The 144,179-nt window shown below is 42.1% G+C and overlaps 1 protein-coding gene and 1 long non-coding RNA gene across 3 annotated transcripts in view; both read left to right on the forward strand.

Moving 5' to 3' along the window:
- Positions 1 to 2,743: 2,743 nt before the first annotated feature.
- Positions 2,744 to 111,795, forward strand: PXDNL (peroxidasin like). Its single transcript, XM_089776000.1, is given in 11 exon segments — positions 2,744 to 3,028; positions 41,355 to 41,391; positions 50,410 to 50,560; positions 77,028 to 77,197; positions 82,217 to 82,334; positions 99,888 to 100,013; positions 101,699 to 101,735; positions 101,737 to 101,857; positions 111,240 to 111,301; positions 111,303 to 111,700; positions 111,702 to 111,795. Coding segments are annotated over 11 exon segments (1,599 nt in total).
- Positions 111,796 to 143,794: 31,999 nt separating this feature from the next.
- LOC149525283 (uncharacterized) overlaps positions 143,795 to 144,179 on the forward strand; it is a 22,935-nt gene continuing 22,550 nt past the window's right edge. Inside the window, exon 1 of one of the 2 annotated variants that reach the window (XR_016348763.1) lies at positions 143,795 to 143,959. This is a non-coding gene — a long non-coding RNA (uncharacterized LOC149525283). The remainder of the gene's footprint in view (positions 143,960 to 144,179) is intronic. The other variant, XR_016348762.1, reaches the window with a different exon arrangement.

Genomic DNA, 144,179 nt, shown 5'->3' on the forward strand with positions numbered 1-144,179 from the left:
TTGCAAGCTCCAACGCTCCCAGTACGCGTATGCCTCCAGCTTCTGGGTCATATGGCTTCGACGACAATCATAGTGCGCCATGCAAGGCTACACCTCAGGTGCCTGCAGCATTGACTCAGCACGGTGTACAAGCCTACAAGACACAGCAGCTGCAAGACTGTGGTGCTTCCAGCACATGTCAAAGACTCCCTATTATGGTGGACCAATCACAACAACATGCTGTCAGGAGTCCCCTTCCACGCACCACAACCATCAGTGGAGATAACCACAGACGCTTCTTTCATCGGCTGGGGTGCCCACAGGGGCGCAAAAACAGTTCAGGGTCGTTGGTTCATGACTGAGATGATGTTCCATATCAATCTTCTCGAGCTACGAGCAGTGTTTCATGCCTGCAAACACTTCAAGTTACACATAAGAGGCACTGTCACCAGAATTCTCACAGACAATGTAGTGGCGATGTATTATGTGAACAGACAGGGAGGTGCCCGATCCCGTTCACTTTGTGCAGAAGCGATCCGCCGCTGGAAATGGTGCATTCAAAACAACATCTCTATAGTCGCGTCATACTTACCGGGTGCGAACAATACCACGGCGGATGCACTGAGCAGACATTTCCCTCAAGACCATGAGTGGGTTATCCGCACGGATGTCCTCTTACCTCTCTTCCATCGGTGGGGCTTTCCGGTGATAGATCTCTTCGCTACACGTGCCAATGCGAAATGCAGAGCTTACTGTTCCAGAGCAGGAGTTGGCGGTCACTCTCTGGGAGATGCATTTCTCCTTCATTGGGGCACATCACTCTTGTATGCATTCCCCCCTGTTGTACTTATTCCCAGAGTACTCAAGAAGATCATGATGGACAGGGCACGAGTGATACTCATAGCCCCAGCGTGGCCCAGACAGCCATGGTACTCAACTCTTCTGCAGCTCTCCGTACGAGCACCGCGCCGATTACTATGAGGTGGGTGCATAACTGACTAGATAACCATGCTGAGAGAGTAGTTATTAATGGATGACAGTCATGCTGGAAGTTCATAGCAAGTGGGGTTCCACAGGAGGCTGTTTTGGGACCGGTTCCATTCATAGAATCATAGAACACTAGGACTGGAAGGGACCTCAAGAGGTCATTGAATCCAGTCCCCTGCCTTCATGGCAGGACCCAGTACTGTCTAAACCATACCTGATAGACATTTATCTAACCTACTCTTAAATATCTCCAGTGATGGAGATTCCACAACCTCCCTAGGCAATTTATTCCAGTGTTGAACCACCCTGACAGTTAGGAACTTTTTCCTAATGTCCAACCTAAACCTCCCTTGCTGCAGTTTAAGTCCATTGCTTCTTTTTCTGTCCTCAGAGGCCAGGACATGGGAGCGCCGTGCCCTCCTCTTGTGCTCTTGCAGAGATACATTTTTTAAAAGTGTATAGTTAACAAGAATGAAAACCATTAGGACTTTTGGAAATGTAAGTGGAGTGCTGGGGAAATTTCTCCAAACTCCTACAGAACTTAACAGAGAGTAAAATCATTAACACCATTGTTTTGAGAATTATCTTACAGATCTATGTTATGGACATGTACGGGCCCACTGATCAGGGTGAGAGGGCAGAGCCAGGGGGAAGTTGTCCTAGGATCCAGCGATTTTAAAAAAAAAGGCCCATGGCTGTCGCTACCACAAAAGCGGTGGCAGCTGGAGCCCTTAGTTTTTGGAGAGTACTCTCGGCACACTCTGGGAAGCACTGATTGAGGGCTGGCTAGCACAGCCCCACTCCTTCTTGCTGAGGCCTATGTCACGTTATTGGATTGTGAGGGGAGCAGCCGGGTCACTGCTGCACCCATGGGGGGGTGTTTGCCCCAAAAGTGGTACAAAGGGGGCCATGTGAGGGGTCAAACAAAAGCTTACTTTCTTCTGATTCTGTATCTGCTCTTCATATATCTGTATAATGTCTGTGTGTGGAGTTAGGAATCTGTAATCTGTATGGAGACTGGAAGTCTCTCTGAATGTGGTTGGGCACTGGGCAGAGCCCGGCCTATGGACATGCTAATTAGCGAGGCCCTGTGGGACCATAGCACTCAATGGGCCAAGGACGCACCTCAGGAATGGTGACCTACACCTAAGGGCTACCAGCAGGGAACACAGTGATAGGCCACAGGCCAGGTGACCTGCTGCAGCCAAGAAGAGTCCAGGAAGGATGTATAAAGATGTCATGTGGCTGACTCCATCTTGGTACTCAGCTCAGCACTTCATCCCAGAGGCAGCAGTGCAGGGATTGAAGAGCCGGAAAGAACTGTGGACCCATCCTAACCTAGGATGTGCAACTAAGGACTTCTAAGCCAGCAGCTATAACATCTTTGCTAGAGCCTGCATCAAGAACTGGGAGATTCGATGCATGTAAAGTACTATTCCTTTAACAACCTTACTCTCATACTTTTCTTTCTGGTAGCAATAAACCTTTAGATGTTAGATGCTAAAGGATTGGCTCAGCGTGATTTGTGGGGAAGATCCGGAGGGTAAATTGACTTGGGATCTGTGGCTGGTTTCTTGGAACCGGACAGAACTTGTTCGGGATAGTTGGGATTGGGTTCTAAGACCCCCCCACCGGTGTATGAGGCCTGGAGCCATCTGGGGCATGGATATTGCTGGGGTGTCGGAGGGGTTTTGCTCGTGAGGCTTTAGGCAGGCTGCTGAAGTGTTCCTGATTCTTTAATTAAAAAAAAAACCACTATTGCTGATCCAACCAAACTATGAGAGCAGAAGAAATCATTGTTGCTCTGAAGACAGTTATTTTGATGAAAGCTGGACATGACATTTGTGTATTCTTGTATATCTACTGTACTAAGGCACATGGGAAACAAAGCAGTAGAATAATGTTGTGGAAAACTGCAGTTGATGTCGCTGATTTCAGTTCAGATTGCTGTCTCTATATCGTGAGAGATATTTCCTGGGTGATTCCTAGAAAATACACACCTGCAATTTCATCTAACCAGATGCCCTTACTCCACAAAGATGCCCTTGAAAGAGCATCGGATGTAATTACATAAAACAAGTCTCTGAGGAGTAACTGTTTTGTAGCAGGTGTAAATGTTCAGTGATATGTGCTCTGGGAATTCACTGCACAATTCCCATTAGCAGTAATACCCTACTTCCTCCCACGCCCTTGGCTTAAGATGTATCAGCCTAAGAAAAGATCCATCTGTCCAGTACAATTTTTCAATACTGTGAAAGTGGGACTTATTATAATAGGGTCCCAGAGTAATTACCTACACAGCCATTCTGTGAGGATAGATGTAGCAATGTTTGGTTCTGTAGTCCACAATTCTGCATAATACTAATGCTTTGTACTCCGGGAGGCAAGGAGTGTATGCAGGGCTCCATGGAAGCAGTTCCCACAGAGATTCACTTGTAAGCCCTTGTATAGCACCTTCAGTCTGAGAGGGGCTCAGATCCCCAAAGGAATGTCATGTAAATCCCAAATTGAGGTGCTACTGCAAGCCACAACCCTCCCCCGCCAAACTTGGTAGATGCTTAAACCTCAATTTTCATTGTAAAATGTGCCCTGGAAGTCTGTCTGAGTGGACGTGCACACTGCTGACCTGTGGACAACTATGACATGCCAAAGCCTCAGCACAATTTTCACACCAGGTGAACCTAGGCACCGCCCTGCCTGTCTTAACTACAGGGTTCAATGTGGTATATATTCTTGGAGCACATGTCCAAACATGATGTAAGGCAGGAGGTGCCCTGTAGCCCAGGAGTTAGGGAGCTCACTCGGGAGCTGGGAGTTCCTAGTTCAGTGCCCTTCTGTGCCTGATGAGAAGAGAAGAGAGATGAACAAGGGTTCTGAACTCCACAGGAGAGTGCTTTAACCACTGGGCTGTGAGATACTTGATTGTGGGTTTCCCTGAGCCTCTCCTGATGAACTTTTTTCACTTTGCAATAAATAGGCATTGAGCCAGAGAGCATGAGAATGATTTTATAGTGCCATGGTTAGGGCATGCCCCTAGCATACACACTAGCATACACCATTCCTAGTCTCATGTTCTGGATTTTCTATATCCCATTTTCAGGAACAAATGTTGCATAGGAAACCAAAGATGCCTAACCCAGGGTTTGTTGGATTATACTGGGTGGCTCAGCATTACAAGCAGTAAGTCTCTTTGTGGATCTGGGCCATGAGGCTTTACAAAGGAACGTGCCATCATCTGAGTGGCAATTGTTTTATAAGGAATTACAGCGCCATGCATTTATCATGTGCTACTAATATTTCAGCAAGGCTCTGCCATTGAAACCTCTCACTGGCTTGGGAGCGGAATCTATGTGTTCTGTTTTCTCGTTTCAAGAAATGTTTTTTTTCATGACTGTATCCGAGGAGGGCAGCAAATCCAGTCGGTAATCAAATGTATGACAGACAGCATGAAGCTGCAAGTTACTGAAAGTGAGTGTACTTTGGAAATGTATACAGAGGATATTGCTAGCTTAGAATAGAGTTTGGCTTGGGTAATGTGGAAGGAAGAGCAATGCCTGCTACAGTTTTGGTCTGTTCTAAAGGCAGTTTGCCCTGCAAAAGAATTGTTATGAGTTCTGGGGATAAACAGTCTCTGCAAGAAATAATTTAGTAGTATTCAGAGCATTCTTCTCAGGGGAATGGAGAATTTCCCACTCCTCACTTCACTTGAGTGTCAGGGGCCCTCTTCAGAGCTTGACTAACTTTCTCAAGACACACGGCAGGCCAGGAATAATGGGGGTCTCAAAAATTAAAACAGTGTTACCAAAATTGCAAACCAGCTCAGATCTCCTGTTCCTTTTACAAGTTATGTGAGACCATAGAGTCTGGACTCCAGGAATATTCCTGATCAGGGGCCCTGCTCCACCAAAGATTGGGACCGGGTTTCTCCCCCAGCCCCATCTGCTGCTCTCAGGTGCCTTGCTGGTGCATCTCCCGAGCCTGTCTCTAATCCCCAGGCAATTTTAAAAGGGCCTAAGGGCCCCTGCCGCCACTGCTGGCAGCACAGCGAGGCTAGATCAGTTTCCTGCCTGCTCTGGCTCTGCATGCAGCTGCTGGTGCATCTCTGGGGCCCCTAGATAGGGGGTATCTCCATGTGCTGCCCCCCCCCAAGTGACCTGGTTGCCTTTGGAAGTTGTGGGGATGGTGCCTGCCAGCAGCAGCATGTGGAGCCCCCTCCCCCCATCTTACCTCCCTAGGAGCCACTGCCAGAGGGCATGTCCCAGGTACGCATCATATTCCCTCGCTCTGCACCTACTCTGCACTCTAACTCCCTCCCAGGGCCTGCATCCCCCCGACCCACCTCTCCTGTCCTCAAGCTCCCTCCTGGAGCCTGCAACCCTCACCCCTTTCTTTACTGCAGCCCTGGAACTAGCATCCAGGAACTCTGTCCCAGGAACGCACCCCAGATTTCTTCTCACACCCAAGCTCCCTCCCAGAGCCCGAAACCTCACCCCCCATACCCAAATGTTCTCCAAGAGCCTACACCTACATCCCTTTCAGTACCCCAACCTCCTGCTCCAACCCAAAGCCTGCACCCAGCGTCCAAACCCTGGCCCACACTTAGCGCCCCTCCCACACCCAAAGTCTTTTCCAGAACCTTAGGTGATTGGGAGGGGGAGGGACTTGGACCTCCTCTGTGCACCTCTGACATTTCTACAAACCTGTCACCCCTCCCCTTTAAACGGTTGGTTTAGCTCAGATAAAATATCCCTTCTCTAGTCCTTCTCCTTGACGTTCAGACTCGGCTGAACTCTATCTAACCGGGTCTAATATCTGTTGAGCAAACTGATGTCCCTGGATCTTGCAAATGTTGGAGTTAAAGATGTGAATTTGTACTTTCTGGAGACTATTTCTGATGGGGAACTCTCCAGAGAGTGTAAGGTCTGAATATGGCAACCTGACAGAATCCAATAGAAATAGCACCCCACTTGAAAATCCCCCATAGGAAATCACCTATCTTAGGAGTCCATTTGGGGCTAGGGCAAAGGAGGTAGTCACTTGTAATGAGAGAGCTGTGAATCTGGGGGACGTTTTGGGAATTTGTGAAATCAGGAGCCCTGGGTCCAAGGTAAGAAGAATAAGTTGAAAGGAGAAAACGTAGTTGAATTGGAGTAGGGGGAGGGATAGAGAAATCTTAAAACTGAAGGTAAATTTGGCTAAGCATCCAAACTTTTTCAGACTAATTCAAACTTAACTGCTGAACATTTTTCAGCAATAAAAAGTGGGTGGCCCTTGCAGAAGACAGGTTTTCATTTTAGTGCTTCATTCTTTCTCCCTATTAGAGATGGAGCTATTGAAGACATAAATTAGTGATCGTGTAAATCTTTCCTGACAGTATTTCTTGTATATTGTACTCTTCACAAGTCATGTCGTCCAGGGAGTGAGCTGATGGTTGTCAAAATATATTTTTAATTTTTATCCCCTTTGCATTCGTATATTATAAATGCAAGATCAAAACCATAATCAAAAGAGTCCCTCAGGCTGAATGATGTTAACCCCAGCATACATCATCTCTCAGAGCTATAGGGGACAGACGGGATAGCTGAATCATGAAGCATAATTGCACAGAAGTGATGTTATGAAAAGAACAAAGGTTTCACAAAGGCTGTTGCCATAAGGTCCTAGATTAATTTTTAAATAGCCCAATGCAAGTCATTCTGCAGCATTTAGAGTGACAAATGGCAGTGGCGAATAGACTGCTAACTCATGCTAATTGCTTTTGACAAAGATAATTTCCCAACACCCAGACTAATTTTATATGATGACTACCATGAGCAAAGCAGCAAAGTTGCAATGCCCAGATACTGAAAGACAACCAACTTAACTGACAGCTTCATTATTCATCCTCCTTTGATCAGGTGTTTCCCTCCTTTTTAACTATTCAGATAGAAGAAGAGGAATGAAATGACACAAGATGAATTGACCTAGTTTAGAAATGTTGCTTGTTTTTATCACTAAAACCCTCCTCAGGATATCTCTACGCTACTGGCTGAGGTGAGGGGCAGCGATCAATCCAGCGGGGTCAATCACTCTCCCATTGACTCCGGTACTTCACCAGAATGAGAAGCGCAAAGATAGCTGATGGGAGAGCATCTCCTGTTGATATAGCACAATGAAGACACCCCAGAAAGTAGATCCAAGTAAGTTGACTTCTGCTACATTGTTCACAAAGCTAAAATTGTGCAACTTAGATCACTCCTCCTCAGTACTGTAGAGCAGGCCTCTATTGCTGCTAAAATTAGACTTCCAAACACAGACCATGGATTAAGCTACTGCTAAGTCCATTTAGACCTCCATAAAAATATTTATGTTTTCTATGGCCATATTGTGGAATCTGTGGCATAGCATTCAGTTGTGTTTTGTACTGTGTGTTGAATTGGAACTACAGCATGCGAATAGAATATTTGTTCTTATGTATTGTGTGACTAAAAACACAGAATGTATTAAATTTGATGTGAAACATGTAGGCTGCTTATGTTACTATTCAGTTCTTTCTTTGGCTGATCCACACTGTAGGATGATAGCCTGAGATTGTGGAGAAGTGGTCAAAGTTTGTGCTGTGCCCACAGACCTCCTGTTGGATCTTGGGCATATCATATAGCCTAAATTTCTCATCTTTTAAAATGGGGATAACAGCTGGCCAATGGGATTGTTGTGAGGAGAAATTCTCTGAATGTTTTTGTGCATTTTTGTTCTAACAGGAAGTCTTTAGTACATATGTGGTTTAATGTGATTTAGAGGTGGAAGCAAGAAGAAGCCAGAACCATGTGTCCAAACAGATTTGTTGTCTACTGCTGGGTGCTCTGTGGACCATAAGAAGCCTCACAGTTTTGGGGAATTGATGTCCTATAGAGAATAGTGTTTGCTTAAAGAGATTAATTTATTTCCTGCTAAATGCATTTTTGCTGCTCTTTAAATAATTAGCATTTGGTTGAAAAATGGCAAGTAACTTTTATTGTGAAAGGATTCAACATTTTCCAGTTTTTGCCATTTGGGGGGAAGGAACACTGAAATAATTTCAGCTTTCAGTTTTGTTAACAAAGTGCTAACATAGACAAGTTTAAGTGATAGAAACATGGTGTTCTATTGCTTGATCCTGCATTCCTGGCCCCCTTAAATTTGTATAGATTCAGGATCAAACCCCAGGAGTAGCAATTCTTTAATTCCATTTGTAATGCTGCCAGGCCAGGGCTATGTCTATGCTACACTACACATTGTGCTCCGCAATTTGCGTATCTTTTTCCGATAGTTTTTTCGGAAGAGGCTTTTCCGAAATTGGCCCATCTACACTGGGCCAAATTTTGGAAAAGCCTCCTCTTTCAGAAGAGCCCTTCTTCCTCATGAGAGGAGGAATACAGGGACATCTGCTCTTCCGAAAAAAAAAAAAAAAGCGGCAGAGCAATTGCGTTCCCTGGATGCGGTGGAGTTTTTCCGAAAAACCCTGTAGTGTAGACATAGCCCAGGTGTCACTTTATGCCAACGTCCCCAAGTGCTCAAATCATGGCTGGAATCATTTTAGCTCTTCTGTGTGCTATTATTGTTAAAATAGGTATTAGAAAAAAAAAGTGTTTATGATTTAGACTTTAGTTGCTGCATGTTTTAATGTCACTTATAATATTGGTGTCCTTTACTGTAAGATAATATTTGAGCAATTGTATTGCAAGCTTCCTTTTGAATCACCAGAAAGGAAAGAGACATTTACTAGCATAAAATGCTAATCTGCATCAAAAGGCGTAGTATCCAGCAAAAAGAGAAAGATCTATTCACACTAGCCAGATTATTGCAGAACATTACAGAGGACAAAAGACTCAGTTGTCCTTCGTCCCTCACTCCATCTCCCTGCGAAGATGAAACACTCAAGTGAACTCCTCCCATCAGCTGAGTTTGCAGGTCTCAGCAGGTGGGAGATAAAAATCCCAAGTGGAACAAACTGATTCCCTATGCTGCTTTGACTCTGGGGGCAAAGTCAGAGGCATTGGTGGATGTGAGAATAATATAAAATGAGCATGCAGAATTATTAGATAGTCTTAGTTAATTATTAACATTCCCTGAGAGAGGAGTATAGTATATGAATAAATGCAAGACAATCCAAAACAGTATTAGCCACAAGCTTAAGTATATACTTGAGATTCTAGTTCAGGGATGGGGAACCTGAAGGCTAGGCCACCACTTACATACAGCTTCCACTGGCTGGGAATTTTGAATCACATCAGCTGGGAGTAGCAGAGCTCTGTGCCTGCAGACTCTCAGTAAACAAACCATCTTGCAGCCCACCAGCAGTTAACCCTGATGAAAGGCATGTAGCCATGGGGCCGGAGGTTCCCCACCTCTGTTCTAGTTTTTAAATGCACTCAGGGGTTATGGCACAAACTAACACAAGCCAAAATATTCAAAGTTAAGTGTACTGTATATCACTAATTGCCACAGGAAAGCACCAAAGGGGAAAGTTTTACCTGTAATTTTAGAAATATAAATATACATTTAATCCATTAAGGGGCTTTTACTTTGTTCTTCTGGTGTATGATGTGGCTACAATTGTGGCACTAAAATAGCAGCAGCCCCAGATACTTTTCACCATTAATAATGACTGTTTTGGGGAGAGACAATGTATTTTCTGGGAAACCAGAAGTTTAGCTCTTCTGGATTTTCATTATGTAGGTAAAAACAACAAGAAGTCCTGTGGCACCTTAAAGACGAAGTGGGTCTTTGTCAGCTGCATCTGATGTCGTGGGTCTTTGCTCAGGAAAGCTTATGCTCCAATAAATCTTAGTCTCTAAGGTGCCACAGGACTTCTCGTTGTTTTTGCAGATTCAGACTAACATGGCTATCCCTCTGATTATGTAGATAGTTATTGAACCATTGCATTGTATAACAAAAGAGAGAAAATAGTTTCTTAATTTTACCAAAGTATTGATGTGTCTCAATGGCATTTTTTATTGTTTGTTAAGCTGATCTTGTCATTCCAAGTCTCATTAAATGGAAAAAAGCAGAGAAAAGAGAAGCTGAAAGTTTGACTTAAAAACTGGAATTACTCACAAAGGAAACCTCCTTTTTTAAACAAAATACAGGACTATGTAGCACTTTAAAGACTAACAAGATGGTTAGTTTTTTAAAGACCCTCCAGCCCAGATTTCTAGTCACAAGTTAAAATGAAATGTCTTAGAATTCATTTTCTATTGTTTGTTTACTCCCAACTTTAAAATGTGTGTCTGTGACTAGTACATGAAATTACTCCTTGAAAATATTAAGATGGCTAAAATTACAATTAAAATATGTAGGACTGTTTCAGCTTTTATTCATGAGAATTTACAGTACAGGCAGTCCCCGACTTACATGGATCCGACTTACGTCGGATCCCTAGATACGAACGGGGTGAGGCAACTCCCGCACATGCGCAGCAGCATTCCCGGGGCTCGCTCACCTGGGGTCCCGCAGAGCTGCCGGGCAGAGGAAAAGTGCCTCCCCACGCCCGCTGCCCCCCCCACCCCCCTGCCAGCAACAGGCTGCCCCCTCCCCTGAGCAACAGGCTGCCGAACAGACAAAAGCAGCCTCTCTGCCCCTCCTCCCCTCTATACATGCCAGGCTCCCTGAGCGCAGCAGCGTCCCCGGGGCTCGCTCACCTGGGTCCTAGAATCCACCTCCTCCTCCTCTTCGGCCGGCTCCAACTGGCCTCTGCCTGCAGCAGCTGGCCACAGGGACAGGGATCCCGCAGAACTGCCGGGCAGAGGAAAAGTGCCTCCCCACGCCCGCTGGCCCCCCCCCCGCGGCCTCGCATCCTGCACACCTCCCCCCTCCCTCCCTGCCAGCAACAGGCTGCCGAACAGCAGACAAAAGCAGCCTCTCCGCCCCTCCTCCCCCTATACATGCTGGGCTCCCTGGGCAAACAAAGACTCCACCAAAACAAACAAAGTGCTGGCCTCATTGTGTTAGCAAAAAAAGGACCCTCCTCCTAGAACCCTGGGTGGTGTGTGGAAATAAAGCTATTAGCTCAAAGCATGGTGCAGAGCTGTTTGGTATTTGATGAGTTACTCCTTTAGTCCTGAGTTTGTCACAGGGACAGAAATAGATGTGAAATCTTCTGAACAGGGGAACAGACAGCAAAACAAACATTAGAGGGGAGTTAACCTTTCCCTATGCTATCCAAAACTAAAAAAAATATTTGGCTAGAGTTTCCCCTACAATATGTACCAGTTCCGACTTACATACAAATTCAACTTAAGAACAAACCTACAGTCCCTATCTTGTACGTAACCCGGGGACTGCCTGTATCTGTAGCTTAACTTGGATTGAGAAGAATCTAACATTTACAGGGTTGCATATTTTCTTGCCCCCAGGAAGAGATTTTCTGTGCCCAGTCATTGAGAACTGGGCCAAGTTTAGGACTTGTCAAGGAGTTGGCTCAGTAGACTCTCTCGAGGCTTAAGAACTCACATAGCAGCAGCCAAGTAAAAAGTAAAGAGCTCACCCCTGTGAAAAATGTAAAAATCCAACACTTAGAAAATGAGAGACCCTCTCTTACAAGGGAACAGCTCTCTTTTGGAACTATTCAATTTCTGTTTTCATGCTCAGTCTGTGCCTTTTTCCTAATTCTCTAGGCTGCCCATACATCAACTTGATATTCAAAGCAGGAAAAAATAAACATGCAGGGTGACTTTCTGGAGAGCAATACAAAGGAAACATTTTAGAAAGTAGGTACATTTAATTTATCCATCCATTTGCAATTCCCTGGTATTACTCCAGAATTTGAACCTTGTATTTTTATTGTAAATCAGTAATCTCCTTTTACAAATTAATCCAAAATGTTCTCCTTCAAACTAAATTAGAGTTAAAATGAGATATGTTGCACTTTTTCTAAACCACAGACATTTCTTGCTGCCAAAACCTGCTGCTTCAGTAAGTTTTCTACTGATTTTTGTCTAATAACAACTAGTATGGAATTATGAGTCTTTGGCTGAACTGAGTTTATGGGAAACCATAACGATTGCTGATCTTGCCAAAGATACATGCAAGTTCCTGTTTTCAGTGATCTACCTCTTTATTTTGCCGGTGTGTTTAGTTTCAATCTCAGTAATCTGTATACAGACAATGTGAAGGGTTCCATGCTTCCTGTTGTAATCTCTGTGAAACTGGCATAAAGACCATGATGAATTGATTTGTTGTGTTAACAGGAGGTGGCCTATGTGATGGCTTGAACCTTCTGTATAGGCTGAGTCACATTGCTCTTACCTTCTCCTGGCAAGCTAAATTGTTTCTGAAGAGTGCAATGGTAAAGGGATCTATGTTTGCAAATGGTACCATGCAGCAGCTCTGCCCTCCAGTTAAGTTTATCCAGAATGACAGGGTTTTCACCCAGTGAAGAGCAGAAAGCTGGCATGGAGGTACTTATCTGAAAGGCCACTATATTTGTGGGTACGGGATTACTCTCAACTGCCATTACTTTTCTCTTTGCTCTCCATTTATTCAAGCTCCATGTATGTGATCTGTCACCTGCATGGAAGAAGGGTATGGAGATGCATTAGTTTCACATATTAAAATGACTCTTGGCATTGATGGGAAGGAAATCCAAATTATTAATTTAAAATGTCCTATTATCTCTTTTTCAGGGATTTGTGGTTTAATAGAATACAAGAAATCCTCGCAGGTACATTTAAGAAATTGAAGCATCTGAACCCTTTGTAAGTCTCTGATTTGCCACTGGCATTCTGTCTGTGAACTGCACAGTAATCGGCATTTTTACTCACATGCTGTATATCCAGGGTTAAGCTTTCTTGTTGCAAATATTATTCCATTGATGTGAATCAATCCTGTTGTCTCCAAATATATTTTTGTTGTTTGTCGGTATTTAGAAAGTGGATTGGACAAATCTTTCTCATCAAATCTCTTATCAAGGAGTCCAGGAGAGCTGGCTGTATTTTAAGTAGTGTTATTGAAGGCAGAGGAACAAACCATTCCGATGAGCAGTAAGAAAAGCAAATATGGCAGGTGACCAGCTTGGCTTAGCAGTGAAATCCCTGGTGAGCTTAAACACAAAAAAGAAGTTTACAAGAAGTGAAAACTTGGATAGATGACTAGGGAGGAGTATAAATATATTGCTTGAGAATGCAGGAGTGTAATCAGGAAGGCGAAAGCACATTTGGAATTGTAGCTAGCAAGGGATGTGAAGGGTAACAAGGAAGATTTCTACAGGCATGTTAGCAATAAGAGGGTGATTAGGGAGAGTGTGGGACCCATACTGGATGAGGCAGCTGGGAAAATCTGAAGTACTCAATGCTTTTTTTGCCTCTGTCTTCACAAACAAGGTCAGCTCCCAGACAAATGCACTAGGCAACAAAGTATGGGAAGGAGGTGGTCAGCCTTCGGTGGAGAAAGAACAGGTTAAAAACTATTTAGAAAAGTTAGACATACATGAATCCACGGTGACGGATTTAATGCTTTCAAGGGTGCTGAGAGAGTTGGCAGATGTCATTGCAGAGCCCATGGCCATTATCTTTGAAAACTTGTGGAAATCAGGGGAGGTCTCCGATGATTGGAAAAAGGCAAATGTAGTACCCATCTTTAAAAAAGGGAAGAAAGACAATCCAGGAAACTACAGACCAGTCAGCCTCACCTCGGTCACTGGAAAAAACATAGAGGAGATCCTCAACGAATCCATTTGAAGCACTTGGAAGAGGGGAAAGTGATCAGGAATAGTCAACATGGATTCACCAAGGGCAAGTCATGCCTGACCAACCTGATTGCCTTCTTTCATGAAGTAACTTGCTCTGTAGGCATGGGGAAATCAGTGGATGTGACATATCTTGACTTTAGCAAAGCTTTTGATACAATCTTCCACATAAGTCTTGCCACCAAGTTAAGGAAGTATGGATTGGATAAATCAACTGTGAGATGGATAGAAAGCTGACTAAATTGTCGGGCTCAATGAGTAGCGATCCATGGCTCAATGTCTGGTTGGTGGTTGATTTCAAGCAGAGTGCCCCAAGATTCGGTTCTAGAGCTGGTTTTGTTCAACATTTTTATTAATGACCTGGATAAGGGGATAGATTGCACTCTCAGCAAGTTTGTGAATGACACTAAGCTAGGGGAGATGTAGATACATTGAAGAGTATGGATAGGGTCCAGAGTGACCTAGAGAAATTGGGGAATTGTGCCAAAAGAAATCTGATGTGGTTCAACAAGGACAAGTGCAGAGTCCTGCACTTGGGATGGAGGATCCTAAGCACTGTCAGGCTGGGGACTGACTGGTTAAGTAGCAGTTCAGCGGAAAAAGATCTGTGGATTACACCCTGTGAATGAGAAGCTGGATATGAGTTAACAGTGTGCCCTTGTAGCCAACAGGGCTAATGGCATATTAGGGTGCATTAGGAGGAGCATTTCCAGCAGATCTAGGCTGCGTCTAGACAGCAGCGTTTTTTCGGAAAAAGATATGCAAATTGTGAAGTGCAATTTGCATATCTTTTTCTGCTTTTTGTGGGGGGAGAGGCTTTTCCAAAATTCGGGGCAAAATTTCAGAAAAACTTCCTCTTTCGGAACTTCCCGTATTCCTCTCACTGAGAGGAATACAGGGATGCTGAAAGAATGCACCCACTTTTTCGGAAACTGTTCTGAAAAAACAGACGTGTTCCCTGCAGTTCAGACATAGCCCTAGAGAAGTTATTATTCCCCTTTATCAGTCTCTGTTGAGGCCACATCTGGAGTATTGTGTCCAATTCTGGGCCCCCCACTACAGAAAGGATGTAGACACATTGGAGAGGAGCCAGTGGAGGGCAATGAAAATGATTAGGGTGCTGGAACACATGACCTACGAGGAGAGGCTGAGGGATTTGGGTTTGTTTACTCTGCAGAAGAGAAGAGTGAGGGCAGATTTGATAGCAGCCTTCAACTATCTGAAAGGAGGTTCCAAAGAGGATGGAAAGAGGCTGTTCTCAGTAGTCACAGATGGCAGAATGAGGAGCAATGGTCTCAAATTGCAGTGGGGGAGGTCTAAGTTGGATATTAGGAAAAATTACTTCACTAGGAGGGTGGTGAAACACTGGAATGGGTTACCTAGGGAGGTGGTAAAATCTCCATCCCTAGAGGTTTTTAAGTCCCATCTTGACAAAGCCCTGGCTGGGATGATTTAGTTGGGGTTGGTCGTGCTTTGGGCAGGGGTTGGACGTAATGACTTCCCGAGGGCTCTTTGAGCCTTATGATTCTATATTAGTATTCTGAACTTTTCATGCTTTTTTTTCATGGTTTTGGAATCTTTTTTTAAAAAAAATCACACTGCTATTGCTTATGCTATTCTTGAGGACATACTAAGCAGTTTAGATAGGAATACAATCCTCACCACAATTAATTTCCTGTTTCTACATCCTATTAGATGACTAAAACTTTCTAAGCAATAGAGTAGCGAGACAATTATATAATAAATAAAATGCTTCTGGTACAAATTTTCAGATGAAACTCACATTACGCTAAAGTCTCTGAAACTTTTGGATTCAGATACATCTTCCAAAATAACTAGTAGTCTGACTACACACAAATAAGTATACACCTTAAACAGCAGCAAAATGAAGACTTTTTTTTATTTATTATTCTGTTTTCATTATTCACCATACAGGGACAAATCTTGCTCCTTCTATACCTTTTTTGCAGTGGATGTGGGCCCCAGTTCAAAAAGAAATTTACTCATATGTTAAACTTTAAGTAATTATTCCTGTTGGTTTCAGTGTGTCAGCCGAAATGGTCAGGGCAGTGTGTGCGTGTGTGTTACACCCAAGTCTTCAACTGCTGAGACGCAAAGTCTCATTGCAGTGGGCAGCCTAGGAGTCTGGAGGGCACCCTGAAAAATAGTTTAACGTCTGTGACTTTACTGCTAGGACCGGGGTCCTGTCGCAGAGGGCAGCCAACAGGCTCTCAGATGCCCCGAGTTTATAGGAAGAGCTTATTACACCTCAGATTTTATCTGCTAGGATACAGAAATCCCTTCGCAGCGGGCAGCCTGGGGAGGCTGAGAGGTGCCCCAACGGATCTGTCCCCTGGAAGTGACACGATCCAAAACGCCCAAGTTCTTCCTATACCTGTCCCTTTTGACCGGCCGAAGGTCTTTTGTTTGTGTTCGGTTCGGGTACAGCAGCACGGGTTCAAGTCAGAAGCTTGACACGCACTGGCTTATTTATAGGAGAAAGAAAGAGAAAAGAAATAAAGAAACTTGGTTCAGTATATTTATATATTTATAAGTGAATGAGGGCACCCCACTTATTTCCAAAGTTTATAGCTAAATCACCTTACCAAAGGCAGTTTACAATAGAAATGAAACAGCTTGACTTAAGAAAACTATAATAAAGTAACTAAACTTACAACAGAGTGACAATTGAAGTGTACACATAAAGGAAACACATTGCAGGTACAATTCTCACCCCTGCGTTCCAGACTTGGCGTGGCCAGCGTCTTTCTCTCAATCCCTCGGGAAGAAGTAGGGCGAGGTTGGGCATCCCACGGACCTCGGGAGACAATCAATACCTGCCAGCTGGTGTAGGTGATTGAAGCTCAAATGGGGTGGGCAACTCAACCCCTCTTTATACCCCTTGGGTCACATGGGCTTCTTCCTGGTCTCAAGTGGCCAATTAGGAAAATGGCTTTGAATGCCAAGTTTCCCACGAAGGGTGCAAAGCATAATTCACACCTGGGAAAAATGCAGACAATGGGCACCTCTGGTATGTGATGGGCGAAGATTCCTCTCCTGAGACAGTGCAGGCGTGTCAATTACTGATACTAGCCATCACGGCGACGGGAGGCCTCCCAGTCATCAGCTAGCCCATTTACTGTCTGGTTTCTGTTCATGGTAGAGTCAGGGACAGGCACCACACTTGCGTTCCCAGGACATCAAAGGCTGACTGCCTTTCTCTTGCTCTCTGGGAGGGGGGAAACAAGATGGGGTTCGTGTCTGGCTACACAGTGTCAGTGGCTACTCCTGTGCTTAAAGTAGGCACGTGCTTAAGAACCTTGTTGAATCCAGGACATGGTGCTCTTATATTGTGCAACGAGAAATGAGTATAGGTTATACCCAAGGTTATTTAGAAGACAGAATAGAAGAAATCATTGTTCTCAGGAGGTAAATTTTAAAATATAGAAAAACAGGAATCATACTTCAGAAAATTAGTTTACATGGATTTCTTCAATCTGCGTCCTGTTACATGGATTGAAAACGGGTGGAAAGACCATAAACAAAAGGTAATGAAGTTAAGTGCCAATGTATTGAGGCAAAGGACCAAGTTGATGGTGAACATGGAGTAATAAGTTAGAATAAATGGGATATGGCAGAAGAGGAGGAAATAATAATGTGAGGGATTAAATATATTGAGAAATAACAACACAAAGTTGATGAAAATAGTTCTGTCTGCTGAAATGGGGAAACTCCTCCTAGAATGTTGAGCTTTTGTAACAGGATGGTTTGCCCATTTAAGGTGAGGGACTTGGGGTCCTCCAGCTTTCATTAACAGATGCAGCTGATGGTGGTGGAAGAGCTTCTCTTTAATTTCTAGTCCGTTAGATATTGTCAGGTTTGGACTCTCAGTACGTAGCTTAGGACTTGGGAGACTTAATGTTAGTTTTAAAAAGTGAGCCTGTCATGGGGTGGATGTGTGCAGCCCCATCTGGGGCAGAGCATTAGGCCTTTCAGGCCTCTCAAAGCATGACTTATTGTAGGCAAGATTCTTTTTCCTATTTGTAATCTCAAAAGAATTGTAGGTAAATATTTAAAAAACCTAGACCGTCCTGTTGGTTTCCATGTAAATTAAGAGCAGGTTCATTTGGAGCATTAGTCCCTAAAAGGGACTAGTGAAACCTAAAATATCTCTTCCTGGGGGAAGGATGTGTTACACAATGTAGAGACTATCTATGTGAGACAAAACTCTAGACTGGCAAACTGTATTTACAGATTGGGGGGGGAGTCTAGATTAAGACACATTACAGGTGAAGGGGGGAAAGGAAAGAACAAAAGGCTCTGATCTTTCATTGGGATCCACTAACGTGGGGTCAGGGCTCAAGATAATTTTGGAAAGAAAATTTATCTGACTCGGTGCATAATTTCTGCATTTTCTGCTAACCATTATAGTTCGCATGACCCAGGTTTGCTCAGAATTGGTTAGGTTCAAACAAACATTCCTGAAATACTGTTTATTTTTAACCAGCTGACCTCATTCATCTGCCTTAAATTTTGCCTGCTGTTTCAACTGGATAAGGTATTCTTCTCTTTCTGTCCTAAGCCAGTGGGTAGCATGTTGTGGAATTTCAGAGTTGGTGCATCCTCACCTGGAATCAACTGCATTTCAGTGATGATAGAGTATATATTCCATTACATCAAATCTGTAAATAGGTTGAAGCCTGTTGGTATGAGATGAGCTATCTGAATGCAAGCCAGCATTATGTTTGCAAAACCCATGTTACTGAAAAGATCAATCTTCCAGAAAAAAATGTCAGAAACTATAGTCAGTATATTACTTCTGGAAGTTGACAGTAGGGAGGATATAGAAAATAAGCTCAGTGGGCTGATAAAAATAGTTAAGTAGGGTGCCTTCTTCCAGAGAAGATATTGATAGACTCCCGATAATGTCAAATACTACGTTGGACTTGACCTTTGAAAGATACTGTATCTTATTATTTTGTGGATACCATCGCCACTGTATCATTCTTCTGCAAATAAAACCTTATAAGTAATTCTGTGGCTATATCTGAATGAAATATACTCTAGTAAAAGCCGCAATAAATGTTTTAAAACATTAAAAACTCTCAGTTCTTAAAAATAAAGAGTTTCTCATTCATTTAGTAATGTAAAAGTTTGTATCTGGAGCTTATTGAGTTACAGAAATGTTTTACATATAGAAAATCCTTCCCTGCAGATTTTACTCTCACATTTAAGCCCTCAAAACAGGTTTGTTTTATTCCCAGTGTCTGGTCCCTGTATTCACAGCTTTGGAAAAAATATCAAACTAGTGTTCAAACTAAAAACAAACTCACAGAGTTTGTTATGCCCAGAAAACGCCATTGTGATCAACTAGAATGACCTCTAGCACAAACTTATTCCCCTATTCCTGGGGAGGCTCACAACCTCTGAAGTAATGAAGTCCTCAAATATTGATTTAAGGACTTCAAGTTATAGCGACTCCCCTATGTACTCAAGTTGAAACCAGCCCCATGCTGCAGAGAAAACAAAAAATGCTCAGACTTTCTGCCACTCTAGCCTGCAGCAAAATGCCTTCCTGACTCCAAATATGGGCAGTCAGATCTGAACACATTATCAAGACCCACCAGCTAGTCATCTGGGAAAGAATATTCTGTGGTAACTCGGAGCCTTCCCATCTTGTGTTCCATCTCCAGCTATTGGAGATGCTTGCTAATAGCAGTCCTACAGGGGACATATGTGAGGATAAGATTATGTCACAGAAGTCACCATGAATTTCAGAGACCTTCAAAAAAACTTTCCACTTAATCCCTAGGCTGGTGAGGCCAGAGCTGTCAGATGGCATTGGCCCTGGATTTCTGAGTTGCTGCTGGTGGTGGCAGAATGCTGGAGGCCCTAGGCACTGCTAGTAGTGGGAGACCCCAGAGAGACTGCCAATCCCAAATACTGGCCCTCCCCCATCCCTGGTACAATTTAGGCTTGGACTCTCTGCTCATCCCCTCCCCGCAGGGCTCAGGCTTCAGTTATCCCAATATTGACTCCCATTATTTTAGTAAAAGTAACAAATAGGTTGTGGCTGCCGTGCATTTAACTGTGACAAAGACTTCACCTTAACATACCTCATTGCAGTTGTGGCGAGGTTGAGCAGACCGGACTGCGGGGTCCCCCAGTTCTCCGCTCGCCTGCGCCTCTAACCCTCAGTCTCTTCCTCTGGGTCTCTGCCCTTTTGTCTCTGCCCCTGGGGCGGCAGCCGCTGCGCCCTGGCTTACTCTCAGCCAGTGGGCGGTGAGGGGCTCCCCGCCCTCGGCCCCGCTCACGAACCGGCAACGGGATTTTGCCCTCCAGCGGGCCCAGCCCTCTGTCCTCCTCGAGTGGAGGGGTCGGAGCCGTCCGCCTCCTGTCCCAATCCTCGGGTTCCCGGGGTGGGAGGTCTTCTCCTGGGTCTGGGCTGCGGGGGTCCGGCTCTCTTCCTCCGGTTCCTCCAGTCCCTCGCTCCGGGTTGCCTGCGGGGGCAGAGGTAATGCCGGCAGCCGCCGTCCCTTCCGGCCCCTCCCCCTTTTGAGCCGGCACGCCCGGGACGTGCCGCTCCCCCCCGCGTCTCCCGTCCGCCTCCTCCCAGGTCCTACTGCCTGCCGCGACTGGCGTGCCCGCTGCCGCATGCACCCGCCCGTATGCCTCCTTGGCCCATGGACCAGGCTCCCGCTGAGCGCTTTCCCCGGGACTCGGCCCAGCCGCGCCGCCCGGCACCTCACCGAGGGCGTGGATGTCAGTGCGGGGAGCTTCTTCCCCGTCACAACAGTCATCATACCATTCCCTTGATCAAACTCTGTCTTGAAACAAGTTGTTTTTTGCTCCCACAAGTTAGGATTTTGCCTCCACACAAACTAATCTCTAATTCTAGGCACCTTGCATTCTTAAATTTTCTATTTGACGTTTGATAGATGCAATGGACCTGATCTAGCATCTATCAAAGTCCATTGACTTGAGTGGGAATTGGATCAGGTGCTAAATGGATCTAACTTTTATTTTGCTTTCTTAAATACACAGTATTAAGAATGCAACTATTGCTGTATCAATTGGTAGAGCTGGCAATGGAGAGTATTTTTGCAAATGAAAGAGCTGAGTTCACTATTATTCATGAACTCATATTATCTATTAAGAATTTGGACAACTGAGAGCTATTTATAAAACTGTTCCACTTCCAGGAATATTGTATTTTGCAGTTAATTTAGTTTCTGTGAGATTTTGTACTGAAAATTCATTATTTGTTAGTATCAGTATAGCATTCAATGTCCATTATTCTCTAGCCAAGTCTGTCATCCAATTTGGAAACAAAAATAGCTTGTGACTGCTGTCTAATTGAGTGCAGCAAATTACAAAACACAAGTAGTCCAACTGAGTGGTTCACTAATACACTGTTGTTTCCTTAAAGTGGTGGACAGGGTAAATAGATTTACAGGAATCAGGATCAGTTTGGAAATCATTGGAGAACTGAGTGGGGGTGGGGTGAAGTAAAATTGTATTTACATAGAAATCATTCAGGGCCTGACATTTAGAAGTGCATGTGAAGCTTCTGTTGATGTCAGATTTGTGGGTGCTCATTACTTCTGAAAATTAGGTCCGTTATATTTAGAAGAAAATTAACAGCAGTTGTACACGTGAGTCTCCCCTCCTTTTCTTAGTATATGACTTCCATAGTTTTGAAAAGACTTAAGTGTAATGGTTATATATTTATTTTTTAATCCCGTACTTAAACTAAACAAATACAGTCTGCACATTTTCAAATGTCTTACTCTTTAAACACTGGACTCCTTATTAGGAATGTTCATTGTAGCGCAGTTTAAAATTTTGCTGCACTTTATGTCCTTTCATCAAAAGTAATTGGACCCCTCTGACAGAAAGAGGGCACCCTGCAAAAAAAAGTGGCAAGACGAGGCTTAAAATCCTGGCTCAGACGATGTTAGGCATCATAGGTGCTGGCAATTAAGCTGTCAGTGTTCCCTTTAGGAAACCCTCTTGTCTGTCAAGGGTAACTGCCAGTAGACAGCTGTGCTACCAGAGGGTGAACATAAAAATCAAGCAGGAAGAGAACTGTGTGTCACTGCTGAAAGCTTGAAGAATCTAGGTGGGTGTTTTTAATGGCCTGGCTTGTAGTCAGATCTTTGAAAGATACTCATCTTGAGAGGTTCTAAGAGCTTTCAACTCTGTTTGAAAGCCATTTGGACCCAGCTGGCAGAAGGATACAGCTAGGAATTCCATGCCTCATTTTCAAGTCTCAGCACTGGCTGATGGAAGCCTTTATTTTAGGCAGATTGGATTTCTCAGTTTGCTTTTTCTCCCTAGTACAAACAACTACCAAACTATCTGCCTTGTCATAATCCCCTTCAAAAAATATTGCCCATCATGCATTCAGCAAACCAATTATCATAGGCTCAGATGCTTCATCCATTATTCATGAGATTGGCCTCTGGACAGCCAACAACTGGAAACATCATAGAATCCCCCACCCTTTTTTTTTCTTTCAAAACAACCACTGGAAGTGAACAACGACTGTAAGTTCACCCTCCATTACTGAGAAAAAAAACATGTTGCCCAAAGGCAAAGTAACGTGTTCTCAAACCACTATTCATCTTCAAAGGCACAAGAATCTGTGTTATTGTGTGTAGTTCGTATTAGAAAGGCTGCTGGTTTTGTTTTCCTGCAGTTCCTATTTATTGAATTGTGGTTTCTTTGATTAAAGCTTATCAAAGCATTCCCATTGCTTAGAGAACAATAAAGAGGTACAGCTCAAACCTGCTTGATGAATCTCCCACAGGTGTGCTCTTGATAACTATAGCCCTCATCCAGAAGATTTCAGTACCCCCATTCCTGAGTCCCCTTGACCCCTGTAGGAGACCCCTTTTCCTATTTCTGTTACCAGGTTTAAGTGGATTTTGTCATGTCTTCCACCTTATTTGTTAGAAAACTCTCAAATGTAAAGTCAAACTTTTCTTAAAGTCTCACAGTCTTCAGTAGATGAAGGTTCTAATGAAGGCCAAGGTGAAGCAGTTCTAAAGTGCTACCAGACTGTGTGTAGGATGGAAGAGTAACTCTAACCAAGAGATACTAACTCACTCTACCCTTCAAGAGGAGAATCTACAACTCAAGCAAAAGTTATTTTAACAGTGCATATTAAAATGAGCCAAGGAAGCTTTAAATATAGTCTGCAAACAGAAACATTTGGGTTTGAGCAGATTATAAAGTGCTATTTTTAGGTTAGTCTCTTGATTTTTTTTTTTTTTTGGACTTCGCTTGTCCATCCCCTGGTGTATGTCTGTGGCAATTTGTGTTTCTGATTCTCCCATGTGTACTGGATTATGTTGTTTTTGGCCTTTACCCCTCGTGCTCTCAGCTGTATCTGCCCATTTCCTGCCCAGCAATTGATCCTGTCCCATAGTCTCCATCAATTCTCTTCATATTCCCCAGCCTTTCAATTCAGTCCCTACCCAGTTCAGTACTCCAACTCATCACCACCATATCAATTCAGCCCCACTACCCTATCGAGCCCCACTGCCTTCATCTCACCATCCCAGCACTCACCCCATCTGCTCAGAAGCCACCATCCACACACCCCTCCATGACATCAGCTCCCACCTTACTCAATTCAGCCTCCATGCAGTACCCTACCTCACCTCTGTGCCTACAGGTTTTTCACCCTATCCAGGCATGGGGTGGGTCTGTAATGGGGTCCTCCTCCTACTTGCCAGGCTCTCAGGAAAGCAGCCAGCTGGGGCTCACTCTTGGGTTGTTGTGCTTATAAGAAGCACACAGAATCTTTTCAGGGAGAAAAGGCAATACACTATGTTTGAGAATACAGTGGCAAAGCAGTTTGCGTATGCTTACATAGACACACACACACACACTGTCCCTCCACTCGATGTTATACTAGTCCATGGTCTGTGGCCAGCCAGAATGATCACAGATGGAGGATTGGGAGTCTATCGGTTCAGACTGATGTTCCAGTCTTTGGCAGGACATCCCTGCTCTTAAGGCAAAACAGTTCACCTTTTATAATAGTTCTTTCCCATCAGAATCAGTGGATTTTGCATCATCATGCTGTGTTTCTGATGGATGTTTGTTATTTCTGGTTGTTTCTCTTGCTCCTTATCATCTTTGTTCTGCCATGCTAAGCTGGTTTCAATCACAAATATTTTGTCCCAGTTGATAAATGCTTGCTTTCTTACAGAGCCGTTAACTTGCCCTCTGCTTAAATCTCGATGGGGATATACAGCAATCTCCTAGTGCTTCTACATCTGTCCTTGTCTTCTCCCTAGAACATCTGACCTTCACACTTCTCTCATACATTCCTCACTCTCTCATACATACGAAGGTTGATTTCTTTTGTTACAGAGAAGCAGCCTTTCTTACAGAAAAGAAATATGCACATTTGAACAAGGACATCAAATTACAATTACCACCTCCCCCATAATCCTACTCTTTTACTTATTTCATAATACTAGTTTTAAAACTTACAAAAAAAATTGTAAGACTCTATGCCTGCATTGGAATCAGCTTTAGACACAATATTCTGGCTGGTGCACCTTTACCAATGGTAAGGTAAAAGTCATTTCTGTTTCAGAATGAGTGGTTGGCAAAGTACCCCGAGGCCCATTATTTTGCATAAAGCTGCATTTTTAGTTGCATGGCTACAGGATCCGCAACTACTAGTGGGGAGGCTGACATGATTTCTAAGTAAAATAAACTCCTACTTTAGAATTCTCAAATGTCAGGATTTTTTTTTGTAGTTGAATCAATTACTTGAGTGTTGTTGGCCCTCTTCCCCTTTTCTGTATCACGGAGGATGTTGCTCTTCCCTGCTGAGTGTAGGCATGCTAGCCCCTCCATTGACCCCTCCGCTTGTTAGCTTCATATCTTTGTTTATCTAATGTGCAAATGAATCATCTTGGTCTTCCAAAGTACTATGGAAACCACATTCTTTTATGTAGGAGATAGTTCTTCTTGGACTGGAAACACATTTGTGCTGTGGCTGAAAACAAAAATCCCAACATTTGAGAGTTCTATCTGGGGATCATAAGTGACTGTTACTGTACTCAGAACTCACAAATCTCACAGTCAATCCATGAGATTTGGTTTTTCTGTAAAGACAGAGTATCTGTTTATATGTGAAACATCTATAGTGCTTCAAGGTACAATGCTAGTTTGTAAAGTGACTACATTGAAATGGTACTTATGAAGGAGCATATCATCTTACTTATGCTACTACATTTTTATATGGTTTTGAATCCCATTATTCCTTCAGAGCCAACACAGTGAAGAAGCATGATTTGATTTAGTTGCATACAAACTCAACACAATTACTTAGTAATTTGAATTACAAGAGTAAGAGTTACACCTCTAGAAACCTTGACACCTAGTTGCACAGATGTCACTGAGGGCATAATTTGAAGCCAGTGATAGCAGAATTTTAGCTTCAGAGCTTCCCTTACTGGTGGTGATGTACAAAAAGATCCTACCTTGATTGTCAGGTGCCAAGTTGAATGTGCAGGACTGGTAACTACAACTCCAAGCGTGTATCTGTTTGTAAAATGGAGCATGTTTAATACAGATATCACGGAGCTGCAATAAGCCTGCAACCCCACAGAGACATTTTTAAAGTCACTTCCAAAATAGGAACATACTTTCTTTTTAAAATCTGATTTCCTCTCTCAGTTAATAACAGTTTGGCTCCTGTGGAGCCACCGTTGTTCTTTTTCAGTAGCAGCATTTCTTGTAAGTGAAAATGCCAGCTGCTAATGAAAGGGAAGTGCTTGCAATTACAGTCAGACGTCAACCTCGCAAAGTCTGAATGCAGAAAGGAGCTCCCTGAGCAATCACTAAGCAACAGTGCTTTATGAAATGAGGAAATAAAAATGGGGCACATAATCTATAGGTAAACACTGATAAGTTAAGTGTAAATAGTGCTTGTTTGTTTCCCTCAGTCTGTTTAGAGATAGGGTGGAATTTTTATCTAGAGAAAACTAATTACTATCTATGTGCCTCAGGAATGTTTTCAACTTCTGTTCTCAAATGCTTATATACAGAAAGTCACTTAAGCTTAGGCCTATATATTCTTGTCAAGGAGATGGCGTGCTGATTCCTTAAAAGCTAGCAAATGACTGCATGAAAGGGGCAGCTGAATTTTTTCTCTACCTGCCTCAGGCTATGTCTACACTGCATCCAGGGAACATGTCTGCTCTTCTGAATTTTTTTCAGAAGAGCAGACATGCTTTTTCAACATCCCTGTAAAGCTCATTTTATGAGGAAGAATTGATGTTCCGAAAAAGGGTTTTTTCCTGACATTTGGCCTAGTGTAGATGGGCCAAATGTGGGAAAAGCCTCTTCTGAAAAAAGAAGCGGAAAAAGCTACACCAATTGCGGTTCATAATTGGCGTAGTTTTTTCCGGAAGAATAGTGCAGTGTAGACATAGCCTCAGTTGTCTGCATGTGAAAAGAACTTTCCAGATCTGTGCTATGTGGGTAGGGTATCAAGAATGACAAGCTTTTATGTACTGCGCAGATATGTGTTTCAGATCCTTAGAGTCATGTTTCAATTGTCAAATGCATCCCTGATTCTTTTAGTTGCTTCCTCTTTATAACCTGAGAATTACTAGATCATACTTTCCTCACTCATGTGCACACACCTATATAAAGCTGCATGCTGTTAGTAAAACTAACAGTGAAAAAACATAGTCCCGAAAACAATAGGTGTGATAAGCCATCTTATTAAGAAAAGGGTCCAACCTAACCATAAATATCATAAAGCAAGTTATATTAACAGAACAACAAGCTTAGACAGTCAAGCATTCAGCAATTAGGAAATGCCAGAACTACCCTTAGTTCAAACTGTTGCTTGCATGCTTCTTCCCCTCCCCCCCAAAAAATGTTGCAAAAGAAGTTGTGGCAGGACCAAAAACCTAGCTCTCCTAGATTTCATTTTAATTACTTTAGCATAATAATACTTCTTTCTTCCTTCTACCTCCATCCTATGTACCTAATGAAAGTGAGGCCCTGTAGATATCATCAAGGACTATCGTAATTGGAGCTAATCAAAATTTTACATCAATTTTTTTGATGGAAAATGGCTATTTCATCAAAAGAAATTTCAGAAGGTAACTTCCATTTTCAGCAAAATTGGGGTAGGCAGTAATCAAAGCAAGCATTTGTCTATTATCACCAAATAAATACTGAACAGCTTCCAAGTTTCTTTCAGCTGATGAAAATTTCAAAAACCAGTTTGAATTTTCAATGACTTTGGTCCCCCCCCCCCCCCAAAAAAAAAACCTGTCATAAAGAAAGATGTTTTAGTCATTTTTTAGCAGGGAAAAAATAACCCCAGTAAGCTCTTGTTATAAGTATGCAAAAGGAGTAGATTTGCATAGCCAACTTATACATCTGAGATTTTTTAACATTAGTTCCTTTATTTTACAAATTAAATAACTTCCTTTTATTATTGTGTTTATTCCATATGTAATAATTTTATATTATCTCTGCTCAGTACTATCTTTTTTCCCCCAAGTTTATACTTATTAAGGCTGGTCAAGTACTGCAAAAATAGGATGTGAACATTTGTTTGAATTTTGAATGACAGCTTGGTTCAATCATGTTTTTATTCACTAATGGCAAACATATTTAGAATATTTGAATATTTAGAATGACAAACTGGCAGAAATTAGAATCTGCTCACATGATGAGCAAAAAGGGAGCTTGGAGAGTATATCTTCACTTTGGCTAGGAGAGTCAGTGTCACTCTGCATACTGAGGCAGTAAACTGTTGAATTTTTGCTGTGTAGGGTCTCTTCTAATGATGGGTTATTCTTGTCAAAGCAAAGTACAATAAACAGGTGGCTAGCACCAACATACTGTGCATTTGAGCAGAAAACTATTCCGCAATTTTTTGTTTTGTGTTCTCTTTAGTGTTGTGATTTAATCTTGAGATCAGTCTTTACCACTATTGATTTTCTTCTTTAAAAAAAACAACCCAGAACAAACACCTCCCTTTTCCTTGAGCAAAAATAAAGATGCCTCATCCTAGCAGTGAAGAAAAAAAATATAGAAAACACAAGCACAGAGAATAGTTCTCATCTCAGCCAAAGTCTAAAGATGCTGTGGATCACAAGAATCTAGAAACATAATTAGGCTTCCTTTAGCAAATTTAAATTCTTCTAAATAACTCAGAGAAAAAGCAGACAAAAAAGAATCATAAGAATAAATATAACTTCTAACTGCTATAAACTGCTAAGTAATCACCCACTGCAGCCCTAGACTCGGGCTTCCATCACAGTGTTCTACCAGAGACTTTTAAGATGTTTCACAGCCAATAGTGATAGAAATGTAGCCGTGTTAGTCTGGGGTAGCTGAAGCAAAATGCAGGACAATGTAGCACTTTAAAGACTAACAAGATGGTTTATTAGATGATGAGCTTTCGTGGGCAAGACCCACTTCCTCAGATCAAATAGTGGAAAAAAATAGTCACAACCATATATACCAAAGGATACAATTAAAAAAATGAACACATATGAAAAGGACAAATCACATTTCAGAACAGGAGGAGGATGCGGGGGCGGGGGAGGGGAGGAAGGAAGGAAGGTAAGTGTCTGTGAATTGGTGATATTAGAGGTGGGGAGAGTGGGATGTTTGTGAGTTAATGCTATTAGAGGTGATAATTGGGGAAGCTATCTTGGTAATGGGTAAGATAGCTTGAGTGTTTGTTCATTCTTTTTTGGAGAGTGTCGAATTTTAACATGAATAACAGTTCATAGGATTCCCTTTTAAATGCACATGTAAAAGGTCTTTGTAGCAGAATGCAGGTGGTTAAGTCATTGAGAAAGTGTCCTTTCTGGTTAAAATGGCAGGAAACTGTTTTCTCTTTGTGATCTTGTCTGATATCTGTTTTGTGGGCATTAATCCTTTGGTGAAGTGTCTGAGATGTTTGTCCAATGTACATAGCAGACGGACACTTTCGGCACATGATAGCATAGATTATATTTCTGGATGCGCAGGAATATGTGTTCTTGATCTTATAACTCACTTGGTTAGGTCCAATAATGGTATCAGCAGAATGAATATGTGGACAAAGCTGGCAACGGGGTTTGTTGCAAGGGAAGGTACCAGGGTTGGTATTAGTGTGGTATGTCCTGTGGTTGTTGGTAAGAATCATCTTGAGGTTAGGTGGTTGTCTATAGGAGACTATGGGTCTGTCTCCCAGAGCCTCTTGGAGTTTTGTATCCTGTTCCAGTATAGGCTGTAGTTTATTGATAATGTGTTGGACAGGTTTAAGTTGGGGGTTGTAGGTGATGACAAGTGGTGTTCTATTGTTGGTTTTCTTGGGTCTGTCTTGAAGTAGATGGTTTCTAGGTATTCGTCTGGCTCTTTCAATTTGCTTTTTTATTTCTCCGGGTGGGTAGTTGAGGTTTATAAATGCTTGGTAGAGATCCTGAAGCTTCTGGTCTCTGTCAGTGGGATTAGAGCAGATGTGGTTGTATCGAAGGGCTTGGCTATAGACGATGGATCATGTGGTGTGTTCTGGATGGGAGCTGGAAGCATATAGGTAACTGTATGAGTCAGTGGGTTTTCTGTAGAGAGTGGTGTCTAATTTTCCATTGTTGATTTGTACTGTGGTGTCCAGGAAGTGGATCTCTCGTGTAGAATGGTCCAGGCTGAAGTTGATGGTGGGGTGTAGGTTGTTGAAATCTCTGTGGAATATCTCCAGTGTTTCTTGGCCATGCGTCCAGATCATAAAGATGTCATCGATGTACCGTAGGTAGAGAAGGGGTGAAAGGAGACGGGAGTTGAGGAAACGTTGTTCTAGGTCAGCCATAAAGATATTAGCATACTGTGGGGCCATGCGTGTACCCATGGCTGTGCCTCTGATCTGGAGGTATAAGTTGTTCTCAAACTGGAAATAATTGTGGGTGAGAACAAAGTTACATAGGTCTGCTATCAGGTTGGCAGTAGTGTCCTCTGGGATAGTGTTTCTAATTGCTTGTAATCCGTCTTCATGTGGGATGTTGGTATATAGAGCTTCTACATCCATGGTGGCAAGGATGGTGTTATTGGGGAGGTTATCGATGTTTTGTAGTTTCCTTAGGAAGTCAGTAGTGTCTCGGAGATAGCTGGGGGTATTGGTTGCGAAGGGTTTGAGAAGAGAGTCTACATAGCTGGATAGACCAGTAGTGAGTGTGCTGATACCAGAGATGATGGGACGTCCGGGGTGCCCAGGTTTATGGATCTTGGGAAGTAGATAGAACAATCCTGGTCGGGGGTCAAAAGGTGATTCTGTGTGGATTTGTTCCCGAGCAGCTGTGGGGAGGCTTTTAAGGAGACAGTGTAGTTTCTTTTGGTATTCCAAGGTGGGATCAGAGGGGAGAGGTTTGTAAAATGTGGTATTCGAGAGTTGTCTGGTTGCCTCCTGGTTATAGTCGGCCTTATTCATAATGACCACAGCACCCCCTTTGTCAGCTGGTTTGATTATAATGTCCAGGTTGTTTTTGAGACTCTGGATGGCATGGTGTTCAGCGCGGCTAAGATTGTGTGTCGCTTGTTGTCGTTTGCGAATAATGTTAGTCTGGGCGTTGTTGCGGAAGCTGTGTATATAGAAATGCAGATTGTAATTCCGACTGTCAGGGGGAGTCCATATAGAATTATTTTTCCTTTGGTGTTGATAGGGGGGATCTGGTAGGTCAGATTGATGTTCATTGGTGGTTTGGAAATATTCTCGGAGGTGGAGGCGGCGAAAAAAAGCCTCAAGGTCACCACAAAATTGTATCCAGATTGGACCTAACCAAGTGAGTTATAAGATCAAGAACACATATTCCTGCGCATCCAGAAATATAATCTATGCTATCATGTGCCGAAAGTGTCCGTCTGCTATGTACATTGGACAAACATCTCAGACACTTCACCAAAGGATTAATGCCCACAAAACAGATATCAGACAAGATCACAAAGAAAAAACAGTTTCTTGCCATTTTAACCAGAAAGGACACTCTCTCAATGACTTAACCACCTGTATTCTGCTACAAAGACCTTTTACATCTGCACTTGAAAAGGAATCCTCTGAACTGTCATTCATGTTAAAATTTGACACTCTCCAAAAAGGAATGAACAAACACTCAAGCTATCTTACCCATTACCAAGATAGCTTCCCCAATTATCACCTCTAATAGTATTAACTCACAAACATCCCACTCTCCCCACCTCTAATATCACCAATTCACAGACACTTACCTTCCTTCCTTCCCCCCCGCCCCCGCATCCTCCTCCTGTTCTGAAATGTGATTTGTCCTTTTCATATGTGTTCATTTTTTTAATTGTATCCTTTGGTATATATGGTTGTGACTATTTTCTTCCGCTATTTGATCTGAGGAAGTGGGTCTGGCCCACGAAAGCTCATCATCTAATAAACCATCTTGTTAGTCTTTAAAGTGCTACATTGTCCTGCATTTTGTAACAGCTAATAGTATTACAACCAACTCTTATTTTTCCAACATAACTTTTAAAGAATGTGTGTATGTTGAATAGCAGGCTAACCTCCAGCAATGAAATTCCTTTTTTCCTTTGCTTTTGCTTTGGTTCAATATTCCTGGAAAAATTCTCATTACCCTAGTGACTTCCATATATTTCTTGAGTCTTCCTTCCTCTTTATTTGTCAGGCAATCGCGTGGTTATCTTACTTCTCCCTCATCTACTCTTGAATGTCCAGTTCTTGACTACTCTTTAATTTCATTCGGAAATCCTCCTTCCCTCTCCCTTCACACTTCGTTGATGACCTTGCAAATTTCATTAAAGGTTAAATTAGAATTATTCAGCAGGAATCCTCCACCTTCTCCTTCCTTTTCTCCTTTGCAGTTATGAAATTCTGTGTCTTCTCTCCAAATGACTCATCCTCATGCTATCCAGTTTCTACAATGTATTTAAAAGACTCTTCCTTCAGCCTCTCTGTATACCTGACTATTATATCAGTACTATTAGCTTCTTTGATTTTTATCATTAAGCATGTTGCCTGCATTGTGCTTGACAACCTGGAGATACCTCTTCTCTATGGCCTGTTTACTATTATACTTTCTCCCGTTTTCTGTTTCCAACCTACTGGAGTGTATCCTCTGCTCCTGGTGACATATATTCTTTCTTGGTGCCTTTCAGTATAGTCTGTCCCACCAAATAAGCCCTCAGAGAAATTAACTACTTCTCTCTTGCCAAGTCTAAGGGGCCTCATAACTGTAATCATTCTTAATCTCTGCTACTTTTGAAACTGGACTGTCCTCTGTTCTTTATCTTCAGACACTCTGACCTCACATGATTCTCCTCCAACCTTACTGACCATTTATTCATCATTGTCTTTTTTTTTAACTCCTTCCTATTTTTGTTATTGGTTTTGCTCACTGGACTCTATTTGATCCCTTCTTTTCTCCCTCAACAGACAGCCTGGGTGACTTTAATAGTTCTAAAGCTTCAGGGGGTAGCCAAGTTGGTCTGTAACAGGAAAAACTTAAAAACAACAAATAGCATCTTAAGGATTAACAAAAAAAAATTAGATAGTATCTTGAGCTTTCATGGGCACAACCCACTTCTTCAGATGACAGGACATCTGAAGAAGTGGGTTGTGCCCACAAAAGCTCATGATACTATCTACTTATTTTGTTAGTCTTTAAGGTGCTACTAGACTATTTGTTGTTTTTCAAGTTTTTAATAGTTCTGATTTTCACTTTTATGCCAATGACTATCAATTCTAGATCTTTATTTCTCATTTCTCTTTGTCCAATCTTTCATCATTGTCTATCTTTCTTTTGGACATCTCTTCATGAATATCCTACTCAATACTAACATTAAGCTTGTCTAAAATGAGCTTCTTATTTTATCTGCCTTTTCTCATTTTTTGGTGACAACTTCAGTCACTCCAACATACATCTTTGGGTGTCTGTGTCCACCCAGTGCTTTATACATAGCTGTGCTCTATCATATCCTGTTGCTCACATATGTTCATGTCCCTGTTTTCGCTTTTATATACTTTTTCAGTCTTCTCCTTTTCTCTACTTGCTCTGCCCTTCCAGGTCCACCTGTCTCTTGGTTTCATTCATGTCCTCTGATACCTGACTTTTTAAAAAATACTCCTCCCTACGTGTGTAGTATCTTCCTCCGTACCAAGAGCCATCTAAATTCTGCTATCTTGTCAGTTGCTAACAGCATGAAAAAATAACATTTCACTGACAGTTTTTTCTGTGTGGTCTATGGTGATAAAATAACGGAAATAATCAAAGCTTATTGAAATGAGAAAATTACAAAATTGATCACAAACACTGAACTGCACAGCAATACTTATTCCTAAGAAGTGCTAGATAGAGAGTACTTTCACAAAAAATCCAGAAAACATCACCTATGAGGGAAGATGGAAAGCATTGGGCTTTTTTAGTTTAGAAAAGAGAAGACTTGAGAGGAGACATGATAGCAGTTTTTAGGTATCTAAAAGGGGGCAGCAAGGAAGGTTTAGGTTGGACATTAGGAAAAACTTCCTAACTGTCAGGATGGTTAAACACTGGAATAAATCGCCCAGGGCGGTTGTGGAATCTCCATCACTGGAGATATTTAAGAGCAGGTGAGACAGACGCTGGTTAGGGATGATCTACACGGTGCTTAGTCCTGCAGTGAGGGCAGGGACTGGACTTGAAGATCTCTTGAGGCCCTTCCAGTTCTATGATTCTATGAAACATATCCTAATATGAAGTAGTGCCAGAACATCCTGATATCAAAGATGATACAAAAACATACCCCAAGAATAACAGGAAAACATTGACCCCTCCTAAAAGATAAAATCAAGATGACAGTAAGTCATGAAAAATATTTTGCTCAAATCAGCAATAAAAGGTGATATGTGGTAACTAGGGATGTTAAATATCGGTTAATGTAATAGTTGGTTAACCTCATGAATTCTTATCGGTTAGTCGACTGTTCTATAGTCCCCGGAGAGCTCCTGTCTGAGGGGAAAGGGTCTGAGCTCCCGGACTCGACACGAGCCGGAACAGCCGGGCTGCTGACCCACCTCGCTCCTAATACATTTTCAATGCAGCAGGTGTAGGTCCAGGACCCTGTGCAAGCTGGGACTGAGCTGGGCTGCTGGCCAGTCTCCTAAAAAAATTACTGGCAAAGCAGTGGGGGTGGAGAATGCGTGTAATCTATATTATTAACCTATAAGCTTTTACTTACTGGTTAATCAGTTAATGAACTATACTATTACATCCCTAGTGGTAACTAGCCACGTACAAATATATGTCATGAAATATAATGGATAAGGTCAGAAACAAGCCAATGTGGGAAATATGCCCAAGTTCTTGAGCCAATGTAGGCCTTAATCTCAAGGAGCACGTAAGCACATGCTTAATATTAAGCACAAGAGTAGTTCGTTCAGTTTTGCTTTACAATCCGATCCATCGTACATAAGTTATATTTGGCCTGGTGTAGAAGGATTTACAGCTATGGGGATGTAATACATAGCTAATACAGACCTGCCTGTTTAGGAATATTTGGCAACTATTTATTTGTTCTCAGTTCTTTTTTTTTCCCCCTTTTTTTTCATTCTTTTCATAACCCATACTGATACTTGCTTTCATTTTTAGCTTTAGAAAGTCACGGTTCATCTCACTTTGTCAAATAAAACATCACACCATTAACCTAATTAATCTGATCGTACCCACCCTAAAACACACCATGTTTAATGAAGAATATTTCCAATGCTTCTGTCATTTCCATTACAGAATGTCACTGGAGTCACTTAATAAACCCCCATGGAGACCATTCAGGCTTTTTGTGTAGGCTGTTGGCTTCATTGCACACTAATCAGAACTGAACATATATTTTAGATGTCCAGCATTAGATCTGACCTTTCTACCCATCCAAGTGTCCCTCCATATACCATTGGTTTAATCAAGTTTCTGTAGTGAAAATATCTGTGGCTGCCATAAAGGATGAAAGATAATTTTGGGGGGATATTTCCACATTGGTTTGCTCTCACATTTAGACTTTTGTATCATTGAAAATCTTTGAACAGATATAAAACATTCTTTTGACTGTGTTTTTCTTTATGATTTGGAGAGTACTGAACATGTTTTCAATGCATTGCAAAGATTTTTCACCCATATTACTTTTAATGTTAATGGGGAATGTGCATGTAAGTCATTCTTCAGTATGCTGAAACAACTCCCAGATGAATAGTCAATGTTTTTCTGCTAAAAAGGAACTGACTTGCTAAGATTTGGGATCTATTTCCATTATTTCCAGAGAGAAAATAATTTGTAATCTCTTGTGCATTATCGTGAACATTTTGAAGTGTAACCTAAATTTGCATTCTCACTTTCTGCACACATTTTTCCAAATCCTTTTGATTTTATGATTGATGATTCGTAGCTGTTATTTGATGCACTTTATCTACTGGTCATTGGAGAGAATCCCCCCCCCATTCTTATTAATCATTATCGTATGCATTTTGCTAGCTTATCTTTGAAAACTTCTAGGCTGTATCTACACTGCACCCCTTTTCCGGAAAAGGGATGCAGATTAGACCAGTCGGAATTGCAAATCCGTGGGGGATTTAAATATCAAGTAGGAATAAGAAATCCTCCGGAAAAGGGCTTAGTTTCCAGAGAATCGCATCTAGACTGGCGCTTTTCTCCGGCTTATCCCCAAGACGGAAAAAAGCGGCAGCCATGTAAATGCAAATGCCGCGGGGGATATTTAAATCCCCCGCGGATTTGCAATTCCGACTGGTCTAATCTGCATCCCTTTTCCAGAAAAGGGGTGCAGTGTAGACACAGCCCTAATGTTCTAGATTGGACATATTCCTTAGGAAAAAGTTGGGTACAATGAGGTTGTCTAACTGTTACCTTGCATCTTCTGCAGTCATTTACACTTTCAGTCATTTATAATATTCTAGTATTCCACCCTGATAGAGTTTTCATTGGTATAAATGATACAATATGCAGGACAAGGGTAAATCAGGATCCATGTCTTTGTGCAAGGGACTATTAAGGTTGTGTGGTCATGCATCAAAGTTAGGAAACACCAAAGCTGGGGTTCTATACACACCATGGTGTTGCTTTGTATACTCTTTGCACACATATAAGTAACAATACAAGGGTGGAGAATGATCTTAAGACTGTGGTTCTCAACTGGGGGTCCATGGACCGGTGGTGGTCCATGGTGACTTTTTTGGTGGTCCACAGGAACATTGTCCAAAGTCACACGGCGTGAGCAGGTGCCGCCATTAGCCTTTTTTTACGCCATGTTCACAAGTATGCGGTGCGTCATCCATAGCATCACCTAGGATGCAACCGTTTTGTGTTGCCAGTTACTTCCATCTGAGGCTCTGAGTGTCAGTGTAGCTACTACCGTCGTGCTGAGTGGTTGCTGTGTCGTCTGTCCTGTGCTACATGTGTTGGAGGTGGTCCATGAAAATTTTTTGATTGGCCTGGTGGTCTGTGGACTGAAACGAGTTGAGAACCACTGTCTTAAGATCTTGTAGACTGGATATCACTGAAGATGTAGAACCACTTTTACCACAAGCTGGTGGAACCTCTGCTCACAGCTTCATCTTCAAAATGAAAGGGAAGGAGTAAAATATATATGCTCTTGTTATCTATCACACAAAATATTTGTATGCGCCTTTTCACTTAAAGTGCATGAACGTGCCCTCAATATTTTAAGAATTGAATACTTTTTGCTCAAATTTTTTGAAGACTAAACCATTTGCTTTCCTGAAATTGATGGACGAAGCATCACGAAGGGGACTTCCCTCCAGTAACACGAAGGGGGAAAAATAACAAAAATGAATTTTTCATTTGAAGCATTTAAGCCTGAAATGCTCCTCAGGCCTGTTTAGTTTTAGTAGGGCTTTCTGGAAAACTGTTGTTTTATCCTAACACATTCAGCTGCAGGTACCTTGATTAGTTTACTTTCAACATGATTCAAGAGTCTGTGCCGAAACATGTTACCAGAATGAAAAAATACATTTCCATCCAAGGTCTACTGACAAAGTGATTTTGCAACTTCATGGAAATGCCTTTTATGAAATCCTGTTTCCATTGAACTTAATGATAATTTTACTATTGGCCTCAATGGAGTCAGGCTTTCATCCATCCTGCGGATTTCTAGGCTATAGCCACACTGCATGATTATTCGGAATAAGCTATTCTAAAGAAATACTCTGAATAGCTTATTTAGAAATAGCACATCTACACTACAGGGAAGCTTAGAAATTTGTCTGGAGCACACTCCCCCTTCCCCCTCTCCCCCCCCCCCCATGTGCACGTACCACCTAGATTTAGAGCCCCAGGAAGCACTGGGGAGTATTTACTTTGGCCTGGAGGAGGAGCTATTTAAAAAATAGCAGTGGAGTGTCCACACTACTGGTGCAGTATTCTGAAATAGCTATTTCGGAAGAGGCATTGTTCCTAGTGGAATGAGGTTTGCAAACACTGAAATAAGCCACCCGTTCTTTTGAAATTATTTCAAAATAATGGGCAAGCTCTGTAGACACTTGCATAGTTATTTTGGAATAACGGATGTTATTCTGAAATAAAGTTGCTGTGTAGACGTACCCCCAGAGTCATTTCTAATAGAGAAATATTATTATAATTTTCATTTACCAGACAAGCCGTGCAGAGCTTTGGTGAATAATTTGTATATGAATTATTTCCTATTGAAATTAAACTTGCTCCTAGCGTAAGTTTCATGGTCTCAGATGCTAATTGTTTTGTGATTATAAAGTGTAACCGTGAAGAAATGGGATTAATTCAGAAAAAAAATTGTTCCATATACTTCTAGTTTTCCTGAATGCTAAAAAAAAATATTTAATAGTAGGACTACATTGATAAAATACTTAAATGTACTTTGGTTCAATCAGCTGATCTTCATTCTCATGTAACTTGCTGTTACATAATAATGGTTATATTGATTCTTAAAATAGTACTATTTTTTTTCTTTTTATAGGTTTTTGAATAACAATCAAATCAAGAAGATTTCAATACATGCTTTTGAAGGGCTTGAAAATTTGCACTACCTGTAAGTCACAACAGAAACAAATATTCTAGTAGCAAAGATTAATCATTAACCCTCTCTGTCTGTGACTATTAATATGTGCTTGTTAAGAGGCATCGTCCATCCTGGCTACAAAGCTATCTGTTCACCTGCAGGATATGGTACTTTGTGTGTGTGTGTACATGCTGAATATTGTACTGTCAACATAGCGTACCAGGAATTTTGAATGATACTATTCTTATTTTATAGCATTTGCATGTATAACCCCTCCTGTTTAGTGTGATGTTATTCAGCATAGGGAAAGCCTTGTGACTTCTTACACCACTGTGGGAGGCTAGGCCTGAGGCTCCTTGGGGTGCTCTGCATTATGTATTGTGGGTGTGTTTGCACCTCAGGCCAGACCCACTCAGACAAATCACCAGGAACAGGCTTTATTCTGTAAAAAACATAAAACAGGAAAACAGTACAGCAACCCCTCCTCTCAGCATGCAGCCTGTGTGCTGCTTCTAGCACAGTCCTTGCTGAGACCCTCCTGGGGACAGAGCTTACAGCACACAACACAGCCCCTTACAACATGTTCCAACTCCCACAGTAACAAACCCCACAAAAACTAAGTCCAGGTTCTCCCTTTGTGTCACTTAAACTCCTCTCAGGGTGCTCTATAGCTACAGTGACCATACGCCCCTTTTTTCTGGGACAGTCCCGGATTTAAGGGTTCTGTCCCAGTGTCCCGATAAAGGTGGCAAATGTCCCAGAAAACCTGTTGGGTATTGGCTACAAATGGCACCGCCATTTTCCCCCTCTACAGGACACTGTCACAGATACCCAGCACTAGCACAGCGCAGCAGCAATGCCCCGCCTCCACCCAACACGTAAGCGGCTTCCTTGGTGCTTTGTGCGGGCACCCAGGGCCACTGCCGGTGGCACACAGTGTCCAGAGCTCCATACTCCCCTGCAGCACACACCGCTGTCCAGCACATTGCTCTCCACCCCCACCCCGTGGCCCTTCCCTCCCGCTGCGGGACTGTCAGACTGGCCACACTGCCACCTCCATCCCCAGGTGGCCACCACCACTGCTGGAGGGGGAGGGGGATAAACCCGGCAAGCCACTCCTGGGAGTCCTAGCAGAGACCATACAGAGCTTGGCTGGAGCGCTGCAGAGCAGGGTATATTTGGGCTCTGCCAGTGCGCTCTCTCCACGGCCCTTTCTCTCCCCGCCCCTTCCCACACCTCTGGGAGAGTGGCAGTGCATGGACCCACTTACACAGCTGGGCTCTGCATGGCGGGTCTTGGGGGAGAGGGGGCTCCCTCCCCTCCCCCGTGCTCCTACTAATGGGAACCAAAGTTGGTGCGGGCCCCGCTCCAGGCCCAGCAAGTGGCCCTGCCCCAGAAGCAGCTGGGTCCAGGGCTGCAGGGACTTCTGGGACCCGACCACAGACTCCAGCCCCGCAAACTGGAAGGCAGAAGGTGGGGGAGGAGAAGGGGCTTGTTCTGAGGGGAGGAGGCAGAGCAAGAAAAGAAAGGGGAAGGCACCAAGGGATAGGGTGGAGGCAAGACAAATGCCAGGGGGCCAAGTGGAGACAATAAGGAAAAGGGCAGGAGGCAGGAAGGGAGGTGTCAGTGGGAGGGGGGAGGGTGATTCTGGAAGAGGGGAGGGACGTTGGGGCAAGAGCAGGGAGGGGAAGGTGCTGGGAGAAGGTTTGAAAGGAGGGATGGGCATGAGGAAGGCAAGGATGGACCAAGTCATATGTGAGGGCACAGAGGGGCATGAGGGGAACTGGGGCAGAGGATGGTGAGGGGGTGGGCATCAGGGAAAAAGAGGCAAGGGGGGCAGGGCAGTGAGGGAAAGTGGAGGCATTAGGAAGATGCAGGGGTAAGGAAAGGTGCAGGTGCCAGGGTATTCTGGGGGTGAAGCAGAAGGGCAGACACCTGCAGGGGAGTGACCAGAGCCAGAAGAGAGAGGCGAGGGAGGTGTTAGGAGAGGGGATGAGGAGGGGTAGCTCACATGATCAGAATGGGGCTACTGGAGGAGTGGGCACAGGGGGGAGAGAAGGGCTGGTGCAGGGTGGCAGGTCCCAGGAGGGCTGAGGGGTGTGAGAAGGGCAGGAGTCAGGATAGCAGAGGAGGGTGAGGGGTTGGGATACAGCAGGCACCAGGGGAGCTGATGGATCAAGGGGAAGAGACAGGGCAGCAGAGGGAAAAGGTAGAGGTTTAGAAGATATTTATTAATAACTTGGGTGCCACAGTGGCACATCCAAACAAGCCACATTAACTCAGTACTGGTGCACAACACAAAATTCATTCTGCTCATGGGAGGAAACTCTTAAGGTATGTCTACACTGCCACCCTAGTTCGAACTAGGGTGGCTAATGTAGGCATTCGAAGTTGCAAATGAAGCCCGGGATTTAAATATCCCAGGCTTCATTTGCACCTTGCCGGGCGTCGCCATTTTTAAATCCCCCTTAGTCCGGACTCGGTGCCCGCAGCTACCTGCGGCACGGAGTAGGTAGTTCGAATTAGGCTCTCTAATTCGAACTACTGTTATTCCTTGTGGAACGAGGTGCACCGGTAGTTCGAATTAGAGAGTCTAATTCGAACTACCTACTCCGTGCCGCGTGTAGCCGCGGGCACGGAGTCCGCACTAAGGGGGATTTAAAAATGGCGGCGCCCGGCAAGATGCAAATGAAGCCCGGGATATTTAAATCCCGGGCTTCATTTGCAACTTCGAATGCCTACATTAGCCACCCTAGTTCGAACTAGGGTGGCAGTGTAGACATACCCTTAGAGGGAACGCTTTCCCCAGCCTCTCTGCCTCCCCTCTCCCCACTTAACGTGACACACATTGGGTTAATGCAATTGCAGGATAGTTGCATGAGGTGGGTATGGTGGGGGCCAACCTCATCCCTATTGGTAGGAGGATGGTGGGAAAAGTTCTTAGAGGGGGTCACATGACACAATTTACTTCTGGTCATGTGCCCATCTTGCCCCTGAGAGTGTTACTTCCAGAGGCGTAGCTAATGGGGTCAGGGGCATGGTTAATGGGGATCAGGGGCGTGGTTAACAGGGATCAGGGTGTGTGGCTAATTTTGGTTTGGAAAATATGGTCACCATATCTATAGCCTTTTCTGGTCCTACCTGTAAAAAGCATAAAACAGGCTCACAGTTCAGCAGCCCCTTTTCTCAGCATGCAGCCTATGTGCTGCTTTTAGCACAGGTGCTACTTCTAGCACAGTCCCTGCTGAGACCCTGCTGGGGGCACAGGGTACATCCTGGCAGGAACCAGGAAGTTCTCCCAACATGCTGCAGTTTGTGGTCCACAACTTGTAGTTCCCAGGGCTGCTGCTGAAACACACTGGCCCTTTGGCTACACATGAATTCAAATGACTGCACAGGGTGCAAGAATGTGGAGGATCTGGCCCTCAGTTCGCCAGCGCAGGGCTGTCCTTCTCTTGTTACTTCTTTCATTAGTTTTACTGAAGGTGTAATTTGAATGTCTGACCACAACTGGTAATTCGGTTATTTGAAGAATTTCAGTGTCATTTGTTTTACTTTTTCCTATGTATGTCCCAACAATATATTGTTGTTGAATATTGTTTTTGTCTATAAAAAATGTTCCTTCTTCTAGATTCCATTTGGATTCACAATCATTCGGACAGTTTCAGGTACTTTCATCTGAAAGTTATTTTCATGATACCTTAAGGTTGAATTGTTTGCTATTAAAATTAAACTTGTTCCTGCCAGCATCCATTTCACTGTCTGTGATGATAATTATTTTCTTGTTGAGTGCAACCAATGAGGTTGCAAATGAGACAAATGAGAACAGCCGTAGGGTATCAAGAAAATAGTTTTCAAATGAAATTTCCTACAATTCTCAGTATGATTGTGACTCCAATAACATGATAAATGTTAAAAAATTCATGATACAGATAGTCCTTTCATTAAATCTACATATATAACAATGGCCTTTTAACTATTCAAATAAATAAAGTAAGTAAGTGCCATGTTACCCCCAGCTTTTTGAAATTTTCATTGTACGTTCATTTTCAGACTTCTGATAATTCAAAGTTCGAGGCTTTAGATCAATGTATGTTATGAGGCTTTTGAGTTTGCATAAATATCACACCTTAAATATGCAAAATCCTACAATTTACAGTAAAGCTTTTGTCATTTCCTTATAATGTCAACATATAAGTAAATCTTTAATGCATTCATTTAATTAATAACTTTTATTTACTATTTGGTAAACCTGGGATCTAAGTATTTTATTATTCTATGTTTAAAAGAATGCAGATTCCATTTTTATAATGGCACCTAGGAAACATTATGTTCTAGAGGATCCTAGGAGCACAGTTCCCATCTAATCTCCAATGTGCTGCCCGTATTAGTGAGCAATTGAAGGAGCTGTCTTAGATTTACTGTGCTAGTTTTATGCCATCTAAGATTTCACTTCCTCCAGGGAATCTTTAAGTGAAATATCAGCTGGGTATGCAAAAAATGTGATTGTCAATGACATTGTCATGGTTAATGGAAAGATCTGAGAAATAAAAGGATATAGTCAGAACTTGATAGCAGAAATGAGCCACTATCCAATGAATTCCTAGTGATGGATGTGGAGGCAGAAGAAAAGCTGGTTGTGAATGAAGTTTAGTACTATTACTATTACATACTCATTCATCTAATTACCAGCACTCCTGTGGAAAAGTGAAGGACTGTGGACTTGCTAATCAGTTGTGTCTTTCTCTACAAGCTCAAACATGTTAGCTTTGCTGTAACTCATTTTTTGTTTGTTCCATTTTGCCTCTTCTTGATTCTGACATACGGAAACATCTGATTTTTTTTTTCAGTGTAGTTAAGCCATTTTTTGTCATAACATAACAAACATGGGGGGGGGGGGCGGATATCTGCTCTTATTCAAATTTATGATGCTGAACTAATTTGATGGACTAATTAAACTAATATAAGTGGAGTAAGAATTGAGTAAAGAAGTATCTGGTAGTTCCTCTAATTTTGGAGTTATTTCAAACTTTGGACATCTTCAGTGCAGCTGAAGACAGAATTGAAACATGTATTTGCTCTTCTCTTTCCTTTTCATGGCACCTGGCTAGCAAGAAAGATTATGGCTATTTTTTTCTTCTTAATTCCTTTTAGGGGGGAAAAAAACCCTTCATCCACAAAGCAATCACAGCATGTAGGGTGACAATTCAAAAGAAAACGTTAAAGCTGTCATCTTTTTCCTGCATAATCTTGTTCATTTGACACACTCAGTCTCCACTGGAAGGTTGGAAATTGGATTTATTCATCCAAGTGCTAATCACTGCACTAAACATGTCTCTTCACTTTCCAGACTCAGTGATGATATATTAAATGTTGTTTTTTACAACTGTAATTAAAGTTTTCACAACCACAAGTAACAACATTGAAAATGTACGTTCTGATTTTAATTTGTTTCTGTTCAGTGTAATATGTCTGTTCCCGTGTTACATTTTTGTGAATTTAAACCCTTAGAAGGCAAATATCTATATCAAGATTACTGCCTTCTACAAGTTAGACAAATTTGGGTGTTTCCTTATTTAATTAACACAGTGTCTCCTATAACCTACTCAGTACTAATTTATTTTCCAAGGGTCTTTGGCCCTATTCACTAAAATGTGTACCTGCTTTCATAAATATGGAGAGCCCCTAAAGGAAATTAAGCTTTTACAGAAAGGAAGAATGTCATGTAATGACACTCAGATTTGTCTTGTCAGTGTCCTAAAATTGGTTGGTCTGATGTGTGACTTACCCAAGTTTAGCTAATCAGTCCCAAACACATAACAAATGTGTTTCTCAAATAGGTAACAGTAAAACATTTCTGAAAAATATCCCAAAATGTAACAAGAAGGTTCTCTCCTTTTTTTTCCATTTTACACGTGTAAGTAGAAACTTTAACCAGGTTCATGATTAAAATATAAATAAGAACTCAATCCCAATTGATATTTACTCCTCTGCCAATAAATTTTTAAATGTAATTTGCAGGACTACTGCTGATTGTGTTGATTCCTGAAGACACAAGAGCTCCTGAGCATAAGAATCTCTATTTTTTTCATTTGCCCCCACCAACAACATAATTTGGTGTTGATTTTTAGATCTATAATCACCCATACAAATATTTTTCCTTCTATTTCTTTATTTGGATTATTCTGTGATTCAAAAGCTCTAGTCAGGATCATGTTCCGTCATGCTAAGTGCTGTACAAACAGACAAGGAAACACAGTGTATGCACCTAAGATCTGTCTAATTTGAAGTGAAATGTAATCTGTAAGGCTATGTCTACATTGCTGGGAAAATTCGGAAAAAGATATGCAAATTGTTCATCTTTTTCTGTTTTTTTCCAAAAAAGGCTTTTCTGAATTTGGCCTGTCTACAGAGAGCCAAATTTCAGAAAAAACTCCTCTTCCGGAACATCTCTTATTCCTCTCACCTCTGCTTTTATGAGAAACTATTCCGAAAAAGCGGACACGTTCCTTGGAAGTGGCAGAGCTTTTCCAGGACACCTTTTCCGGGTATCCCAGAAAAGCTCTGCAGTCTAGATATAGCCTAAGTGTGGCACATGTTAGAAGAAAAATGGGAAAAGAGGATAAGGGAAACATCAATAAGATCACATAGTTATCCTGGTTAGTTATTGTACAACTTGATGATGATATATATTTTGACTCTGGAAAATTAAATGCATTAAAAAAAACCCCAATATGTAGAACATATATCCCTGGGTATATAAGACCATACAGGTACCCTTCAGCATAGTAGTCACTGGTAGGCTAATATTTTGTAAGCATCACAGCACAGGTAGGCCTTTGTATGGAGAGGCTATAGGTCTTCCGGATTAGGCCAAGGAATTCATTCGAAAGATAAAGGGCAGCATGGCAGTATTGTGCTGTCTGGGGTGGTTCAAAACGGAGAGTACCTGCTGTGACATTACACCCCATATTCTTCACAGTGATATCAGTATAAGATAACATAATGTATGTTATGCAATATAGGTCTGATGAAGTGTCTTTGAAAATGTTATGATTTGTTAAATATTTGTATGCATGTATCATTTTTGTATTTGATGTTGGGAAAATTGACTATATATCTGTAATTCAAATGTAGTTAAATCTGGGGAACACCCACTAGACAAGATGCTTTGTGGGGAAGTGCTTAGTCAAGGCGTGGACCGTAAGGAAAAAACAATAGGCCTTAGGAGAGGCTTATCTCCCACTTGTGGATCCTTCCTGAGAATGCTACAGACAGGCTCCAAGTAATGGGTCCTATGATTTTACAAAGACATGTAATGTGACCACATGATTTTAGACTCCATCTAGGGATGTCAGTGTTTTCCCACAGACTACTCTGGGGGCCAAGCTTTAAAACAAAGGGTTCCCACCATGTGCAAAAGCTGTATATGACAGAGAGTGACATCATCTGGTGTTCTTTGCTCCCCACCTAAGAAGACTCCCAAGTAACAAAGGAAACAGCTGAGGAACAAAGACTGAATTGAAGAAAATCCTGGAACTAAGTTAATGGGATTTTTAGCCTGTGAGGGAGATTCCAAGCTATTAGCAAGTGCAGCTTGTCCCTTTAAGAATTGTCAGCCTGCTTGCATTAGCTCTTCCGTTAGGAATAGTAGACTCTCACCCTAGCTTTTAGTATATTAAGTTTAATTTGCTTTTCTTGTTTATTTGCTATGTAATCTGCTTTGATCTGTGGCTACTACTTACAATCACTTACAAATCTATCTTTTGTAGTTAAACTTCTTTTTTGCTTTGCCTAACCAGAGGGTGGGAATTGTAATCAAGGAGAAAAGGCTGTTGCATATTCCTCTCCAGGCTGAGAGAGGAAATTGTAGGAGCTTACATGGCACAGTTCCCTGTGAAGTGCAAAACAACAGGGTGACGGAGTGAGAATGTAGCCAAATAGCTAGTTGGGGAAGGAGGCGAAAAAGTGGGAAGTAAAGGAAAGTGCAGCTTCTGCAATGTAAAATTGTATCCTCCTCAATCTGCTCCAGCCTCCCTCCCCTCAGCTTCATGATTCCCCCCAGCCTGATCCCCTGCATTGCCCCATGCCCCTCAGTGCAACTCATATTCCCTCCCATCCTGCCCTCCCGCAGCCTGATCCCCTGTATCACCCCATGCCCCTCAGTTCAGCCCCTGCCCCCTTCCATTCTGCCCCCGCGTCCTCCTTCACCCCGTCATAGCTAATTCCCCATTCTGGCACAATTAATGCAGAAGTGGGGACCCACAAAAACAACTCCAAAACCTTATCTTTCCAGGCTTTGGTATAAAACTCCCCCCCTCCCATCCTAAAAACCTAGATTTTGGGGATAAAAATCCGCTGCCACCATCAAATGCTTTTGTACCTATAAACAGGAGTGGACACTTGAAACCAACCCCAGAGCACCCCAATCTCTTCTCTCCAAAGAGCTTGAAAAAATAAAGAGAAAATATAAACTGCAGTCTGTGGTAGCTGCCCTCTAGTCAGAGGCATGCAGATCCCACAGACAGATTTTCCAGGACACAGAACTGAACCAATTCCAGGTTAATAAAAAAGAAATAACTTTATTATCACAATACTCCTGTTACAAGCATAGTTGGATTGGCTTGATGGTAAGAGCCACCAGTTAATAAACTCATGGGAAATTTTCTCATGGCTCAAAACTTAGTTACAAAAGAGGGAAACCCCATTTCTAACAGCACAGACATCAGATTCACATTCCCAAACCATAAAACAATAAAACCTAACAGATGTATCTAGACTTTACCCTACTTACACATTTTGAAGAGTCTTTTTCTTGGAGAAACAAAAGACAGGACTATGCAGCACTTTAAAGACTAACAAGATGGTTTATTAGGTGATGAGCTTTGGTGGGCCAGACCCACTTCCTCAGATCAATTTGTGGAAGAAAATTGGCACGACCATATATACCAAAGTGATACAATCAAAAAAAAGTGAACACATATAAAATTGACAAATCAGATTTTAGAACGGGGGAGAGGGGAAGGGGAGTGGTCAGGGGAGAAGGTTAGTATCTGTGAGGTAATGATATTAGGGGTGATAATTGGGGAAGCTATCTTTGTAATGGATGAGATAATTAGCATCTTTGTTAAGGCCCATACGTAAAGTGTCAAATTTAAGCATGAATGACAGTTCTGAGGCTTCTCTTTGAAGGCTGGAGTTAAAATCTCTTTGAAGCAATTTGCATGTTTTAAGGTCACTGGGAGAATGGTCAGTCTGGTTAAAATGGCAAGCAATGATTTTCTCTCTGTGAGAGGGCCTGATATCTGTTTTATGTGCATTGATTCTTTGGCGAAGTGTCTGAGAAGTTTGTATCAAACCAGCTGACAAAGGGGGTGCTGTGGTCATTATGAATAAGCCTGACTATGACCAGGAGGCAACTAGACAACTCTCCAACACCACATTTTAGAAATCTCTCTCCTCTGATCCCACTTCAGAATACCAAAAGAAACTACACTGTCTCCTTAAAGAACTCATCACCTAATAAACCATCTTGTTAGTCTTTAAAATGCTGCATAGTCCTGTCTTTTGTTTCAGCTAAACCAGACTAACACGGCTGCATCTCTATCACTTTTCTTGGAGAGAGACATGTCCTTTGTCTCCCTCCGTATCTAGAGCAAACTGAGTCAGAGACAAAGGAGGGAAAACCCCAAAATTCCTTTGTCTCAGTTTGAAATCCCTATCTGCATTTCTGTTGGCTGCCTGCTGCCTGGCTAGGTACAGTTAACCCCTTAGTCCCTAGGCTGCTGGCTAACCCTCATGGTCATGACAACTCTCCCTTCCCCCCCACCCCACATCCCTGTGTTCCCAGAGTCTCACCAGCAGAACAGCAGCACTGGGACTTGCAGGCTCTGGAGAGCATCACTGGGGCGAGGAGGGGGAAGGTGCAGAGTCTATTCCTTGCCTGGCCTAGCCCTTGGCCTGCAGGCAGCAGCACTGAAGCAAGCAGAGCCCAGGGCCATGCAGGGCTGGCACTGGGGAAGGTGGCTCTATGACTCTGCACACAGCCCACAGGGGAACAGTGCAGTGTAGCCCTGTGCCCTGTGTGCCACTTGTGTCAGCCGCCCAGCCCCTCCCGGAGCAGAAGGCAAGAGTTGGGTCCCGCACGTGCTTTTGTACACGTGCCTCTTCCCCCATCCCTGCCTGCAAGCTAACAAAGAGGGGAAGTCACTCACGCTGCTGCCCCTGTTTGATCCAGCCCAGCTGGAGCGCGGCGCAGCTTCGCAGGCTAGCTGTCAGCCTCCTGAGGCTGCGCCAGCTGGCTGCGACGATCGACCCCTAGGGGAGCCACAATCAACCAGTGGATCATGATTGAGCAGTTGGTGACCACAGAGCTAACGGAACAAGGACAGAATGGTTAAAGACTCTCCGGTGGGTAAACTGGGCCAGGTGACCTTTGAATAGGGTTGAAGAGCTGCTCTGTTCCGGACTAGTTTTACGCTGGGTTTTTGAGAAGAACTGTTTTTACTAGAAGGGATCTGCAAGATGTGGCCTTTGTATATGAATAATTCTCGTAGAAATTCAAACAAGTGAGAGAGTGTCTGGTGTGAGATTACATTATTGCAGCTGTACTTTGCAAAATTCAAGAGAGAAATTGTTTCAAAAGATCTGTTTGTATAAGCGGCAGATTCCTTTCATTTCCCTTTAAATATTAATTTGAGATTTTTGGTGCTTTTTATTAGCACAAAACATTTTCATGTTTGTTTCTGCAGAGAGGACGTTAGCAAGCATTGCAAAAGTAGCTCTCAGTCACTTTGATTTGCAGTTAAGTCAATTCACTTTCTCTTCATTCAACAAATAGTTGCACACACTCTTTGACTTTGTCTGCCTTACAGATGTTTTGCAGCAGATGCAGCATATGCCAACAGGAGTTTTCCCTGTCGACATAGCATCTCCCCAGTGACATTAACTCTGCAGACAGATGCTCTCCTCTGTTGACACAGCTGCATCTACACTGGGGTTTTTGCTGGCATGGCTATTTCACTGGGGTGGTTATGTTTTTTCACACGTCTGACCAACACACATATGTTGACAAAACTTTGTAACTACAGCCAGAGATTATGCCACACTTTTGTCATGTAGTTCTGGCCTTTGTTGTGAATAGTTTTACATGCAATGTGCTGTCCTATAGTCAAGTGTGTTTTCATTTAGCCAGGAGGTATTTTTAGTACTGGTGATTATCTTGGTATATAATGTTCACACACTTTTATGTTTATTTTCTGCATTTGTCAGAATACTTTAAATCAAGATTTCTTAGATTATGAGACTACCCTCCTTTGGGGGGACTGTCTTCTTCAGAGCAAATGTAGTCTGATCAAAGGGAAGCAAAAGAGGAATTTACTGTGTGTGTTTCTACTTAAGAAGCAGAAAAAGCAGGAATCCTATTTCCAACATACTAGAGGCAAGTTCTTCATCATAGCATTTTTACAAACTGGAAACTCACTTAGAAATAGTAACTATGCCAGTACATGATGCTGAAGGACAAAAATAGGGAGAGAAGAGAGGAAAAGGGGGAAAAGAGGTAGTTGAGAGAGGAAAAATTGAAGGCAAGAAAGTTTTAAAAAGATTCTTTAAAATTTGCTGGTAGACAGGATGGAAAGAAATTGGAGTCTTATAAACCTTTCAGTATATGAATTTGGTTTTGTGTTTTTGTATGATTTTGGCTAGAACTCACTTGCTTGGAGGGGAAGCATGGAATAAATGACAGACAAGTAAACTGCCTCCCGGGAAAGTGGTAAACTGCCTCCTAAGAAAAGTTTATTCCACAACATCCTGTTCCTAGATACTACTCTTGGGAGACTATATCTACCATGATAGAAGACATACAAAGTAATATACAAGGGTATGTCTACACTAGCTCATTAATTCGAGCTAGGTAGGCAAATCAGGCAACCGGAGTTGCAAATGAAGCCCAGGATTTAAATATCCCAGGCTTTATTTGCATGTTCCCGAGCGGGCACCATTTTTAAATCCCCCTTAGTTGGAACAAACTGCCCGCAGCTACACGCGGCAGTTTAAAGTGAATCCGAACTAAATCCTTAGTTCGGGTTAACTGTTACATCTCATTCCATGAGGAGTGACAGTTAATCTGAACTAAGGATTTAGTTCGGATTAACTTCTGACTGCTGCGTGTAGCCGCGGGCAGTTCGTTCGAACTAAGGGGGATTTAAAAATGGCACCCGCTCGGGAACATGCAAATGAAGCCTGGGATATTTAAATCCCAGGCTTCATTTGAAAGTTTGAATGCCTACATTAGCCACCCTAGTTTGAACTAGGGGGCTAGTGAAGACATACCCCCACTTACCATATTAGATCAGACCAATTATCTGTGTGGTCCATTAGCTTGTGGTCCATCCAACTGTAGCCAGTACCAGTTTCTTCTGTGGAAGGAGGAAGGTTAGTAGGAAAAACCTTTCTATGGATATTTTTTCCTGACACCCATCAATGGAAAGCTGGCTTATAGCATGCAGCATACAGCTTTATAATGTAACATGGCATTACATATTCTTTATGGGAATATACAATTGAATATGAGATAATTGGAATATGTTTTGTGAGATACTACATTTCAGATCTCATTGGAAAGCTATTGATTTACTGAATATGTTTATCCTATTTGTATGTGTGTATCATTTCTGTATCTGAAGTTGGGGATATTGACTGTAGGTTTATCATCAATGTGTTCATGTTAGAAAAAGCCTATTATCAGTCTATCAGGTACAACCATGAAGAAGCCAGACACAGAGCTAATGGTCCATTAACAATAGACGATGAACTGTGTGAGAACTTGGTTTTCCTGTAAGCATGAGGATCAGTCCATACGAAATTGCTACTGGCTCTGCAACAGCCTATGAACATGTCACCTGATACTGGAGCCCACCTTGTTTTCTATAATTTTCTATAAGAGTTTGGGAGGGGATCAAACTAGGAATGTTAAGTTAATTGAATTGTCGATTAACCTCATGAATTCTTATTGGATACTCAACTATTCTGTAGTCCCCGGGGATGGGGCCAGCAGCCATCTTGAGGACCCCCTGGCCACTCCATGCTGCTGCCTCTGTATCAGAGGCAGCAGCGAGGAGTGCCAGGTGAGAGCTGGTCCACTAGGGGAGCTGGTTTAAAAAACAGCTCCTTGAGGACTGACTGCCTGTCGCCCTGTGCTGCTGCTTCTGATACGAAGGCAGCAGAACAGGGTGGCAGCAGCCCCTGCCTAAGGGGGTGGGTCTGAGCTCCTGGACCCGGTGTGAGCCAGAACTGAGCTGGGCTGCCTGCCCACCCAGCACCTTAATACACTTTAAATGCAGAGCTGCAGCAGGGTTAGGTCCCAGACCCATTGCAAGCCGGGACTGAGCTGGGCTGCTAGCCACCCTGCTAAAATATGTACTGGCACAGAAAAGAGAGAAATCATAGAATCATAGAATAATAGGACTGGAAGGGACCTCAAGAGGTCATCGAGTCCAGCCCCCTGCCCTCAAGGCAGGATCAAGCTCCGTCTACACCATCCCTGACAGATGTCTATCTAACCTGTTCTTAAATATCTCCAGAGAGGGAGATTCCACCACCTCCCTTGGCAGTTTATTCCAATATTTGACCACCCTGACAGTTAGGAATTTTTTCCTAATGTCCAATCTAAACCTCCCCTGCTGCACTTTAAGCCCATTACTCCTTGTCCTGTCCTCAGAAACCAAGAGGAACAAATTTTCTCCTTCCTCCTTGTGACACCCTTTTAGATATTTGAAAACCGCTATCATGTCCCCCCTTAATCTTCTTTTTTCCAAACTAAACAAGCCCAGTTCATGAAGCCTGGCTTCATAGGTCATGTTCTCTAAACCTTTAATCATTCTTGTCGCTCTTCTCTGTACCCTTTCCAATTTCTCCACATCTTTCTTGAAATGTGGTGCCCAGAACTGGACGTATGTAATCTTCAGCATTAACCTATAAGCTTTTGCTTATTGGTTAATCAGTTAATCGACTACACTATTACAGCCCTAGATCAAACTTAGAACACAGGATTCCCAATTTTGCAAATCCTATTTAAGGGTGATGAGTGAGCTAATCCAGGTCATTAGTTCTCTCCTGGGACTCCACCCAAGATGAAAATACTGAACTGGGGGAAGAGATTGGAAAGGTTCTCTGGTTTGTGAAGATTATTAGAACAACTTTGAAGCTGAGATATTACATGTAATTAGTGTATTAAGCTTAGCTTGAATATTCTATTTTGCTTAGTAACCTACTTTGTTCTGTGTTCTGTCTCTTATGACCACTTAAATACTACCTTTTATATGTAATACAATCACTTTTATTAATTATTTGCACTGGGTTTTTTAATAGTGACCTGGGAGAAGGGGCAAGGAGTCTTTGCATCTCTCTTTTCCTTGCAAAAGAGGGTGAATTTTCTGAGCTTATGCTGTATATATCTCCGTATACAGCCATGGCCAACCCACAGCTTGCAAGCCTCATGTGGCTCTTGCCCCCCCCAAAAGTGCGGCTCATGAAGCCACTCCTGCGCCCCCCCCCCCAATGGCCTCTGCCCCTCAACAGCTCCTTTCCCCGGCTTCCCTGTGCTTACCAGGTCGGAGCTACAAGGTTTAAAAAATGGAACTCAAGATTGTGGCCATCTTAAAGGGGCCTCCTTTTTAAAAATTTTATTTGTTTTTTCTCGGCAATTCTGCTGCCGTTTTGGCTTTCTTTGTTAATGGAAAAAAAAACAACAAATGGTCTGGTAGCACTTTATAAACTAACAGAGCACTATAAAGTGCTACCAGATCATTTGGGATTTTTTTCTGTAACAGACTAACTTGGCTACCCCCTGAAGCTTTGTTAAATGGGTTGACCTCCCCTGCTGTACAGCATAAGAGGCATATTTCTGGGTTTCATCTCCCACTGGGACAAGTCTCTTTCGCTGGGCCTTCACAGAGCTGAGCTGATGTTCTAATCATGTGTCGATTCATTAATCTTTTAGCCTAAATTGTACAGTTTGAGTAGACGAAGGATTGCCACTGTAACTGTATTTAAATTTAGATAGTTAAGAGTAAAAAAAGGAAATGCTAACATTAGGAAGTGAAATACTCATAATTCAGCAAGTCAGTGAGTGAATTAATTCTTGCATTTGCTTTTCACATTTTCACCCAAATATTTGCATAAATTTGAAGGTTGAATTCAAAGTTTGCTTGTTCAAGTGTATACAGAAACTTAGTTTAGAAGATGCTTATGGAAATATTTGTACCAGAAGCGATCAGTGGATCAGATAGAACAGCATATACAGGCAGTCCCTGGGTTACATACAAGATAGGGACTGTAAGTTGAATCTGTATGTAAGTCGGAACTGGCGTCCAGATTCAGTTTCAACAGCGGCTGAATCTGGACGCCAGTTCTGACTTACATACAGATTCAACTTAAGAACCCCAGGCATCCCCAAGTCAGCTGCTGCTGAAACTGATCAGCGGCTGATTCCAGGAAGCCCCGGGGCAGGGGCTTCCTGTAGTCAGCCACTGGTCAGTTTCAGCAGCGGCTGACTTGGGGACGCCTGGGGCAGAGCAGCTGGGGTGCTGCTGGGTTGGTCCAGTAGTGCCGCTCCTCGGCGCTACTGGACCACCCCAGCAGCACCCCAGCTGCTCTGCCCCAGGCGTCCTGATTCAGCCGCTGCTGAAACTGACCAGCAGTGGCTGAATCAGGACGCCTGGGGCAGAGCAGCTGGGGTGCTGTCGGGTTGGTCCAGTAGCGCCCAGAGCGGTGCTACGGGACCAACCGGCAGCGCCCCAGCTGCTGTACCACAGGCGTCCGGAGCAAAGCCGCGGAGCATGGGGGCAGCGGGACAGCCCAGATGCGCCGTGGCTGTCCTGCTGCCCCCAGGCTCTGCGGCTTTGCTCTGCTTTGCTCCCTGTCCCCCGGTCTGTAAATTGTGAGTACTGGACATTCTTTACTGGGCAAGAGATTCCTCCCCCCGTATGAGCAGGGGCAGATGACCGTTTTGCGGGGCCCCGGCAGCATAACTCCGTGGGGCCCCCCCTTTGCCACTGCGCATACGTCATGCGCATGCGCGGTGGCGCCACGGCACATGCGCGTGGCTTTTTTAAGCGCAGGGCCCGAGGCGGCTGCTCCGTTCGCACCTGCCCTATATCCGCCCCTGCATATGAGTGTTTGTTCGTATCAATATGGGTTTCAGTCAAGGGCACTCCTCTGCAACCTCTTGGTCAGCGATTAGCTGGATCACCCTCATATCTCTGCTTACAGTTGTCCAGGGTCACAGCAGCCTTCTGTCAAGGCTTCAAAAACTCTGCTGATTTTACTGCTCTCTCTCTATGCCCTGTGTGCTCCAGGAAAGCAAAGATGGATGTTACGGGGGAGGAGGGGGAGGGGAGGTTCCTGTCTGGCTACAATCTTGACCAGTAACTACCACTGATATCGCTGGATTTAAGAGGACAATATAAGCATGTATGATCAACCCAGAAAGCATGTTACAAAAAACATGAAAAAACTTGAAAAATGTAAGGAAATAACAGTATTACAGGCTAAATATGTGTGAGAGATTGTTTATTGTACGTTGTTCGGTCAGTGTTGTTGACAAGTATCTAGTTTGAGCCTTCTCCTTAAATACATCTCTATATACTTTATAGGATGCCTTTAGAATTTAAAAAAAAATAAACTGATATGTTTGTCCAACATCTTTTTTTTAATCTTGCCACTCAAGAGATTTTATAGTGACCTTATTATGTTCAGAAATTTAATTCTAAAAGAAGCAAGTTAAGGTGGTGTTTGAGTCTTGTATTTCTCATTGCAATAATTTGTTTTTGCAGTTACTTGTACAAGAATGAAATCCACACATAGACTAACAATTATTTAAAAGGTTTGGATCATTGGAGCAGCTATAAGTAACACAATGCTATGTCTGTGGTATTATTCCCTGATTTTATTTTAAAAATAGATTAATTGAAGTGCAATTCTATAGCTAGAGTCACATTGTTGCATATCAGTATACTCTATCTAACTGTTGTCTCTGAATGAAAGAAGATACACAGCATGGCTAACTTCTATATAGTTCACTGTGATAAAATATTAGGAATATAAATATTTGGAAAATATTAGGTGCCTAGCTTTCAGTGCTTAAATATGAACATCATCCTACCTGAGCACAGTCTGCCAAACATCTTCATAATTACAGAGTGAAATATGAACCACAAAATGTGTGGAAAATAACACATGAAGTAATAACACATGAAGTGAGTCAAAGTTTGATAAGCTATTCTCAATTTGCAGCAGTTATAATTATCAGGTAATATTTTCCTTGAAAAGCACGGTCATTTAAAGCATTTTTCCAAATGAGTTATAGCTTCAAGATTGCAAAATTGAAATGTATTACTTTTATTGCAAAATGGAGATTTGCTATTGTAAACAAAGACATCTACTAATCAGAAATTACTGGAGCTGTGGAGAATCACATTTTTAAAACTGAGTAATTCTGAGGATGACACCTAATTATTGCATGAATGACTGCATCATTAACTCATCACTTCTGCATATAAATGTTTTTAAACAAATTTATTATTCCATAGGTTGAACATATTATATCCTGAATTTATTGTCCTTACTTAGCATTCATTTCTGTAGAACACTAAAACTAATGCAAATAAATTAACAAGAACTTCTGCTACTTTTTCCATGCTTCAGTGCTTAGGTAAATATTGGCATAAACATGCCATATGTTAATGGAAATACCAAGAGACTACAATACAACCTGTAAGCCATATCTTCATCTTGTATTTTCCTCAAGAATATTCAGTCTTTTATCTTTGAACACATACTAAATCTCTCATCCAGGCCCTTGTGACCTCAAACTTCTAAACTTTTCCTGTCAGTTAACTTGCCCCTTTCAGATCAATTCAAAATGATGTTGTTAAGATTGTCTTCCTGTCACTATAGCTGTGTCATCTCCCTTTCAAAGGCCTCTCATCTGGCTTCCCATTTATCACCATATTAACTAGTTACAATTTTCAGAAGTGCCTACATGAATTGTGCCGTTTCACAATTTAACACCATCATACTTATCCTTTCTTTTATATTCTATCTCCTCCCTGTCCACTCCACTCTTCCACTGAAGCCTGCCATAATTTTTTGTCAGCTTCTCCCATAAATTATTCATGCTTTCTTCCATGCCATCACATGTACATGAAGCACTCTCACTGAACTGAACTCTAAAGCAGCAACCAGGTCCTCCTTTAAATCCACTTTAAGGATTTGCTTCTATTGTGATGGTCTCCAGTAAATTGCCAACTGATAATGGCTATTCAAGTGCCCAACAGAGACTACTGGCACAGTTATTTCACCGTTATTTTTCTCTTCAGTATTTATATCATCTTTTCAAAAGAAGAAGAATCCCCTTCTGTCCTAGGGTATGTCTACACTACCCCCCTAGTTCGAACTAGGGGGGTAATGTATGCATACCGAACTTGCTAATGAAGCCCGGCACGGACTAGATAGTTCGGATTAGGCTTCTATCTAGTCCGTGCCGCGTGTAGCCGCGCGGCACGGGGTTCGCACTAGCCGGCTTTTAAAAATGGCGGCGCCGGCTTTATGCTAATGAAGCCCGGGAAATTCAAATCCCGGGCTTCTTTAGCAAGTTCGGTATGCATACATTACCCCCCTAGTTCGAACTAGGGGGGTAGTGTAGACATACCCCTAGATATTTATAGCCAATCTAAATATCTGTATCTTCATATCATCTTCCTGCTACACCTTCTAGTCTAAGTACCCACTCCTTCCTTCCCTCTAAAAAAGTGGCTTTGTGACGCTAACAGTCCAGCACATTAACACAGATGACTAAACAAGTTTCCATTCTGCTGTAATAATACCTTAACAGCTAAAGAAAAATGTAACTATTAAAAGTAAACTTATTTGGACCAAATGGTTCCCACTTGTGGTATGATTGGCGTAGATTTGGATGTGTGATTGCAGCTCATGTAGACATCTATGTGCTAGCTTTACTTTAGTCACCATAACAATAGTGAAGGCACCGTGGGACCAGCTTTAACATAGGCTGTGAGAGTCTGCCCTGAACCCAGGGTAAGCACTTGTAGGGTGTTTATCTGCTGCTTCCCTGCTATTTTTTGCCATGCTAGCTCAGGTAGAGCTTGTATTGACATACTCACCCTAGCTTTAATCCCACTTGTGGTTGCAATGTAGACATTCCTCAGATGAGCTACGGGTAGCTCTGGAATAAGGGCTAATACCTGCATTCTATGAGGCAGCAGCCATGCCTCTCCCAGCCAATCACTCTTTCAGTCTAGTGGATACACCTAGGCTCCGTTTAAGAACATCAGAATGGCCATCCTGTGTCAGACCAAAGGTCCATCTAGCTCAGTATCCTATACTCTGACAATAGTGAATGCCAGGTGCTTCAGAGGAAATGAACATACAGGCAATCATTGAGTGATTCATCCCGTTACCCATTCCCAGTTTCTCACAACAGAGGCAATCAGCATGCAGAACAGTTTTGGATCTCTTCCCACACTGGCTAATGGCCATTGTGGGTCCTATTCTCCAATGGATTTATCTAGTTCTTTCTTGAACTCTGTTAGGGTATGTCTACACTTGATCCCTATCTTGAGATAGGAATGCAAAGGTAGCTGACCGAAATTGCTAATAAAGCAGGGATTTAAATATCCTGCGCTTAATTAGCATAATCTTGGCCACGCGCTATTCCGATCGCCAGCTGATTCAAACTAACGCAGCCTGGAGTGCACTTCCTTGTTTGAATCAAACCCCTTGGTTCGAACGAACGTTACGCCTCAAAAAATTTACTCCTCCTCATTTTTTGAAGAGTAACGTTAGTTCGAACCAAGGGGTTTGATTTCCAGAGGGTTCCTTTCTGCTTTTGGAGATGGGGGTTGTCCATGTAAACTAGGATGTCTGAGTAGGCTCAATAAAAAGAAAGGAAAAAAAAAACATTGTAGAAACTATAGTTTCTAGGGTGATTAGATCAGGGAGCTGAGGATTCTGGACTCCTGATTTTAAGTGTTAAGATACCACATTTTCCTAAAGGTAAAATCACTAAAATAATACATGCCTCTCTTGTCAGTGAATGAGCTTAACTAATGTTAGTAAAGAACTATGAACTCTTCAGTTGAAAGATGCCATGGAAGTATTATATTAATCTCTATTGCAATGTACTGTATCACACTAATGTGACTCATGCAGAAGATGTACAAATTAAGCTATGTTCCCTTTATTAGGGTGGAATGTACCTGTAATCATGGAATAAATGTATGGGAGAATAATTCAGTAACTGTCAGCAGTTTCTTAATCAAAGAAATGTTTCCCATTATGCAGAGATAAATTAAGAAAGCAATAAGACTAAACAGAAACAATCTTTTAAAGTGAACATTAATCAAAAGCAACATTAAGTTTCTTTTGAATTCTGAGAAAGATTAAAAGAAAAATAAAATAATCTGGCATACCCCAACCAACTAAATACACCACAAAATTACTTTCTCTATATGCTCTTAATTCAGAAGGATTGAGAAGAAAAATTCTGCTAATATATTAGTGAGAAACTCCTGAGATCCATTATCTGGAGTTAAGAGCTGTAATTTCCTTCATCTCTCCATGTTATTTATTTGAAGATGTACTTACTACTTGTGATCATTTATAAGAAACTGTAACTTTAGGAATAAATAATAAAAAAAACTTTAGTCAAAATGTATGGTACACAATAACATATGAAACAACATCTTCTTTCTTCTCAGCAGCATGTCATAGAGTAGTAACCTAGCAATCACTTTCATAACTGTTTCAGCAATAGCAAGTTTTCTGTTATAGTGAATAAATTAGATCTCCCTGTAGCTTGATATTTTGAGAAACCGGGCTATAGGCTTGCTATCTTTTAACTGTTTACAAACTCCTTCAATCCTTTCTGGAAATCTAAGTATACTATATCTACTGGATCCCCCTTGTCCACATGTTTGTTGTCCCCTTCAAAGAATTCTAAGGCTGCATTTACACTGCAGATTTCTTGTGCAAGAATGGCCGTTCTTATGCCAAAACTTGCAGAGCGTCTATACTGCACATGCATTCTTGCTCAAGTAAATTTACAGTAAAGCGTTGGAACAGAGGGTCTCTTGTGTAGGAGTTATTCCTCTCCCTACAAGGAATAAGCCCTCTTGTGTAAGTACATAGTGTGGACAGGCCACAGGGATTTCTTGCGCAAAAACCCCCTCTGGCTAAAATGGCCATCAGAGCTTTCTTGCGCAAGAGAGAGTCCACACTGCCATGGATGCTTCTGCGCAAAAGCACATCTCTTGCACAAAAGCACATGGCAGTGTGGATGTGCTCTTGCGCAAGATCTTTTGCACAAGAACTCTTGCACAAAACAGTTCTTGCGCAAGAAGCCTGCAATGTAGACGTAGTCTAATAGATTAGTAAGACATGATTTCCCTTTACAGAAACCATGTTGACTTTTGCCCAACAAATGATGTTCTTCTATGTGTCTGACAATTTTATTCCTTCCTATTGTTTTGACTAATTTGCCCGGTACTGACATTAGACTATAATTGCCGGGATCGCCTCTAGAGCCCTTTTTAAATATTGGCATTACATTAGCTATCTTTTAGTAATTGGGTACAGAAGCTCATTTAAAGGATAGGTTACAAACCATAGTTAACAGTTACGCAATTTCACATTTGAGTTCTTTCAGAACTCTTGGGTGAACGTCGTCTGGTCCCGGTGACTTGTTACTGTTAAGCTTATCAATTAATTCCAAAACCCCCTCTAATGACACTTCAATCTGTGACAAGTCCTCAGATTTGTCACCTCAAAGGATGGGTCAAGTTTGGGAATCTCCCTAACATCCTCAGCCGTGAAGACTGAAGCAAATAATTAATTTAGTTTCTCCGCAATGACTGTATCGTCTTTAAGTGCTCCTTTTGTATCTCAATCATCCAGGGGCCCCTCTGGTTGTTTAGCAGGCTTCCTGCTTCTGATGTACTTAAAAAACATTTTGTTACAGTAAACTTCCTATAATCTTGCACCTTTAAGACCCAGGGGGTGCCGGATTATCAGATATGATGGACTATCAGAAGGGGGGACTATGAGGCATCTGGGGCGGGGTGGGAGGGGGTGCCACCCCAGACCTCTCATAGCCCCCCCTTCTGATAGTCCTGCTCTTCCCCAGGCATCCCCAATTCAGCCGCTGCTGGTCAGTTTCAGCAGCGGCTGAATCGGGAACGCCTGCGGAAGAGCAGCTGGGGTGCTGCCGGGTTAGTCCGGTAGCGCTGCTCCTCAGCGCAGAGAGACCAACCCAGCAGCACCCCAGGTGCTCTTGGGGATGCCTGGGACAGAGCAGCTAGGGTGCTGCCGGGTTGGTCCCGCAGCGCTAAGGGGCGGTGCTACGGGACCAACCCAACAGCACCCCAGCTGCTCTGCCCCAGGCATCCCCAAGTCAGCCGCTGCTGAAACTGATCAGCGGCTGACTCCAGGAAGCCTGGGGCAGAGCTTCTAGGGTGTTGCTGGGTTGGTCCCGCAGCCCTGAGGGGCAGCGCTACCGGACCAACCCGGCAGCACCCCAGCTGCTCTGCCCCCTGCTTCCCGATTCAGCTGCTGGTCAGTTTCAGCAGCAGCTCAATCGGCAAAGCCGGGCGCAGAGGAGCTCCAATTGTCCGGCTGCCCCAAGCACTTCCGGGTTCCCGATGGTGCTGGACCATCAGGAGTGCCGGAGCATTGGATGCCAGACCAATGGAGTTTTACTGCATTACCTTTTGAGTTTTTGGCTAGCTGTTCTTCAAACTCCTTTTTGGCTTTTCTTATTACATTTTTACACTGAATTTGGCAGTGTTTATGCTCCTTTCTATTTACCTCACTAGGATATGACTTCCACTTTTTAAAAGACGTCTTTTATCTCTCTCTGCTTCTTTTACACAGTTGTTAAGCCCGGTGGCTCTCTTTTAGTTCTTCTACTATGTTTTTTAATGTGGGGTATACATTTAAGTTGGGCCTCTATTATGGTGTCTTTGAAAAGTGTCCATGCAGCTTGCAGGGATTTTACTTTAGTCACTGTACCTTTTAATTTCTGTTTAACTAACCTACTCATTTTTGTATAGTTCCCCTTTTTTAAATTAAATGCCAGTGTTGGGCTGCTGAGGTGTTCTTCCCACCACAGGAATGTTAAATGTTATTATATTATGGTCACTATTTCCAAGCGGTCCTATTACAGCTACCTCTTGAACCAGATGCTGCACGCCACTCAGGACTAAATTGAGAATTGCCTCTTCTCCTGTGGGTCTCTGTATGTGCTGAGGGCACTGGTCATGCATACAGTAACCAACGAATGTGATATTGTTGGCTGTTTCCTTGTCCCTGACTCATGGCAGTACTTTAAACCATGCTATTAAACAGTAGTTGGAAGTATAGGAAGAACTGCCCCCCTCCTTTTTTATAGGCTAGGATGAAAACATTCTGAAAAAAACACACTTTAGAGGAATATGCAGAAAGCCAGAGCCATTGCTATGGTCTCAGAATTTCATAACCACCTGCTTCTAAATCTCTTCTGTCTTTACCATGATAGTCCCTTAGCAGAAAAAGACCATCAGGTACGTACTCCTGATGTGCCATTTATAACTTTCAAGCACTAAGATGGTTCATGTGCAAAGGCAACAAAATGGATTTGGAAGATGGTTGCTTGTGACTATAGATAGAAGGTGAATCATATGGATGCACAAACATTCATACACAATAGTGATGTAAATGTTCATTGATGACAGAAATTACGTATTTCAAGTGCGATTAGGTTATTTTAACACAGGAAGTGTGCATAATTCTTCCCTTTTGGCAAACTCAAAAATATCTGAAAGAATTGAGTACATTTAAAAAAAACAGAATTAAAACAAGCAAATAATCTGGATATGACCTAAGAGTAAGGAGTTCTAATCCTATTGTTCTCTCCAACCTGATGTGTTTCCTTGGGCTACTCACTTCAGCTCTCTGTTAACTCTGTGTCCTGTTTCAATCTATATCTTATCTCTTTAGAAATTAAGCTCTGTGGGAGGGAAAGAACTGCCTTTCTCTGTATCTAGAGGGCCTAGCACAATGAGGCATCAATCTTGTTGAGGGCCTCTTGGAGCTACTGCAGTAAAAATAAATAATAAAGCAAAACAAAAGAAATCAAGAGAACAGATAAAAAGCTGCTGAAAAATGAAGATTTCAGACAGCTATGGACTTGTGAAATTGGGAGGCTTATGATGATAGAAAGACTCTTGCAACCTTAACTGTAGGAGATGTCTCTAAGCACCTGCTGTAATATATTAGTGAGAGAGTATTTAGACATCATACATTTATCTTGTCAGGGAGGGAATGGCGCTAACAAACTCACAAAGACTAAGACAAACACCAATGTATCTGCCCAGTGGCCTAATAGAAGTTAAGCCTATTATTAAGGGCAATTTAAACGTACGCTTTAAAAATTAAAGAGCCTTGTACTGCCCTCACTTGCCCCTCATTTATTCATGCAATTTGAACAAAGCATGCATTTTAAATTGAATTACAGTGGTATGGTTCTGCCCCCATTGGACAAGGGTGCATGAATGGAATCTCTCTATGGACTGAGAAATCTTCCTCCAAGTTTGTGGGCAGAAGGATGCTACTTCATGGCTGCTAGTGTGTCCTCATTATTCCATTGTATTTTGTTTATTCGTTGTAGCATTCTTAGGTGGCATTTATTACTATAATGTGTGAGCACCCCAGAAACATTTGTGCATTCAGCCTCCAATATCATTTAACTAGCATATCCATTTCTCAGCAAGTTTATGGCCTATGCAGGAACACAACTTGGATCCCATGAGTAGCAGGCTGATCTCTTAACCTCACTAATACAGCTCATGGCCTGTGGAGGAGAAGAGTCAGTGGCTAATTGCAGAAGCAGCAATTGTTCCCCTCCAGTCCATGCACTGGTAACCCCCATAGTGCTGAATTTCTTTGCATATGAGGCTCAGAACCCATTGTGTGAACTCAACTCTTGTCCTCTTCTTTCCACATTGGATATGCACCAGTCCCCATGGGTAGTCCTTTCCAGCAGCTGTGCAGGTGTAAGCTCCCAAAGGAGAGTGAAGACTGCTTCTATGCTTGTGCTCATGGTGACAAGGTCTCTGGCTTTGTCCCACAACCAAAAGATTCAAAGGTGGACACCAAGAGTGGACTTTTTTAATAAGAGCTCAGCATAGGCCTAAGTTGCCTCCCTTTGAAGACAATGGTGAAATTGCCCTTGATTTGAATGGGAGAGGAGTAAGCCCTGTGCTGAACGCTCTTGAAAAATTCACCTTTCATTCATAGAGGATTATTCTAGGAGGGGTGGGTGAGATTCTGTGGCCTGCACTGTACAGGGGGTCAGACTAGATGATCATAATGGTCCCTTCTGACCTTAAAGTTTATGAGTCTATGAGTCTATAGTCACACCCTTACATAATTGGCCTGGTTTTGGAAGGGGCTGAGTTCCCAAATCTGTGGAATTAATTGCACTGAAAATCAGGCTACTTTTATACACGTAACTAAATGTTGCTCTGCCCCCTCTCCCCTGCATAATCTTGGTTCATGAATATTGGTTAACAATCAAAGAAATATATGCAGCAATCTGCACCTCTCATTTGCAGCTTGGACTGGAAGAAGAAATACAGGACTATCTCCTCAAAGTGCTGATGTCTTGGGTTCCAATTTCCATTATAGCTGAACTGTGCTTGGGTGTGAGAGAGACTGGTGGCTTTTCAGAGCTAGTGGCTACACAGTCTTGGAAAAAAAATCAGTTCTGCTGCACAACACCTCCTTCTCACCTTGACCCAGTCATGTCCCATCTCTAGAATACCCTGGAGCCTCCTACCTCCATTTCCTTATTCTATAGGAGGTAGGGGATGACAGCTGGCATAAGAGACAGCACCATCCCCCTGGCCATCTGTACAGCAATGGAACATACCTCTTCATGGGGGTAATTCTCAGCGAGCCAACTTTAGCCATTTCAAAGTCATTTTGTACTACTTATATCCGTGTCAGAGAATGTGCCTTTCAGACCCATTGACTTTCATGGGGACTGAGGTCTCTCAGGACCTCACAGGTGGCACTCACAATTGAGCTCCCTTTATATTTGCAGTACTAGTGACCTTGCAGAAAAGCAAGAACTGCTAGACCTGTTCTCAAAAATTCTTTTGACTGATTTGCCAGGTCAAAAATCATTTCCTAAGCTTCAGAATTCTTGAGCCGAATCTATCATTTACACAAAACCTATGTTGCACTGAAAATACTTTAATTGAATAAACCTAAGTTTGTGTGGCTAGTGGGGATTCACTATGGGTATGTCTACACTACCCCGCTAGTTCGAACTAGCGGGGTAATGTATGCATACCGAACTTGCTAATGAAGCCCGGGATTTGAATTTCCCGGGCTTCATTAGCATAAAGCCGGCGCCGCCATTTTTAAAAGCCGGCTAGTGCGGACCCCGTGCCGCGCGGCTACACACGGCACGGGCTAGATAGTTCGAACTACGTAGCCATTCCGAACTATCTGTACTCCTCGTTCGAACTACGTAGTTCGAACTATCTAGCCCGTGCCGCGTGTAGCCGCGCGGCACGGGGTCCGCACTAGCCGGCTTTTAAAGCCGGCGCCGCCATTTTTATGCTAATGAAGCCCGGGAAATTCAAATCCCGGGCTTCATTAGCAAGTTCGGTATGCATACATTACCCCGCTAGTTCGAACTAGCGGGGTAGTGTAGACATACCCTTTGTGAGAAAGGCCTAAATCTGGATGGCCATTTAACAGGCAATTGAGTCTGGAAAATGGGCATCAGTTGATCTAGGTTAAGGTAATACTGGGTATATTGGCAGCCAGTAGCATCCTGGTAAGTAATAAAATTGGTAACATAGTGAAATGTTCCTGGCTTCAAAAGAAACAGTTGATAGGTTTATAATTGGGAAGTAGGCCTCAAAAAGAGAACTAGGGAGGAGCCAGCCTTAGTCTGAAGCCAGCACAGCATGCAGAAAGCCTTTCAAGCAGCTACTGTTGCCATGGGAGTAAATGGCGTACAGTTGGGGCCATCCCGGCCACAACTGAGAGCCCTCAGACAACTGTGTTGGGATAATTCTCCCCTTCCGAACTGCTGGGACCTATGGGGTGCTCCATTCCTCTGGCCCTGTGGCCATTGGAAAAGAGACTACAAAGAGGAGCCAGCAAGAGACTGATGCTGGCAGAGCAACTGCAGAAAGCAATTTAAGCAGGGACCAATGGACACAAATGATGTTATCAGAGTGCTTTCTACAGTTTTTATTCTCTCCTCTGTGCTGATTGGCTGTTTGCTCCAACCTTCCATTGCTCATTCCTTCCTGTCTCTAACTCCTCCTTCCCCCTTCTTTTCTTTGTATTTGCATCTAGCTAAATCTACTCCTAACATAACCCCCTGAAAGAATTCCAATAATAAAACAAGAAGGACATATTCATGCCTACTATGGTAAATACTACTATAGTATTTACATCCATCACATTGTTGATTTTGCTTTTGTTTTTTCACTTTCCTTACCCTTTACCTGTCATGTCTATTTAGGGTATAACCTCTTTAGGGCATGTCGCATCATATGTTTGGGTGGTGCTATGCTCATCCCAGCACTACTATAATAAATATGATGGCTAAACATAATAATAGCAGCAGGATTAAATGTGTAGAGTATTATACTGAACATTTGTACAAGTATATTTTGGAATAAGGAGTTTAAGACCTCTATAGAGTATGCATGTGGGTTTTGAATTCCAATCCTCTTGCCCCCTAGTTCCTGAAACTGATTTGATGTGTCCCTAAATGTTTTTATATTCTGCCTCCAGAAACACAATTTTAAATCCTGTTGTCCTTATCTTTAAACCTTAATACTGGAATTTCCACAATCCTGAAAATTTTCTGTTTATCTTTGATGAATGCAGCTTAGAAGCCAAAGATTTAAACAGCTGCACACTTACTGAGTGGGAAAAATAATTCTGTTTTCTCTTTCAATTTCTGTAAGCCAGACTATTAGTGGCTGACAGTTCTCCTTGAATCTGTGTGTGGCAGAAGTCCAGAAATGAATTACAACATAAAATGGTAGTTACAGGCTAAGAGAAAACAATGTTAGCTCACTAGCAGCTGTGATCAAAGCTGTATCTAGTTCTCTGAGAGGTAGAAATCCCCAGGTAGCAATCAAAAGTTTCATGGAGCAGGATTTACAGGCTGAATTCATAGTGGTCTCCAGCCAAACAATATTATGCAGCAGAACTCAGAATCTACCACAAGCAGAATATGCTCTTGGTTAAGAACTGGATATATAGCGACTTACCCCATTTTCCTCTATTGATATTTTAAAAAGCACCTAAAAGTCCAGAAAGCATTTATTTTCTATTATAAACAAAATGTACATATGAATAACTTGTTTAACTTTTAACATGCATGTATGCTGGCTTGGGAATACATATCTAGTTGAGCCATGTTTTCTTTTCTGCAGTAATGCCATTTGTCATTGTTGAGAATATCAAGTGCACAAGCTCTTATTTGTTCTGCCCCCAAAGAAAGCATGTCATCAGATCAGAGCACTGGCTTAGAAGAAAAGCTGTTTTCTTTTAATGTATCCAATAACTTTTCAGAAGGTAAACTCTTTCTGACGCAGAACATCGTATGGTAACTCAGAAACATGATTGCAGTAGCCAGAAATTTGTAACAATATCCACTGGACCGTATAAGCAACCTATGTTCATAAATTATCCATAGATTTCAATGCAAGAATGGACCATTGTGATTATTTAGTCTGACTTATTGAATAACACAAGCCACAAATATTATTACTAGAACATATCTTTTAGAAAACAACATCCTGTCTTGATTTAAATAATTGTTGATGATGGAGAATCAAGAACTACCTGTGATAAATTGTTACAATTGTTAATTGTCACTTTTAAAAATGACAGGACTATGCAGCACTTTAAAGACTAACAGGTGATGAGCTTTCGTCGGCCAGGCCCACTTCCTCAGATCAAATAGTGGAAGAAAATTGGCATGACCATATATACCAAAGGGATACAATAAAAAAAAGTGAACACATATAAAATTGACAAATCAGATTTTAGAACAGACTAACATTTGTTGGTCTTTAAAGTGCTGCATAGTCCTGTCTTTTGTTTCAGCAAGACCAGACTAACACGGCTACATCTCTATTACTTTTAAAAATGTGCACTTTATTTACTGTCTAGATGTGTCCAGCGTCAACTTACATTGCCTGGATCATATTGTTCCTTTCTCTGATAGCCTGAAGAGAAAACAAATCAACTATTTGTTCCCTGTGTAGATGTTTGCAGATGATAATCAAGTCACCCCTTAAACTTGTGTTTGTTAAGGTAAATATTCAGCTCTGCTCTATCCCTGTAAGGCAGGTTTTCTAATCCTTGAGCCACTTTTATGGCTTTTCTCTGAACCCTTACCAGTGTATCATACTTCTCAAATTGTGGGCACCAGAATTAAACAACAGTATTACAGCAGGGATCATACAAGTGCCAAATATAGAGGGAAACTCAACATTCCTATTTATGTATCTCAGGATCTCATTAGCTCTTTTGGCCACACCATCAACCTGGGAGCTCATGTTCGGTTTACAATCCACCAAGATCCCACATCTTTTTTCAGAGTTATTGCTTCCCCAACAAATCTCCCATCCTGTAGGTATGGCCTGTACACATTTACATTTAGCAGTATTAAAACATATTATGATAGATTATGTTCAGTTAAGAGACTGCAGACCCCACAGGAGTAAAGATGTAAATTGCATTTCACTGTGCCCTAGTCTGTTTCATTGTGGGAATTTACTCTCCGAGGAGAGCAGGCACAGTTTCCTGCACCACCCTAATGTAGGGTTTACATGGCAATTGTAGTATTGCTCATTTACCCTCATAATGAAGTCTTACTTAATGAAATCAGTAGGTCTACTCCCTAGGGAAAGTGCCCCCTCTAACAACTATATGATGGGCTTCCATAAAACAACCAACTACCTACATGTGGGGCTACATACACTCCCTTATGTTCTATGGGCTTTTCAAAAATCACCTATTGTAATCCCCCCTCCCTTCCCGTTTTCCTCTGGAATTTGCATATGTTTTTCATTAGCCATATAAGGGGCACAACTTGTATTCTGGGCGATGTGGGTGTTTTTTATCAGTGGGTCACCCCCACAAAGTACGTGATGCAGCATAAGGGCATGTAATCAGCGCAATGTAGTGTAGACATAGCCATAGAGTAACAGAGAAGATGAAAAAGAAGCTGAGAGATGCCTATACTAAATTGAACCTTCCCCCTCCCCTTGATCTGCACTGGTTTATATTTAGGGCAACAGCCAGTCCCACCCACTTTTTGGGATGGAGTGGCCACCAAGTACTACTGCAGCTTCCTCTCTGGAGATTTGTCATCACTTGGAACCTTGTTCGCTGGTTATTGCTGAAGAAGTTTAAATAGTCAAACAGAAACCTGAAAGGCTGAAAAAGGCTGCCATGCCAACTGTGGCTTTTGGATTGTTCCTATTAAAGCATTGAATAGGAGAGAAAAAATGTGGTACAAAAAGTTCAATTACAAAGTTTGAGTTTCAGTATTATTTCCTTAAATTGTATTTATAATCATAATATGGCATTCAAGGTCTTTAATCACTGCTGATAGGTGAAACGTCAGTAGGTGTTTACCTATGTCTAGAAAATGGTAATGGCAGCTGTAGCAAGAGAAGGAATCAGTGTGAAATCCTAGACTTCTCCTCTCAGAGGAAGCCAAGTGGATCTTGGTGGATCCTTCTCCACAGTAGAGAGGAACTGGAGGTAGGTGGTTGGCGCTAACACGTAGGCCTTTGGTTCAGAGCTTGAGAAGAAGAAGAGTGCAGGAATGGAGTTAAAGACACTGCTAGCAATACTCTTCCAGTTTCATGCTCATAGAGCTCACGTGACTGCAGATAGGGTATGTATATGTATACCTGGGATCCACACATCCCGAAGAACCGCAGTTACTGCACAAAGTAAGAACTCCCTTTTTGCTGATTCTTTGTCCTTAATGAAAATGTTACTTTGTTTGGCCACTTGTTACATGCTCTTCCTGATGTTTAGCCCAAATTATTATACAAGCAAATGCTAATTTAAATGAGTTTCATTAAACAGAATAATAAGTTCAGCAGGCGTTTTCTGCTGAGTTACAGACGGTTATGGCTTGGGGCCATTACCTGCTGATAGGCATCAGGTTTACCTTTTATGTATCAGTGGGTTCTTAGACTGGCACTGTGAACAGCAGGTGAAAGGATTGTTAAAAATACTTTGATTTCCAGTTTCCAAAGATTGTTTTCTGTGGGTTTGTGGAGTATTTTCAGTGTTTATAGCCAACACCATTGATTTTCTTTCTCTCCAATTGCTTTACAATGTCCATCAAAGATGAGCTAACTATATTTACGGTGTTTCCACAGATATATTCACTTCAATCAAATAGAAACAGTCAGCCAGAAACCTTCCGGGACCTACCAAAATTACAGAGACTATAAGTGCTGGTTTGGCAATTTTTTCTTCAGTTCTATGTTCTTTATTTGTCATCTTCATTCAAAATCTGACTGACCTAGATAAATTCTGTGCCCTTTTATCTACAGAAGAGCTGAAAAGTTGAGGCGATTCTGTGATAGTCACAGATGCAGTTTTCCTTGCAAACCCTCCAGCCAAAAAGTACTCTTTCAAGTCTGAACTCTGTGGCTGCAGACAATCCCAAGTTGTCATTTTGAGTGAATTGACTTTAGAGCTCTCTGAAAGTGAGTTTAGATTTCTTTCAAGTAACTAGAGACATCATTTCCATCAAAACTCCAGAAGGATTTTTTCACAAAATCTGTTTGGCACAATATCTTTTCATGTGGATAATTTAGGACCTCATCTCCACTGTGGATTTCCTTCACTTACAGCCATCAATTGTCAGACCTCTCTCAAAACTCCAAACCTGTAAAGTGGGGTAGGAAACCTTTTTTGGGTCGGGAGCCCACAGAAAAATCAGTCAGGGGCTGCACACAAATGAATCTGAAACAAATGAGACTTGAAACAAATGAAAAATAACAAATCCTTCCTCACATAGCCCCCAACTGAGAAGGAGAAGGACACTCCCCACATTCCCCTTTCACATCAGAGCCAGGGGTAGCCCAGGCCAGTAGATTTTGTGTGCTCCAGCCCTGCACCAATGTGGCAAGGGGGGAGAAGGTTGGAGCTCCAGTGTGGGGCTCTCCAATTCCCTGAGCCTTGGGGGTGAGATCCAGGCAAGCCAGGGGCTGCATCTGGCCCCTGCGCCTTAGGTTCCCGACCCCTGCTGTAGAGTAAACAGGTGAAGGCAATGTCTACTTTGCACCTTTGATTGGTGGCTTGTAGAATATCTAATCTGCTAGCTCTCCTGGGTTTAATGAGTTTAAGTAGCAGTAATGACAGTGAGGTGAGAGTTAGATGAGTAGAGTACAGACATACTCTGAAGGGTGTAAACTACACAATTCTCTATTCAACCAACTCGTGCTACCCTGCCTATATTGCTATTTTTAACCATGTAGTGTCCTGCCTCTCCGTTGCTAGAGCCGTACCCCACTGCAGGAAAAGACTCTAGTAGCTCTGGCAGCAGGGAGGCAGTAGAGAAAGGCTCCATTAGAGGGAAAGCCACCAGCAAAGGGGAAAGACTCTTCTAACTCTCTACTGCTAGAACTCTTCCCCACCAAAGGGAAAGAATGCAGCAGCTCCCCACTACTGAAGCCTTCTCCACTGCATGAAAACTCTGTGGGAGAAAGGAAAAAGCTCTTGTGAGGGAAAAGCTTCCGCAGCTCTGCCTGCCTTTCCCCTGCCAAAATCTTTCACTGACATGTCCAGCTGTATTCCACAGTGTGGACACAGCCTGCTTTTCGCTTCAGCTTTGCGTTCCCTCCCTACCGCCAACAGTGGTGTGTTATGTACATGTACCCAAAATAGCACAATTTCCTCCAGCGCTGATGATGATAATTTTAAGCATTACTAATTTGACCCATACCAATAGTTACTTTGGCTGGGATTTGCACTGAAGTGGCTACATCACTGAGTGATGGCACCAGTCTGGACAGATCTTCAGTGCAGGAAATGCCCTGAATAGAAATAAAAAAAGATATGCTGTGCTGCTTACCTTGCCTTGACACATAACCACCTCTGAATGGGAAGTCTACACAATACTGTAGAGCCAAAAATGAAGCATGAGATATCCAGTTGAAACCACAGGAGGAATATATATTGGAAGTATTTAATTACAAAGTTTGAATTTGATGCCTCTATTCTTGTGGGGGAAACAAAGTCCATTAGATGACAAAGGCAGAATCTTTGAAAGAAATATAATCATTATTTATTATTAAGCTGTGGTTAAAAAATACTAAAAATCCACCTCCTTTAGCTTTTGTAAACAGCAGCTTTACTAATTTGTTAATATTTTGCAAATGTTTTATTATCAGCTTTTAAATTATACAGTACAGAGGGATGTTCTTTGTAATATATTAATATTTAATTCTGTTAAGAACTCTGTCAGTTGTTAAGGGATATCTTCTGTTCCTCAGATTTCTGCATAATAATAAGTTGTCTAAGATCCCAGCTGGAAGTTTTTCTCCTCTGGATTCACTAAAGAGGCTGTGAATTTTGGAAAACAATTTTGTAAATAATGATATTCCTGTTCTACTGAAAAACTGTGTGAACTTTGAAGAAAGGTTTTTAATTAGGTTAGTTAAATGGAGACCGCAGTTTTCTGATAAACTGTGGTTGTCACGTTCTTCACCATGGGACAGAGAAAGTGACATAATGTACTGTGTTTGTTCTGATGTTTCATAAGAAGTGAAATGTGAATGGAAATTAAAAGAAATTCCATCCGACAGAAGGCTGAAAGAGAAGGCGGGGGAGGGAAGAACAAGGTTGAAGAGTGAAAAATGAGAGGGAAAGCAAATGAGGTAATAGAAGGAATGTGGATAGCAGCTCCTAAATATGGAATACGGGGAATGACGGCTAAATCAGGACAGAATTTGGTGACTCTCAATAATACTGTAGATGGGCCTGTCAGTAAGTAGGCAGACACAAATAATTTTATATGCCTGCATATATCATTTGTTCTTCCATGTCCTAGTTGGCCAGCTGAAGGATATACAATTTTTCTTACAAAGAGAGTTCCCCGTAACTACATAAACATTGGTTAAAACTACCTCTTCCTTTTAATCTCACAATTAGAAAGCTATAGCTTTGGGACTTCAAAACGTAAATTTTTCCTCTCTTTCTGCTGTTTGTTCCTCAACTGTAGTTACTAAGCTCTGGTGTCTCCAAAGCTGGATGTGGAAATGCCTGCTTTAAGGGGCTCAATCCTATCCCTCCTGAATTGGATGAGTATTTAGCTATTTCCATGGGACCAGGATTGGGTTCAAAACACTAAAAAATCTCCAGGTGGTCAGGATTTCTCTGAATTGGCAAATTGGTCCCAGTTGAGCAAAGCACTGAAGTTCATGCTGAAATCCATCCCGGTTCAGTAAAAGATTTAAGCACCTTCTTAAAACTGAATACATCTCTAAGTCCCAGTGAAGAGATACATGCTTAAAGTTAAGTAAGTGATCCTGGGCATTAACATATATTTAAAATTCAGTAGTTTGTTGAATCATGGCCAAAGAGAAAACATTTGCATCTTTACTATCTTAACTTTTATCCTTGAAATTGTTGTTAAGGTACATCCACACCATGGTTAGATACCCGGGGCTGGCCTGTGCCAGCTGACAAGGGCTTTCAGGGCTCAGGCTGCATGGCTACAGGACTGTTTAATTGTGCTGTAGACATCCTGGCTTAGGCTGCCACCCAGGCTTTGGGATCCTGCCACCAGCCTGAGCCTAGACATCTATCTAGGCATTAGACAGACCTTAACCTGAGCCCCGCAAGCCCAAGTCAACTGTTGCAGGTGTGAAAGTAGAAAGAATTATACTGTAAGAGAAAGATGATTTGTGGTGTAATAATTGAATAAGTTGAAGGAATACTGTTTGTCTCTGAACAGGAAGAAGAAAACGTATGTTAATGTTGTTTGTAGGTATGCAGATCAGAGTGCTAGCCAGGTGGGCCTGAGATAATAGGAAAAGGAACTTTAGGTGTTAGGCAGAAAGCAATTGAGATAACCAGGGAGATATGGACAGGAGATTGCTGTGTGCTTGATGTGGAGATGAAGATACTTGACTAGCCTCACACTAAGCATGTGAAGTTTTGCCTCTCTTTTTAATCCTGTTAACTTGGCTTTCTTTTGACTGTATAAATCAAGGAGTTTGAACCTTGTGTGGCACTCACATTTTCTAAGTGAATTAGCAGAGCGGCTTTGCTAATAAACAGAGCGGTCTGACAAATATGAGTGAGTCCTGTCTGACTTTGACTAAGGCCAGCCAGGGGTTTTTACTTGTAAAGTGGATGTACCCTTAAAGACTGCAGAAGTGAAAAACAAAGCTTAGCTCAGTAATGGCTATCACATGAGTGGCCCTCCTTCATCTCAGTGGCTGCAAGATTGTTGTAACCAAGACGGCCTCCCAGGATAGAGTAGTTTTGCTAACTGCGCTTGTGTACCTAGAATTTGTGGGGTGGTGCTGATTGAACCATAGCACTTCTTTGGTTGGAAGCAGATAGAATGCACGGCTCTCCCAGTCTTGTGTGCAATCAGCACACACCTCCCTTCATATGCCCTTATTTTAGGTGCGTGTCACTTTAGTGATACCGATAGGCAAAAATCTCAGATGGAAACCAGCAGAATCTGACAATGTTGCACATGGGCAATGGTAAATAAAATGACTCATGGGCCACACACAGAATCCCAGTGGGTTGCAAGTGGCCCTCAGTCCACAGGTTGCCCACCACTGGCTGACTTCCTTAACTTTCTCCTTATCAAAAGCTAGGAACGTAAGGATGGCAGGGAAATAAAAACATCAACATCACATGGACCATCAATGTGTTCTAGGTGTGTGATACTACTGTCACAGAAGATTAATATGACTTGGTATTTGTAATACTTCCACACGGGCCTATTCTTCTGTCAATATGGGAGTGTAATAACGGGAACTATACAGGAATACTGAGATAAGACTATTCTCTGTAGTTTTTTGGAATTAGTAGTGGCATTCATGGTAATTGCAAGATTATAATATTTACCAAAGAAGTGAACACTCACATCATTTCCAGAGGAATTGTTTGTTTATTTTTCAGTCATATCTTTTTGAGGTTAAGAGAAATTCTATTCCCTCTTAGTTGATTTTATTTTTCTGTATTTGATTCCAGAATTCTGAAACTCCTAAATACACAAGTGCAAGGCAAGTAAGGCTGCTCCTCCTGGTGGGCAGCTAATGACAAAAAGAGAGCCTAAAGGTGCTCACTGTTACGGAAAGGCACTTTAAATGTGTTTATAGACTTAATCTTTTTACCTTAAAAAAGCACCAGCTTTTAATTTGAAAAATAGCTTCCAGGGGGGATGGTTTTATAGAACTGGCTAAGTCACTGGAATCATCCTGAACATATTAGCATCCCTTAAAGACAAAGAGAGAGAAAGAGACTATGAGGGCTTCTCTACCTTTTTATATTAATGCTCTAGGGACATCACAGCTACACTGATGCAGCTGTGCTATAACTCTTCAGAGACGATGCTACTTCCCCTGCTGGGAGGGCTTTAGCCACTTCCCAAAGAGGCAGTAGGTGTGTCAGCAGTAGAAGTCGTCATAGCACTGTCTATCCTGGGGGGTTAAATCAGCCTAATTTTGTCACTCAGGCATGTGGACTTTTCACCCTCCTGAGCGACATAGGTATACTGATGTAAGTTTCTAGTGTAAACAAAGCATGTGTGTGTTTGTGGAGGTGGGGTTAAAGGTTGGGATAGGGGAGAAGAACTGTCCAGTTGCTAGGACATTAGTCTTGGTCTTAGAAGACCAACATTCAATACCCTGCTCTGCCTTTTGTGACCGAGGAACGTCAGTATCTATATCTTAGTAGGGGTGTTGTGAAGATAATTAAATTAAATTAAAGTTATGGAGGTGCTCAGATAATGGAAGTCATTTAAGAACCTGAAATAAATGGAATCTAGTATTCCCTTCAAGTTATAGTGGTTGACCTCATTGTCATGACAAATTCCTTGCAGTTGGACAATCTAACATTCAGTGTAGTAGGTTCTGAATTTATGGTATGATGATAGAAGGTTAAGGGCAGTAATCTGACACTAATGGAAAAATAGTTATTGCACAGTGGTTTTTACTAGGTACGGGTAAAAAACAAAGAGTCCTTAAATATTTTATTCTGTGAAAAATGAATCCTAGAAATATGCCACACCCAACATAAAATACATACATGCATTCAAATACTATCTTAGAAACGGGAAACATCATGCAAACATAACAACAACTACATGCATTACAGTTTCTATGGCTGTTATTTCAGTCAAATCGTTTTTAAAGTTTATGGACCCAATCAATTTAGTTTTCAAATTCCCAACTGTCTGTGTCTTTAAATAGTGTGAATTTTTGAATGTCATTATTATTAATGTTACTTTGAGGATCAAGCCTTAATCTTTAAAGGAGGTGGCTGTCATATAGGTGAAACAAACTCATACATAAACCAGATTTTTTTAAAACAACGTCTACTAGTTTCAAATAAAATAAGTCTTCTGAAGGTTCAGTTAGGGCAGTGATCTCCAACCTTTTTAAACACAAGATCACTCTTTTGAATTTAAGTGCAATCCAGGACCTACCTCACACCCAAATACCCTTGCCCCACCTCATTTGTGCTCCTTCTCCTGGGCCCCGCCCCCGCTCACTCCATCCTCCCTTCCTCCACCTTCCTTCCTCACTTTCATCAAGCAGAGGCAGAAGGTTAGAGTGCAGGCTCTGGTCTTGGTTAAGGGATTTGGAGTTGCTCTGATCTGAACCTGGGGCAGGGAGTTGGAGAGCACACAGGGGTTCAGGATACAGGCTCGGTAATGGAGTTTGGGTCTGTGGGGGGGCTCAAGGCTAGGCCAGGGACTTGAGGTACAGGAGGGGGTTTGACTGGGGCAGGAGTTCAGGATGCAGGCTCTAGATGGACACTGCTTACCACAGGTGGTGCAGTGGGGCTAAGGCAGACTCACCCCTGCCCTGGTACTGCCAGCAAACTTCCTCCATCCCAGACTCTGTTGTGCCCCCCTCCATTCTGTGGAGATAGATTACAGGGTGAGAGAGGGGGCACCACGACATCAGCAGTCCCTCCTTTTCCTGCCCTGCCCTGCCCAGCAAGTGGGGAAATGCGGGGGCAGCTCTAAGGCAAAGAGCAGGAGATGAGCATCAGTGCAGGGAGGGGCAGCTGAAATGCCAGCATTTGATAGACTCTTGGCTAAACCAGTCAAGATCACCTGTCAGAGGGTTCAAGATCTACCAGGAGTTCCTGATTTACTGGTTGGTGACCACTGAGTTAGGGGGATCTGCCTTGGGAAGGAATGGAAGAATATTTCAAGAAGACCCAAGAAGCATTTAAACCACATACATAGTTTTAAAAATGCACATTAATTCCATTGATATGCATGGGACTTCAGCATCTACTTCCATTTGTAGTATACAGAGTAGCTATAATTTAGATTCCTCAAATGAACTGTAAAACTTGTTGCCATTCTTGCAGCTAATTTCTCACAGGGAAACATGAGCAATGTGGGCGTGTCAGGGGCAATTCCTAAGCTTTTTAAAAATCTGAAACAAGAATAAAAGTAAATGTCTTTTCCTGTAAATAAACTCCACAAAACAGAGGTGTTACTTACATACCAGTCCTTTCAGACGGAAACACCAATATGTGTAGCTTGACCCCTTCTGATACATAGCCAGATTTTCTAATGGATATTTCCACCTTTTGGCTATTAATGTTCTGTGCTGAATTATACTGGAGCTGAAAGACAGCTTACTGTTTTTGAGAGTACATTTTTATGCCAACATATTGCTGACAAATGATTTTTAAGGAATATATTGTAACCTTGAGAAAGGAAGAAAGGAAATCAAAATGCAACAAGCCAAAGCATTTAAAGTGTGTGTCCATATATAATATGTGTATATGTGTGTGTGTGTACACAGATATAGACATACAGAGATTATCTATTGAGAAATTATCTATTTATTTTTAAGGAACTGTAATCACCTTTACTACTTTAATGTTAACTATAAACAAGTTGGTGACATGTTATTTAATATTCATCCTAGACAATTGTTTTTATTTCATGTATGCACAGGCGCTTGGATTCTAATGCCTTACTTTGTGACTGTGAATTAATGTGGTTGGCTGAACTAATAAAAGAATATACCAGAAAAGGAAATACTCAGGCTGTTGCCACATGTCAGTATCCCAGGAGACTTCAGGGCAGGTCTCTTGCATCGTTAATAGTGGAAGAATTCAACTGTGGTGAGTAAGGTTGGCTGCATGAATTTTTGGAGAGAAAATTGTTTGTGTGCCTTTTGGCTTTAAGCCTTCAGTTATCTATTTTTTTATGTATTCTGGAAAATAAACTTACTCTTATTTTGTTTATTTTTATGGTCATTTCTTTGAAATGCTTATAAATATGTGCTTTTGGTTTACTCAGTTCTTTTGGTTTACTCAGTCTTTAAAATGAAGAACTTGAAGTCTATGATTATGATCATTTTATTGTTCAACTTAAAAACTAAACTAGACTCATCCCAATAAATAGTGTACAGAAAATAGTTTCTTCCAATTTCTCTGCAAAGATTTTATCGAATTGATTGTCATGAAGTCTTATATTACTACAACTCTATTGAGTATTATAAAAAAGAGAACTACACTGTACTTATAAAATAAAGGACATCATGTTAGGGAGTATTTGTTATTGTGTGTGGGCAAATTAACAAAGTTCTCACATGTTATCACTCAGACACCAAGGGCCATTGTCTTAGTCTGCATTCACATTGGTTGTATGGTATTGCACCCATCCTGCCAAGATTTATGCATGTGCTTCTCCATATGCACCATGCTTTGAAAGGGATTATTAAGAGTGAGTAAAGAAAAAGACATCCCTCATTATTTGCTGTGTCTAGCACTGTGTTTGTGAGTGTGTACATGTAGAAAGAGAAGTTATTCAGTGGAGAGTCTACAATTACATTTGCCACAATACTTAATGAAAGTGGAGTCTCCCATATGTCAATGCTGAGCACAGGCTGCATGGAGGTGGAAGATCACCCTGAAGCTCTCAGCCCCAAAATATGGACTTGCTGGTAAGGCTGCACCCAACCCTGACTCAGCACAACAGCCGAGCCTTCCCCTGAAACACCCTAGACCCTGTGCTTCTGTGCTATGCATATCAATACAGCAGGCAAGAGGGACAAAGTCTTGCGCACATGCCTATCCATGTCCCCCAATTTAGGTGTGAGGAAAGGAGGCTCATTCTGGCAAGGTTCAAGTCTGGAAGCAGATATGAGGTGAGAAGACTTTCTGTGAGGCGTTCTGAGTGTGGATGGTCTGATACAAGGTTTGGGAGAGTATCTAGACACATAGGGACTCTCTGTGGGTTTCTGGATGCAGGGGGACTGTGTGAAGGTGGTTGTGAAGGTGGGGGAGATGGGACTCAGCAGGAGGTCTGGATGAGGGCGAAACATGGCTTGATGGGGTGAAGGTCCAAGTGCAACTAATCGGGGTAGATAGGAGGTGGTCTGGTGAAGAGGTGGGATTCTAGGTGCAGGGTCATGAGATTTGGCAGAGTGGGGGTCTGGATGAAGAGAATGAAGATTTGTAGGGTGGGATTCAGGTGCAAGAGGAGTAAGTCTCAGTGAGTGGTCTCGATGTGTGAGTGTTTCATATTCATGGGGGTTGGACAGATGGGGAGTAGTTTCCCATGCAGCGAGCCCTCCCTCCAAGGCTGAGAAAGCGATGAGGTCAGGAATCAAGAGATGGGAGTGGTACAGACCTTCCTGCAGTTGGGGGAGGTTTGTGGGGATGAGCCTTACCTGGCTGTGGATGCTCCGTACAGGAGAAAAAGAACAGAGTCCAGCACAGAGAAGGGGCCAATGGCTGGGGTTTCCCCAGCTCTCCTCTTAGATGATTTACCTCCCCACTGGCTGCTCTGGGTGCCTGAAACAATGCATTTGCACTTATTCAGCTTTCCTTTGCTTTCCTATCAGAAGGTCAGTTTTCTGTGGGGAAGCAAAGAAATCTGCAGGAGACATGAATTCTGTGTACACAGCATGGTGTAGAATTCCTCCAGGAGCACACTCTGTTCTATGTCCTGTAGAATGATCTCTTTTACTCTTTACTGAAGGCAGAATCCAAATGATCCAGTTCAACTCTGTGGTTCCTGTAGGATGCTCTTTTGGAGTTATAAACATTTATTTATAAAAACCAAGATAACTAGATGTATCTATTTGAATTAAATATATCTAATTAACAATCTTTTAATGATGTATTTATCTAGTCAAGTATGGGAGTCTGTGTGGCTGAAATGATGTGATTAAGAGATTAAAAAGAATTGAAGGCTTATAGGCAGCAGAGAAAGCTACAGAAAAAATATGCCATTTACTGTGAAAGTTGTAACGTCTGTCTGAACATCTGTCACTTCTAGATTTTAATTGATAAGCGAAGTATTCTGAAACTCAATTATGTTCAAATTAAATTAATGTCAAGTATCAGATGATTGGCAGTGTAGTCTAATTTAATATCCATTACTTCTATGTGCTTTTATGGTAGATTAAGGTGACCAAAATCCCAGTTTTATTATGAGAGTTTTAAGGTACTTACTATTTCATGATATTAAAATGTTAATTAAAATTTCTGCTTCCAAAGCATATTTTCCATCCACCTTTTCTTACATGCACTGAAAAATGTAGCTCAAGAATGAGAGAGAGCAAGAGCTCTTCTATCATTGTAAACTATCACACGATGACATGGAAACAGATATCACAGCCAGAGGAAAATGAACATGGCAATGTTCCTCTCTGACTACTTGCTCATGACGACCCATGTGCACATGTCGTCAAAGATTTTTTCCTTTGCAGTACCAATAGGGTTAGCAATGGTGCCTTTTTGAGTATTGCACTCATGCAGTGTATCAGGTGCCACCAGCCCTATGTCCTCTCAGTTTTTTCATACTGCCTGTGGCAGTTAGTCAGAGTGCCTTTCCTTGCATAGCATGGGCCAGCTGTTTCATCTCTTGACTTTGAGCCTTAGGTTCTTGTGAATAGTTTGTTTATAGTAGTGAGAGTAGTTGTTAAGTGTAGTTAGATGTTAGAGTCCCATTGGTGACTTCGCCTGAAGTGGAGCATGCCCTTGTCTTTGGGGTTTAAGCCCTAGTTGGAGGCCATTCAGCACCCTGGCCAGCAGCAGGGACAGTGGGGAGAGCCTCCAAGCAGGGCAGAAGGGCAGCCGGCCCTGCAGCCAATCAGGGTTCAGAAGCCTGGTATATAAGGAGCTGCTGGGTGAAGGTCAGTCAGTTTCTTCCTGGAGCTCAACCTGGCCAGAACTCTAGGCTGGCTGGGAGCATCAGCACCTGGGCCAGCTCCGAGTGGGAGCTGGACCTTTTCAATGAACCAAGGCTAGATCCTGCAAAAGGAGGCTAGCTTATAGCAGTGTGGAAGAGCCCCGGGCAAGGGGGGAACCCTGGACTTCTACCGCCAATTGGACTGTATCTCACCCAGAGTGGGCGAGGTTATTGTTGTGAGCCTCCTTATAGCCACTAAGGAGTGCTCGCTGACAGGACTGAACCTGTTACAGAGCACATGGGACATGCCTGTGATTACAATGCCCTCTTCACATCACTCATCAGCCACCACCTCCAAACAATTGATGATACCAGTGGCACAGTGCTTGATATTGGAAATGCACTCAGAGGTCAGTATAGAAGAGCCAGTTCCCACCCCAAAATCTCCTTCTCTCATGGGGGAGTAATGGCCTGAGGCCTCACTGGCAGTACAATCATCATCCTCCACCATGGGCAAGGTGATGGTGGGACCCTCAAGAGGCATCCCACTGGATGATTTTAAAGAACACCAGGCCCTTCTTTGATGGGTGGCTGAGAACTTGAGCCTAGAGGTAAAGGAGGTGGCCTTGCAGGTGGACGCCTTGTTCTATGTGCTCTTGGTCCCTACCCCTACATGATGAGGTCCTGAAAATTACCAATGCCCTTGGGCAAATTCCATCCATCCATCACTTATACCTCCGAAAGGGCCAAAAAGTATTTTGTCCTGGCCAAAGGTTCAGATACCTATATGCCCACCTTCCTCCGGATTCACTGGTCATCTCCACAGCAAACAAAAAGTACAATAAGGAGCACATCAGCTCAACCCCCAGAAATAAAGAGGATAAAAGAAAAGACCTTTTCAGAAGGAAAATTCATTCAGAAGCCTGCAATTCCATATGAACCACCAGGGTTTTTGGGCATGTACAATTTTAACTCATGGAACTCCCTCCATATATTCAAGGAGTCCCTGCCCCAAGATCTGGCCCAGGAATTCGGCACCCTGGAAGAGGAAAGTACTGGGGCAGTAAGATGCTCTCTTCAAATGGTGTGGGACATGGTGGCTAGGGTAGTCTCATTGACAGGGGTCACAAGGTGCAGTCCCGGCTTCAGGCTGCTGGTCTCTCCCAAGAAATGCAGACTTAAGTCAGTGTTCCCTCTAAGCTGCGGGGCAGCACAGCTTCACAGATGATTAATCAGCCCTGCCCAGTCAGTCAGCTCTGTGTATGGAGCCCTGAGCCTCTGACTGGGCGGGCTGATTCATCACCTGTGAAGCCATGCTGCTGCCAAGCTTAGAGGGAACATTAATCTCATCCAGGACCTCCTATTTGATGGGAATGGACTCTCTGAAGAGCAAATGGACATGAGTCTGAATGGATTGAAAGATACTCAGGCCACCCTTTGGTAACTGGGTATGCACATACCACAGCCTGCAAGGAAGAAGTTCTGGCCAGCCCTGCAGCCAAGGCCTTGACAGCAGAAGAGAAGGCAACACAAGCTTTAATTGTTGATGCTCTTTCTCCTCCCACTCACCTGCATAGTCCATTCCAGAAAAGCATCCAGGGGGCCAGAAACACCCATTTTGAGGGTGCACTCAAAAGCGATACCCCAGTCATCTCTCTTGATGTACATGGCTGTATCCTAAATCATCTGTATCCCTACTTGTATCAGCCTGGTTGCAGGTCACCACTGGGTGCTAGAGATCGTATCTCAAGATTATACCCTGCAGTTCTCAGCTGCTACTTCCTCCCTCCCATTCTGTTCTCACATTACATCAGTTATATTATGAGGTTTTGGATGTAAATGATGTGGAGTGTTTTAGACAAACAGCATTTTTTGAATTTCTAAGATTATTTATGTTCACCAACATTTTTAGATCATGTTGAAAAATTATGTTTTCCCTCCAAAAGTCCATGTTAAAATATTGGTGACTTTTTTGTTCTTACCTTTTCTTTTTCTTACAGATAAACCTTGTATTACTTCTGAGCCACAGGATGTAGATGTTACCCCAGGGAATACTGCCTACTTTACCTGCAAGGCAGAAGGAAATCCTAAACCCAAGGTCGTTTGGATACATAACAAGTAAATATTAACCAATCATTGTACATGTGTACTAGTCTGTTTTCAGGTACTAATTATTATGAATTCCAGCACTTGTGGACTAGCAATATAGTGTGCGTGTGTGTGTGTGTGCGCGCGCGCACATGTGTACGTGTATTTTTTCTACATCGCTCTTTAGGAGACTTGTTATGAAAATTCAACAGAATTCATTTTCAATAAGTAACTCATGGTGAAAGAGTTACTTAATGCTTTTTTCATTGAACTCTTGGCCTATTTAATAAAAAATGAGGGAACTTCAGGGTCCTTTATGATGATATCTCCCTTGCATTTTCATCAAAACTCCGCCATATCTTAGGTGCAAAGTGTACAGATTTATTTTCCAGATGAGCTAGCTAAGGAACAAAAAGTTAAAATTACTTGCCAGCAGTTTCATGGGATGCTTGTGAGAGAAAGCCATACACAGAACTAAAGGTAGGTCTCTAAAGGTAGGTCTACAGAGCAATTGGGCATGACTGAAGCACATATTCCAGTTGCTACAACAGCAGAACTGGTGGCGCAGGCTTGTGTTCAAGTACAAGCCCACCCAGGACTTTAGCTTTGTATTCAGGTGGCTAGCCCATGCTGCTGCCTGTGTCATATCACTACCTTGCTATTTTTAGGCATGCCAGCTCAGTCAAAGCTAGCTCAGGTATTCCCAGTTGCAGTGTAGACATACCCTGAGGCATTTTATCCATGTCTTATGCATTAGACCATAATGTCTCACAGAAATAGCATCATATATCTGTACTTAGCGAAGCCAACTGCAAAATCAGACTAATCATGCTTGCTTACTGGGAGTGCTCTGAGACCTACAGATGAGAAAAACACAGTACTTTTCTGAATTCAGGCCTGAATGAAGTTAGACTGATTATTTAATTAAAGGTATAAAAGAAGTTAACCAATCTGTTGCTGCATACATCCTAGTTATTAAAAAATTAACATGTATATATTTACCTGTGCAAAAGGGTGGGGGGGGGGAGGTGGGGGAGAGAACAAGTAACTAAAGCAAAAACTATTACATTTACAAACAAAGCTTGCTAAGTAACAACCACATTGTCACCTATCACAACATTTACAAAACTAAGAACTAAAAAAGGTGAAGGATGAATAGTTAATAACATCACCACATATAATAAATAAATAGTCTTATTTCGTATAAAGACATGCATATTCCTTCACAACAGCTTTAATCTGACTTAATACAGTCCTTTCCCCAGTCACAAGGGCACCATTTCAGAATTTTGGTGGGGAGGGGGCAACCTATGCATGCCATAATGGGGGAGGGGTTTGGACAGAGGCTTCAGCAGTGTTACTAAGCATACTTGGTACAAGCCAAACACCAAATGGAGAGGAGATGCTTTTTGTAAAGCCTCAGGGTGAGTCAATGACTGGTTTCTGGGGTCTGATGTACAAATACTTCGCACCATGAGGCGTACCATAGAGGAGACTCACAGTCCCCTCTCCTTTCCCTTTCCTTTCAGTGGCCAGCCAAAGAGCTGCTGACTGAGAAGGGAGCCCAGAGGTAGCCAGTAGAAAAAACTGCTTAAAGTTCAATATGGGGTTCAGTAGCTGCTTCCTTGGCTTAAGATCCTCTTTAGCAAACCCTTATCTTTCTAGGAAAGACAGGTTTCTTCTTCAGCAGGCAGTTCTATCTTCTTAAAGGAATGAGGGTGGGGGTTGTCACAATATTCCTTCACACACCTTACTCACATTTCCCACTACCCTCATCACTCAATCCGTGACCACTATTGCTGAATGCAGGGCATTTCTGACTTTACTATTTCTGATCTGTGACACTTCTGCCTCTCCCTTCCCACTTCAGCCTGCTCGCTTCCTGCCAACTACCTCCCTTCTTTGGGTAGATTATTCAGTCCTTAAAATACACCAAATTCTTGTGTGTGTTGGGGGACACAGGTATTTCATTCCCCCCTCCCTAATTTTAGGGTAGCTTGAAAGGATGTGAAGCCAGGAGGGGCTGGGCTTTTACCTGATTTAATAAAGGTTGAGATTCAGCTGACAGTCCCTGTATGTATAAAACAATAATTTCCCTCAAAAAGACTGAAATTGTCTTTGCCTTAGTCCTAACGGTTATGAAAAGTGATGCTCAGTAGACTAATTGAATGTCAGCACACTTCAAACCTTCCATCTCTCATTATGCTCAATAATCGGTAATCATAAAAGTAATTTACCCAAAATTCTGCTAGCAATTGATAGATTAACTGACATTTTCCCCATTTAAAAAATCCCTATAATATTTAGATACTGCAAACAAGATAACAAAAATATTCACATTTTAAAAAATCGAAGATGTTGTGATGAAATATGCATTTCTTTATATTTGAGCAAATAATGCCTTTATTCATAATGTAAGATGTGTAAGATTTAGCATGTCCTGTTGTCTTTAAAATTCCTTGTTCCTGAATGCATATTATTCCTTATTTTAAGTGCTAGGGTGTTCGTTTGTTTGGGGCTTTTTGTAAAAATGTTATAGATGTCACTTAGTATACTCAAGTGTTATATGAAACTCAGATAATGTTTTTTAAGTCCTCTTTAATTCAGTGATATCTGAAGATTTGTGGAAGAAATACACATACCCTCACCCAAGATGCAAACTGTTCCAGAGGAGTCTCTTGGTATGTTTACACTGGTTATATCATAGTCAAAGCATGTTGCTCAGAAGGGAAGTTGTTTCAGAAGAAGCTGCTGTCTACGTGTATTATGGCCTTTTGCAAATTGACAGGTGCTCACATAGTTGGGTAATTGTTTACAAACACTGAAGATACTTGTTAAAACCATATTATTCCTATCTGCCTAAGCAAACTAAAAATTTAATTTGGTGGGGACCATTTTGCAAGTTACTTTCATAAGAAATTGTCATATTGCATCAGTCAGAAAAAAGAAAAAAAGAAATTTTGCCTTGAGCAAACAATACTGATGTCCCCAAATGAATAAACAAAGACTCTTCTGGTGTACAAACTCAAAACCAGCAGAGTAAGAGCAAAATTAAAAGAACAATTGTAATTTAAAAATAAAACTTGTGCTAGAATGCGATATTTAATGACAGATCTAAGAAAAAGGTAGCATGTACATGTCTCAGGGTATGTCTACACTACCCCGCTAATTCGAACTAGCGGGGTAATGTAGGCATACCGCACTTGCAAATGAAGCCCAGGATTTGAATTTCCCAGGCTTCATTTGCATAAGCCGGGTGCCGCCATTTTTAAATCCCAGCTAGTTCGAACCCTGTGCCGCGCGGCTACACGCGGCACGGAGTAGCTAGTTCGGATTAGGCTTCCTCATTCCACAAGCTATGTTGTTGGGGTATTGCCCTGTAGTTAGGACCACTGTGAAAGAGGCATTGGGAAGCACTTTCACCAGCAATTCCTATAAAGTCACCCCCGCAGCAGTAACAGTAGTCTCCATCCATGTACTTAGCATTCTGTAAATGGAGGGTGCAAGGGCCCCCTTTGGACTCCAAAACAAAAGAGTTGTTCTGTGATAAACCAGATGACATCTGGCTTTCAACGTTGGTGCTTCTCTGACAGAGGAAGAATTGTGGAAGTCTCCTGTGTTATTCCTTACTGATGTTGCTATCACACACGAGTTTTGGTTTCAGAATGTTTCTTTTGTTGATTTTTGCATAAGGTTCTATAAAAAATGAATGCTGTTCTTTTAGGAACATGTTTCGCTACTATCCACTATAAATAGGAAAATTCTGCTAGGAGCCAGAGCTGTATATTGTTGGAGTTCAGAGTCCCACCTCTATTCCTTTCAAAAAAAGGTTTAGTCTTAATGGACCCGTGACACATATCGTTCTTGCAAGCCATGCTCTCTCAAAGTTTTTGTGTGTGATGATTCTTGTTACATTGTTAAAATATTCTTCTGAAAAGAATGAGTTTATGGTTTATAAACATATTTATATTACTCTGGTCATCTAAGGAAGTGGGCTGTGCCCACGAAAGCTCATGATACCATCTACATGTTCTGTTTGTCTATAAAATGCTACCAGACCATTTGTTGTTTTTTCCTGTACGGACTAACTCGGCTACCCCCTGAAGCTTATATTGCTGTTATTTTAGCTGCTTTCAGTACTTTAATGGTAACATAAAGAACACTTTGTTTCCTTGGCAGTAAAGGAAAATACATGACATGATTTACATATGCACGGTGTGTTAATTTCAAGCATTTATTATTTTTTCAGTTTAGCTCCTCCGCAGTTTACAGTAAGCCCCTATAATCAGGAGGCGATAGAAGGGCACACAGTAGATTTCCACTGTGAAGCAGATGGTAATCCTCTTCCTGAGACTGCCTAGACCAAATCTGGTATAACCAAATATATGTGAGCTCATATTTCTGTGCTGAAAAATAATGAAAAATAAATAAAAACAGCTTCCAACACTTTATGGTTATTAAGTATATCAAGAAAATATTGGTAGAATTACTGAAATTGGGAAATTTAAAACAATATGTATTTATCTGACCTCATCTCTTATGTCAACACATGCACAAAAACCTCACGTTGTCTGATCTGTCAATGATTCTGGTCTCTGTGCCTTTGTCCACTTACATACCTATACCCATGCCTGGAATTCCCTCATAGACATGGTTTGCCAGGCAATCTTCCTCTTGTAATTTAAATTCCTCCTTAAGGCCAACTCCTCCTACTGCAGTACTCACAAGAAGTTGGATGAAGGCAACATGTTTATAAGTCATTTATTTTATATACATATGATTAAAAAACCCAGATCAATCTACCTCCTGTTCAGTCATTCTATGCCCACCTTATTTCTGAATGTGCTATCCTGTAACTTAGTTTGTCTTTCTGTTTTCCTTTCTAGCCTCACAGGTATGTTGCTGTTGTTGTTGTAGGTCCATAAACTCTCTGGAGCTGGGGCCTTATATAATGTATATTTACAATGAGATGCTGACTGGTAGAATAATTTTGCATACTGTAAAATTAATAGTGATCAAATATAATATTACTATTTAACAAAAATCTCACTTTGCCTGTTTCAAGTCTTTTTTTTTTTCGTATATTGGGTGGATCTCTGCCCTTGGCAAAGCATGTGCATCTTGAGTTCAATTTTGCATGCTTAACTAAGGATAGAGCTTAGCTCTATGTAATTTTGGAAATATCTATAGATGTTAAAGTTCACTTCTTCATAATATCTGCTTCTTCTTTTTAGATTGAATAGTTATTTTCAAGCAAGAAATAGTAAAATAAGTTCATCCCCGTCAGTATGTTAGTATTTTGGATCCATCTTCTTTCAGAGCCCGTGCATATGTAACCAATTTATTATTATGTGATAAATTGCACCATTGGCCACAATCTGCCATTGAAATTATTGGGGCTTGCAAGGGCTCACTCAATACACAAGGATTTGTCCTCATGGAATGAGGTTGCTAAATAGCAATGATGGGTTACAGCGTTTGCTTAGTAATTTTACTAGAAATGAGGAAATAACTCAAACGGTTGGTTTGGCAATAAAGTTTCAGGTTAGCAAACAACTCAATACCACATAATCTTCAGCATTGAATATGGTGCAATCCAAATTACATTTGGAATTAATACTGATATAATCACCCTGCGATTAAATGGATGAGTTTTATTTATTTAGTAAATATGGAATTTTATCCTATTACACAAAAACCTTAATGTCAATTAATTTCATTTCTTCCGGCACTAGCTATACTAGTGGTAATATGGAAGTTAAAGAAAAGAAGGCTCAATTTGTAACTAGTTTCTTATTACTTTTTTCATAGGCACATTTGTATTGCTTCCTCAAATCGTTTGAATCCTTACCAAGTATTCAGGTTTATTGAAGGGGGGTGTTTCCTAGTCAACAGAGCAGTGGACTTGCATTCTTTTCCTGGCTATGACACTGTTCTATTTAAATTGACTTTGTTCAAATTAGTTCACCTTTCTGTGCTCAGTTTCCTCATCTGTAAAACAATAATTATCGTAACGCTTACCTCCTGTGTCTAAAGTGCATTTGGAGACACATGGAGTAAAAGCATTATATGGCAACTAATTATTATTATTATTGTAGTCCAACACCTATCTACTCTGGCTCTCCTTCAAATCACCAGAGTGTTCTCTCTGTTGGCACACTCCTCAGTAAAAAGCAACATTATTAGCAAGATGATGAATAGCTCATTATCTGTCTATGACATTGAAGCAAGCAACTCATATTGCTCAATAACCCATTGTTCTTCACTCAAGTGCTCTCAGCAGATACTAAAATTAAACCATTTACGCTTTTCAGAGGTAAAAAACCACTATAACAATTCATTGGACTGCTTGATCTTTCAGAGTCTCATTTAGTGGACTGGATCTTTTTTCATAATAAAGTCTAAATAATGAACATTAGCCCTGCCAAAATTGGCATTATAAAATGTGATCAAATGTTCTTTGAGTTGTATGCTAAGTTGCTAGAAATTTCAATTTTTTAAAAGTATGACTAAATTAAAAAGAAAATGGAAAAAGGCCACCAGTGGTGGAATTTGAAGGGAAAGAATAAAATGTTCACAATTAACCATGGTGAGTATTTTTAAGGGAATGTCCTTTAATATATATTGCCTCCCAAGATGTTAATTAAAATAAAGGTATGATAAGTACACAAATAAGTGCAATTTACTAAATTTATGTCTCAGTTGTTTGACACATGGCAGGAAATCAGCTCCCTCCTGATGGACGTCACACTGCTCTGTCTCCTGGAACATTGTGTATTGTACATGTGGCCCAGCATGATCAAGGCCAGTATGAATGCCAAGCAGTCAGTGCTTTGTGGAGTAAGGAGAGTGACCGTCCAACTGAATGTGCAATCCAAAGTAACAGAGGAGATGTATTTCTGCTGTTTTTAAAGTTGTCAGTATGTCTAGAAACTTATCAGGTGGTCAGAGTTTTAATGATAAATGTGTATATAGACACTTCATTTTCGCTTTTCACTTTTGGGGATAGTAGACAAATGAATTCCAACATTATTACTTGTGAAGATATAAGGGTGTGTCCCCAATGCATAAAGTGGGATTATTACTTCATATAAATATGAGCAATGATAGAAGAAAATGATTGTTTCCATCAAATACCAGTTGTAAAACAGAAAGCAAGAGATTATGCTATTAAATATCAAATTTAACTTTAAAAATAAAATAAAATAGAATAGGTTAAGGCAATAGAAGTGACCCATTTTACTTAATGATGTACTCATCCCAAATGCAGTAGAGTCAATTAAATCAAAATTAGGCCCATTTAGGGAAATTATTGCCCAGATAGTGCTTTTTTTATGCAACATCTTGAAATAAACTGACAGGTCCCTTTCAAACATATTCTTTATGCGTCTTGTAATTATGTACTATTATTGGTATTTTTCCTACTACCGTTATTTTTCCTGAACATATGAGTATCCATGCTCAAAACTACAGAAATGGAAAAGCTAACAAAGGAATTTTATACAATTTTAGGGAGACGGCATTTATCTAGGAATAAGTAGGTCTAGTAAATGTTGCAGCATGAATGTAAATGGAATAAGACCTTTCCAAAGTTCAGTAAGAATGTCTATTTTTCTCTTATCAAGTAGGATACCTTGGCTTTGTTATTCTCATTCCAGTAATTAAACTCTGAGGGGGCAGATCTTCTGTTTATGTAAATTGTCATAGTTCTAGTGAAGTCAATGATGCTATAATAGTTTACACTAGCTGAGGATCTTGTTAACCATGGCTAACAATCAATCCAGGAAAAACTTAAAAAAACAAATAGTCTAGTAGCACCTTAAAGATGAACAAAACATGTAGATGGTATCATGAGCTTTTGTGGGCACAACCCACTTCTTCAGCTGACTGGAATATTAAAAGTCCAGATCCAAGAGTAATTAAAGGGGAAGAGGAAGGAAAAAAAGAGAAAACAGGATGGGCAGGGGAAGAAGAAGAAAAAAAGAGAGAAACAGTGAGTAGATGATTCAAGTAGTTACAAGAGGCTGATAAGAACATTTAGCACCTCCATTGTTTGTTTATTTGGTTAAGTCATTAGGATGTGTAAAGTAGTTGCCAGCCAGCTGATATCTCTGTTCATTCCATTTGCCTAAGAATTAAACTTGTAAATGAAGTTAAGCTCCAATCCTTCCATGTGTATTTGGCTTGTGAAATTGGCCTGAAACAACAAGGTGACTTGGAGATCCATTAATGAGTGTACAGGCTGGTTAAAGGAAAAAGCAGTTCCCTGAAATCTTTCTCAAATGAAGAGGATATCTTGCAGTTACTCTGGGACCTCAGCCCTAGCTATGAAAGTTACTGTCATACCAGGGAGCCAGCTATTTCCTGTCCTGTTAGCAACTGTCATTTAAAAAAAAAAAAACATGAATTTATCACACCATGGTACTATCCCAGAAAGAAAACCTAATTCAGAAAGTTAAGGATGAGAATATATTTCACTTTATATATAAAAAGTAATAAGAATGATACACACTGAAGTCAGAGATAGTTTCACCTGAGTAAGGACTGAAGAAAAATTAAAGATTTTTGCATCATAAAAATCTCAGAGGGGTAGCCATGTTAGTCTCTAACCGTAAAAACAACAAACCTTCCTATGACACCTTAGAGACTAACAAATGTATTAGATCATGGGTTTTTACTCACGAAAGCCCATAACTTAATAAATGTGTTAGTCTCTAAGATGTCACAGGACTGTTCAACAATTTTCCATTGTATCTGCAAAACCAATGTATATGATATGTGCTGATCATTCATAGTTGTGATGAAATATTTCTTCAAATACTACTAGGCTACGTCTACACTGGCATGATTTTCCGAAAATGCTTTTAACAGAAAAGTTTTCCGTTAAAAGCATTTTTGGAAAACCGCGTCTAGATTGGCCACGGACGCTTTTCCGCAAAAAAGCCCTTATCGCCATTTTTGCGATCGGGGCTTTTTTGCGGAAAACACTACTGTGCTGCTTACACTGGCTCTTTTGCGGAAAAGTCTTTCGGAAAAAGACTTTTGCCCAAACAGGAGCAGCATAGTATTTCAGGAAAATCGCTGACGATCTTACATGAGATCGTCAGTGCTTTTCCAGAAATTCAAGCAGCCAATGTAGACAGCTGGCAAGTTTTTCCGCAAAATCAGATGATTTTGCAGAAAAACTTCCAGTCTAGACACAACCCTGGTGTGTAACCTCTAAAGCTCTTCAGATATTGCAAAGTATTCCTCCAATTGTTATTGTTATTTTCAGGAGATTTAAGTTCAGTGGGATAGGCCAGACTGGTGCTATGAGGGACTATGAAGAATTTTCTTTTAGGAGCCTGGCTGATGTGTCTTTCTCATGTGCTCAGGGTATATTCGATTGCCAGATCTGGAGCCAAGAAAGAACTGTCTCCCCAGGTCAGATTGACAGAGCATGGAGGATTGTTTGCCTTTCTCTTTCTGCTAGGATCATATTTTATCTAATCAGTTCCCAGCCACTGCATGGTACTCAGGCTTTGGAATCACCTTAACCTCCCTCCATTTTCACTGTGTCACAATCTTTAGTTTCCTGGGAACTGAGGTGCTTTGGTCTAAATAAAGTCTTGGGCATACTGTTGAACTAGCTGGGTAACAAATAATGGCTTGGGATATACAGAAGGCCAGAAAAGTTCATTTAATACTCTGTTCCAGCTTTAAACTCAATAAAACTGTGACCATATTGAAAAGAAAAGTTACTGTTAAAGGCAAACTAGAATGGATAATGCCATAATTGCACTTATAATTATTAAACAGGAATGTTTATATTTTATATAAACCATTTATATTTTCAAAGGTTTGAAATGATGAAAGACACAAGCACATTACATACTATAAAAAAAGGTGATGGAATAAAATCATTTATTGGATCAACTTCTGTTGGTGAGTTTTCAAGCTTACACAGAATTTGGTCCAACAAAAGATGTTATCCCACCAGCTTGTTTCTCTAATATCCTGGGACCAACATGGCTACAACAACATGAATGTTATTACTGTTTAATTTGTATGGAACAAAAAAGTATCTCTGGATTTGCAACACGATTATTGTGTGACAGTCCTATTGAGTGTCACTAGAAGGGAACTTACGAGTGTATGGTATGCCTGGGGTTAAATAATTTTTTTTTCTTCTGAAGAAAACTACTGCATGAAAAAAATTGGAGCTACTAGGTGAATGAAGAATTCATCAAGAAAAGAGAATTTGGAGGGTTTTTTTTCTTTTCATTTTCTTTTTTTTTTATTTTTTTGCTCTTCCTTATTTAAAAGTCATAGTTGTAATAAAAATGCAAAATTTAAGAATGTAAGACAGTACTTTCTGAGCATGGTGCAGTAATTTTACCATTTGTACTGATCTCTTAATTAATTCTATTCTAAAAACTATAATTTAACAATGCATTACTAAAGCTAAAGAATCCAAAGACAAATTGGAGGACAATGCAAATGGCTTAGCTAGGCACAATTTTGTATTTCTGCTTTCAGGAGGGTTGCTCTTGGAACCATTTAGGGTTGCATGCTAAAAAAATACCTGCACTTTGGCATTTGTATGTGCACTCCTGCTCAGAGTTCAGAAAACTATTTGGGCAAAGTATTTGTTCTGAGAGAGTCAGGTTACCTCATTGGTTCTGTCAGTCTCTGAGAATGAGCCAAAGATAATTGAGCACGTTTGTATTTTGTAGCTGAAAAAAGTGCTATGGTTCAGGTAAAATTTAAATAAAAACTGGACTGTCTTTATCTTTTTTTAAGCCCTCCTGAAGGAATTGTAAAATATATAGACTCTATTATACAACATTAACAACTGCCCATGCATATTATTTTCTATTTATTCTTTGCAATGACCTCTGTTGAGAATAATATATTGCATGTTGTCACGGGGGAACCATTCTAGCCCCGTAGGAATGTGGGGTAAGGGAGCCCGCGTTCAGTTCACGGAGGGGCTCCCCGCTACCCCTGACCCCTTTTCTCTTGGCCTATAGGGCATAGTAGGGTTCTCTTATAACGGGGCCGAGCCCCGCTATGACCAGGACCCTGCTACTTAACCCCCGTGCCCTCCTCCCCCTCCGAGATCCCCATATCAGGGCTCCCTCTAGTCCAGCTCTCACCAGTCCAGGGACACCGTCCAGGTCAGGGCGTCACTCCCGTGGTCTTGCATCGCCTGGTTGCCCTTCTGTGGCCTGGGGTCTGGTCAGTCCCGGCTCGGGCTCTCTGCCGCGGTTCTCAGCACGCACCCTCTTGTCTCGGGGGGAGGGTAGGGAGGCGCTGTCTGGGTCCTCCGCTTGCCCGCTGCCTCCACGGTCCGTCGGCCCCTCCCTGTGGCCTCCGTCCCTCCTTGGTGTCCTCCACCGCCGTTCCCCCTTGCGGGCACGTTTCCCCCTTTCAGGTGTGCCAGGGCCACGTTTAAAAGTGGCTCCCGGCTTGCCGCGCATGCGCGGCAATGCAACCAGCTCTTCCCTGGCTCTTCGCTCGCCGTGCGAGCTGCCTGCCTGCCTGGACGCGGCGCGAGTGACAGGGCCGGCCCGTCACACACCTTCCCCTCTAAGTCTTGGTTTAGGTTTTCGTTTCCATCTCCTTCCATTGTTCTGGAGAAGAAATCTGCGTTGTTATGCTTCTTACCTGGTCGGTGGGCTACCTCAAACTCATAAGGCTGTAGGGCTAAATACCACCGCATTATACGGAGGTTTGTTTCCTTCATTGAACTTAACCATCTTAAGGGGGCATGGTCCGTGCTTGGAGGAAGGGTGCGCCCAAGAGGTAATACCATAGAGCTTCGACAGCCCACCTCACGGCCAGCGCTTCCTTTTCAATTGTTGCATATTGGCGTTCTCTGGGGAGCAACTTACGGCTCAAATACAGTATGGGGTGTTCCACCCCGTCTTCTTCCTGCGACAACAATGCGCCCAGACCCACCTCTGAGGCATCAGTCTGTAAAATAAAAGGTTTCGAGAAGTTGGGTTGTGCTAGCACCGGAGGTTGGGAAAGTCGGAGTTTAAGCGTCTGAAACGCTCGTTCGCAGGGTTCGGACCAACTGACTTTCCGTAGTTGGTTATTTCTTTTCAGCTCTGTTAGGGGGGCCGCTATTGTTGCAAAATGGGGGACAAATCTCCTATAATAAATAGCTAGCCCTAAAAATTGACGAACTTGCCTCTTTGTGGAAGGGGCTTTGTATTCTTGTAAGGCCTGTACCTTTCCCACTAGGGGCTTCACTTCCTCCCCCCCACCCCCCCACTGTGTATCCCAGATAGGTTACCTCGTTTTGCCCTATGCAGCATTTACCAGGGTTGGCCGTTAGGCCCGCTTTTCCTAGCTCCCCCAATATGGCCCCAACCTGCCGTAAATGATCGGCCCACGAACAACTGTAGATGATAATATCATCAATATACGCCACTGCATACTCCTGGTGATTTCGCAGCACTTTGTCCATTAGTCTTTGAAACGTGGCTGCGGCTCCATGTAATCCGAACGGCATCGTGACAAACTGAAAGAGGCCAAAGGGTGTCGAAAAAGCTGTTTTTTCCCGGGATGCCGGAGTGAGCGGGATTTGCCAGTACCCTTTAGTGAGGTCCAAGGTAGACAGGAATCTGGCTTGCCCTAGCCATTCCAACAGGACGTCCACTCGCGGCATTGGGTATGCGTCAAACCATGAAATCGCATTGACTTTACGGAAGTCTATGCAGAAGCAGAGTGCTCCATTAGGTTTGGGCACTAGGACTATAGGACTCCGCCACTCACTCTTGGACTCCTCAACGACGCCCAAATTTAACATGGTCTGAAGCTCTTGTTTAACGGGGTCCCACATCTTATAGGGTAAGGGTCTAACCCCGTCCCGCACTTTCTGGCCGGGTTTGGTGGCTATGTGGTGACTTGTCAATGTCGTCCGTCCCGGTAGGGAGGACAGGACGTGAGCGTATCGCTTAACTAGTTGCCGCACATCTGTCCTTTGTTTCTCATCTAAATCGGTGCCCATAGTCACGGCTTCATCTCCCACCGCTCCTCCCGGGTCGGGCCCTAATTCTATCTGGTGCTCTGGGGGCATAATCAATAAAGCCTCTCTGGGGTACCATCTTTTTAACAGATTCACATGGTACACCTTAGTATCCTTCCTCCGGCCCGATAGCCTTACCTCGTAATCTACGCGGCCGATCCGCTTCACCACTTCAAATGGACCCTGCCAGCATGCTAATAACTTTGACTCTCTCACGGGGAGCAAGAGGAGTACCCTATCACCGGGGTTAAACTCCCGTACCTTTGCTGTTTGATTATAATGCTGCACTTGCCTGGCTTGAACTTCCAGTAAGTTAGCTGTAGCGAACTCCCCGAGTCGTTGCAACTTTTCCTGCAGTTTTATAATATAGGTTACGGACCCCCTAGCGTTGGATCCCTGATCTTCCAAGGTTTCCCTGAGCAGATCCAGGATCCCCCAGGGTCTCCTACCATACAACAATTCGAACGGCACAAATCCGGTGGAAGCCTGGGGTACCTCACGGACTGCGAAGAGCAGGGCGGGTAGTAGGTGATCCCATTCTTGTGGTTCCTCAACTACGAATCACCTCAACATCGCCTTCAGTGTCTGGTTGAAGCGCTCTACTAACCCGTCAGTCTGCGGGTGGTAGACGGACATGTGCAGCGCGGTCACTTTGAACAGCCTGCACAATTCCTTCATCAAATTCGAGGTTAGGTTAGTCCCCTGGTCAGTTAGGATTTCCTCGGGAATCCCTACCCTCGAGAATATTTCAACTAGCTTTTCAGCCAGCGTGGAGGCTAAAGTATTCTTTAGTGGCACCGCCTCCGGGTAACGGGTGGCGTAATCGACCACCACCATAATATATCGGGCACCCCTCTTTGATCTTTCAAAAGGCCTGACTAAGTCTAGCCCTACACGTGTGAAGGGGACCCCTACAACTGGTAAGGGAACCAATGGCACCTTAGGGGCGGGTCGTAGGTTGGCGCGCTGGCATTCGGGACAGGATTCACAAAACTCCCGGACCTCCCGGTAGACACCTGGCCAAAAGAATCTTTGGATGACCCGTTGTTCCATTTTCTCCCGGCCTAAGTGTCCAGCCCAAGGGTTGGAGTGTGTCAAGTCTAGGACCCTCCGGCGATAACTCTGGGGTACTAGGAGTTGCTTCCTTTGCCCCTCCCCTTCGACCCCCTCAACTACCCGATACAGGAGGTCATTTCCTACCTCAAAATAGGGTCCTTGGGTTTCCCTGGGTTTGGGGCCGCTGTCCTCCATTGGCCCGCGGGCTTGTTCCCAGGCCTGGCTGAGCATGAGATCTTCCCGCTGCTCCTGCAAAAAATCCTTTCCTTCCAATTCTTCTAACACTGGGGTGGGCTCTCTTATCATGTCGCCTTGGGCCCCGACCTGTGGTAGTCCTTCGACCGTCCCCTCTTCCACGTCACGTTCCTCGGTTTGGCTTCATTCTTGCAATATCCGGTGGAACCCGGGCCAATCCCTCCCCAATATGGCCGGGTACACCAGGTCTGGAACTAAAGCCAAGCGGTAGAAACTCTCTCCCTGCTGATCCCGCACCTGCACCTTAGTTGTGGGGTAGACTCTAACGTCGCCATGAATACATTGCATCTGCACTGGGGGCCTGTCTGTCTGGGCCTTGGGGACCAGGTTGGCCCGAAGTAGCGTTTGGCTGCACCCTGAATCGACTAGCGCCGTTACCTCTACGCCATTGAGCACAATCATGGCTGTGCTGCGCTGGGGCTTCAGAAGGTCTTCACCTGGCCCTTCCACCAGCACCTCCCCATAAGAACAGTCCATAAAGGGACAATCTCTCCTAAAATGGCCCTCTTGGCCACACTCAAAGCATACATTCCTAGGAGGTGTTGGAACCTTCGGGGCCCTCTCCTCGCTCCTTTGTTCTCTCTGCTCGTCCTCATTCACGGGGCGGGGTGTCAACCCCCAGCCCAAGCCGGCCCTCTGGCTAGGTATAGGTCGACCCGGGGAGCCGCTTCTTGACTCACCCCTGCCTCGGGGTTGCAGAGCCCTTGGTTCCCTTTCCGGACCGCCCTTCAGTGTCTTACCCCCTGTCTCTTTTTCTCCCTTCTGCGGCCATATAATCCTCCATTAAGTTTACTGCATCTGCTAGAGCTTCAGGGCGGTGGCGCCGCACCCACCTTTGCGCTCCCGCAGGGAGGATCTGTACAAACTGTTCAAGGATGATTGCTTCTGCTACCTGGGCCCCTGAACGCTTGTCTGGTTCGAGCCAGCGCCAGCCCAGGTCCCTCAGCTTCTGGGCCACGGCCTTAGGGCGGGCTCCCGGGGAAAATTGCTCCACCCTAAACCTCTGGCGATAGGTCTCAGGATTGATACCTGTCTGGTCGAGAATGGCCTCTTTAACTTTATAATAGTTAAGAGCCTCTCGGTCCGGAAGCCCTCGATACACCGCCTGGGCTGGGCCGGAGAGGTAAGGGGCAAGCAGTGTGGCCCAATACTCCTCTGGCCAACGGGCCGCTGTAGCTACGCACTTGAACATGACTAAAAAAGCCTCGGGGTCGTCCCCAGGTCCCATCTTGGCCAGGCGCACCGGCAGCTGGGGGAAATCCGTCTCTTCCCCCGGCCCGCCCGTGGCCACGGGGCCTCCTAGGTTTTCTCGCACGGCCCATTTCTGAAACCACCGGTCCTGTTGGGCCTGCTGTTGTTCCATTAATTCGCGGACCAACTGCTGTTGCTGTTCTTGCTGTTGGGCGGCCAATTGTTGCAGTAGTTGAGTTTGTTGTTGCTGATTTGGGCGCTGCTGCTCCGCCAACCAGTCTAGCAATTGCTTTGCCTCCATTTCCCCTTTCTGCACGATCTATCACTCGCGCTCCCCTGTGCCGGGATGGGGGATCATACCCACATTCTCCACCATCTGTCACGGGGGAACCACCCCCCGCCCATCTAGCCCCGTAGGAATCTGGGATAAGGGAGCCCCCGTTCAGTTCACGGAGGGGCTCCCCGCTACCCCTGACCCCTTTTCTCTTGGCCTATAGGACATAGTAGGGTTCTCTTATAACAGAGTCGAGCCCCGATATGACCAGGACCCTGCTACTTAAACCTGGGGCCTCCTCCCCCTTCGAGGTCCCCGTCTCGGGGCTCCCTCTAGTCCAGCTCTCACCAGTCCGGGGACACCGTCCAGGTCGGGGCGTCACTCCCGTGGTCTCTCGTCGCCCGGTTGCCCTTCTGTGGCCTGGGGTCTGGTCAGTCCCGGCTCGGGCTCTCTGCCGCAGTTCTCAGCACGCACCCTCTTGTCTGGGGGGGAGGGTAGGGAGGCGCTGTCTGGGTCCTCCGCTTGCCCGCTGCCTCCACAGTCCGTCGGCCCCTCCCTGTGGCCTCCGCCCCTCCTCAGAGTCCTCCACCACCGTTTCCCGCTTGCGGGTGTGTTTCCCCCTTTCAGGTGTGCCAGGGCCGCATTTAAAAGCGGCTCCCGGCTTGCTGCACATGCAGCCAGCGCTTCCCCGGCTCTTCACTCGCCGTGCAAGCTGCCTGCCCACCTGGACAGGCGGTGCGAGTGACGGGGCCGGCCCGTCACACATGTATTATCCCACATAACATTTTCTGTGCTCTCATTTATATCCAAAGCATCTTGTAGCTTTTTCAAAAATGCACCTCTGTGGTGGGTAGATTGCTTCCCTGAGCAACCCATAATTCCCCTGAGTAGATATTTGCTCCCAAGAAAGCATCACTAAATTTAACTGTCATTGTGACTAATTTACATGAGTTAATAACCTCAACAGATAGCACTATCACTGTTCTCGTGGCTTTTACTAGGGAATGAGGGTAATTGGAAAAAACAGTGAGATGATGGGAATTGACACTCTTCCTTATTTTTCTTGGGGTTTTGTAGTGTTCTAAGCCTTGTTTGGGAAGGAAAGGTTTCTACAAGTCCTGGTTAGTTTATCATATACCCTTCTGCTTGCTTCCAGAGGCTTCATTTTTATGATGCTAGCTTCCTTTTTCAAATATAATTGTGTAGTGTTGCTCCATGGTGAGGCTCCTTCAATATTGCCAATCCGCTTTACTCTGACAGAAGAGTGAGAGCTTTTGAACATGTGGTTCTTGTTTGATGATGAGTGCTGAGTGGTTTGGTCCCAAAGTGCATTGTTCCTTCATAAACTATGTTTATGGTTTCTTAACAATTGGGATTTGGGGATCTCAGACCACTTCCTTTTATGATGATTGTTGAAAACTCAGTGTACTTTGTCCTTATGACCCTTTCACTGAGAATCAATTCCTATTATAATGGTTGGCGGTGGGGGCAGTTACCTTCTAAGAGTTGAAGTGAAACTTATTTCTCAAAGGTCAATGCTAACAGGATCTGAACCAGTGATCTGAAGGTGAAAAGTTTCTGTCTCTCTTTACCAACTCTGACCATGCCAACTGGGATTATTGAATGGAAGATAATTGCCTATTCTGTGCAATGACTAATATAAATGTCAGGATTTACAGCTTTTTTGTTCTTCTAACACTTGCCACTTTAAAAATGCCAAATGTTACTAAGTGCTCTTTGTATCATATACATCCGAACTTTAAAAATGAGACATTTTTTTCAAACTAAGGATTTTTTTTTCCTGCAGTAACTCTGGTAGACAAGCCGGTGATAACTTTGTTGAATTACCCATTCTAGATGCCATCCAAAAGGTTGACAGTGCAATTAACTCCACCAGAGGAAATTTGTTTTCACGGTTAAGAATTTATTTTATCATTGTCCGCCAAAATTGGTCACATTTTTATTTTGCTTAAGTTGATCTATTTTTAAATGATAAAAATACTAGACACACAAGCTTGGTGATGTAATAGCTTTTATTGGATCAACTTCTGTTGGTGAAATAGACACACTTTTGAGCTCTGTGTTAGCTGAAAAACTTGTCTCTCTCATCAACAGAAGTTGATCCAATGAAAGATATTACTTCATTGACCTGATCTCTCTAATATCCTGGCATTAAAACAGCTTCAACAACATTACATTAAAATATATACTGTAATGAAGTTATCAAAACATATTTTCACTTGTAGCAAGAGCATGTTTTTTAGTAGCAGTCAGTGACACATCTTTTTAGTATTTCACCTTTTGGGGCCCATTTCTATCACCGTGGCTTTCTATCAGCAGTCATCTGCCATCTGACTACTTTTTGTGGCTTAGGGTGGAAGGGGTTAGCTCAGTGATTTGAGCATGTGCCTGCTAAGCTCCATTTGAGGGGGGCCATTTCGGGATCTGGGGCAGATCTGTCAGGGATGGTACTTGGTCCTACTATGAGGGCAGAGGACTGGACTCGATGACCTCTCATGGTCCTTCCAGTTCTATGATGTAGGGTATATCTCCATATATTATATTACTAACCTAGCCAGGAACTCTGTAGCCAATGCTTTGGGAACAGGAGGAAAAAACCAAACAGAACATCCATCAAAATGTAGCTTTGCCCTTTATCCTTCCCTACAGAACAGGAACAAAGTGTTTGGGCTCTTAAGTTCCTGTGATTCCTCCACAGCACAATGTAGAGAGGAGCAAAGTTGCAGAGAAAGCAGTTAAGTTATTAGAGGCTGTCACTACTGCAATACAATACAGAAAAAAGGATTCAAAGTGCTAATTCAAATGCTTTCCTTCCTCTGTTAGCCTTAGGCTTTTCTGTGTGTGTGTGAAATCACTGCCTTATGACTCTTTCTGTGAACAGACAGTAACTATATTATATTTCTTTGACATTTTGGTGAAGAAGATAAAGACAAAAATAGGTTGTTGAAACATAGATGGACACAGATGCTCCTTTTTTCTTGTTAGCCATAAAGTTCAGGTCAGTTCAGTCTAACCTTTGAATTTTATGGCAGCCTTCAGCCATTCATGGGTGAATAGTAAGCTACCCCTTTATTTGGAGAGGCTAGTAATTGACACAATTTTCTTTCCAAATGCTTTTTTTTTCTTTTACCCAAAGGGAAATTAGACAACCAGAAAGGAAGTGAGGAGAAGGTAGAATGTTCTACCTTCAAAATACCATAAATGTCTCTTTATGACTGGTGTCTCTTTATAGCTGGAGTAGAGTCTGATGGTCAGATGTGCAATAATATTTTCTGTGATATCCAAGTTTAGAGGGTCAAACACATTGCCTTTATGGAGCGTTAATGCTCCATGTTGGACTTTGGCTCTATCACATGTGAAAAACGCCCATATTAGGGGAGACAATTTACGTATTTTATTGCATGTAGGTTTCTATGCAACCTCAGTTTAACACTGTGTTCTTGAGGCAGGCTAACTTCTTTGCAATTATTTTTAGATGTTGAGTGTCTACAAAGAAACTCTAATCTCATTTCTGCTCAGAAATTAGTTTTATTATCTAGATTTCAATAGAATTTCGATAGATCTTTTTCATTTTTTCAGGCATCCATGCACTCCAAATGATCTGTTGGCTCATTTCCCACTATCTATGGGACGCTTTCACTATAGAGATTGCAAGAGCAGGAGATTTTTTTGAGAAAACACTTCAGCTGGTACTGGAGCATGTTAAACAGGGTCTGAAAGTTGATTTGGATGGAATAGGTGAGTATCAATAAAAGCTAGTATCTTTTCAGTGTGTAATGTATTGTTGTATCTCACCAGTGACCTGCAATAACATCTTACATTTATTGTGGATTTCATCCAGAAGGAACTCAAGATCACAAAAGCATTAATATATAGTGTATTGTATCGAGGGTTTATGCATAGCACAGTGCACCTAGAGCTGGGAAATAGCTATTCCAATCTATTCCAGCACTGCTGCACAACTTAGGTTGAGAAGTGAAAAGCCATTTATCTAGCTGAAACTATTCGGTGATTTTGGATACAAAAAATTATTAGAGCTGTAAATATACTGTGACACTGGACTTAACACTTCTATTGTTTTGAAAAGTGCTTTAGTTCCCACAAAAAATCAGGGCCTTTATTTTGCTCTTCTGAAAGATGCCTTCTCTGCAGGCACAGTTTTCCTTCATATCCAGGGGCTTTGGTTCAGAGTTCACTTACAGGGAAAGGTGACATTTACTGACTTTCTACACAATGCTCATGATTCAATAGAGAATAGCATGAGCAGAGGAAACATCTTTCAGATGAGAAATTATAAGAACAAAGAAACATTCCTACCCAACTTTTGCATTAATGTGTTTACAGTGATTGGAACAAATGGTATTCTTTGTATTCTCATACCTATATTTCTTTGTCTGCTGGTACTTTTTCTAATCCTCTTTTATATTGTCAAGTATTTTCTAGTATGAGTTTTTGTTTTTCTTCAGAATTCCATTTCTTTCTCTTTAATGGCAGTTGCATTCTTCTCTCTATAATATTCACTCGCATTTACTTATTTCATATTATTAAATCCATCTTGTCTCCTCAGTGAAGGAATGTGACCACTATAATGTTACTACATAGTATATTTATTTTAAAAAATCTATTATTACATAAAGCTCTTCCATATAATATTTCAGCTCATTGCAATATCAGAAATCAACAATAATATAAATAATAACTAAGGCCACGTGCTTGTCACAGTTGTCCCAGATGGCATAGATTCCGTTATTTTTCACAACTTCCATGAAATTCCACAGCTGCAGTGGCCACTGTGGCTGACCCCCAAGGCCATTTGAACAGCTGGCCACAGGGCTAACTCCTCAGGCAGCCCAGGGGCCAGCCACACTGAGCTTCTGGAGAAGCCCCCAGTCAGCCATTCAGGGTGTGTCTACAATACACCTCTCTGTCGACAGAGAGATGTTGATTAGGCTCGTCGAAATTGCTAATGAAGGAAAATACAATCCTTTTTCAAAAGACCCTGTAAGCCTCATTCTATGAGGGATAAGGGATCTTTTGAAAAAGAGTTGTATTTTTGAAAGATCTGCATCTAGATTGCCGTGTGTTTTTTTTTTCGAAAAAGCTCTGTTTTGAAAAAAAGCAGCAGCCTTGTTTATGCTAATGAAGCACAAAATATTAAAATCCCCGCTTCATTAGAAATTTCGATGTGCCTAATCTACATCTCTCTGTTGACAGAGAGGTGTAGTCTACACACACCCCATGATGGCCCTGCAGTAAGCTGCACCAGCCACTGCTGGAGAGGCCCTTGCAGGCAGGCACATCAGCCATGGCTTGGCAGCCTTGGGCAGCTGGCTTGGGGACCCTTAGGCAGCTGAAGCAATAGCTCTCAGGTGGCCATGGGAGGCAGCTGCAGCATGGCCCCCGGGCAGTCACACCAACCGCTGCTTGGTGGCCCTGGACAGCTGGTCCTAGTGTGGCTGGAGAAGCATTTGGCACTGCTTTCCTTGTAGCCCCACCATAATAGCAGCCGGAGCGGCTGGACCCAAAGGGCCTCCAGTGTAGGGGAACCTGAGGAAGCTAAGATTTAGTCAGGGGTGTTTATAATTAATGTTCACATGCTGTAATTTTTTGTTTATTGCCTTTGACTTGTCATGACTTTTACTAAAAATAGCTGTGACCAGTGTATCCTGTAAGCTGTGCACTTGGGTGGCTATTCAGGAGAGATTCAGCTACCACCCACCTGGTTAGCAGAATGTCCACAGCTAGCAGCAGCCAGCAGCATGTATTTGTACAGGTGGTACACATCTGCACATGACTCAGAGAACATAAAAATTTATTCCACACACAGATGGAAAGAGTTAGAGGGAACATTGGTGGTGACTACGTTTTAGCATTATTTATGACACAATATCACAGACTAACAAAAATTGTTTATTCCTCCAAAAAGAGGCAGAGAATGAATCTTACAGATTCCAGATTCTGTCTTTGGGTTTGTAAACTCAAGTGTGTCCAAAATTGGTTGTTTCCAATTTTATGCACTGCTGGTTAAAAAATCCAAAATTGTTCATGGAGATATCGCCGTGTTTTTATTGCTTGTGTGCGGTACCTATGATATAGCTGTCTTTATGTTCTTCACAATCTGTACCCAAAGGAAAATCCTATGCTCAAAGAGCCCCTTTGCCTAATTGAATTAAGATGATCCAAAATCCAAAGCATTTATAAAACAGATTCCTCTTAGAATACTTTAGATGCATTTCTCTACGTTTTATTTTCAATATTTTGTATGCCTCTTGAAATCTGATGGTATGCATAATGTAAAATTTGAACTACATAACTATTCACAGTAACACAAACAAATTAGAACTAGAATTTAGGAAGTATGAGATATCACAGTATCCCCAGAGTTTTGTTCATGCCACCAAATTTCTTTCCGTCATAAAACTCTAGAAAAACGCTACTTGTCTCCCAGTGTTTGAATGAGAGCCCAACCAGGAGCGACGCTAAAAATTTAGAGCTGAAATTTGAACAAAGTAACAGATATTGCTATTTATATAGCATATAACTGATGATATTTTGAAATAACAAAATGCGCGTCTACACAGCAAGCCATTATTTTGAAATAATTTGGAGATGGAAGACTTCTTACTCCAACTCTTGTAACTCTCATTTCATGAGGAGTAAGGGATGTTGAAGAAAGAGTCTTCTTCCTTCAACTTCCTGCTGTGTAGACAGTGCCAAAAACCAAATTAAGCTATTTTGACTTCAGCTATGCAATTGATGTAGCAGAAGTTGAGTAGCTTAATTTGCGTTTTGCTCTGCAATAGAGACATGCCCTAAAAGGGCAAAACATTCACATTTATTTTCAGCTGTATATTCAGCCTTACATTATCTTCACTGAAATGGATAAAGCCCATACCAAGAGGAAAATGGAAATAAGATGATAACCCAGAGGATGATCAGTGGAGTCAATGAGCAGGGATTCATACTATCTGAAAGTATATAGATTTTGTTTTGAATTTCATTTTACAAATGGTTCTTTAGAGTATAACATTGACAGATGCACTTGCTCAAATATATCTTCCCATACAAATCCCCCATGATTGGCTTTGCTTAGTAGCTAAGGCTTTGTCTACAGTTCTTAGTTTAAAGCACAGCCGTGGCCATGCTTTAACACGTCAATGTCGTCACTGGGAGAAAGCTTTCCCGGTGCTGTAGGAAATCACAAGGGGAGTAGCTAACAGTGCTGGGAGCCTGACTCTGACACTTTACAATAGCTGTAGCTTGCTGCACCTAGGGCAGGAAGGTGTTTTTTCACACCCCCGAGCGAGTATGTTACAACTCAGTAAATTGGCTGTGTAGACAAGATCTATATGAGGGCCAGGGGGAGATAAGGTAGCAACACAGCTCCTCCTTGGCTACTGCTCTAGTCCTTTGTCTACAATCTGTGTTGTGACCCTTCTGTACAAGCCAGGGTTTAGATGTTTGTGATAACTGTATCCACATATTTTCTGACATTCCCTTAGCCCATTGGGGGTAGCATGGACCTGGTACAGAGCTCATCCCCACTTTGTGCAGGGAAGATGCATCCCCCTGATTGAAGCTCTCCACAGTGTTTTTTCCTTCACCATGCAAGGAAACTTACAAAAGGAGGTTTTAGGTGAATTTCATCCATATGGAACTGAGTAGAAAAATACTCACCTTAGGGTACATTAAACGTTCCGTGAATTTTATCACTTGGACTCACCGTGAGTACTGAAGAACACTTGGAAGTCATTGTAACAAATCAAGGTGTTTTGTGAATAATGTAAAAGGTGATAAAACTACATCTGGGTGGCAGAATACATGAGGGAGCTGGCATGTGTTTAATGAGGCAGTTGTTCTCTCTGCTAAGAGCTTGTTCTAGTCCAAGAAATGCAGAAACATGATAGCTACTGCAAATACTTGACTAATGGAATCCTTTTAGGAAACTTGTAATCTGCTTCTCCCTGTAAATAATGATGCCTCTTGTTTCCGGTATTTGATTTGCTCACCCAAAACCCATTTTCTGTTCTCTCTACTTCAGTTTGGTTTTTTTCTTTGGACATTGAGTATGGTTGTGCCTGGAATTCCTTATGAAGAATGAGTGAAAGAAGTGTTATATGCAACATTCCTTTTCAGCTCTTACATGGCTAAAATGGTATGTTCTTTTTTCACAGTAATTGTTACAGGGCTAACTGCCCTCTTTCCTGATTTCTTTTAGCATACCCAGGTCTTGAACTCTCTTACAATGCTGGTATCATAACCAGTGTTCCCGCTAAGATGTGGGGGCAGCACAGCATCACAGGTGATTAATCAGCCATAACCAGTCAGAGGCTCAGGACTCCATGCAGGGAGCTGATTGACTGGACGGGGCTAATTAATTCACCTGTGAAGCTAAGCTACCCCACAGTCTAGGGGAACACTGGCCATAACTACACTGCCCTGTTAAAGTGCTGCTGTGTCTGTGATTTAAATGTAGATGTATAGACAAAGCATCTCACCTTTATACATCTTAGAATTCAATTCTGGACTCATAGGATATGTCTAGACTACATGCCCCTGCCGACAGAGGCATGTAAATTAGACTACCCGACATAGTCAATGAAGCGGGGATTTAAATATCCCCGCTTCATTAAAATAAACATGGCTGCCGTGCTGTGCCAACTCAGCTGATCGTCGACACAGCGTGGCAGTCAAGATGCAGATCGGTCGACAGGGAATGCCTTTGTCAACTGCTCCCTTATGCCTCGTGAAACGGGGTTTACATGAGCAGTCGACAAAGGCGTTCCCTGTCGACCAATCTGTGTCTTGACTGCCGCGCTGTGCCAATGATCAGCTGAGCAGGCACAGCATGGCGGCCATTTTTATTTTAATGAAGCAGGGGATATTTAAATCCCCGCTTCATTGACTATGTTGGGTAGTCTAATTTACATGCCTCTGTCAGCAGAGGCATGTAGTCTAGACATGCCCTTAGACTACAGTCTCGGTAGCACAGGTTGTTTGTGCCAACCATTATTACTGAGTAGGCCTAACTAGATACCTGCATTTTTTCCCTTCAGGGGTCTGTGTCCAGTGATTTAGAGGCTAACAAACAGCTTTCTTATGGTTATCACCTAATGCAGCCAAGCATTAGAAACAATTATTTCGAAGTCACAAATAGCCTACCTACTTATTTAGTCTCATATTATCGTTCACTATAAATTAACTTAGATGGGCTCCCCATTTGAGTTACAGAAAGAAACAACGTGATCCCTTTTGGAAATCTATCAAAATTGAGTAAAGTCTTAGTTTGTCTCTGAAAGCATGCCCCCATAGACTATTGTCTATTATCTGACATTCCAACACACCATCTTAGAAAACCATTCCATAAGTCTCTTTTTGGGATATAGATCAACATCCACCACTCATCACCTCACCATTCATCTTTCACATAATAGTTGGTGTGTTTTCAGAATGTCTGTGAAACAATTAGAAAGAGAGAGACTGGAAATAGATATATAAGCATGTCATTTCTAAAACACTGGTTCATATGCACCTCAGGTTTGTACAGAATGAACACCATTAGAACCTGTCAGTTCTTCTCATTGACTTGGTGTTTTCTGGTGGGCATATATCCACATCAAACAAGCCACAGTTATAGCTGGCACTAGGTGGCTCTCTTGTTTGTAACCTCAGAGAATAGCTTCAAGTTCAAGATGATATTGGCAGGCTAGATTTGCTTTAGAACCCAGTAGGTCTAATAGGTCTAACAACCAAGCTGTAGATGGTCAGGTCAGATATGTCATTGAGATGATGAAGAGTTTACATGATCTCTTCACCTGTAAGTACTTTCATTGTAAGTACTGTGACAGGCTGCGGTCTAAGCCAGAGCTCTGCCACTACAGTCTGGCTGAAAAGGGCAATTGAAACCAGCGGAGTAAGCCCGTGCCTGAAGGGCTAATGGGAACCAGTTGTGGGCCTCATTAGACAGAGGGCTGGATAAGACTGCCAGAGAGGCAGTTGTGGGGGAAGTGGAAGGGGAGGAGCCAGAGAGTGGCTGAGTGTGCTCCCCAGCCTGCTAGAGAGGCTAGCAGACTTTGCTGTGGGAATAGAGCTCTGTAAATAGAAAGTGGTGGGAAATTGGCATGGACAATAAAAGGCACAGGTGATTGCACAAGAAAGGGTCTCCAGTTGATATGTGACTGAAGAAGGGATCCCAGGGCAAGGGGCCTGAGCGAGACTTTGCCTCAGCACCTCAAAGTCTATGGTTTTGTATCCCTTTGATACGGTTACATTTGTATGGTGTCATCCATGTTCAAGTTTCCAGCTCCCCTTGGGTGGAGACTCTTATTTCTTTCCCTTCTGACCAAGGTATTTTTAGGCTTCACAGTTCCCTGCCTTTACTGTGTTATTCCCAGCAGAGGCAAGCTGCCCAAGCATTTCCTGCTGGCTTTCTCTTCATAGACTGACACCAGTGATTGTCAACCATTTTAAGTTACCACGCAGTTCTTTTTATGCAAGCCTATTTTATTCTTATGATAAAAGTACTACAGAGGATACATATAAAAATCATAAAAGAACCTACATGCATATCATCCTAAACAAACGAGTCCTTCCAAACATCACCCAGTGGCTACGTCTAGACTGGCATGATTTTCCGGAAATGCTTTTAACAGAAAAGTTTTCTGTTAAAAGCATTTTTGGAAAAGAGCATCTAGATTGGCACAGATGCTTTTCCACAAAAGCACTTTTTGCGGAAAAGCGTCCGTGGCCAATCTAGATTCGCACTTTAATCAGTTTAGGGTCTTTGAGCCAGAGTTTCCAGAAGCAAGTAATTACTAGACAATGGGTTTGCCTCTTCATGGCATAGCTTCAAAAGGATAGATTTGAAGTGGGTTATTTACGTTGGCTTATCCCTAGTTATTTACTAGTATATCCACCTGACAGACAATGTTCCGGTAAGTCCTTTGAAGTTCCTACTACCTTCCAAAGATTACATTATTCACTCTCCTAGAGAAATTACATATCTATAGTGCCACCACAAACACATACACAATTACATTTGTAATAAAATGGACCCTGAAAGTATTAAACCTTATTAAATATGGTTTTATTTAATTCAGTAAAGTTCATTTAGGATATCAGTCCTAGACAGTAAAAAAAATGAGTGGCCAATTTTGCAACAGTTTGGGCAACAGTGTGTGTGCCTTGGAGGATGCCATCTTAGGAATGGTATAGATTTCTGAAATATGGCATTAAGTAATGGTAATTGTCATTCCAAAGCCTAGAAATCCCACTGATGAAGCGGGAAGTTATAGGCCATTTTCTCTACAATGCACAACCTATACACTTCTTGAAAATATCATCCTCAAAAGAATATGCCCTTTTCCTGAGCCTGTCAGACAGGCATGCTTCTGGCCAAAATGTAGTTGTTACACATTCTGGCACACATAACTCACATTGAGGCTAGCTGTCCAAAAATCTAAAGACTGGTGCAGTATTTGATTACCTATTATCTGTGTATGATGCTGTATGGATTGACTTTTTCTGGTGCAGAAACTTGCAAAACTTATACCTTACTACCAAGCATTTCACTAGCTGTGGTCCATGCTGAGTCACAGACACCTATGGATGTTCCTGGGTAATAAGACCAGTTCACCATGGACCATAAAGAACTGGCTGTCACAATGCTTTGTAGTCACACCAACCCTTTTTAATATCTTAATTAATGCCTAACTTAACAAACTAAGTTAAATTCAAAGTAAAGTTTTTCTCTCCACATGGTTCTGATAGTCTTAGGGTGTGACTAAACTACACCCCTCTGTCAGCAGAGGGATGTAAATTAGACACATCGAAAGTGGAAATGAAGCGGGAGTTTAAATATCCCGCACTTCATTTGCATAATGGAAGCTGCCGCTTTTTTTCAAAATGGGGCTTTTCAAAAAAACCCAACAGTTTAGACGGGGCATTTTCGACAGAGCTCTAGAGTACTATTTTCAGTAGTGGAAATATTATAAATGACTGAAAGAATATTCTGATTTATGCAGGATACTTTTGTGTGGTTTATGGAACTGGAGAAATTAGAGATGAAGAAGATATAAAAGCTCCTACTAGTATTCTATTCCATGCCAATCCCAGATTGATTCCTACAGCATACTTTCAAGGGCTTTATTCAGGTCACATTTCAGATCATCCACTTTTTCCCCTGACAGTGTCTTAATAGGCTAGTATATTTAAAACTGTTTCCTAATATCTAGCATATGTGTTCCCTTTCCCAATTTCTTCCTATCAGTTTACTCTCATCCCCTGGTGCATTCTTCCTTTTTTATGTTTCTAGCTTCCAAATACTTACAGACAGTTCTAATATTCCCCCACTCTTTGTTTGGCTAAGCTATTACATTTCTTTTAATCTTTCTTCATAAATCAGTCCCGTCAGCCCTTTAAATATGGTCAGTTGTTCTTCTCTGAATTGTCTCCAGTTTATCTAAAACTTTCTGTCATTCATGTTCAAGAACTGAATGCAGTATTCCAGGTCTGAGTTTATCAAGGTTTATTATCTCCTTAGTCTATGACACAACGTCTCTGCTTTAAAAACAACAAAAAATTTTTTTGCTCTCATGTTGCATTACTAGCTCAAATTCAATTTTCACTATCACTTAGTCCTCTTTCAGCATTACTGCCTTCCAAGTATCTGCCTCCCATTGATAAGACTTCTCTCCCCCTCTTCCCTCAACTTCTAGCTATATTGGCTTACATTTTCCATTTTAAATATCAGTTGGTTGTTGCCTGCCCATTTTTCAAACCTATTTTTACAGTTTCTGTATATTTATTTTTTAGCCCTCTCTGGCATTCATATCACCTCCCACTTTAGCTGTTGTTGCTATCACTTCAGTGTTTCTTCCACAGCTAACCCTGCCTCTGTTTAAGTCACTAGCACATTTGCCATTAACTTTTCCAGGAGCAGGATCAGACTCACAGTCTATCAGAAATGTAGTAAGGTCTTTATCACAACAAACACTTTATGATAAGGAGACTTTTATCCAGGTATAACACTATTATTACTATTGACCTTAAGAATCTTACATGGTTTCCTACACTTCTCTTTTATATGAGATCAATTAATTTCTTCAAATGTGTGTTGCAGAGTTTCACTACAATGACCTGGTTTCCCCACGCTACCTCAGTCTAATTGTACATCTCTCTGGAGATGTACAACGCTCATGGGTGTTTCCCAAACAGCTCTGACATCTGTTTCCATGAAAGGTACAGATGCTACGATGGAACATGCAACAATCTCATGCACCCAGTGTGGGGCACCTCATTGACTGCTTTTGAGTGGATCCTTGAAACTGTGTATAAAAATGGGTTTAACTTACCCAGCAGAGTCAGTCTTGATCCTTTGTATAATGGCTATCCTCTTCCGCTACTAAGGCTTATCTCAACAGAAATGATTGGCACAGAGGTCATAACTCCTGATGATAGGTACAGTCACATGCAGTGGGGCCAGTTTTTAGACCATGATTTGGATCAGACAGTGCCTGCATTAAGTATGTCTTGTTTTTCTGATGGACAGTCTTGTAGCTCAGCATGTGCTAATGATCCACCCCATCACTATTTCTGAGAATGATCCCTGAATGAAAAATTCGAAATGCATATTCTTTGTTTGGCCAAGCCCAGTTTGTAGTAGTGGTATAACCTGACTGACCCCAGAGTTTGTCATTCTCCCCCCGCTGACCCCAGAGTTTGTCATTCTCAGTCCTATCTATCTCTCTCTCACTCTGTTTCCTTCCTTCTTTCCTCACCTCTAAACACACTGCAAGAATCATTTATAGCTCTTTACATGAGTTCCTTTCCATCATCTCAATCTTGGATCCCTTCCCCTTCCCCTGCCAGTTTGGCTTCCACCCTTTCTGCGCCACCAAAACTTCTCATACAAGATTTCTAGCAAGCTTTGCTTGACCTAATCTGGAGATCTCTATCCCTATCCTCCTTGATTTTTAGCTGTGGTTGACAATGTTAATCATAGCTTCTTTCTCAGCATCTTATCATTGTTTTTTATATATATATATGTGTGTATATATATATATATATATATATATAGCCGTGGTCCCCTTGCGGGGGGGGGGGAGCGCCGGCCCCGGGCGCGCGGCGCTTGCAGGGGGGAGGGGGAAGCGCCGGCCCCAGCCCCGGGCGCGCAGCGCTTGCAGGGGGGAGGGGGAAGCACCGGCCCCGGGCACGCGGCGCTTGCTATGGGGGTGACCCGGCCCCGGGCAAGCGGCTATGGGGGGGGCCACCCCCGGGCGCGCAAGTGTCCCCGCCCCCTGGTGCCCGGCGGGTGAACGGCCACGCCCCCTGGTGCCCGACAACCTCAAAAGGTTGGGGACCACTGATATATAGTCTTCTACTGCTTCCCCTTCTTCTGTAATAATTTTTTCAATGTCTTTTTGCTGACTTCTATAATCTCCCTTTTACTGTGGAGTCTTGCAGAGCTCTGTTTTGGCTCCTGCTGTGTCTTCTAATTTGTATGCCCATTTTCTGTGGGTGATCTCACCTGCTCACATACTGCCACTATCTGTACAGTGATGACAACAGAGCTATCTTTCTACTCTTTTCTTAATGCTCCTCACCCATTCCAGAATCTCACCTAGTTTATCTCACATCTGGTTCTGATGTGTGGTCATCAACTTACATTTAATATGGACCAAAAAAAGCTCCTTATCTATCCTCTGAAATCTCCACTTTCTTCACTTAGGGTGTGTCTAGACTACATGCGTCCGTCGACGGAGGCATGTAGATTAGCCAGATCGGCAGAGGGAAATGAAGCCGCGATTAAAATAATCGCGGCTTCATTTAAATTTAAATGGCTGCCCCGCTCTGCCGATCAGCTGTTTGTCGGCAGATCGGGGCAGTCTGGACGCGCCGCGTCGACAAAGAAGCCTTTCTTGATCGGCACAGGTATGCCTCGTGAAACCAGGTTTACCTGTGCCGATCAAGAAAGGCTTCTTTGTCGGCGCGGCGCGTCCAGACTGCCCCGATCTGCCGACAAACAGCTGATCGGCAGAGTGGGGCAGCCATTTAAATTTAAATGAAGCCGTGATTATTTTAATCGCGGCTTCATTTCCCTCTGCCGATCTGGCTAATCTACATGCCTCCGTCGACGGAGGCATGTAGTTTAGACGTACCCTTACTGTCAAACATACCATTATTTCATCCATCCAGGCTATATCCAGATGTTACAGCTGCTGCTTCTGTAATCTCTCTAGAATATGTTCTTTTCTTTTCCAAAAACTCTAGTCTATACTCTCCTCCTTTCACTCCTAGATTACTATAACTTTCTCCTCTTAGTCTTCCCTAACACAGACATCACCCCCTGATCATACTCCCTGCCTATCAATATGATTCCATCACCTTCTTTGAATCCCTGCACTGTCTATCATATCAGGTTCAAGCTACTTGTCTTTTCTTTAGGGTCTTACACATTTGTGTTCCACCCTTGCTTAAGTGTCAGTGTCTCTTTTATTATCACTTCTTCCTACCTTATCTGTTCTGCAGGTAATGTAGGCCTGGTTGCCTGGCTTATCTGTTTTTTCCATGACTGTTTCCACACTAATTCCATGCTGAACTCTTCAAATGAGGAATCCTCTTCCTAAGCTAGTTCACAAGGAAACCGGTCTGATCACTCTAATTGCTCCTCAGAACCAGCATCTGTTAACAAGAAGTAGTTGGATGGTAATGATTTTCTCTCATTTTTTACTTAAGCTAGATTCAATCTGTTGACTCAAGGTGACTGGCTCTCTATCCTTTTGCTTATGTTTATGGAGAAATACAGAGATTTGATTTACATTTTTTATGAAGGCTTTGAGCATTTCCAAGAAAATGTATGTAGCCCTTCTTACTAGAATAAAGTCTCACTACCTGTACATAGCTCTGATTCAGCTAGTGCGTTAAAAATAGCAGTGTAGCTCTCTACCTTGAATGCAGCCCCACTTGAAGCACTAATCCTAGTGTGTATTCAGGTGGTGGGACAGGCTAGATGTCCTGAATACACACTACACTGCTGCTATTAGCAAGCTAGCTTGATCAGTGCTACTGCAGGCATGTCTCCTCAAGCTTGAATTTAGACGCCCAGTTCTGGTGTTGTGTGAGGGGACGTACGAGCCTCACATCAATGAACCAAGGTTAAAGAGCAGCCTTGGGCCTTGAAGGCCCTGCACAGTCACTCCTTCTCGGCAAGTTCACATTGGAGGTGGGGTTCAACAGGGAGCAACTGAGCTCAATCTGGGCAGGTAGAGCAGAGGAGCAGTCATGCACTATGAGCTCCTGCAGAGAAGCTTCTGCAGCTCCACCAGGCTCCACTGCAAAGTTGCCACAAGCCCTTCACTCTACAAAGGCAAGGAACCACGAACCATGCCACTAGAGACCCTTCAGCCTTCAGTCAGAGAGAACTCCAGGGGGTTTGTCTACACTACCCTCCTAGTTTGAACTAGGAGGGTAATGTAGGCATACCGCACTTGCAAATGAAGCCCGGGATTTGAATTTCCCGGGCTTCATTTGCATAGCGGGGAGCCACCATTTTTAAATCCCCGCTGGTTCGAACCCCGTGCAGCGTGGCTACACGGGGCTCGAACTAGGTAGTTCGGACTAGGGTGCCTATTCCGAACTACCGGTACACCTCGTTTCACGAGGAGTAACGGTAGTTCGGAATAGGAACCTAGTCCGAACTACCTAGTTCGAGCCCCGTGTAGCTGCACTGCACGGGGTTCAAACCAGCGGGGATTTAAAAATGGCGGCTCCCCGCTTATGCAAATGACGCCTGGGAAATTCAAATCCCGGGCTTCATTAGCAAGTGCGGTATGCCTACATTACCCCGCTAGTTTGAACTAGCGGGGTAGTGTAGAAATACCCAAGGGGATTCCAGAAACCTGTAGTAAAAGCCGAACCAAAGCTGGGGCTCAGGAATAGGTATATGGGCATCCACTCTAGGTCAAATATTGGAACTGTTGTTCAGCGAGGCCTGGGTCAGAACCTGGTGGAGCAGGGTGGGTCTGGATTCCCCTGCTCTCAATCATGGACTCTCGCCATTGGGTCTTTCTCTCAGATTTGGCCCTCTATCCGCTCACATATTGCCATGCCTAAAACGGTAGAAGCTGCTAATCATGGTATGTATAGGTGATTGACACCTTGTCTCCAGATTAACAGGACGTGTTTCTGACCCTTTCACAGTTCTGCTCACAGGTTCCATAAAAGGGCCCAGATTCAGCTTTTAGCAGTGTATTTATTTTTCATGAACAAAATATTCAAATGCCATGAGAATCAATACTATGCATGTATTCCCTACTGGGCAAACAAAATGTACTCAGAATATTCATATTGAATATGTAAGTAATTTGTTTTATTGCAATTGGAATGTAAAATAGCATAATCATGCACAAAAATATATACCACTTGCTTTTTATGTAGCACTGAACACATCATTGGTTTCAAAGTGCAGAAAACTGTATAAAACAAAAATAATTATCTTTACTGATAAAAATGCAACAGTAAACAAGAAAGCTTTAAGACATGACTTAAAAGCAGATAAGGCTTTTTGGTTTGCAGTTTGAGATAAGCCGTTCATTCCAAACAGTAGAAAGACCATTGGCAGAGAAATATGTCTCTCAGGGTACGTCTACACTGCATCCCTAGTTTAAACTAGGGATGCAAATGGAGACAACTGAAGTAGTTAATGAAGCGGGGATTTAAATATCTCGCGCTCCATTAACATGATCTCGCCGGCGCGCTAGTTTGAATCACAGCTGATTCGAACCAGGAAGTGTGCGCCGGGACGCGTTAGTTCGGACTAAAGCCCTTAGTCCGAACTAACGCGTCCCGGCGCGCACTTCCTGGTTCGAATCAGCTGTGATTCGAACTAGCGCGCTGGCGAGATCATGTTAATGGAGCGCGGGATATTTAAATCCCCGCTTCATTAACTACTTCGGTTGTCTCCATTTGCATCCCTAGTTCGAACTAGGGATGCAGTGTAGACGTACCCTCAGTGATTCTGTGACTAAAAATTTGAAACTTAAAATAGTGACAATTTGGAACATATTAATCTGATTGAAATGTGCCTACATGTCAGAAATACACTGGGCAGGTCAAAACCAAAATATAAACTTATACTTTTGTTGAGCAGCCAGTGTCAGGATGCTAACATATGCACATAGTGGTTGCAAGATTCAGAATCCTAAGATAGCAGACTTCTGAGCAAGATGAAGGCAGCACACTCACCTTTTCCAGTAAAGGAGACTGAAGAAGATTAGATCATCTGAGAATCACCTGCTAAGAGCAAAGTCAGTCAACATATAGCAACAACAGGCCCATTTTGTGTGGCTCTTGAAAATGGAACTGGGGCTGCAAAATTCAGATGCATAATTTGATCAATTCAGTGATCAGAAGTGGAGTTTTCATTAAGACTCATTTTTATAACTTGATCTATTGATTTTCATTTTCACACGCTGACATTCAGAAACATTTACATGGAAGTCCATTAAATTTGCATGGGGAAATGGTGTCAGTTTTAGCAGCAAGTACGATTTGTATAACTCCCTCAGCAAACTTTCAGCCCAAAAGGTGTTTGCCAATTATTACATGTTTATCCCCAATAAAATTTGTATTTTTTAGTAATCCGTAATCATTTTATCTTTTGTTCTCTAGCTTACTCTTAGTTTTGTAGCTTAAGAAAAATCCTGAAGAGTCAGTTATCTGATTGAGTTATGGTTTTTAAACAGTGTGTATCCCCATACTAGTCTCCTCACTTGAACTGGATACAAAATGGTAACCCTTATTAATATTCTGATCTCGAACAAATACCTTGATGCTAGAAATCCTTACAGCTTTGCTATTAAGCTGATTCAGAACAGATTTTACAGTCATTATTTTGCATAAAGAACACTACTTTCCTCTGGTCTCATTTCTTGGGACCAATACAGACTCAGTGCTCTGCAGTGCTTCCCAGAGGAGAAAGGGGTGGGTTGTTATGAGTCACTGAAGAGTGATTCTCTCCAACTAGGTATATTATCGATGGAATCTGTGGAATCCTTCCAGTCTTCAATGAGAAACATAGTAATAATAGAGGGGTAAGAGCATAAATGCATTGAGATGGGTGAATTGAGGGCAGGATAGGGAAACAAAAGGATCCTCAAAGACAGAAAAATGAAGCTTGAGGGAAGAAAAAACGTCATGTAAATATATAATATTGTTCTGCTCGTGTGCTGTGACAGTAGAGATTTGTTTTTCTTAGGCAGATGAACATGATGAAAATTGAGTCCAGAAATTGGCTTTGTTACAGAAAACTGACTCACTAACAGTCGTAAGTAAACAAGTCCTTTAACACAGAAAATTTTACAAATAGAAATATTATAATATATCTATAGGAATGGAAGATTAACCTCAGGCTGCCTAACAAAGAAGAGTATCTATCAGGCATGTTATCCCTAGAAGTACATTTGTGAGAAGTGGGAGTTGAAATATGTGTCCAGCCCACTGCCCCTCCCTTAGCTGGCTTTGCTCCAGCCACACTGCCACAGGGCTGCAGCTCTGCTGGCTTGGTCTCAGGTGCAGCTGGCTGGCTGGGGTTCCCTCAGGATCGAGCTCTCTAGCCGCTGTGGCCCCGCTTCTGCCCCACCTGGCTGGGGTTCCCCAGAGACGGGGCTCGCCAGCTGCCTGTGACCCTGCTGCTGCCCCACGCAGTTCTCCTGCTGACCCACCCCAATGGGGCTCCCTGCTGCCATACTCCCAGCACCGGGGCTCTCTGGCCCGGCAACATCCGTGCTTCAGAAGGACTATGGATGTTCCCAGACCAGAGAGCCACAGGTTTAGGAGGTTTAACCCGTACAAATAAAAATAATAATGAGTCTCAGATTTCTCTATTGCTGTTCTTCTTTGCATCAAGATCAATAGCAGATAGTTGATACCTTTATTTTGCTGATTTTGATTTCTAGAAATCCACATTGACTTTTTTTAGGAACTCTTTAGAAATATATTCACTTTGACTGGGACATAGAAAGTCTCCTGCATAAATTCTATACCTGATCATTTGGCAACAACTTTGCTCATGTTTTTATTATCTGTGTTAATGAACAATATTAATCATTACATTTCAGTGTTCCCAATTCCTTTATAGGATTTCATATAATAAAAAAAATCAAAGCCCAGAGAGTTTCATTAAAATAATCAGTCAGGTTGAAACTAAAGATTAAGGGGGGAATTGGCTTTCCAGTTTTACAGACTAGAAATATTATGTCTTTGATCTGGATACAAAACGGTTACCCTTATTATATTCAGAAGTAGATTTCAGTTCTGCTATGAGTTCTATGTAAGCAGACTCTTGAACCTGTGCACAGGACTGCCACAAGGCTCATTTTTATAAAATGTCTCCATCACAGGCCTGATCTTTGAGAAATGGCCCTGCATGTGTAATGTTTAGTATTTGTAATAATGTAGGTGCAAATTAGATTACCAGAACTTTAAAAAGTAAAACCATTTAAATTTGAACTACAGGCAGTCCCCGAGTTACGCGGATCCGACTTATGTCAGATCCGCAGTTACGAACGGGGCCCTCTTCCTGGTCTCCAGCAGACCAGGGAGAGGAAGCAAAGCGGCAGAGCACGCGGGCAGCGGACAGCCCAGACGCCTCTGGGCTGTCCGCTGACCCGCGTGCTCCGCGGCTTTGCTCTGCTTTGCTCCCCGTCCCCCTGGTCTGCAGACCAGGGGGACGGGGAGCAAAGCAGGGCAAAGCCACGGAGCCCGAGGGCAGCAGGACAGCCACGGCACGTCTGGGCTGTCCCACTGCCCCCGTGCTCCGCAGCTTTGCTCCGGACGCCTGTGGTACAGCGGCTGGGGGGCTGCCGGTTGGTCCCGTAGCGCCGCTCTGGGCGCTACTGGACCAACCCGGCAGCACCCCAGCTGCTCTGCCCCAGGCGTCCCCAAGTCAGCGCTGCTGAAAATGACCAGTGGCTGACTACAGGAAGCCCCTGCCCCGGGCTTCCTGGAATCAGCCGCTGATCAGTTTCAGCAGCAGCTGACTTGGGGATGCCTGGGGTTCTTAAGTTGAATATTTATGTAAGTCAGAACTGGCGTCCAGATTCAGCCGCTGTTGAAACTGATCAGTTTCAGCAGCGGCTGAATCTGGACGCCAGTTCCGACTTACATACAGATTCAACTTAGGGACTGTAGGTTTGTTCTTATCTTGTACGTAACCTGGGGACTGCCTGTATTTTAATTTTTTTCAGTGAAGCATTTATTTCCTAGCAGAATCTATTTCCTGACAGCTTTTGTATTTTAAAAAAAACAACTGCACAAAACTTGTGTGTGTGTGTGGGGGGGGAGGGGGGGGGGAAGGTTTGTTTCTTTGGTAAACTTTTTCAATTTTTAGAACCAAAACCTGTTTTTAAGAACCAATATTTCAATGTAAATATTTCATGGGGGGGAGGGGTAGGTTGAAAAAAAGTATAATAAAAATAGTAATAAAACTATTTACATTTCTGGTGGGAATGAGGGAGGTATTTTTTAACAAGCTTAAGATTTATAGACTTTTCTACCATTTTTCTTAATACCAGTAATAATAATAATAATAATGATTTTCAGACTAAATAGTAAATTGTACAAGTGTTCCATTTTACCCATTCAAAAGCAAATGAAATATTTCCATTTTAAAGCCCTGATCCTAAAATTTGATCCCTTTGGGAAAATGCATGAGTTCTCATGGCGCCCATGGGAATTCATAATTTGACAGCACTGGGGCCCTTGTAAGGGAAATGTCACCTTCATTTGATCTATAATATTAAAGGAAATTGCACCTATTATTAATTTGCTATTATATTTCAGCAAGCAATGTGACTGCATCATTTGGTATTCTGGTTGTGATACCATTGGGCTACGTCTACATTGGCATCCCTTTCCGGAAAAGTGATGCTAATGAGACACTTCGGAATTGCAAATCCACGGGGGATTTAAATATCCCCCGCGGCATTTGCATTTACATGGCTGCCGCTTTTTTCCGGTTTGGGGATAAGCCGGAGAAAAGCGCCAGTCTAGACGCGATTCTCTGGAAAATAAGCCCTTTTCCGGAGGATTTCTTATTCCTACTTTCTAATCTCTTTATTTGCCCTTGCAAATCCTGTGAAGCTGCATAGTATACCTGTGTTTTGTGCTTTAAGAGACAAGGGATGCACAGAAGCCCCACTAAAGAAACATTAAAAAATAGAATTTAAGCTATAGGGTGAGCATTATATTATTGATTCCCTCCCTTTCCCAAGATTCACTTCCATTCTTTTGTATCTTCTTTCCATTAATATAGTTTTCTTGATTACTTAACTCCATAACCTGTGAAGATTTACAGCTGTTCTCAACTTAACACGACTTAACCCTAAGCAGCACAGCAGAGTTCAGATTTAATAGTCATGATGTCTAATAATTAACTCAGTGGAAATTTTATTTAAAGTAATACAATCAGGCATTTCCTGAAGGGTCCAAAGTTTTCAGTAAAAAAGGACACAAAATCCATTATTAAATAATATGTTTCAGTCCAGCTAAATTCAGCTTATTGAAAACACAATACAGTTGGCTAAAGTTCAGTATAAAATAAGAATGGCTAATAAAGTACAGGCCTACCGGGACAAAGACATTCAATTACCCTCAAAGAAAACGGTAAAGAAATCATAAGGATTTAATGTAAAAAGAATATAAAAGATACATTTTTAGTAATAGTCTGGTTGAAATCAATTTTCTTCTGTGCCAAATAATGATGGGACTCCAGAGATTGAAATCTCAAACCTTGCTGAGACCAAAAGAAAATTTTGGGTCCTGTTGTGAAGGAGAAGAGCTACTTTTCCAGTGATCCGAAGCTCCTATTTCTAGCTCTGCAGGACCTTGAAGTAACCATGAAATGTTGCTCTTCCAGTGACTATTTAGATCTTAAAGTCTGATGGAGATATTTTATAAACCTTCATTTGAGCTATTTCATGGTCCAAAAGTTAGTGTCAGTCAAGGCCTAATTTCATAATAACGATTAGGATTTGTCTACACAGTATTTTTAAATTGTATCCTTTGGTATATATGGTTGTGACTATTTTCTTCCATTATTTGATCTGAGGAAGTGGGTCTGGCCCACAAAAGCTCATCATCTAATAAACCATCTTGTTAGTCTTTAAAGTGCTACATAGTCCTGTATTTTGTTTTGGTTTTGTCTTCTAAGAAGATTTGCAATGTTTGTTGCCTCTGTAAAAATACCTACATTCCAAAGAAAATGAGCCTGTAGCAAAATGCCAATTTAGGTCCATGTTTGTAATGTTTTATCTGGATTCTTTGTCTAGGCTGTATGGCACACCTCTGAACATCGAGAATAGTGATAGAGATGCAGCCATGTTAGTCTGGTCTAGCTGAAACAAAAGACAGAACTATGTAGCACTTTAAAGACTAACAAGATGGTTTATTAGGTGATGAGCTTTCATGGGCCAGACCCACTTCCTCAGGTCTGGCCCACGAAAGCTCATCACCTAATAAACCATCTTGTTAGTCTTTAAAGTGCTACATAGTTCTGTCTTTTGTTTCCTCTGAACATTGAGGCCTGCTTTTGGCCTGCTCTGATAGGGGAAGAACTGATGCCTGGGTACAAGAGTGGGACCAATCCTAATGTATCTTTTTGTCACTCAGTTTCAATGACTCCAGGATGGAAACAGGTAATCAGCTTTGCATGATAGCTTTGTCCAAAAAATGCTAATCTAGTTGCATACCATACATATGTATCCCCTCTTTCTTCCCTGATTACTCTGGGGCAGACAATCGGCACCTATGTGCCCCCTGTTGTTGACCAATAAGGAACTCCTGAGTCTACCAGTGGTAATATTGTTAGGTGGAAATCCTCTGTCCACTCCTCTGCTGCAGTTCTTTTACTTGAAAAGTAAATTAAAATGGGTGATGCTTCCACCTGGCTGAGCCCTGAACAAACTTGTTGGTGTGCTCTGGGAGCCTCCAGGAATAAACTTGAGCTAATCTGTGCAATGAGTCTAACTCAAAAATAGCAAACAATATACACCCATTATACAGGTAGATTAAAGTTAACTCACCTTAACATAACCATTTAAGGAAACACGGCATAACAGAGATTGAACATTACAAGTAATTTAAATCAACAGGGGCAGTTCAGTAAATCAGTTAAACATAATTTATAGAAGTAGAGGGAAACTTGGCAGTGTAAACACAAGTTAGACACCTTCTACAACCACCTCTGGAAATACACTCCTCTGGATTCCAGAGTTTCAGACATTTCCTTGATGGAGCATGCTTGAAGATCTTGAAACTGGAGGCAGCATTCTAATGGTCCAATGAAACACTACAGCCAAGGCAAAAAGGGCAGAAACAACTCTAATTTGTTGGAAGGGGAAGTTTGGAGGGGGTGCGGGCGGGAGGGTTGCATCTTGATGTGATTAATAGTTGAAAAACCTAAAAATGTCAGTATCCAATTTGAAACATTTTTATGATGCAGGAAATACTGGGAATTCTAGTTTTGAAAATCTTCATCATCATATATGTCCAACCTCTGGGTATATCAACACTGCAGCATATGTAGATATACCTTACGTTTATCTAGTTATCTGGAAAAACAGCAGCAGTGAAGCTGCTGCAGCAGCACTCACTAGTCAATTGAGTACTTACCATGGTTCCCAGGAGGAGTGGGATGTTGTGTCAGCTTGTGCTACTGCCAGTGTGGGCATGGCCTCAGTGTGATTGTTATTCAAGCTAGCCAGATCAAAGCAAACTCAATAGGCCTGTACATGCAGTCACACCTCCAGTTGCAGTGTTGTAGAGGTACCCCAAGTAACAGTTCAGTTCATAAAATTTCTGAATTTGATAAAATGTGAAAGCCATTAAAGTAAATTAAATTAGAGAACAAATACGATCTGTTCCATATGTGCTTTCTCTGTCTGCTCTTATCTGTGCCTCGTTATCTCTATTTGACATGCTGCTAGATCCCTGATGCCCTATCTTTTTGCCTGCTGACTAGGTTTTCGTATGAAAATCCTGGAGCATTTACAATGGCACAACTCACTCATCTGAGGCAAGCTTCTTTGGCCGGGGAACTCTGTGACAATGGGGACAACATCCAGCAGGTCCAGGCTGATGTCTTCTTAAAGGCAGACTACCTTCAGGGATATATGAGCTGCAGTGAGATACCGGAGATTGATTTGAGATTGTGGCAGGACAGCTTTGAAGATCAGTAATAAAAAGAGTAGCAGGTGGAAAAACTACCACTAATAATAACTCTCAGATAACTTCTATATGTCAAAACTGTGTTTTCATTTTCATTATTTTTACAGTATGTATAGTGGAAAGCTTTTCAATTAAAAAGAAGAAAAGAAAACAATTTTTGAAAGGATTATTTCAGTTTGAACACAGTTTATTGTATATAGTAAAATTAAACTAATCGGCTACGTCTACACTGGCCCCTTTTCCGGAAGGGGCATGTTAATTTCAGAAGCCGTAATAGGGAAATCCGCGGGGGATTTAAATATCCCCGCGGCATTTAAATAAAAATGTCCGCCGCTTTTTTCTGGCTTTTAAAAAAGCCGGAAAAGAGCGTCTACACTGGCCCCGATCCTCCGGAAAAAGCGCCCTTTTCCGGAGGATCTTATTCCTACTTTGAAGCGGCGGACATTTTTATTTAAATGCAGCGGGGGATATTTAAATCCCCCGTGGATTTCCCTATTACGGCTTCTGAAATTAACATGCCCCTTCCGGAAAAGGGGCCAGTGTAGACGTAGCCTTTATGTATAGAAATAACTCTCATGTTTATCTCCAGATGAGGCATGACTGACGGCTAATTTTGCTAAAATTACTTTGGCGACTAAAGAGGATTTTTGTGCTATGTTTGCGAAGAAATTGGTCAAGCTAGTTTTGACTTGTAAGTCATTAAGTATTCTGATTTGAAGTTTTGATTTGTGTCTAATTTTTACGTCCCGTTAGGAAAAAAATGACTTGCTACTGTGCCTTCAAACCATCCATATAGTTACATCTCCTCGAGAACAGAGGTGTTGGCTATATTTGAAGAAACAATGCTTTTAATTAAGCAAAGTTATTAATGACTATCACTAACTATAGTGGTGGTTCTTCCAGTAATGTCCCCATAGGTGCTTCATTGTATGTGTATGTGCTCCCTTTTGCCTTTAATTGGAGATTTTTTTGGTAGCTGTAGTGACTGAACCCACATGTGTGCTCTCCTGTCCTTGTGTTCTGCCTGTAGGGTTGGGAGGTCAAACCCTTCCTCCTACCAACCCGCAGTTACATATTAACTGCCTTTGGCTTCAAGCTGAGCAAGCAGTCCTCCTGTTCTTACTTCATCACTAGCTTCCCATAGCTTCCCTTGGCTGAAAATGGCAAACTGCAGGGTGCAAGGCTCAGTAACTGCAGAGTAAACAAAGTTGTCGCAGGCTTTCCCTGGCAGGTCTGTGACCCAAGTTTAAAAACCTCTACTACAGACCACCTAACCAGGCAGAAGGGGTGAATGAGGCTTTTGTATAGACAGCTAACAAAATCATCTACAGCACAGGATGTGGTGATGATGGGAGATTTCAACGTCTGTTGGGAAAATAACACAGGAGGGCACAGATTATCCAACAAGTTCTTGGAAAGTACTGGAAAGCACTTTTTTATTTCAGAAGGTGGAGAAAGCTTCTGGGAGGAGGCTGTTTGGACAAATAGGACAAATAGGGAGGGATGGTAAGAAAATGAACATGAAAATAAAGACAGTTGCTTTCAAGAAGGCAGATTTTAGCAAACTCAGGAAATCGGTAGGTAAGATCCTATAGGAAGCAAGTCTACAAGGAAAAACGATGACAGCGGCAGTTTTTCAAAGACACATTATTAAGACACAAAGCAAACTATACCACTGCACAGGAAAAATAGGGAGTATGGCAAGAGACCACCGTGGCTTAACCAGGAGACCTCGAATAATCTACAAATTTTAAAAAAAGAGTCCTAGAAAAAGTGGAAAGTATGTCACATTACAAAGGATGAGTTTAAAGAAATAACACAAGTAAGTAGTGGCAGAATTAGAAAGTCCAAGGCAGAAAATAAGTTCAAACTAGCTAGTGACATAAAAGGTAACAAAAGATTCTACAAACACATTAGAAGCAGAAGGAAGACAAGAGAAAGGTAGGCCCATTTCTCAATGAAGTGGGAAAAAACAATAACAGAAAATGTGTAAATGGCAAAGGCGCTTAATGACTCTTTTGTTTAAGTTTTCACCAGGAAGGTTGGTGACAATTGGATGCCAGTGAAAATGTGTTAGATTAAGAAGCTCAAATAGAGAAAGAACAAGGTAAAATAACTTAAACAAGTTAGATGTCTTCAAGTCACCAGGGCCTGATACAATACATCCTCAAGAAGTTAACCGAGGAGATATCTGAGTCATTAGCAATTATCTTTGAAAAAGATGGAATACAGGAGAGATTCCAGAAGACTGGAAAAAGGGCAAATATAGTGCCCATCTATAAAAAGGGAAATAAGGACAACCCAGGAAATTACAGACTGTGGTAGAGCTCTGGTTGTACCTGTGGGTCTTGCACTTCTGGCAGATAGTATTCAGCCTCAGGCTCACTGTGTACCACTATACAGCCTTTTTCTCTTTACTAGAGGCAGGATCCACAGCTTACTGAGCCATACTTATCACTGGCTACTCCATACTCTATGGGTGTGTCTAGACTACATGGCTCCGTCAACTAGTCCAGATTCTGGCCCAGGAACCTTAAGTCAGTGGCCACAGATGGGGTTTGTTCTACTCCCCATCTGGCAACTACTTCCCTGGCCACTTCCCCAAATGACCCCTCCCAGTACCTTTCCTCTGGTACCTGAGTATCCTGCTCCTTTGCCTGACTTGCAGCTCCCAGCTCTCACCCAGACTAAGGGGAACTACACAAAAATGAGGAAGTTAGTTAAATAGAAATTAAAAGGTACAGTGATAAAAGTAAAATCTCTGCAAGCTGCATGGAAACTTTTCAAAGACACCATAAAAGAAGACCAACTTAAATGTATACCGCAAATTAAAAAATACAGTAAGAGAACCAAAAAAGTGCCACAGTGGCTTAACAACCAGGTAAAAGAAGCAATGACAGATAAAAAGATATCTTTTAAAAAGTGGAAGTCAAATCCTAGTGAGGAAAATAGAAAGGACCATAAACTTTGTCAAATTAAATGTAAAAATAAAAGGAGTTTGAAGAAGAGCCAGCCAACAACTCAAAAAGTAATAGTAAAATGTTTTTTAAGTACATCAGAAGCAGGAAGCCGGCTATACAACCAGTGACAAATCCCTTTGACGATTGAGATGCTAAAGGAGCACTCAAAGATGATAAAGTCATAGCGGAGAAGCTAAATGAATTCTTTGCTTCAGTCTTCACAGCTGAGGATATTGGGGAGATTCCCAAACCTGAGCCATTCTTTTTAGGTGACAAATCTGAGGAATTGTCACAGATTGAGGTATCATTAGAGGAGGTTTTGAAACAAATTGATAAATTTAATAGTAACAAGTTACTGGGACCAGATGGCATTCACCAAACTCATATGGGAAATTGCGGAACTATTAAATGCGGTTTGTAACCTATCCTTTAAATCAGCTTCCGTACCTAATGATTGGAAGATAGTTAATGTGACACCAATATTTACTAGAGGTTCATATGTGCAGTGCTAGATAATCTTGAGGGAAACCACAAGGGAAGGAGAGCACATATGCAGGCCCAACACTGCTACCAAAAATCTCTGATTAAAGGTGCTGAGGCACACATACACCTACAGTAGAGTATCCATTAGGGACACATATCTCAAAGAGCCATCATTACTGCACAAATTGAATATGAGCAATTTGTCCATTGGTGGGAATTTAGAGAGATTATAAAAGGTAATTGAAGCTATAGTCTTTAGAGATAAAAGACCAAGTTGTAGTCTCAGCTTTGCAGGGTTGCATGTTTTATCAAATAATGGGTTGTTACAATGGATTTCATTGCAGGATGACTCCCAACTGTGTTTTTCTGCTAAGTAAGAAGAAAATTAGTCAAGCTGTTTTGGAGCTACAGGTCATTACCCTGAATATGAGGCTACTCAGTAGATATACTGATTGGTCTAGTGAAAGCTCACTTAATAGGGAATTGTTTAAGGTCTACAAGGCTGGATGATGCTTTATAAAGTGTATGCAGGGCAAAAAAAAAGGAACCCTGTGAATAGCTTTTAAACTCCAAAGGGCAGAAAAAGGTAATGACAATTTGAGGCCACACAGAGAACTTATGCTCAGAAGTACAATAGGGCAATGGTAAGAGTGAGAAACATGTTGTCTGTAGAGGCTCATGTCTTCCTCACAGTAAGAGTATCTGGAGTGAGCCATAATAAAATACAGGACTATGTAGCACTTTAAAGACTAACAAGATGGTTTATTAGATGATGAGCTTTCGTGGGCCAGACCCACTTCCTCAGATCAAATAGTGGAAGAAAATAGTTACAACCATATATACTAAAGGATACAATTAAAAAAATGAACACATATGAAAAGGACAAATCAAATTTCAGAACAGAAGAGGGATGCGGGGGCGAGGGGGAGGGAAGGTAAATGTCTGTGAGCTAATGGTATTAGAGGTGGGGAAAGATAAATGTCTGTGAGCTAATGGAACTTCACAAAGCAAACAGTACACTCAGTGCACAGTGGGGCAAATCCTGCCTCATTTTCTCAAGCCCAGAAGAGGCTTGATTCAGCAGAACCATCCAGGGTGTTTTAGGGGCATGGAAGAAGCATAGGGGACAGTGTAGGGAGGGAGACTATGGACAGAGATCATTGGAATCCTGAACCAATAGAATGGCTCCTTTAAGGGGCATATACTGTCCATTTACACCATGGCCTGCTCTGATTTACATCAAAAGAGCCTCCTTTAGATGACAAGACCGTTAAATGTAAAGGTCACGGTCACAGAGTGAGCAGGCTATTTAGGGGGAGTTGGCTCAGCATCACCTGCATCTAGTCAGCTATCTTGCTTGAGCATGAGTTTGGGCTCTTGGATCAGGTGACCAGGAATCCTATGATGATACTCCAAGGGAGGAGCTCCCTATAAGAGGGAGACTCCTCTTTCTGAGATGAGAAAGATCAGGGACTAGAAAAGATCAGAAAACATAAGAATATAAGGACTGCCATACTGGGTCAGCCCAAAGGTCCATCTAGTCCAGTATCCTGTCTTTTGATAGTGCCAATGCCAGATTCCCAGAGGGAATGAACAGAAATAGGTAATCATCAAGTGATCCCTCTCCTGTCACACATTCCCAGCCTCTGACGGAGGCTAGGGACACCATTCCTACTATCCTGGTTAATAGCCATTGATGGACCTAACCTCCATGAATTTATCTAGTTCTTTCTTGAACCCTGTTAGGGTATGTCCACGTAGCAGGGCTAAAGTCGAATTAAGCTACACAACTTCAGCTATGTCAAGTGCATAGTTTAAGTCAATATAGCTTAATTTGGCTTTTGGCACTGTTTATGAAGCAGGAAGTTTAAGGACACTCCTCCTTCAACTTCCCTTTCTCCTAGTGAAATGAGAATTACCATGAATTGGAGTAAGAAGTCCTCCAACTCGACATTATTTTGAAATAAAGGTTTGTAGTATAGACACACACTTTGTTATTCTGGAATAACATTAGTTATTCTGAAATAATGCTGCTGTGTAGACATACCTTGAAAGTCCGTGTCATGAGTCCATTTCGTAAGCTTATGTAAATTCTACCCTTTTATTTAATTGTGCACCTCCTATTCCCCAGTTACAGTCTATTTTCACAACCAAACGTGGTTAGATCGCTGCATGTGACGAATAACCGCCCCGACTGGAGTCTCTAGGATAGCCTTCCGATGGCAGAGATGGGGGCCCAGGCCCACCCAGTCTCCCGGACCCCGGCCCAGAGCCTTAACTTCGGGAGCTAGGCTCCCTACTATAGCAAATGGAGGAGTTGCCCCTAAACACATCTGCTCGTGGGCTTTGCAACCCTGTCCTGGGCCGCTTCCTAACTCCACCGTCTGAGTCCTTACCTGGAGGTCCTGGGTTCAGCTTTCCAAGGATGCCTCAGCTTCTACCCTCTCCGCTTCTGCCTGTCCCTCTGCTCTATTCTTCCACAACTCCTCCATTTTACCCCCGTCCCCGGGTATGTCAGATGATATCACCCCTCCCCTCGGCGCCTGCCCTCTCCACATTGTGGGTTCCCTGGCACTGGCCTGACATCACACCGCCCCGGCATGTGGCGTCATTCTCCTGCGCCGCATCTAGGGCCTCCTTTGGGATATGGCCTCCCTGTGTGGCTCCTCCCCCTCCCCTGTTTGGGGATTGCAAAGCTGGCCCTGCCGCTTCTTGCTCCGGGTAGGTGCCGGCGTTTTTAGCTTCCCGCGTCTCAGCTGATGCATGGCGGGGGAGTTGCTTCCCCCCGCCACAGTCCTGGTCTTCATAACCTCCTCTTGTTAAGGAGTTCCATAGGCCAACCATGAACTGTGTGAAGAAAACTTCCTTTTGTTTGTTTAAAATCGGCTACCTATTAATTTCATTTGGTGACCCCATGTTTTTATGTTATGGGAACAAGTAAGTAATTTTACCTTTTTCACTTTTTCCACACCAGTCATAAAGTTATATCCCCCCTTAGTCTCCTCTCTTCTAAGCTGAAAAGTCCCAGTCATTTTTCTGAACCTTTTCCAATGCCAATATATCTTTTTTAAGTTGAGGTGATCACATCTGTGTGCAGTATTCAAGATGTGGGTGGAATACCATGGCTTTATATAGAGGCAATAAGATGTCTGTCTTATTCTCTATCCCTTTTTTAAAATTACTTCTAACATTTGTTTGCTTTTTGGACTGCTGCTGCACATTTAGTGAATGTTTTCAGAGAACTATCCACAATGACTCCAAGATCTTTTTCTCAAGTAGTTGTAGCTAAATTAGTCCCCATCATATTGTATGTATAGTTGGGATTATTTTTTCTTATGTGCATTACTTTACATTTATCAACATTAAATTCTTTTGCAATTTTGATGCCCAGTCACTTTGTTTTGTGAAATCTTTTTGAAGCTCTTCACAGTCTGCTTTGGTCTTAACTATCTTGAGCGGTTTAGTATCATCTTCAAATTTTGCAACTTCACTGTTCACCCCTTTCTCCAGATCATTTATAAATAGGCTGAATAGTATTGGTCCCAGTATGGACCTTTGAGGGACACCACTAGTTACCGCTCTCCTTTCTGAAAACTTAATATTTATTCCTACCTTTATTTCCAGTCTTTTAACCAGTTATCAATCCATGAGAGCACATTCCTTCTTATCCCATAACTAACTTTACTTAAGAGTCTTTGTTGTCAACAGCTTTCTGGGGCTAGGTCTGGACTAAAGGCTTCTTTCAGAAGAAGTTTTCCAGAAGAGATCTTCCAAAAAAATGTCTTCCAAAAGAGAGCTCCTACACAGCCAAAGGAGGTCAAAAAAGTGATCTGCTTTTTTGAAAGATAGCGTCCACACTGAATGGACACTATCTCGCATTTAAGCTCTGATTACTATGGATGGAGTGGTCACCAGGGCATCTGTGCTTTTTCCTCTTTCATCTTCTTGCTAAAGCACTCTCTCTTCACCATCCAAACACAGCTTTTTTTGAAAGAGCTCTTTAGGAAAAAGGCTTCTTCCTTGTAGGAGGATCACCAATATCAGAAAAAACTCTCTCTTCTTTCAATTTTTTTTCAAAAGAATGTGATTGCAGTGTGGATGTAAGTGGTGTTTTTCAGAAAAATTGCTGTTTTTCTGAAAAAACTCTGCAGTGTAGACATACCCTGGAAATCTAAGTTCACTATATCTACTGGATCATCCTTGTCCACATTTCTTGACCCCCCTCAGAGAACTCTGATAGATTATTAAAGCATGATTTCCATTTACAGAAACTATGTTGACTTTTCTCCACGAAATTATGTTCATCTAGGTGTCTGACAATTGTACTCTTTACTGTAGTTTCAACTAATTTTCCCAGTATTGACATTAGACTTACTGATCTGGTCCAGTTATATTTACCCCTTGGACCAGATCCTGTGCTCCAGGACCTAAATCAAGACTCTGTGACTTGGTCCTGAGTGTGGAGAGCAGAGTCCCTGAGACAAGCATAAAGATGAGATGCAGAGAACTTTTTCCTCTGACTCTTCTAGATCCCTGGAGATGTATCAGCCAGAGAGGCTTGGCTGAAATTACCTGAAATCAGAGACAAAAGCAGAATCTTTAAAAAAGAATTGGGATCCAAAGAAGTGCATAAAAGGGATTAAATGAACTGCTGAGTCTATGGTGGACATCATGAACTTCAGAGCTTGGAGAAATGTGTGGGGAGATTCTAACTTTGTTAACTGTTACTTTATGTTAATAAAACAGACCACAGAGGGACAGAATGGTTCAAAGGCCTCAGTTGAGGGGATTTGTTTAACTGTGGAAGGAGGAGGATTGAGATAGTGGCAGTGTGTGACACAGGATGAGGTGAGACTCTGTGACAATCACCTCCCTCCAGCCTTCCTAAGTCCTACACCTAACTCGGCTTGGCCAGACCCCAAAATTTCACCCTTAGTGCCAAGCTTATATCCAGAATGTATATATTGCACTGGAAAAATAGTGGAATTTGTCCCTGCCTGGATTTCAGCATAGTTTATTTTACAGAAAACTTAGACTTAGATCCCTAGGCATCCCTGTGACTAGCTATATTGGTATTGAGAAAGATTGGACCAAATTCAAACCTGCTGTCACCCTAATAATTTAACTGGCATTACACTAAGGGCAAATTTGAGGGTTTCAGTTTTATGTGACAGCAGCAGCAATTCTTTCAACATATGAAATATAGAATATTGCCTGCATTAGGTAATTCAGCCGTGCTTTTAACTGTGTGAATTGAGAGTCTTTATGGTCCCCAGATTTTTTTTACTTCTTTTTTTGTTAAAATAAGTAGGCTGTTTTATCTCTTTTGCTAAATACTGTCTATCTCTATTTGGGCTTCTGTCATCTCTTAAATTGTGTAGTTAGAGCTTTTTGGTATCCTTAGTCTAGTATATTTGTCCTTGTCCGGCTTTACACTAAGGCTATGTCTAGACTACACCGAAGTTCCGATCTCACTTTCAAAAACAGAGCTTTTGAAAGTGAAAGTAGTTGGGACACTTTTTTTGGCAAACCCTCCCCTTTTTTGAAAAACTGCATAAATCTCATTTCTGGAGGAAGAGTGGCTTTTTGAAAAAGGGGTGGTTGCCAAAAAAAAAATGCATCCCGGCTACTTTCACCTTCGAAAGCTCCACTTTTGAAAGTGAAACTCTTTCGAAAGTATCCTCTTTCAGAACTTTGGCGTAGTCTAGATGAGCTTTCAAGGGTTTCAAACCAGTTGTTCTGAAACTGCAGAAAGACAAGTTTGAGAGATCACCTCATGGCATAAAGTTCACTATAACAACTACATTCAAAAGCAGGACTGAAAACAATTGTATAGCTTACTTGTCTCATTATAGTTTTCTATGAGCTGTTGAAGTCTGATGTTCTTCACACTGCTTTGAAAGGCTTCTTTTTTAAATTATGCAACAACAGCTTTTAATAAACTGAATTCATTCAGGGAATCTGTTACTAACCTACATAGTTACATATCTTACTATCTAATAATTTCAATATTCATTAGTCAGCAATATTTTTCAATGCTGGGAATACTTCAGCTCAACAAATATGAAAAGGAAATACAGATCTCTAGAATATCTTAAAACCTCAAAGTGAGAACTCATTTTGAAACTTCCATCTGGAAATCACAAAGACAGATGGTTGCATGTGTCCCAGAAGAAAATATACATCTGTCAGTTCTTCCTGCAACTGTTTGTATTTGAAGAAGTGTTTATTTAATCAACTGGCAACATGACTTAGTGTGTCACTCACATCAATACAGCATGTATACCTCCTGTACCAGGAGTGCTCTTTCATTGCTAGGATGCACCGGAGATGATAATTTCACTAAACAGCTGTAACATGATTGTGGATTTTAATTGCACCAGGCAGAAAGATGATGAGGAAAAGCAGTTTCAATTATTGGAGGTGACTGAATCAAATAAATACCCCTGGGCCTATGCAATTTGCCATTTGCTCAGAATGCAGCAATGCTTAGCTATTGACTGAAGGCCAGAAAGTGACGGGCTCTTGCACAACATCTAGCATTATGCCCCTGAAAGGAATAGCTTCACTCCCTCTACCCTGCACATGCACATAGCCAATGCAAAGGCTTTTCACAGCTGAAGTGCTTGTGCTCGGTGAGCACACAGAGTTTCATGCTGCCTCAGAAGAAAGGATGGGGCCGGAGCACATTGGCCACTCTTGGGGAGAACTGGGGTACAGCTTGAGAAGTCTTAGCATCTTACAGTGGGATTGCTCAGCCTGGAGGAGTGTTGTGGCTCTGCATCCTTTTATTCAGGCCATAGGCACCGACTCCATAGGTGCTCCAGGGCTGGGGCCCCAGGGGAAAATATTAGTGGCTGCTCAGCATCCACTGGCAGTCAAGCTCCCCCTCCCTGCAGCACCTTTCACCTGCCTGTGGCCCCACTAATATACTCCTTCCCTTCCTCTCCCCTCCAAGTGCCTCCTGGGCCCTGTGAAATTGCTGTTCTGCAGTGTTTGGAGCTCTCTGTGTGGGAGGAGGGAGGACATGGTGTGCTTGGGGAGGGGGCAGAAAGAGGTAGAATGAAGGCTTGGGGGAAAGGGCGGAGATGGGGTTGAAGTTGGGGATAGGAAAGGGTGGGGTGAAGGCAGGGCCTGGGGCGCTGGGGAGGATCAATGACCCCTTGCTAGAGCAAAAGTTGGCACCTACTGAAGTTGGTTCAGGCCAATGTCTACTGCACCACGCATTAGCCCCGTGGAAACCTGAATACTATACAGTTTTATCACTGAGATTCTTACATCTAATTGCAATTATTCCTAGAGTATCATGTTTCTTCTCCATCCAATGTGTCTCTTGCTTCTCCCCATACCGAGACTTAGCATTAGATGTTATCTAGCAAGGGGGTATAACAGGGAAATGGAAAAGGCAAAAATGTAGTAGATGTATACTTTGGTCCTTTAATTCTCAGTGAAGCCAATAGCAAAATTGACATCTGGATCCAAACTTTCCCAAAATTTGAAGCCTTTCAGATATTTTGGTTTGTCTGTTTTCAGAGATTATAAGGGACAGTCACAAAATCTCTCAAATTCTGGGCTGTGTGGAGTGGGTGTTTGTGTTCAACTCAGTTTATGATGATTGATCTAAAACCGTGGTCACCAACCAGTAGATTGCGATCTACCGGTAGATCTCGGAGGCTCTAAGAGTAGCTCTTGAGCCCTCTCTGAACTGTGTGCCCGCGCAGTACATTTACATTAGATTTCCTCATTTGAGGAGCAGCTACTCACCGAGCAACAGCACAGGTGAGTAGCTGCGAGGAATGGTGGGATTTTTTTTTTAAAGTAGCAGTATAAGGACTGGGGATAGCAAGTGATGGAGAGGAGGAAAATAGAGAGGGCGGGGCTTCAAGGAATGGGCGGGGCGGTAGATCTTGGCTTGGTCTGTCATTTAAAAAGTGATCTTGAGTGTAAAAAGGTTGGAGACGACTGATCTAAAACATAAATGGCTACTGCTGCATTGGTGCAGACATTTTATCTGCTTCTTTGGTTTTGTTCACGTTAAAAATGTCTAGTTTGGATTCTTTAATTGGGGTTGGTCCTGTTTTGAGGAGGAGTTTGGACTAGATGACCTCCTTAGGTCTCTTCCAACCCTAATCTTTTATGATTCTTTCACTGTAGAATTCAGCTCATGACATCCTGAGGTCACAACACATTGTTTTCTGTATTTTAATCAAAATATATATTGAAAAGATAAAGGTATGATTTAGAAAACAAACAAAAAAACTCTAAAGGAAAACTTTGAAAATCAAGGAGAAAAGAATTCTTAATAAGAACTGGGATGCACCCCCAGAGATGTGAGGTACCTCACCTCTACGTGCCTTTCACATGAAACAGTTAGAGCCTGTAGTTGAGCTCCCTGAAATCAACGCATGCACTGCCTTCCAGGTCTCCACAAACCTTTCTGCCTGAAAGTTTAGTTCTGTTTGTAGTGTTTTTTTTAAAGGAAGAATTAGGGCTAATTGTGTATAATCTCCCCAAAACCAACGTTCTTTAGCAAAACCAACACTGATTGCCAAGTATCTTCTATTGTCTTTGTCAATAAATGCATTTGCCATTTCTGTCTTGAGAGATAGATTATGAACATAATTGATGACAGTTGCTGAGTAAAGTAAAGCAAAACATTTTTACAGAAGAAAAAGAGGCATGATGGAATGTTTTTAAAATCAGTTCTCAAAATGTTGGCTGCATGGCAGAATGATTCTTTATTGCTTTATCAAAACTGATACTCCAAAACACACAGTGTCATTCAACAAAATAGTGCAAATAAAAATAGCAGATAAAACTCAGAAGTTAATCAATTTCTTGTAGGGGTGAGTAGTTTATGAGATTTTTTGGCCAGGCATGGTGATCATGTCTCTCTTTGTGCAGCAAGCATTGTTTAGGTAAAGATGATACCAGTGTCACTTGGTCGGATGACAGCAAGTGAAGGACTTTATAGTTGCCAATCCTTCAAGTGTGGGCAGCAGAAAAGGATTAAGGGCACTTGAATATGCTGCCATAAATCCCCTACTACAGTGCCTATAATCTGAGGAAAGACTTCAGAATACAAGATCTTCTGAATTAACTTTTCAATGTGGTGATGAATGTTATAATTCAGAGATTTTTGCAATGATGATATAGGCCACATTTTAAATGAGATTTCTAAAACTGCACTTGTCTTGCACACTCATACATGCTTTTTCCCATGGGACATTGGTCTGTATCTAACAGAAGGTGTTATTGCCTGTAGGGTTGCATCTAGACTACAGGGTTCTGTCGACAAAGCACCTTGCTTTGTCGACAGAACTCAATGTGTCTGGATGCTCTTTGTCGACAGAAGTTTTGTCGACAGGTACTGTCGACAAAACTTCTGTCGACAAAACCCGGTAGTCTAGACGTACCCTATATGTTGGTTAATGTTAATACAGTATGAAGATACATATCTTCACAAGACAATGTAATTATAATATCTTATTGTAAAAATAAATAAATAAATAAAAGTCCCCCACACAATGTTGTATGTTGTATATAGCAATAAGCTAGGTTGATATAATCAATCTTTAAGAATGAATTTCAGAGTAATTTTACCCATCTGTTTTTGTTGAAGATTAAAAGTACAATAAAAGTAGAAAAGGTACATCAAGTACAAAGAGGTATAGTCCTTATTCAGCATTGTGTTTAAGTATATGTTTAATTTTAGGCACAGATTTAAATCCCATTGTTTTCAATGTGTTTAAATGTTTACTGGATTGGAGCTTACATAAATCACATAAAAGCAACTTGATGCTACAGCTTTTGTAGGGGCGCTTTCTTTAAAAATGAATCTTCTTTCAGAAATAACATTAGTATGAATTATTGTGTTCACAGATTGTAGGACACAGGGACAGTTTGGGGTTCTGTCTCACCACTTTAAGAGCAAACGATCTGATGAATACAATTATCTCAAAAAGAACAAAAGGGGTGAGGAGACCAATAGAAGAAGCAGGTATATGTGTATATGAGTTATCCTCCTTAGAGATGAGAATAAAATGTGTGCACATGAAAGATTTTGGTTATTAGTTTTAGTCTTCAAAAGGTTATTGCTTATTAATCTGTTACACTGAGAAAATGTGTCAGAAAAAGAGGTCTTTTGAAAGTTCTAATTTTCATCAGACCTGAATACAATTTATGATCTGTCATTTTCAACTTGGGGTGAAGAATGTAGGGCTTTATATGCTGATCTTCCAATGTAATGTTCTTTGGATTCTCTCTCTCACTTTGTTTCTCTCTATTTTCAGCAGCTAATTTCAATAGCTTCTTTTTGCAGCTAGTTATCAGCAGCTTCCCCTTTAGAAGGCCCAGATGCCTTCTTTGTAGCACAGTTGTGCAGCAGGTAATCAGTCACAGGTGCACTGGACCTTGCTCCCTCTTAAAGCAGCCAGTCACCCTATGACAGTGATATATAACATCGATCACTTCTGTCCTCAGAAGTCCCTGAGATCCCTTCTCAATTCCTTTTTTTTTTCCCCTCAGAAAATACAGGCCACTAGTCAAATTTTATTCTCATTGGGGTTGCATAGCTGTAACTGGAAGCAGAATGTCCTCCATAGACTTGCTAAACATTTGTATAAAATAATTCAGGCTCTGATCATGGAATTGAGTATGATTTGTACACTGTCACTCCTACCCAGATTTTGAATGGTGAGTTTTCAGAGTGGAGAGAGGTAACTGGTGGACTCCCAAAAGGATCTATACTGGTGTCAATCCTGTTCAACTAGAGAAAGGGGTAAACAGTGAAGTGGCAAAATTTGCAGTTGATACCAAACTGCTCAATATAGTTAAGACCAAAGCAGACTGTGAAGAGCTTCAAAAAGATCCACACCAAACTAAGTGATTGGGCAACAAAAAGGCTAATGAAATTTAATGTTGATAAATGTAAAGTAATGCACAATAGAAAAAATAATCCCAACTATACATACAATACGATGGGGGACTAATTTAGCTATAAATACTTAAAAGAGAGATCTTGGGGTTATTGTGGATAGTTCTCTGAAAACATCCATGCAGTGTGTAGCACCAGTCAAAAAAGCAAATAGAATGTTAGGAATCATTTCAAAAGGGCTAGAGAATAAGACCGAAAATACCTTTTTGACCATGGTATGCCCACATCTTGAATACTGCATACAGATGTGGTCACTTCATCTTAAAAATATATATTGGCATTGGAAAAGGTTCAGAAAAGGGCAACAAAAATGAGTAGGAGTTTGGAATGGGTCTCATATGAAGAGAAATTAAAAAGATTGGGACTTTTCAGCTTAGAAAAGAGGACTCTAAGGGGGGATATGTTAGAGGTCTATAAAATCCTGACTGGTATGGAAAAAGTGAATACGGAAAAGTTATTTACTTATTCCCACAATATAAGAACTAGGGATCACTAAATGAAATGAATAGGCAGTAGGTTTAAAACAAACAGAAGGAAGTTTTTCTTCACTCAACACACAGTCAATCTCTGGAACTCCTTGCCAGAGGATGTAGTGAAGGCTAGGACTTTAACAGGGTTCAAAAAAGTGCCAGATAGATTCATGGAGGTTAGGTCCATCAAAGGCTATTAGTCAGGGTGGGTAGGGATGGTGTTCCTAGCCTCTGTTTCCCTAGAGGTGGGTGACAGGGGAAGGATTACATGACGATTACCTGTTGTGTTCCCTCCCTGTGGGCATTTCGTATTGGCCACTGTTGGCAGAATACTGGGCTGGATGGACGGTTGATCTGATCCAGTATGGTCATTCTTATGTTCTTAGGACTCCTCCTTGAGGAGAGTGGAATAAAAAGCTTTAGGATCAGCTCTTCCCCTGCCTGGCCTAGGTTTGAGACTGCAGAGGGTAGGTAGGAGGAACCTGCAACCAGCCAAAAAGGAGTTTGAAGAACAGCTAGCCAAAAACTCAAAAGGTAATAACAAAATATTTTTTAAATACATCAGAAGCAGGAAGCCTGCTAAACAGCCAGTGGGGCCCTTGGACAATCGAGATACAAAAGGAGCACTTAAAGACGATACAGTCATTGCGGAGAAACTACATTAATTATTTGCTTCAGTCTTCACGGCTGAGGGTGTTAGGGAGATTCCCAAACCTGACCCGTCCTTTGAGGTGACAAATCTGAGGACTTGTCACAGATTGAAGTGTCATTAAAGGAGGTTTTGGAATTAATTGATAAACTTAACAGTAACAAGTCACTGGGACCAGATGGCATTCAACCAAGAGTTCTGAAAGAACTCAAATGTGAAATTTTAGAACTAACAACTATGGTTTGTAAACTATCCTTTAAATCAGTTTCTGTACCCAATGACTGGAAGATGGCTAATGTTACACCAATATTTAAAAAGGGCTCTAGAGGTGATCCTGGCAATTACAGACCAGTAAGTCTAACGTTAGTACCGGGCAAATTAGTTGAAACAATAGTAAAGAATACAATTGTTAGACACATAGAAGAACATAATTTGTTGGGCAAAAGTCGACATGGTTTCTGTAAAGGGAAATCATGTGTTACTAATATATTAGAGTTCTTTAAAGGGGTCAACAAACACATGGACAAGGGGGATCCAGTAGATATAATGTACTTAGATTTCCAGAAAGCCTTTGACAAGTTCCCTCACCAAAGGCTCTTACGTAAATTAAGTTGTCGTGGGATAAGAGCGAAGATCCTTTCATGGATTTAGAACTGGTTAAAAGACAGGAAACAAAGTGTAGGAATAAATGGTAAATTTTCAGAATGGAGAGATGTTTCCCCAAGAGTCAGTCCCAGGACCAATCCTATTCAACTTATTCATAAATGACCTGGAGGAAGAGGTAAACAGTGAGGTGGCAAAGTTTGCAGACTATACTAAACTGCTCAAGGTAGTTAAAACCAAAGCAGACTGTGGAGAACTTCAAAAAGAACTCACCAAACTTAGGGTATGACTACAATAGCTCGTTAATTTGAGCTAGGTAGGCAAATCAGGCAACCGGAGTTGCAAATGAAGCCTGGGATTTAAATATCCTGGGCTTTATTTGCATGTTCCCGTCCAGCTGCCATTTTTAAATCCCCCTTAGTTTGAACGAACTGCCCGTGGCTACATGCAGCAGTTTAAAGTTAATCCAAACTAAGTCCTTAGTTTGGATTAACTGTTACTCCTAATTCCATTTTATACATATAATATGATGGGGGTTAATTTAGCTACAACTAATCAGGAAAGAGATCTTGAAGTCATCGTGGAAAGTTATTTACTTGTTCCCATAATATAAATTCTAGAGGCCACCAAATGAAACTAATGGGCAGCAGGTTTAAAACAAATAAAAGGAAGTTCTTCACACAGTGCATAGTCAATCTGTGGAACTCCTTGCCTTAGGAGGTTGTGAAGGCTAGGACTATAACAGGGTTTAAAAGAGAGCTAGATAAATTAATGGAGGTTAAGTTAATAAATGGCTATTTATCATTATGGGTAAGGAATGGTGTCCCTTGCCTCTGTTTATCAGAGGGTGGAAATGGATGGCAGGAGAGAGATCACTTGATCATTACCTGTTTGATTCACTCCCTCTGGGACACCTGGTATTGGCCACTGACAGCAGACAGGGTAGTGGGCTGGATAGACTTTTGGTCTGAGCCAGTATGGCCATTCTTATGTTCTTATGTAAAGATGGGGAGGTAACAGATCTGTCCCACAAAAGAAAAATAGCCCAGAGGAGCACCTGATTATTACTTCCTCTTCCCAGCCCTGTCCTGCCAATAGGCAATACGTGCAGCCACATAAGTCACTATGAAATTTGGCGCACAGAATATTGTGGTATAGGGTATGAAGTGCCCACATTGTAACCAGATCCAGAGATATTATAAATTTCCTTACTGTGCCATAAGTGGTTTCTTGTTTGCCACAGTGTCATGTCTTTCAAGCTGTTTCCTGAAGTTTCCTCAGACGTAGACAAATGCCATGTCCATTCTTCTGCTTAAGTCGATGTATGTTATGTCAGCCATGGTGTGAGGAAAAACCCACCTCTCTGAGCAATGTAACTCATATTGACTTAAAATGGTGTCTACACCACCCCATTTTGGTGGGAGATGCTCTCCCTTTGACATAGCTTCTGTCTCTCATAAAAGTGAAGCCATTATGTTGATGGGGTAGTGCTCTGTCAGCAAAAAATGTGTCTCCATCAGATGTGGCTACTGATGGAGGTGCCAATTCAGTATAATAGAGAAGACAGGCCCTAACTTACCCTTTCCCCCCTTTTATTGTCATTGTATTCACTAGGATTGGCTTACATTACTCTTGTTTTGTTTTAGAGGTGTGATTTTTTTTGATGGCTAAGCTTACTGCTTTCTTAACATAGTTCTTGGCATGAATACATAATGCAGGTAGTATCTTACATACCTTTGTGTTGCATAATATGTGACATTTGATCTGTCAAGGTGTTTCAGTGTGTAGGACCTGGGGAAGCTTTTTAGAAAAAATATTCTTTTGAGCTCTGACTAATGCAGTAAATGTATCTGTAATGTAAAATGGCATTCATTTTATATTTCAAAAAAGTTTTCAACTCAAGAGAAAGAAAATATCAAAAGCACAATGACATTTCAGATGATGTTTTCCCAACGTTGAGTTAATTTTCAGCATAAATCCTAAAATTCCCATGTGAAATCTTTTCTTCAGATTGTTATTTTTCATTTTCTGGTGTTAAATTTAACTTATATTTCAGACACCTGGGAAATTTGAGCAGACATAGAAATGCAGCAATTGCAACACATCCAATTGACATACTATCCAGTGGATTTACTCAAGATTTCAGACATTTTGCTGCTGAAGGGAGAGAGACCATTGCAGCTCTAAAACACCAGGTTTGTCTTGTTGTTAACTCTTCCACATTAAACTTTGGGTGTGTCTAGACTACAGAGTTTTGTTGACAAAAGTGGACTTTTGTCGACAAAACTATACCTGCATTTACACTACCGCTGAGTTCTGTCGCCATAACGTCGACAGAACTCAGCAGTTTTGTCAACGCTGGTAAACCTCATTTTACGAGGCATAACGCCTTCTGTCGACAGAGTTCTGTCGACAGAAAGTGTTATTGCATGTAGGGTTGTGTCTAGACTACAGGGTTTTGTCGACAAAGCAGCTTGCTTTGTCGACAGAACTGAATGTAGTCTAGACGCTCTTTGTCGACAGAAGCTTTGTCGACAGTATCTGTCGACAAAATCCTGTAGTCTAGACGTACCCTTTGAGGTATGACAGGTTAGCTAAAATGAATATGCCTTCAGCTACTTTCATTAGACTTAGCTGGATCTTTCAGTGTATAAAAAATTATAAATATAGGAAAGTACAAAATGTTTTGTTAAAGGAAGTTGAGAGCTCCAAATTCAGATTCCATGTGACAAACAGCTTAAAATGTATTTTATCTTTTTTTTTCTTGAATATTTGTATTGAATATTTCTACCCACTCACATTGTGTTTAAGGGCTATATTTTATTTTGGATCAGAGATTAAGTCAATCCAGTATAATTTTAGACAGTTCTTTTTAGTACAGATAAATAACCAACTTAGAAAAAGTAGTTACAGTAAAACTGCAATAGTCCAGTATCAAAATGGCAAGAGCCTAGTGAATGAGCTTCGGCAAAAAACGAGTCACAAGGCAGCAGCGGTAGCAGCTGAACAGAGCGAAAAGGGTAAAAAAGGGTTAAAAAAACTAAAACATTACAGTATACTGTATACAGTATGTACAATAAAAAAGGTTAAAAATGCTTTATATACTGTATGTACCGTACACAGTATATATATATATATATATATATATATATATATATACCCAGTTTATAGTACCTCCTGATAGTCTGGCATATCCGATAATCTGGCACCACCTAGGTCCCAAAGGTTCCAGATTATTGGAAGTCTACTGTATATGGAATGCTTGTTCTGCACATACAACATATATATGAGAGCTAAAACTCTGATAAATCTAGTGCAGATTTCCCTTAATTGTCTGATGTGATCCGCTCATAAGCATTCTTCAAAGCTTGAATGTCTATTAATAAAAATAATGTATAAGAAAGGTGACAAATAATATTGTTCACTTTACGCCAGAGTGCACAGGTACTTGATTGTATTATTTCAAGTGATCAACTCAACTACATGAGTTCTTATCTTTCCTCACGATAAAGAATTGTGTATTTGCATAGAGGAATTATCAAAGGCATTTGTGTAAAGTTTAAGCACACGCTGGATGGGTTTAATGAATTTCTTTCAGTTCTAAATAAAAAAAAAGCAAGCAGACATGAAAACAAAGGACATTTTAAGGCCTTTGTTCTGAACCTCTTTGAAGGTAATGAGAATCTTTCTATTAACTTCACTGGACTTTGGATCTGGTTCTTAAAGCTGTAATTTAAATAAATCATTTTAAAGTAAATTTTTTAACTAAAAAGAGTGATGCGTTATAATATTTACTTTATTTTATGTCCTCTGACAACACATTCAAAGTATTTAGAGAAATGTATTTTGCCTGCCTTTTTGTATACAGGCAGTCCCCAGGTTACGTACAAGATAGGGACTGTAGGTTTGTTCTTAAGTTGAATTTGTATGTAAGTCGGAACTGGTACATATTGTAGGGGAAACTCTAGCCAAACATTTTTTTTAGTTTTGGATAGCATAGGGAAAGGTTAACTCCCCTCTAATGTTTGTTTTGCTGTCTGTTCCCCTGTTCAGAAGATTTCACATCTATTTCTGTCCCTGTGACAAACTCAGGACTAAAGGAGTAACTCATCAAATACCAAACAGCTCTGCACCATGCTTTGAGCTAATAGCTTTATTTCCACACACCACCCAGGGTTCTAGGAGGAGGGTCCTTTTTTTGCTAACACAATGAGGCCAGCACTTTGTTTGTTTTGGTGGAGTCTTTGTTTGCCCAGGGAGCCCAGCATGTATAGGGGGAGGAGGGGCGGAGAGGCTGCTTTTGTCTGCTGTTCGGCAGCCTGTTGCTCAGGGGAGGGGGCAGGCGTGCAGGATGCGAGGCCGCGGGGGAGGGGGGCGGGGGGGCAGCGGGCGTGGGGAGGCACTTTTCCTCTGCCCGGCAGCTCTGCGGGATCCCTGTCCCTGTGGCCAGCTGCTGCAGGCAGAGGCCAGTTGGAGCCGGCCAAAGAGGTGGAGGAGGTGGATTCTAGGACCCAGGTGAGCGAGCCCCGGGGACGCTGCTGCGCTCAGGGAGCCCGGCATGTATAGAGGGGAGGAGGGGCAGAGAGGCTGCTTTTGTCTGTTCGGCAGCCTGTTGCTCAGGGGAGGGGGCAGCCTGTTGCTGGCAGGGGGGTGGGGGAGGCAGCGGGCGTGGGGAGGCACTTTTCCTCTGCCCGGCAGCTCTGCAGGACCCCAGTCGGAGCCGGCCCGAGGAGGA

Source organism: Pelodiscus sinensis, chromosome 2 (assembly GCF_052426305.1).
Source record: "Pelodiscus sinensis isolate ZL-2025 chromosome 2, ASM5242630v1, whole genome shotgun sequence".
In the NCBI taxonomy this organism is placed as follows: domain Eukaryota; kingdom Metazoa; phylum Chordata; order Testudines; family Trionychidae; genus Pelodiscus; species Pelodiscus sinensis.